This window comes from Cynocephalus volans, chromosome 4 (assembly GCF_027409185.1).
Source record: "Cynocephalus volans isolate mCynVol1 chromosome 4, mCynVol1.pri, whole genome shotgun sequence".
NCBI classification, from domain to species: Eukaryota; Metazoa; Chordata; class Mammalia; order Dermoptera; family Cynocephalidae; genus Cynocephalus; species Cynocephalus volans.
The window spans coordinates 133,958,096-134,102,274 of NC_084463.1; the positions used below are offsets into that span (position 1 = coordinate 133,958,096).

Genomic DNA, 144,179 nt, shown 5'->3' on the forward strand with positions numbered 1-144,179 from the left:
TATGTGCAAAATGTATTTTCTAAATGTAGATTGAGTACAATCGGTGACATTTTTACCTAAATACTGGAAATATGCACAATATCTATCTGATGTAGTAAATAACAGATTTGTAACTATTAAAAACAGGTAAGGAAAGGAAGGAAAGGCAATGGTCAATGACACTTTCGTTGTCTTGCTGTACCTTCTATTGCCCTACAATTGATAAGTTGATATTGCTCCATAATTAATTGTTGGGCTAAAAAAAAAAACCCACAATGATAATCCACGTCCTGGTCTCAGATTGCAGAGAAATTGCGAGAAAATAAGGGGAAATAACTGCAGAAACATAATCTACAAAACCTTGGATTATGTACAAAAGCGTTCTTTCATCTCTGAACATATCTTAATATTTACCAGTGGGACAGAGCAGAGAAATGTCAACATATGAGCACCTTTGGCTGAAGGTTGACAGAATGCCTGACTTTTTTAATCAATAGAACGATGCTGTGGATATTCCAGAAAGGAATTATACAGTTCATGGCTCACTTTTCCCAAGGTAAGGACTCCATGGGAAATAACACTGGTAGGAATATAAAAACAGCTGCTTTCGACACTGAAATATCAATAATAGCTGTACTCTGGTTCCCAACATATTTACCTATTGTTCCTTCTGGCTCTTTCATTAAACCCACCACTCTACATAGAAACTAGATTAATGTAACTTGAGCCGATTTCCCTCTCTAAGGCATAAATTTCAGATTACCCTCTTCCCACTGGACCAGGCATCCTTGGAGGGACCTGGGTGAAGAGAAGGGCTCCGTCACCTATCGTTGGTGGCTATGCAGGTCACAGCTAAAACTGAGGGAGGTAATGACTCCTAATTCTCCCCATCTTTCCCACCAGAATCCACTGTCCCTTCCATTTACTCCCTACCACACCCTCCTTTTAAGGTACAGTTTGCTTTATTTATTTATTTGCATTGACAAAAATTGCACATATGTTGCACAGCATGATTTAAGTATACATTGCAGAATAGCTAAATCAAGCTAATTCACATATCCATTACCTCACATAGTTATTTTTTGTGGCGAGAACACTTAAAATCTACTGTCTTAGCAATTTTCAAGTATACAATGCATTGTTATCCACTATAGTCACCATATCATACAACAGATCTCTTGTCTTATTCCTCCTGTCTAACTGAAATGATATATCCTTTGACCCACAAGTACAACATTTTATTATAAATGATAGCTTTGTGGAGGCCTGGAGATCCAAACTGAAAGCAACTGCACTCATTATTTTATTGTCTCTCAAGCATTTGATTTTGGAGTCTACGGTAGACGGTGTCGATGCCGCCCAGATCTCCAAGCCCCCACTTTCAGGACTGAATGATTCACTCACCCACCTGCTCAGAGTGTTGATAAGTCGTAACCCTTAACTACATCCTCCTCCAAAGCCTGGCCCTGCCCTGACCCAGGGCCATGCAGCCCACCCAGAACCATCCCATCCAATGGCTAGCTAATGCAGAGGTAGAAAGGCCGAACTTCTTTCCTCGATTCGGGAGCATTCTGGAGGGTCATCCCTGCAGCAGAGCTCCCTATGGGTGGGCTGGGGCCTTTGCTGTGATTGTTTCAGCCTTTCCCTCAGTCTACCATTGCTTCCTTCACTCCTTCACAGGGATTTATGCTGAGAGCTCCCCCCAATAAATGCCACGAACATAAATCTTCATCTGAGTCTGTTTCCCAGGACCAACCAGCAACTATGCCTCAAACTCCACGTATCAATGTCTGTGAAAAGGATCCAAATTTGAATGTTCTCAGACTAATAGATAAACTTCTACAAGTGATTAGTTCTTCATCTGAAATATTAGCAATTAATCACGATCTAAAAATCAATGATCCTTTCCATGGCACAATTCTATGATGATTTCACAGATGTCTGATTGATGACTGAATTCCAGAAAAACATGAGTGGAATAGATTCATTCTATAATTCCATTGGTTTCTAAGCCATCCTTAGAAATTAGTCCAATATTTATTCTTGACACTTTTCCTAGACCATATGTTGCCTAGAAATATAAAAAATAATAGCTGAAGCAATCCCCTGAGTACCACCAGCCCCTTTGCAGTGTCTGAGATGAGTGTTGTCAGTTGACACCCATCCGTTTCACCCCTACACGAATTTATCTAATTGTGCTTTTTGCATGTTGACTGCCATCGACTTTCCTAACAAAGCTGGCTATCAGATCCCTACTGTCCTTTTAAGTAAAGACTGAGCTACAAACAAGAAACAATTTGGTCTGCAGCAGCTGGCTTTCCCTGATTCCCAGTGGAGGAGAATGCTTTCCTTTTATTATCTGTTTGCTTTCATCTATCTCCCTTCATGCCCAGCTATTCCTTCTTCCCCTTGAAATTCTCTGGTTTGATGTCTACCAATCGGGGCCTGACAATCATTCCCAGTTACCTAAGCTCATTGCCACTTTTTTAAAATAGTGACATCTTCTTTTAAATGCTACAACTCCACTCAAAGATAAACTAACTTCTTTCTATAATCACTTCTGTCCTTCTAAAGCATTGCCTCTTACATTCTTTATAGTCTTTCTCTTCAGGGACGCTTGGCTATCTTTTTTCTTCAATCAAAATGACTGGAGACACCCACTTCAGCAAAAAAAACAAAGGGAGGGTTTGAGAAATATTAAGAAAATGTGGATTAGTTGCAAAATGGAGATAATATGAAACACGGTAAATTAGATGGCAAGAAAGAAAGGAACCTAGTCACAGTATAAAATCAAAACTTCTCTAAGTTTCAGTTGCATTCTCTGTAAAATGAGCATAATATTCCGTAGGAGTTTTCCAAGCATTTAATGAAGTCACATAAACTTGGAAAAAGTTCAGATTAATGGTCCTACTTATATTGGCTCATGGTGATATCTATGAACACTGGTGATATATGACAATTGTCTCACTATTACCAAATTACATATTTCACGGAGAAATTTTTTTTAATCAAAAGAGAATGGAACACTGTGGGAACTGGGATTCCCTAAGGACTAAAGCGCTTCCAAAGGGAGTCAGACCAACAGTCTGGACAAGGTGCTGACATTTACTGCCACCTGTTGGGTGATCAGCATATCGCACTATTCTTAGAAACATATATGACCTCAAAGATTTCTTCCTCAATTCAAAAGGCATCCCTAGGTCACCACTGTTTGCATCTGTTGCAAAATAAACATAAGCCCTAGAAAGACTGGGCCAGTAGCTGTTTTAGGAAAGTAGGTAAGTTAAGTCCCAACCCCAAGCAGCCACACTTGAACACTGCAAAAGAATAAGTTTCAGGGGCTGCTAAATGCTCAGCTACATTTGCCACCGAGAAGCACATACCCAAGGCTCAATATTCCAAAGGATGGGACCCATATGGTCATGCCCTGGGCTGTTTCAAAGTGCTGCCTGTAGATGAGATAATGCCATAGGCTTCCTGACAACCAATAATTACAAAAGAACTCTCCGTTAAGAACAACCCAGAGCAAAGTTAAAGGAAATAACAAGTAGATAAGGGATTAAAAAGAAAAAGTATCCTGAATTCCCTTTCATTACACAAAATGAGATTTTGAATAATTCTTCCAAATCAAAATAGGCAGTGGTGTACCCTAAGAGGATAGAACCAAGCTCTTGGTCTTTCAATAGCTGCCTGGAGAGATAAGCCGGCAAGCAGGTAACATGAGTGAAGTGGTCCCAGGAAACACTGTGCTCAACCTGAAAGGCATGTGCCTTGTCTTAGGGGACAGCCTTTCCTTAGACCCATCTAACACCTGCCCTGTGGAATTAAGAGATGTGGCCTAGTGGCTAGGGACATGTCCCAGAGCCAGGATGATTGGGTTTAAGGCCTGGCTTTGCCATTCACTACCTGCGAAATCTTGGGCAAGTTACTTTAATCTTTCTGTGCCTCAGTTTCTATACCTATAAAATGGAGATAGTAATAGCTCCTGCTGCATTGTATTGCTGTGGGAATGAAATAAGTTAATACGTGTAACATGCTTAAAAATAATGCTGGGCCGTAATTACTCAATAAATGGCACAAAGACAAAAGGGCAGGTTCCATGTCATCAGATCTCCCAATTTTTAAGAAAGGCCAGAATCAGGATTATTTTATAGGTGAAATATTTTTAAATGTAGGCAAATAATTCAAACATTTTCAAATCTTCTGTGAGCCAAAAAGAATATGTCCCCCATAGAGTCCACAGGTGACTGGTACCTCATGTCTAATGCCGTACAAAGAGCAAAGCTTGGGAGGCAGACAGGTCTCAGACCCACTTCCAACTCTGTCCCCAGCTCTGTGATCCTGAAAGCACAATGGCTGGGAGCCCGGGAGGGCAGGAGCACATGAAAGAAAGTTCTGTGCCAGATTTTGACCAGCAAGTGACAGATGGTCCTCCTGACCAAATGTAACAGAAGAAAGTACTCTCGGCAATTTAAATGAAGGGGAGTGTGAAGACAATTTCTCCCTCCTAGTCCCCAGGGACTTCATTCAAGGTCTTTAACATTTGCTGGCATCTATCCTAGAGGGGGCCGGGATCGACACAGATCAAGTCCAGCCACCACAATGGAGTTCATTCCCTCCATTCCATTTTTAAAGGACAGTCCTTGCTCAATGAGTCTATAATCCAAAGCAGCTGCCGAGATTGCCAAAAACACCAGACAGCAGTTCAGCAGACAGCGGTCCTATCTGCTTATCTAAGTAAGATATTAAATAAGTAAATGAGTGAAAACAGGTAACTATCAACACCGTTGAGAAACAACATTCTTTAAAAAACCAAAGCACTAAGAAAACGAGGTATTCTTTTTAAAAGCTTAAGGATCTACCTTCATTCACCTCTAATACTGCTAGCCCATTGTCTCTTCTGCCATCATTTAAAGCTAACCAGACAGATTTATTACGGGATGTTAGTCCTTTTCTATTCTACTGACAAATATGCAGCCCATCTGCCTCCAATCAATGATGGAGCAAGTGGAGATGGAGCAATGAGATATTTTTAAACACTCCTTTAATTAATTCATACCAAGGACTTGGCTCTTGGAGTGTTGTGGGGTGAGGGGTGGGCAGAGGGAGGAGAGAGCAAGCTCACAATCCTAGTAAATAAAGAGATTTGCCATAATCTGGATTCTAAAACCCTTTCTATAAAGCATCCTGCCTGTGCCCAACAAGCTGTTAAGGACAGAAAAGTGAGGACTACAAGCAAGGCAGTGTCTGGTATTTGCTAGATTTTTTCAGACTGCGAGGACATGGCCTTAAAATGCAAACAAAACTAAAATTTTATCTTAAGAATGATGCCTCTACCTAATATTGCTAGAAGATTTTCAATTATCAGTGTTTTATCAGATTAAAATTATTATAGCTGGTGATTGAAATGAAGACTAGATTCTGTTCATTCTGAGAGGCAAGCCAGTCCAATGGGAAAAAAAATTCAATACGGAAAACAGTTTAGTTTGCCTTTAAAAGGGGAGAAACCAGACATCCGTACACTGTGTGATACAGCCATAGAGGAGAGGCTGGGGAGGGGAGCTTTTCATTGAAATCAACCTGTCAAGCTTCGAACTGTGCAAAAGCTTTGCAATTCTGGAACTGTAGGATTTATGGCACACTGACCCAGAAATCTCACACTTAGCTGTTAAATATTGCTTGTTTTTCCAGCCGAAGCATCATCTCTTAAAGACTTTTCCTTGTCTCAAAACTGAAGCCAAGGGAGACAACACCTAATCGTGTTGCATAAAATGGGAAAAGAAGCGGCTATTAGTACCATTGAACAGACCTGTTTTTTTGGTTTTTAATAACCTGGCAGTTCCACTCACAAGTTCCATTTGGATTTGGAAATTATTTCTTGAGAATTAAGCTTTCAATTATTCACCAGAGAGTGTCTGAGTAAACATGAAATGGCTTTCTCATAGCTCTACTAATATCTGTTTTAACCACGGAGGCCAATTTATATATTCTTGAAAATGAAAAATGAGAAAATTCCAGCAAAGCCTGAGGCATGCAATATACAAACCCCGGTAGACCCCAAATCCCATGCCCTCCACTCATTTTCCAATAAGTCCACTCTATGGGCTTTTCCTCCAGCTGACCTCAATTTCATTCCCGAGGGGAGAAAGAAGGAGGCGATTACTATGTTTTGCTTTTGTTTGCTTGGAATAATAAATGTAGGGGGTCTCTCTTGCCAGGGCTTTTCTGCTGTCAGCAGTTTTCTGTTTCACTTGCTCTCTAAGTCAAACTGAAACCCGGGCCCTTGTGGTTAGCTTTCACCCTGACCCCTTGGCTCCTGGTTGCTGATCCGAAGACAGATCACCTAGGGTCTCTGACATTTGGGGCAACCTAGCTGCCCCCCCACCCCCAGAACATATTTCTGAAATGCCTGCCTCTTCAGTTTCTGGGCACTCCACTGTGACCCAGTCAATAAAGGACACTAGCCTTTCTGCCACCACCGACTTATAATCTCTTTCCAATTTGGGTCAGGGACCTAAAAGCCATCTCAGTAATTCTAGCCATGACAGGGGACTCAGGAAAAAAGAATGCTCAACTATCAAATTAGACCTTGACTTGCAGGAAAATACCTCTCAGGGCCTGGGAACTACCAAATAGTCCACTGTTGATTTTTATAGAAACCAGAGGCTAATAATCCCAATTCTGAATAATCAGAAAACTCAAATAACCAGACCGTGGTTGGGTATGCTCTGCAAAGACAAAGACCAAGTGCACAGGTTAGAAAAAGAATATTCCAAACAGCAATTTGCTGGGTATATATGCCAAAGGTTTGAGAAAAAGGCAGTAATCTTCTGTATCAGCCATGACTAGCACACTCTTCAACGACAACTGAAATTTCCAGATGATAACTCCAAAGCCCTGCCGAGTCTTGGAATCTTCCTGCAAAGATGACATTATATTCTATATAACTTTATTCCTAAAGGTTTTTTTGTTGGACTGCCTACTTCACAAAGTTATTAAAAGAATCATTATAAAATGACAATGTACATAAATGAGCTTTGAAAGGGGAATGCAAAAGACACATAAGATATCACTGTTGCTTCTAACATTTCTTTAAAAATTGGTAATCAGCATATGTTGTTGATGGTAACTACATCACCAAGTAAATGATAACCAGAATGGTCAGTTTACCGTATTATCCCATTCCCCAAGCATTTTGGATCAAACAGAGTTGAATTGAAAATACATAAATTGAAAGCATATAACTATATTGCTAATTTTTGCTTCCTTCTCAGCAATGTATGATTCAAGGAAACAATCTGAATATTGTTATAGAGCAAAGCTTAACAAAGGAGACCAGCCTGAAGAGCCTTACTGAATGCTCCTTGATAGGGCACATTAATCAAAGATATCAGAAGGGGCAATAGTATCTCGACAACCCACATGAACAATTGACTAGTAAATGTCTCTGACTGGAACTTTAGCCTTCTAAAAGCCAGCTTCTAGACTGTTTATGTTTCTGTATCCCCCCCGAGTGCCTGGCATTGACTTCTACCCAGAAAGTATTTAGTAAAGGCGCCTGGAAGAAGAGAAGAATAAAGGAAAGACCAGGGTGTCTGAGAATGTCACCTGCATATCAGTTATTGCTCTTAAATAATAATGGGTCACAGATCTTTCTATATTCCCAGCCTTTCAAATTTTTTCAATTCTTTCATTTCTTAAATACAAGTTCCTTTGGCCCATCTTTTCTTAACTATGCTCAGTGCACAAAGATAGCAGTAATTGAATAATGTGAGTCTTTTTTAAATACCAAAAATCACTTCTGCTCTATATTTAATGTTAGATCATTTGGCAGCTCTCATTTAGGACAAAGTTGAGATAAACACGCTTAGTTTGGGGATTTTGTTGTTGTCTTAACCTCTCCCTTACCTATCTGGCCATCAAAATAGGGAGTGAGTTGGATGCAGGATTTGAAAGACTACCATCATCCATCTTTTTCACAGATGTTTTCCAAACTAGCTTTTACATGCGGGGGTAAGTCTAGAAGGGCACTAAAGGCAGCCAGAACTGCCTTTATAACTTTTTTCTAATATGAAAGCCTTTTAAATTAAACACAGGAAGGCACTGATGTTGAGCCATGTGGGCTCTTAGTATTTAACTCTGGAGATCTGTTTTAGCACAAGGTACCACCCTCCTTGTACACCGGTGTCTTTCTGGAGCATCTTTTTGGAGAAATAATGATCAAAAAGGCCCACACTGCTTAACTATTAGGGTGAAAAGAAAGAGAAAAAAATCACGCTACAACAAGATGCCAAACCCCTTTGGAAAGACTCCAGGGGGACAGAAAAGGAATGGGTTCCTTCTCCTGGACACAGAGACAGTTTTAGAAATATTTCCCTTTGTTGGAGGATGGAGCCTAGAGATCTGGCTTTGGACACCAGTTCTTCACTCCTGCTTAGAGACTCATCCCCCCAAAACAAGTCTGTGCAGTTGGTAAAATGTATTAAGCAAAACTGTGGACAGTGCCAGCACCAAGAACTATCCACTTGAGCCCGGAGGAGCCCCTGATATTTGCTTTCCTCGCAACATGGATCCTGTGATCTCTTGCAAGTGGCTAGTGCAGTTTTGCGAGCTCCCCAACCAGTCTTTTTATTCCCACTCAGGCTCTACTAAGCAGGAAAAGTTTGCTGGGAGGCACTGGTCCAGGGACTGTTTGTGGACCTTTCCTTTGAGGTGTGAGTATTCCAGGGATCCTTTTGCTCCCTTGCAGCCCCCTTCCCATGTGCTAAAGACAGCTTTCATTTACCACGGGGATCTTTCTCCATGCCAACCGCAGTCTCAGGACGCAGGAGATGGCTCCAGTGCCGCGGGCCGAGTAGGAAAACCAACGCTACCCCTTCCAGAGTCCGGAGACTCCTGCCCCTGCCCAAACCTACATGTTTCCCCGCCTCCTCCCGGGAAGCACCCAAATTTCTTCCACCCTTCCTTAGAGTTGGCTAGGAAGATTCCGCCATCCAGGGTCAAGGAGCGATCCGAGAGGGCCCGGCATCTCCTTGGCGACTCCACGAGTCTGGCATTCACGGCGGCGCGCGCTGATCCTCGCCCCGCCCCGGCCCTGCCTGGTCCCGGTTCATTCATTCCGGGCTGGTCGCCACCTTCCCGCCCGCGTCGCGCTCGCCGCGCCTTGCTGGAGGCGCTGCTTCCCCGGACAGCGTCTGCTCCCACTGTGCCCAGTCCCTTATTGTTTTTCAATCTCAAAAGTAACCTCAAGAGGATTTCTTCTTCACACTCTATCCCACTCCCATCGCACCTTACCCCTTTAATTAAAACAACCCTAGCTCTCTCGCATCCTTAAAGGGTTAGACAGCAAGCCCCACGAAAGAAAACCAGTCCCCTCCCCACCATCCCACCGCAGACAAGCCATCGCGCGGCCACCAGCTCCGAGGCCCGGCGACGACGTCTCTCTGTCCCCATCCCGGAGAGTGGGGCCACCATCCCGTACGCGGTCCCCGCTTCCCCGCGGGTACAGAGTAAAGCCCCCTCACCCTTCGGTGGATGCCATGGTCTGGGGAACGCCCCCTCCTCTTCGGCACTATCCGGCAGCGGCGGGCGAAGGAGTGAGCCGGCACCGGGATGAGCGCGGGAGTGTGGCCGGGTGCGGTGTTGAAGAGGGAGCCTCTCCCCGCCCTTCCACCCCGCTCCCGGGTAAGCCCTTTAGCGCCTCAGCGGGCGCAGAAGGCTCCTGCGGGCGCTAATCCGCGTCCGGGCTCTGCACGGCGCGCGTCCCGCGCTCCCCTCGGCCGGCCGCGGTGACGCTTGGAGCCGGCTTCCCCGAGAGAGCGCCGCGCCCGGGGCTGCAGGGAGGCGCTCTCCGGCGATGCGCTCCCGCCGCCGCCGCCGCCGCCGCCGCCGACGCCACCTGTGCCTGGCTGCGGGGCTCGCCGGCGCGGCGAGTGGCGGGCGCCGAGAGCCACGGCAAGGCGAGGACGGTGAGTGTGTGTGTGTGTGTGTGCGCGGGGAGGGTGCGTGCGTGCGCGCGTGTGCGGTTGTGAGCGCGCCGGGGGAGGCGGTGGAGGCCGCTGCGCCCTGGCTCGGCGCCGGCCGGGGAGGGATTGCGAGGTTTAGCCCCGCTGGAGCTGGGGATTTGCAGGCGATCCCTCTCTATTTTCGTCGAGAGCTGACATCACCCGCGCCGCCGCCTCGGGCGACTCCTTTAACCGCCGCCCCCCGCCCCCCGTCTCGAGACGCGGTCCCTCCTCTGCCATCCCTCCCCCCAGCCTCTCGCCATAAATTATCCGAACGAGAAAAGGGCCCCCGCCGGTCGTCCGGGAAGGCCTGGCCAGCCGGTGGCAGGAGCCCAGGGTCTAAGGAGTCGTTATTGTTTCCCCTCAAGCCCGCGTGGCCCCGGGTCACCCCGCGCGGGGAGAAGCGCAGGCGACGACGCGAGGACCCGGGATGCCCCTGCGTCCCCGCCTCCCTGGAACGGCCTCGGGCGCTGCCCCTCACTCCCTGGCACACCCACTCCGGCTCACACTTACCCCCAGGCACACCCACCCCATCCTCCCACGTCTGGGCCCCGCGGACCCCGAGCTGAAACAAGGCAGCGGCGTGGCCGAGATGCGTGCGGCCCAGCTGCGCGCTCTCCCCTGCGGCGGCCCAAATAAATCTCCGGCTATCAATTATTCATTGAGATTAATATTAATGCAGATCCCTGGGGGCGGCGAGCGGGCCGTAGAAGAGGCGGTAGGGGGGGTTGTTTTTTTAAGCGGAGAGAGGTCGGCCTCGGGGGCGCGGGCTGGGAAGGCGCGGAGAGGTGGCCGAGACTAGCGGCGGGGGACGCGTCGCCCCCTCCTCGGCTCTGCGAGCCGCTGGCTTCTGGACTGCGGGGGCGCGCGCGGAGACAGATGGGCTCGTGCAAGGGAGGGTCGGAGCCTCCCGGCCGGCTTTGCATAATAACGACAAGACCCGTGTAGCTTTTATTATCTCTGGGACACAGCGGACACCTACAGCTCCACCACCTGCAGACCCCGCGGAGAAGGCAAAGCCTCATTTTCCTCGTCTGGATAGTGGTACCCAAAATAAACTCCTTTGCAGGGCCGCAGTGAGAATTAAGCAGATTCTAGTGAAAAAGAGATTTGCAAAGTGTAAATGCGCCTGGGAGATGTCAGCGGTTCGAGCCTGTGGCTTGGGACCTGCCGAGCTCCTCCCATGAAGGTCTTGGAACCCCACCGCTCCTAGTGTCCCTGGGCGCCCGCCCCTCCTGTCTTATTCCCCTGGGGAGGGGCTTTTCGGTCTCGCGCAGTGCTGTACTTTCAGGTGCAGTGAGGCCGGCCACCTGGAAACTCGCGGAACCGTCCCACGGACGGTCCCAAGGGAGCCGGAGTTCCCGCAGAACCGCCTGGTAGTTAAAGGCCAGGCGCTGATATCTCAAGTTTTAGTTCTTCAGCACCTTCTGGAAGAGTCATCTGTGGCAAATTCCTCAATCTCTCTTTATCCCGTCAACAAAATGAGAATATTTCCAACCTCGTAGTGCTAAGAGAACTAAGTGAAATGTAACACGTGTGCAAAGCTCTTAAGCTAGAGTCTGGACCCCAGGAAACCCTCAAAAAGTGCTTAGTTAATTCTAGGAGTCCTTGGAGGATAGTTTCTCAGGCAAAACATCCAAGGATGAGAGAAAAAACAAGAGAAAGAAAAAAAATGATAGAAGTTAGAAAATAAACCTCTGCTCACCTCCTGCCTTTGCTTCCCTTTCCAAAATCTGGGTCCAAACACCTTTCTCCATCTTTCCCCTTTCCTTTCCTCTCCTCTCTTTCCTGTCTGCCCTATTAGATTAACCAGATCAGTATTTTATTCATCCTAGGGCCTTCAGAACCCCTCTAGCTTTGCATTTTCTTTTTTAAGAAAAGGGAGGTGTGGGGGTTAGCCATCTCTTCATCTTTGAGCATTTGACTTTGGGTATTTTCTTCTTCCAAAAAATGTAGTTATAGTAAGTGTGTTTTTAAAAAATAATTTGTAGATGAAAAACTACCTTCTTACATCTTGGTTATTATGCCTTCTCTTAAGCCCTGTCAAGGGTAGATGTGTGACTTCATATCTGAACTTGTCACATATACAACCTTCACAGTATAATTTTCTAACTTCACAATTTAGGGGCTTTACTTCCCTTTCTGTTGAGGTGGCAGCTGGAGAACAAAGCCATGGGACGTTCTCCCCAGCCTAGATATTAATGATCCCAGCCACTCTACTCTGTCGTTAGCACCCCCTTTAAAATGAGCACGAATGAACTACTCCATCATAATCCGTCCTTATCTGCACACAGGCTTGAGGGCTGAGCTGCAGCATTCATTAGCATTCACTGCCAAGAGCAAGGCACCTGGTGGTACAGACACAGAGTGAGTAAAAAGAAAGAGAAAAGGAGATGGAATTGTTTTCACTTTTTAAAACATCCAATTAAAAAACACTCTTAATTATGTTATCAATGTTCAGGACCTGAGAGAATTTATGTGAATCGTCAAGCATGGCTGCATTAGACAGGAGTAGTCACTTTCTCTATAAAGCCTGACATCCCATCCTACACTTGAGAAGCATTTGCATTCAGCTGCCCCGGGAGGCCAGGTCTATTAAGTCATGTGGACTATGCCACAGATAATTCTGGCTAAAAATCATTAGCTGGAAGAAACTAGTTCTCTTTCTTCATGCCAGAGAGCCCCTGCCAACATTCACACCAGTTCTTACTTTTTTAAGCAAACTGGAGCAGTGATTTTTCAATGCTGGCTGCCCATTAAAATATTATGAAGAGTTTTTCAGAAAATAATGCTTAGGCCACCTTCCAGGGAGATTTTTGTTCCATCAGTCTGGGCGTCGCTGACTTGGGGTTTTAAAAAACTTCCCAGATGATTAATTCTACTGAGTAGCCAGAGTCGAGAGCCGCTGGACTGGAGGTGATTCAACAGGATGGAGAAGAGGGCCTGAGAAGTAGTTGGAGCAACCTGGTGTGTTAGCCTTTGGAAAGAGAAAGCTAAGGAAGATGTCATACAAGGCCTGATCCTCCTGTCTTCAAACAGGGAATTAAAATCTTTCCAGGCTAACACTGTGTGTTATTCTAGACAAGCAATGTGAGAAGCTATAAAAACATGGAACTTTCTTCTTCTGTTGTGCATACATACTGCCACCGTACTGAATAAGAACTCAGCTCTGGATCTGGCCGACCTGTGTCAAATACTACCCCAGCTGGGTATTAGACTCTATGTCACCTTAGTCTGGGCACTTTAGGTTCTTAGCCTCCTCATCTCAACACTGGAGAAGACAGTAATGGCCACCTCAGGGTTGTCGTGAAGATTAAATGGGATAATATGCGGAAAATGCTTAGCTTTGAGCCTGGCACATCATGAGTCTTCCATAAAGGTCCATCCTAGACACATGGAAGCAGCAATATGCACCAAATTTAACTTACCACTGAGCTCACTTGAGAACCTAGGCTCCCCACCCAAACGATAACCCTTTTTCTCCTTTTAATCCACACTGCAAACTACAAGTCTTTTAGCTAGTGTTAAGTTGATAGAGCTTTGATATGAGAACAAAACAAGGCCAACTATATAAGCTAGCAGGAACACTTTAGAATTTTCCAGCATCTCTTATTCTCCTCCGGGGATTCCATAGTTATGGCAAAAGCAGAAGAGATGGGAAGCTCTGACATTTGGATAGAGATGTACCTTTCTTAAGTCTAGATCATGGATTCTCAAACTTCAGTGTGAATAAGAGCTACTCTGCAGGACTGAATACAAAAAAAAATTAACTGTACTGTACTGTGATAGGTAACTTAAGGGATTTTAAAAATAAATTTTGACCATAAGGGATTTTTTTCCATTTTGTCTTATTGGTTGTTGACTTAAAACCTAACCGAGCCTACAAGAAGTGACTTATTAGATTTGAGTTAAGGCAGTATTTATGCTGGGACTTCATGGTAGTTGTAGTATTACCTTAAGATTTACTGAGTGTTAGGGCGGGCCATGGCTCACTTGGGAGAGTGTGGTGCTGACAACACCAAGGCCACAGGTTTGGATCCCTATATAGGGATGGCTGGTTCACTCACTTGGGAGAGTGTGGTGCTGACAACACCAAGGTCACAGGTTTGGATCCCTATATAGGGATGGCTGGTTCACTCACTTGGGAGAGCGTGGTGCTGACAACACCAAGTCGAGGGTTAAGATCCCCTTACTGGTCATCTTTAAAAAAAAAACAAAAAACCAAAATACAAAGATTTACTGAGTGTTTATTCTGTGTATAATGGACCTTACTTGTATATAACCTTGTTTGATTCTTAAGATGACCTACAGAAAACACTACTATTACTCCCATTTTATAGAGGAGAAAACTGAGACCAAGAGAGAATAAGGAGTTTGCTCAAGGTTATGTAGATAGTCAGTGGTTTTGTTAGCCAGGGTCTAGCTAGAAAAAGATGGCATACTCAAATTAAGTGAACTGTGGTAATAAAGGGACTATTTAGAAGGGTATGGGAAGGGTGCAGGGAAACTCTAAGGGATAGTGCAGATCCCAGGACACCATTACCCACCCTAAGGCTAAAGGGAAATTACCAGGACCTAGAGGGGAGTCCTGTCTGGAGAAGGCCAACCAGCAGGAGCTGAGACCTTTGCAGACAGAGCAATCTGCTGGTAGGGGACCTGGAAATAAATACCTCAACCCCCACTTCCCTCCAGTCCTTCTCTCCCCTCCAGCGCTCCTTATTGGGCAATGTCAGCTGGAATCTGGGGGGCAGGAGAGCTCACTGAAATGAGTCGTATGCAGTCCTGCAGTTCAACCTCTCTGGGGAACACAGCAGAATGGGGCAGGTGGGGCCTAGATGTTCGGGGCCAGCAGATGAAGCTGGGGTTTGACTGCCAGCAGTCTTCCTGCAGAACCTTGCTATTAACCTCTCTGCTATGCCATCTAGAGGAATAATAGTGTCATCATTCTTGGAACAGTTTGCTCCCATAACATGGGGGGACCTCTTCACCATGAGCTATTCCAGCAGAAACTTGGTCAGACCATTTGCTAGAGATCAGAAGGTATATTTATACCGTGGAAGAAGTCACTAGATGGCCTCAAAGTTTCCAGTCCTAAATTCTGTAATCCTCAATGTTCTTCTCCAACTATAGGAGCTTTGTTGGACCGAAGAAGCAACAAAGTCTCTCCCTTCTCATATCGTGCTCTTCTAAGGAATTCACTCTCTGTCTTGGTTCTCCTTCTGATTGCTCGAGATTGGTTATTACAGCCCCACACAATGGAGGGGGAGAGGGAAACTCCTAATATAGAAAAGGAAAAAAAAAGTCATACACTACTTTTCCATAAAAGGCTGCTGGATGAGAGCATACCCCCTCATAATGACAACAGAGGAGAAATGTTTAAATGTTCAAAGTTTATCAGAAGAAAATGACCTAGAGAGAGAAATAACAGCCAAGTGACCCAAGAGTTAGCCCCTGAAAAGAGACTGTCATTTAGTAATGTCTGAGAAATATGAATTCGACTTTTTCCCTCGAATGCAATTACTAGTTCATCTTCCTTGGTCTTTAAGATTATCGGTGCTCTCCAGAACTTTGTAATGAAAAGGTCACCCACCATCAGCTCATTAGGCGAGACATTCATATTTGTGGTTCTTTGCAAATTCACAGTCACCCAGGAAACAAATTCGTCCTTTCAGAGTTTCAGTGCAGCTGTTCTGATAAAGCAAGTCTGGGCTTTGGAGTCAGGCAGGCCTGTGTTCGAATCCTAGTTTCTCCACACATGGCATTGAGGGAGCCACCTAATCTTTTTGAGCTTAAACTTCCTCACCTGCAAAATAGAAACAGTTCTTGTAGCTTCAGAAATTATGCTTGTAAAGCAGACATCACAGGGCCTGGAATATAATGTGAACACACTAAATGTCTGTCCTCTGCCTTCCTAAGTAATCAAGGAATTAAAAGCTCTGTGGATCCATCTTTAAAACTTTGACCCAGTCACTGAGACTACAAGACTAGAAACCTCAAGCTTTTTAAAAAATAAATAAAGCAGAGGGGACATTACAGGCCCTTCTATAAGACAATTAATATGAGAATGCTAATTTTCAAAAATGTGAGCTATTTTTAGGGTGAATGAAAAACATGAATGAAAATTATTGTATAACATTCCTATTTTAGAGGAAAGATACTAAACTGTATTCAGACAGCATTGGCTCTGAAGCCAAAAGCAGGCAAGAGAAAAATTGGAGAAGCCTGAAACTAAATTGAACGTGTAAAGATTTCAGAAAGAAATGGGGGTTTAGAGCGATAACTAGCAGGAGGAGCATTTTCACAGCAACAGTACCAGATCATTATATTCAGAGTGCTAAGGTGGACACAGAAGTTATAACATGATCTTCAGAGTTAGACCAGCCAGGGAACCATCCATCTCAGCCATATTTAGAGCAGTGAGATTCACCTTCAGTACATCATTCCCTCTTTACATTTTGAATGACCTTGAATAAGTCACTTAACGCTCTGGGCATCAATGGATGTAGTAATGACCTCATCTAAATGAGGCCATATCACATAGGGCACTTAGCACAGTTCCTAGCACACTGTGGTAGTTGTTATCATTTTTATAATATCAGCTTCCTGATTGCCACCGCTCTCATCACTCAAGAGATGGTGATAATACTTTGGATCCAACAACACAGCTACAGATGAGCCACCCTATAGCCCTGTTTGTCTGATTGTGGTGTCTCAATAGAGAATCAAGAGTGCATCTCACGTGTGTTTGGAGCTGTAAGATACGAGTTCATTCACTCTTTTCTTAACACATTAGCAAAAACAGAAGTAAGGGAGTTCTATTTTTACCTCACTCTCTAAACTGATGAGAAAAGAGATGCTACTTCATAGAAATCTCAATTCAGTCTAAGAACTTGGTCTAAATATAATCTATTCTTCAGACAGAAACCATCTCATTAAGTAGAGAGCTCAGGAAGGCTGAAACACTCAGGAGCTTATTGCCTGATGAATTCTAAGGGAAAGAGTATAAATTCATTCCATTTACTTAGTAAAGATGGAGAGGAAAGGAGACAATGGAAAAAGATGAGTTGTGATTTCTCAGTATATCATTACCCACATCAGCATTTCTACTATAAGATGACTTGAGGCTAAATGTCAGGGTCAGTGCAAATTCTTTGTGCCCAGCATGAATACCATAATGTTTTGAGTTAGAGTGACTGTCTCTTTTTTAGTAGCTTGATCCTGTGTTAAGTGGAAATACTTTTTGAGAGTGATTGTTGGTATTTTAGTTTCTACCCCCAGTTTCTCCTAATCGTGGCTAAGATTGCCAGTTATGCATCCATCTTCCCCCACCCCACCCTACCCCTTTGTGCTGCTGGGACATTACAGTTTTCAGTAGTGACATCTTCACGATGAACAAAAGGAAGGAGAGAAATTTTTTTTTTTTTTTTTTTTTTTTTAATCTTCGGGGAAGTTTCTTTTGCTTGACGCTATCTCACTGTGGTTGAATGCTAAGTGATCTGGATAAAGGACTGAATCAAGGACCCAAGCCAGGCTCTGGGGACCTCAGAAAATCCAGTGATATGATCCTTGTTCTATCTTCTCTCCACTTCTTTAAGAAATTACTCGGTTGTACTGAGAGAGGCTATGTATCGATCCCCAAAGTATTTTTCCTATAAAGTTATTTTCCTTAATAAGAGACAGAGAGAGATAGCAACTGGGTAATTTAGTTCTAAATTGAAATTACAGTTTCAGAGATTTTTTTTTAAATCAAAGTCCAAAGAACTGAATTATGACTTTGTATAACTACAGCAAACTAGAAGGTATCCCAATTTACTTTAAAGTTCCATTTGTTAACACCTGGATACTGTTTTGTTTGTAACACCCTGTTACCCTTTCCACTGAAATTAAACAACTTTTCCTCAATTGGCATATTTGAGGATTAATAGTGTTCCTTCTGTCTCTTTTGTGCCAAATTTCCTTTTTCTAGAAACCATAAGGAACATAACAGTGTATTTTTTTTTCCTCCAAGAATTCGATCTTGAATTTTATTCTTCACCTGAGAAAGCTATTCCCTAATTGCACCTACTGACTTTTTTTTCTTTGTTGACAAAGCTCTACATCAAACGTAGTCCAGGCCTCTGGATAAACACTCAGCGATTGGAATACAAATGTGAAGTGAGCCCTAAAAACCTCTGCCACTGAGACAGTCTTCTTAACATGCTGGGCCTCAACCACTCATCCAGGCAGAGCCCAGCCAGGGAAAACAAGTCCTGCTGCCAAAGCAGGGAGAGACCAGAAATTGCTACCACGCCACTCCAAACTGTCCTCATCTTTCCAGCAGCCCTGAACAGAGAAACTTCCTCATGCCCTAGGGATCTAAAGTATTTCACTCAGAGTTTTCACAAGATACTAAAGAAGGAGAAGAAATAAGGCAGGAGTGAAGACATGTGTCTCATCTTGTGCTGGTGGCCAGCTCTCTTCTTGCAGCTCATCCCGTCTTCATTTAAGATAATTTCCTGTTAGAACAACATGCAGTTGTGTCAGTGCAGTGAGACTCAAGGTCTTCACTCATGTCTGGGTTAGGATAGCAGAAAAACTCAGAGGCAAAGCCAACAGCTACATTTGATGACTTGATGACCTCACTAATAATTCCTCGTGCACTTTCTAGGTATACATAGGATTCGATACATACAGTGTGGCCCTGGAAGTGCCCTCTCTCTTAGTTCTCCCAGACTTTGAAGTATCCCTGCACCATGTGACTCCACATCCAACCTCACGTCACACCACTGTCTTCTTCACACTTTCCCCCGCAGCCTTACTGGTTTTCTAGGAGCTCCTCAAATATGCCAGGATCCCTCCTTCTTAAGATCTTTGCACATGCTCTTCCTTCTATCTGGAATGCTCTTCCTCACTCTCCACCCTTGTTGTGGTAAGTGAAGTCATTCTAAACTCAGCCACCACCTCTTCAGGGAAACATGCCATTTATCCTGTCCTCTCCTGATTGAATCAGTTTCCTCTGTTATGCGTCCTTGCAGCATGCTGCATTTTCCTTCTTAGTACTTACTGTGGTTGCTAATTCTGCAGGTACTTCCAGGATTACATGACAGAGGGCAAGCACCAGCCTACATTGTTCACCCTCAGTGTTCCCAGCCCTTGGTGCATAGCAAGCACTCAATCAATTTTTGTTGATGATTGAATGACGGGGAAAATCAATGAAATCACAATTCTCGATTGAATTAAGAATGGAGGAGATTTTACTGATATTTGGATATAGGAGGAAAATGTGTAAGGCAAGTGATAAATTTAACAGCATGAAAATTCTAAAGTCTCAAAGAACTATGAAGATTCATATTCAAACCCATACCCATAACTCCAGAGGATAATGGGTGTTGTTCTGGAAAGAAGAGGATTGGATGGCAGCAAATTTTCTACTTGTCCAGCTGAGCCTGGTATCTTATGGAGAACACCCCCTTCTTACCCCCCACCCACATGCAGATAGGGAAATGTACTTTAAAAATCACTGGAGGCCCCAGCACTTGGTCTTAGAAACTTGTCCAGACAATTCCCACTTACACAATCCCACTGCTCCTTGCTGTCATCCTTCTCAGCTCTTCCAACCATTGCCCTCATTGATTTCTACCCATCCTTTCCTGTGCTCCACCCCACTCCAAACTTATTTCCACATGCTTGTACCTCAACAGTGTTCTAAAACTTCCTTTCCTCTTCCCACCTCTCATAACATTTCTCAGAAGTGGTTTCTCCACCTCCAGGCTCTTCCTTCTGAAGAACAGCAACAAAACAACCACCACCATACTAGCAGAGATTTATTTATACAGCGCAAGAGGCCAGACGCTGTTCACATGCTTAACTCTCAGGTGCATGATATTACTGAATCCTCAAATCTCTTCACTCCCATTTACAGATGAGGCAACTGCAGCGTAGAAATTGAGTGTCATGCTCAAGGTCACACTGTGTAAGTGGACACATCTGAGATTTGAACACAGGCTGGGTCTTCTAACCATGGCCCACTGTCTAGTATATCAGCCACCCTGGTGGGCATTTCTAGAACTCCGTGTCTATCCTTCTATCCTTTCACTCTCCTGGTGACATCATAATGAGCTTGAGGTTTACAAACAGGCAATAAGAAGCTGCATTATTAAGCCTAGCATTTGAGATCCATCACCAGTTGGCCTCACCTTGGCTGGCCAACTTAGCCAGTCACTGTAACAAAATAGTCACGGTGGGAAATAATGGGCCCTTCTCCAAGACAGCCCTCTCCATGCTTAATCTTATGTTTTTTTCCAGACTCTTTCCTTACATGTAATATCTTATTTCCTGTCTATCACTCCAAAGACTCAAATGAAATTCTAACTACTCTGTGAATGAAAATTTAACTGAAGACACTGTCCTACTCAGATAGCCCCTTCCTCTCAATTCCTGCTGGAGTTTATGTAAGAGTGTCAGTTACTTGCAAATTCCACTTAATGTATAAACCTGGCTACTCCCAAGGAAAGTAAGAGTCTTTCTTAAATCATAGATTTTACTTAAATTTTATGTATCATATGAATTTAATTGTATGGTACACGAAATTTAAGTAAAATCCATATGATTTAGCGAAGACACATATATGCATACAAGTGTACTTCAACAAGTTCATAGAAAAATGTAGTTGAAAGGTAATATGAATTTTTTGTATTGATTATACATATTTGTGGGGAATAGAACTGACCATCAGCACTTGTGCCCAAGATGTGGTGATCAGATCAATACTATCAGCATGCCCACCACCACAAATTGCAATTATTCCCCATGTCACCCACCCAACCTCTCCTCAACCCTTTCCCCCACTCCCCCTCCACCCCTAGTAATCCTATGTCTGTTCTCTCCCTTTGCAAGTCCAATGCACCACTGTGGTCTTTCTTTCCTTCCTTGAGAGGTAATATGAATCTCTCCATGAACTTTTTGAAGACCCCCTCATATGTATATGTGTGTATGTGTATATACACATTTACACACACACACACATGACCATATATGTATGTATGTGTACATTTAGTCAATGCCCTCTAGTCAAAGGCCACCAGAAACACACCTGTAGTTAAACAAGTTGGATTTATTGGTCCTTGCAATGAGAGAGAATATACATTACAGGAACTGGGGTGACTCATTAACAGTGTAGTAGAAAGAAGTTACAGGATTTAGGCTTCTGTTAAGTGATTTGGGGGATGTTTCAAGGCAGAGGACTGGATGCTGTCAGGAAGTCCATCTTAATAACTCTTATCTAGAAGGAAGGAAGCCTAGATCAAAGTTAACTCTGTAATTGGCAAAGAAGCAGCAGTCACTCCTATTAGCCAGGAGAGGGGGATGTTTGGCATTTTTGTGGTTTGCATAGAGACCTTGCTTTTGTCTGTTATTACATGATATGAAGTGGTCTTGTTCATACTTGGTCCATCACAGTCACAGAATGACACTGACTGACCCTGGCATGCTGTGCAACTGTTCATCTTCAGTAGGAGAACACGAAACCTAGCTGGGAGTGGTGGCAGGTCAACCCCAGCTCCAAAGCCTAGCTGATAAAACATCTGAGTCAGGGGCTACATGTGTTTATAGAAAACCAAAACCACCACTACAAAAGAAGTTAGAACCAAACTATTCTGGATGAAGCGGGAGCCTTCTCTCTCCCCAAAGGTGTCCTCAGTTGACAACCACTTTCCAGCATTAATATTCCACAACTTGAGATGGCTTTGTTCCATGTCAACTTAGGGAAACTATGTTGCAGAATTCCCTTCCCTGTGTGGCTCCAGATTAGAGTGGGCATGAAAGAAACATACATGAGATTTGGAAAGTAGAGTGAAGCAACAGCTATTTTCATGATCTGAGAGTGGCTGAGCATATCAGACATGTGGCACTAACTGCACAATGCCCCTGATCTGCCAGCCCTCCTTGCTGGGGTGGGACTGCACCTAGGCCCACAGCTCCTCCAGCACCTTCTGGAAATTCTCTTCTGCTTCTCTGAGTCCTGGATCGGGAGAGGGTGCAACTACATGCAAAGGGCACCAGCTTCTCCTGCAAGGTCGTTCATACCATTGAGGTTGGGGGTAGCAAGGGACAAACACAGGTTTCCTTGTGTCTTCATGGGTTCTGGTTGGTCCTTATTCTGCCAACATCATATCAAGCCTTCCTTCTCAACTGATGACCTGGTTGATTTCAGTTCAACATCAGGAGCGAAGGCAACAGTCTTCAACAGTCTTACACAGACTTTTCCACCAATGTCCACAAATAATGTGATCATTATGATCCTTTATTCCACATGACACTTAAAAGTTCTGATCCTCTGAAAAGCCCCTGACTGATACACACCAGATTTGCAGCTGAAGGAAACCTCTCATCCTTGGAATCCTATCCTAGGATGCAAGGGCCATGTTATAAAAAGAGATGGATAACATTCCAACAGCAGCCAGATATGGCCAAGGGACCGGCTTGTGTCTGATTCTCTTGTCCTGACTAGGAGTCTTAGGTTAGTAAGTCTGAGTACTTACAGCCCATGAGGGCAGTGCTGGGGTGCTGCCAAACAGCCATAGGGCTATGAACCAAGCAGCCTGGGTGGTGTTCCTAAGAACTGGGGCCAGATTCAGTTTCTGGGGGGTCAAAGTCAAAGCTGAGAAGGCATATACATGAACCAAATCTGAACGGTGAGACAAGAGTGAAAAATGACACTAAGTAGTAAAGAGGGTGTCAAGAAAGTGGGGAACATGTTGGTCCAGGTGGGAGGTGAGGACAGGGTCAGGGATGAAGAGTGTGAGCATGGGCACCACGTGGGAAGTGCCCACCCAGGCAGAGCTGGTGGCTTTGCGCAGCTGTGCCCAACTGGATAGCCCTGGCCCTGCCAGGTACTACAGGCACCAGACTATGCATCATGTACTATGTTCATTGCTGTACACACATCCCACTTCACTGTCACAGCAACCCCAATAAAGTCCCAAGACTTTATCGTGCCAATTTAGTAGAAATGAAGCTGGTGGAGAGGCTAAGCACTTTGCCCAAGATCACTTAGAAAAGAAGGTGAAAGGCAAGAATTTGAATTCAAAGCTCTTTGACCCAACTTCCATTATATCTTTCAAGATCCATGCTTTCTAAGCTTAAAAAACAAAAACAAACAAACCAACAAACCAAAAGCACCAAAAAAAAAAAAAAAAAAAAATCCACAAAACAAACTTTGAGTAACTTGATAAATGTCAGTCAAGCCTCAGTTGCCTGCAACCTCAGGTTAAGCCTCTCCCCAATACCCAATCCACTGAAACTGTGAGACAATAAACACATTGTTTTAAGCCACTAAGTGTTGGGTAATTTCTACTCAGCGATTGGTAACTAATCCATTACTCTGAGAGTAAGCCATAGGGATGGGGGATGGATTGGGTAAAAGGAGGGTATGACATATGGAAAGCCCCAGAAAAGCCTGACAAAAAGAGACATTAGAAGAAATTCTTTTCTGGGCTGAGCCCGTGGCGCACTTGGGAGAGTGCGGCGCTGGGAGCGCAGCAACGCTCCCGCCGTGGGTTTGGATCCTATATAGGAATGGCTGTTGCACTCACTGGCTGAGTGCTGGTCACGAAAAAAAGACAAAAAAAAAAGAAGAAATTCTTTTCTTGCTCAAGGGATCATGTAAAGACACAGAGGTGGGGAGGCAGGTTGAAAGACAAATATGTCCTCACCTCCTGTCTTGGGGCTAAAGTGCTTGAGGGGGAAGTTCTCTGACACAGGTTGAAGAAACAGGTAAGTTCCTGTCTGGGTCTATAGGCAGCTAATGTCTCCCAGGATGCCCTGTAACAGCCTGGGTTCTCCACTCTCACGTGGTCTGGAAAAGACGGAAGTTCCCACAATCCCCTGAGGGAGGAAAAAGAGGTCACTGAGAGTCTGGCTGAGTAATTGCCAGAGAAGATCAAAACTGGGGCCATGAGGCTGAGTGACCCAAACCAGAGTCAGATAGGAGTCACCAGATCTCAGGAGTACCAGTCCAGCAAGAACTGAGGAGGAGCCAAGACAGCAAGCAGGAAGGGACACTGGGCCCCATGGACGCAGAGAGAGAATATAGCACAAGTCACACTAGTTACAGACTCTAGCACCAAATGTCAGCAAAATGCCCAGGAATGGGAAAGACCCACCACACACAGCCAAGAACTAGCAGGAAGTCAGAAGTCCCCACTATGGTCCCAATGCTCAAAGGCACCACCTTGGACAAGAGAAAAATGGAGAGGAGAGAAAGGGAGAAGGGATAAAAGAGTAAGTCACCCAAAAAAGATAATTGTACTGAAAGATCACTGGAGGTATTTGACTGGACTGAGTTCCAGTGGGAGGTGGGGTGGGGTTTGAGAGGAAAATCACGTAAGTTACAGAAAAAAGTGAGGCTACGGTTTCCTGGCATATCTAGATCTGGTGTGAATAAATATATGACTCCAATTCAGATGCCATGAAAACATACTGTAAGGATTCACAGAGGTTCAAAGAAGGGTTTTGTGCTGGACCTAGAACAGGAGAACCAGAATGGACACTAGAAATCACCTAATCCTCAGTATTTTCCTCTGTTTGTGCCTTATCTGATGGCACCCAGGACCCTCCTGCCCCAGCCCATGACCCACCAAGCTTCAAGGGCTGGTATTGAAAAGATGGCATTGGCTTTGCCATACGCATTATTTAGGAGCTAAAACCCTTGGCTCTGTTTTAAAGGGCTAACACCAAGCCATTGGCCCCCATACATATAGCTCAGAGAAACAGCACACAGGAATAAGAGTGTAGCACATTTGTTTTGTAGGTCAGAAGCCAACCCTTGTTTTATTAAAATATGTACAGGAGACTGGGAAGGAACAGGACCAGTCTGTACTGTGGCAACATACACAAAAGCATGAGCCGCATCCAACTCTGCTGCCCTGGGCTGTCCCGCAGATGGCTCTCTAGAACTTGGTTTGGCTGGAGCCTCATGAAGCCCAGATCTCCCCGGGTCAACTGTCTCTCAACCAGATGTGACTATGGCATTTGCATCACCAAAAGGTGGGGAAGGCCACCGGGTCAGTTGAATAGGGCGGTTTTCTTTTCTATTCATATGGTTTCTTTTTTGAATAAACTCAGTTCCTGCAAGCGCTGGTGCTTCCAAATGGCTGTCTAAGCAGTTGGAAAGGCAGTGGCCTACAAGAAACCAAGCTCTACTCACCCTCCACTGAGTTTTGTCCCTGAAATCAGAAGCCCTGGCATAGCCAAGTTCATGGGCAAAGTCATACTTCAGGTCCTCATTGCCTCATGCAACACACATACAGAAAGAAATCCTGGTTTATTTCATGTTTCTCTCAATCCAGTCTTTAAAAGGCAGCACCTTGGTGAAGGCCGTGGAGAGGCTGTGGCTGCAGGTTTTGTCATAACTCCAGCTGACCAGACCCACCAGATGCCAGCGTGGCTCAGGGGATGCTTGGCCTGGGAAGAACACAGCTGCGATGCCCCCCGTCTCTGCAGTGCAGATGTCAGAAGGAGCGGTGGGGTCCCGGCTGGCACAGAACATGTTGTCGGTGACACTCACTGGGATGCCGTGGTCTTCATGCTGCTCCTCACACAGCAGAGAGTCCACCACCCTGACCACCCCTGAGCGCAGCGTGTCGTTCTTGAAGCCAGGGCTCCTCACATCTGCCAGGACGTTCCAGCCAGCCACAGTGATGTGGGTCTCCTGGAAGGAGGTGCTGAGGTCCCGAGTGGCTGCAAGGCAGATGGGCTGGATGCGGGTGCTGATGCGGGCCTTGTCCAGGAGCTTCAGGATGGCGATGTCGGTATCGAGCAGGATAGGGTCATAGTTGGGGTGCAGAATGACAGCAGAAACCTACAGATGTGAGGAATGGATTGTAATGGTGAGCAGCCAACTCCACAGTGAACAAGAAGAGGAAAGCAAAACTATTGGGAGAAAATTTTTAAGAGACAGCTACAATTACTTGGAGATACTTTGCTCTATTTCCAGGGTTGCAAACTGAAGTGCCTACGGGGGCCTGGTGGTGGTGTTGGATAAGTGGAGCGGACAGGTGAGGCTGCATAAAATGGGCACACTCCCTCCAAAGTGGGCTATGGCCACCTCACTCCAGCTGACCACCACCCCATGGGGAAAAGGAGCCCTCATTCTAACTTTGCCAGAGAATGGACTCCAGATCTTCATCTGAAATATCCTGATTTTTAAATGTTGGCAGATAAATGATTAAAGTAATATATGTTAGGACCTTCAAAGCACAAAGCTCTATAGGCTACCAGTTTGCAACCTCTGGTCCACTGTAAATATTTCATTTACCTTCAAGCCTGTATAAGACAGAGCTATACCCAGAACGTTCCACAAGACTTTTCCATGGAATCTTCCCTGGTTGTATCAATCTTTGCTGATCATTCTCTTTAAGGGGGGCCTCTAAGAGCTCACATTCTGTGATATCTTGTAATTTTTTAATGTATGTGTTCTATTACTTCAAAAGCCTGTGGGCACATTTCCTCAGAGCATCTCCTGTGTTACACTGATCATGATATATTCGTTTCTCTTTCCCACTAGACCGTGGACTTTTCAGAGAAAATATTTATTCTTTTCTGTATCTATTTGCAGTGAATAGCACATTGTAGGAGCTCAAAAATGGATGAATGGATGAGTGGATAAATAAATGGATATATGGAGACATGGATGGAAAAATGAACAGTTGGGTGGGTGGGTGGGTGGATGGATGGATGGATGGACAGATGAAGAGATGGGTGGATAGACAGACAGGTGGATGGTTGAATAGATGCATGGGTAGAACAGATGGATGGGTGGGTAAATGGAAGAGAGGGAGGGAGGCAGGGAAAGAGAAGTATTTTGTAAATTGGTTAAGAATATCTTGGATAAAACCTCTCTATGTCCACAAGGCCTACCTAGGACATTGCCCAAACATAATAGGTAATTACCTTTTTTTGTTATTGTTATTCATAAATATTTATTGATAATCTGCATTGAGCTAGGCACTGTGCTAGGCTGTGAGGGCACAGTGACAAGTCACAACATCCAAGTGGGACTTGTGGTGATTTCAGGCAGAGCCAGCCATTAAACAAATCCTATAACTAATTTTTAATTTGTTATTATTTATGATACATGCTACTAGGAGAAGCACATGTATATTTAACTCTTAGGTGATTGACTTTTGGTGACCACAATGATAGATGATATTTGTCTCTATCTTATTTTTTAAATAATTAAAGAGAAAAAAGACTCCATAGTCTTTCTAAATGCCCCTTTCTAGTATCTGTCAATATGAAATATTGAGCACCTGCTCCGTGCCAGGCTCCGGGCTGGCTGCTGACATGCTAAGGTGACAGGACTGTCATAGTCACTGCTCTTCTATCCTTGGAGTTTATTGAGCCAGAGCCCCAGTTTCCAGGTTGAACCCTCTCTCACCCTCAAGCTCTGAATAGTCTTCTCATCCCGGTCATCATCCCGGTAGAATTTCCCTAAGACAACTTTGAGATCTGCTGTCTTGATGATGGTGATCTTCCCCAGGTCGGTAACGCAGTGGGCAGCCACCACCACGGTGCGTTCGTTCACCAGGGCGCCACTGCAGACCAGGAACCATGCACCCTTGTGCAGGCTGCCATCATGCATCCCACTGGTCCTCCTGTAGATGGCCACCTGCCACGGCCAGCGCATCCCTTGAGTCTTTGGAGCAGTGACGTTCTCAATTTTCCCACAGACTGTAGAGAAAGCAGCAGCTCAGTAAGATAAACTCAGCCCTTTCTGCCCAAAGGGGAATGAGTCACTCGACCAGGAGAGCAGAAATCTAAAAAGGTGTGGGCCCATGGCTGTGATGATCACTAAGCAATCTAACTTGGTTTCTCCCATTAAACATTAATCAACAACCCTTGACATGGTTGGCTATAAAGTCTAGAGTTGAAATTGGAGGTTTTGTAATCAGATGAAACCTGAGTTCTGATTCCAGGCACTTACTCTCAGTAGGACTTTGGGAAAGTTGCCTAATCTTCTAGAGCCTCAGTTTTCTTCTGGTAAAATGGACAGAGTCATAGCAATTGTCTCATGATATTCTTGAGGAGACTGAATGAGACAATGTGTATAAACAGATTCAAAATATTGTCATCATAAACATGACCACAGTGAACTAAACCATACCATTCTCTTTTCACAAAGAAGAGGGGAAGGTAGTTTAGTATGTGCAAGCCCCTCTTCCAAACACTTTCACATATTATCTCATTAATCACCATCATAACCTTACGAGAGAATTAATACCTCGTTACTTAATAACAATTACCTAATTAACATCATTGGATGCTGAGTGTGAAACGAGACTTAGATAAAGTAGCCAAGATGACATAACTACAGGACCTCAGGCATCTTTAACCCCTTCCCACTTGTTTAATGACTACTCTCTCCCTTTCCTCCAAGCAAATATGATAAAATTTTCCACAAGAAGGTATGCCTTTAAGATTTAATCAGTCAATTTCTCCTAGCTAGTAAGTTTGAGCCAAAGGAAGGAAACTCTAACTGTGAAATTTCAGACATTGGAGGACAATTCCTTTAAACAAGGATCCTTTCTCCAAAAGTCTTCAACAGGGTTAATGGTTTTTCACTGGCAACCGTAGAAGATGGAAGATGCTCCAGCCCAAAGATAGAGCTTGACTCACTAGGGATGCAGGATGGGGCCCGCCCACTCCATTTCCCAGTCCTCAGACATGTCCTCCGGCTGCTGCCCAGGCGGCGGTAGAAGGGTGAGATGCACTCGTACTGGAGCTGTGTGTGCAGATGTTGGTACCCAGCAGGCAGGTCTCCAAAGGGAAGGGCTGGCTTCTTGGTAGGGGCACTCTGTAGTTTCTGCTTGCTGAAGGCTGCTGAGTATAGTTGGTGTAATGGTGTCTCCCTGGTCAAGGCACATGAGCCAAGAGAAAGAGTGGGGCAAGAAACAGTCACTGTAGTCCCTTTAGCATCCATGCTGATCCCCATGGAGATACTTGGTTACAGACAAAGAAAAAATGGCTGTCTTGTTCTGTGTCTCTGTCTCTGCTTCTATCTCTATTCTCTCTGTCTATCTGTCTCTTTCTCACACACACATACACACATACACACACACACACACACACACACACTTCACCTCTACCACTGAGCAAATGCTTGCACACTTCAATCTTCATTTTATTCCTCCATTTCTGGCATGCTTCCAATTGCCTAGGATTTTAACCAGAGAAAATAATATCTGCCATAATAGCTGCTATCCAAAGGTACATTATACATACACACACAAAAATTAATTGCAGAATTAAACAGAAAAGGGAGTTAATTTGAATGAGAGAAATCCAGGAGTATTTTCTTCTCTAAACATTATCATAATGGGGTAATATTAGAAATTGACTTGAACTAAACTGTGTTGATACAGTAGCTTGATTTAGCAATTAGCAGATGCAATTAGTACACCTCAGAGAATAGAACTTTCTCTCAGGGCACATTGACTGGGAGAAATATGAAGCGTTGTGTGTAAGTGTGAAAAGAGATATTAAATGAGCCCTAAAGTTGAAGCCCCAAGGACCACTTGCAGATTCCTAGGGGAAACGTACAGCGTGTATTCATTCTGTATTGGTGCATAATGACTATCAACAGAAAAGATAGAATTCCTTTAGAAACAGATGTGTCTATCCCATTTGATGAATGGAGAAAGGAAGCCCAGAGAGGTAAGTGGGAGAGCTCAGGGGTACTCAGTAAAGGAAGATGGTACCCAAGACAGTGCTCAGCAGTCACAATTTTGATCCTCATATCTCTACTCCATCGATTTGATAACATCATAAGAAATCTATTTCATGTGTCTGTACAGTGCTTGACTCAGAACAAACATTCCATATTGATAGTATTCAACAAATCTTTAACTCATGTTTACAATCAGGTCTGTAGCTCAGGGAGCTCCTGAAGTTGCAAATAAACTCATCTCTTGGCCATTGGAGGTCGACACTGTCCTTGGGGTGTAGCTGCTGGAAAGATAAGCATATTTACCACCTCATCAGCCTATCTTCCAGAAAGATACTTAAAACCAAGTTTTAGGCTTGCTTTCTCATTTACAAGAGACACCTGGTACCTCACCACCATTACAACTGCTTTAAAAATAGGAAACCCAGTAGTCTTTTTTAATATCTCAGGGCCTCCTCCACAAGATGTCTCCTTGGGAAGAATGGTTTGATCCCACTTAATGGGGAATCCAGCCCAGGTAAATCATAAAGATAAGAAAAGGGGCAGAATTTGGATCCCACTGCCATTGTACCCAAGGAAATGCCTTACTTGAAAAGAGAAAGACAAAAATGGAATAAGACAGCCCGAGGAGAGGAGGGAGATTGATGGATAGATACCCTGACTTGGGATTGGGGTCACTTGGTTGGGATCAATTCTAGTCACTGGGATTCAGTGTTACCATTTCTAATAATAGCTACCACTGAAAGGAGATTATATGTGCAAGGTGCTATGCTAAGGCCTTTACATGGGCTTAAAGTCTAGTGCATAGGTGAGCAGACCCTGAAGCCAGGTACTAGATCTACATCCTGGATTTGCCTCTTTTTCTAGCAATGTGATCTGGGGCAAATTACTTAACTTCTCTGAGGATTGTCATACCCATCTGTAGTCAAATGGTAATAAAATCTGTAATAAAATGGTAATAATAATAATAATACCTATTTCAGAGGTTATAGTGAGGATTAAACGAACATGTAAAGTACTCAGAAGAGCAACTGGCACATAGTAAACATGCAGTACATGTTAGCTATTAGTGTCACATTTAATCCTTACGATTCTCAGAGACAGGCTGTTATAATTATCCCTATTTTTGAAATGAGAAAACTGTCTCCCCAAATGTAGGAACTTGCTAAGAATACCCAGGGCTAAAGAGGGGCAGAACCAAGTCCTGAACCCTTATTTGTCAATCCAATTCATTCATTCATTCAATAAATATTTACTGAGTGCCTGCTATGTGGCAGTCACTGTTCTAAGTACTGGAACTTGAGCATGAACAAAACAGATAATGTTCCTGCACTTGTAATGTTCACAATTGAGGGAGAGACATTCTAAATTTAACAGATAAACAAACAAACAAAAATGTATGTAAGACAACAGGTGAAGAGAAACACTAAGATGAACAGAAACATGGTAATCCAGAGAACACTGTGTAAAGGAGTCAGCTCAAGGTCGGGGGGAGATGGGGTAGCTCTTGATAAAAGGGTGATCAGGAAGGTCACTCTGTCAGGTGGAAATTGAGCAGAGAACTGAAGGAAGTGAGGCATTAAGCTTTGCTGATATCCAGTGGAAGCAAGTTCCAGACAGAAGGAGCCACAAGTGGAGTTTCCAATCAATTGTGCTTGGAGTGACAGAGGAAAACCAAGATGGCCCGTGTAGATGGAGAGGAGAGCATGGAGGAGAATGAAGGAGATTCAATGAGTAGAAATGTGCCTATTCTCTCCCCACCAGGTGGTCCTCACCTCTGTCTTTCCAGGAGAAAGGTTGGGCATACCTGAGGGCTCTTATCCCTCATCACGGCTGGTCATTTATCTCTAGTTCCTGGGTAGTAACTTGGTTGGTTACTACCAAGAACGCCTTCCTAAACCATACCTGGCTGCATTTAGTAGAAATGTCATCTCTGTAGATGCTGCCATATTTCTGGAAGACTCAAGTATTAAAATCCAGTTCCTCAAAGATCATCTGAAAAATCTTACTGCCTACCAACTTCCCCACAACCCAGTGAAGTTTGTACATCTTCCGACAGCTGCTACCTCTTGGCTTGGATGAGCCTCCATCCAACAAGTCCCATTCTTTCATGACCAGTTTGCACTGAATGTCGCTAAGAAACCCCAGACTGTCTTTGGACAAGCACAAGTGGGAAAAGGAATGGGAAGGGGAATATTCACTGGCCTTTAATGCAGAGTGAAGGAGCTTTGACCTCACCTTGACTGGACCTGCATTGGAAGAACTCTCCGTCTCACCAGGTCTGAAATCTTTGGTTCTCGACATGCTAGGGAAAAAAAAAAAAAAGACAACAGAGCACAACCCTTTTTCATATCCACTAGTCACATCATTTGGTTCACATTCATACCTGTCCACCCTTTCTGGATGCCAGCCACACATTCCCAGGCTCTCAGAGGTGAAACATGTCGGCCAAGCTTGAACAGCTCGCTGAGAAAAAAAGCACGCTGCCTCTCCCCTAAGTTGACAGTCCCCTCTAAAGAGCCCAAGTAGAGTAAACCCCTCTGAAAAGCTGCCCCACCTAAGTGATTTGGGACAATGGTGGCTAACAGATTACAATTATCTGTTCATGTGAATAGTATTAGCAATCTTTATCAAAATGGAATAAAAGTCAAAGTGAAGGTTCTAAAGTATAGCCTACATAGGGAATTAGAAGGTTCACATTCGAAACCAGACAACAGTGTCAACCACAGATAAGCCTTGGGTAACTGAGTCATCTATGTCCTTTCTCTGCAATTAAGGCCCCTAACAATCACTGGAAGGAAGCTCAAAGCCTAGTTTAATTTTGTTGAAATCTCTCTTTCTTCACAAGTGAAAAGGAATCCTTCTCATCTCACTTTCCCAATCAAGCAGCCAACATTCATCTAATTAGTAACTTAGGAACTTTGGTTGTACTAATTTGTAAGAGAAGAGTTGACAAAAATCTCCAAGGACATATGTAACACCGTTCCCATACTTAATGAAATAAAAAATCAGAATCTGTGCTGGTGGGGATGAAGGTCGCTTCTGGCTAAAGTCTAAAGTGATTTATTCCTTTCACAAACCATTCTCTTTCATTCCTTTTCCCATGATTCAGGTTGTTGACAAACACCCAGAAGGGAAAGTGGAGGATTGAGGCAATTATCTGGATGGTCTAAAACAAGAACATGTTTTTCTCCCCGTAAACAGCCAGGTCATTGTGATCTGTCCCCCAAATAGAGGCGATGTTAACCTGAAGCAGCTAATGAGTCAATTCAATAGGAAACTGTGCTTCCCCACGGCCAATGGGCAAGGCTCAAACTTCTCTACACAACATTCTACTTTTCTAGTTCCAACCTACTTATTAAATCTACATCTCAGATTCCCAGATTGCCTCACTTCATTGAGTTTACCATGATTCTTTCACTTCTGTTTATACCTCTTTTCTTTTCCTCTGTCTTCCATCCTAACTCCTCTTCACATCTACAAATCTTTCCCAGCTTTCTAGGCTGGCTTCAATCCTACCTACTTCACGCAAGTATCCCTATTTCAGGAATGTTGATCTCTCCTTTTTCTGAACATACGCTATTCATCTATTCCAATAATTGTCACTGACTGTTCAAGGTTTTACTGTTTGTTTTCATACATCTTAACATTTCAATGCTCTCCCAACATAAGATGCCAGGGATGATATGTTTATTTGTTCTTTTATTTCTCACACTAACTTAATATCACATAGAGAGCAGATAAATGTAGCTATGTAAATGCTTATAAATTGCCTCAATTCTGTCCTAGGACTTGCATATAAAACTCAGTGCTGTCATCTTTGCTAAACTGCTCTGATAACTACATAACTCTTTTTGATCATGTCAAGATGTTGTGATTAAGGTAAACTGGTCCTCTTGAAGTCCAAAAACAGAACTGAATGTTTTTAGGAAAGGTTTTCAACCTAAGAGTTAAATATATTTCCAGGGAGAACTTAAGGGAGAAAGGCATTTTTCCAGGGGCTCAAAAACATGCATGGAAGCTACCAAAAAGTGCAGCAACTCCATCTATGTCTATAGACTTCAGAAACATTTGTAAGTTACCTTTTATGCAGATAGGCTGTTTCCCTGACCACTCTCCATTCTGCTGGCAAGTTCTCTTCTCATTCCCACTGAGAACATATGAGTTATTACAAAAGAAGGACACAACAGTGCCAATTTTTGCATAGCGCCCATTGATAATCTCAGGACCGCCAGTTATTTTCTTGTAGCCATTGACCGGGCCCCCAGGGTCTGAGCAATTTCTCTCTTCAAGGACTAAAAGTGAAAATAAAAGAAAAGGAGAGCTGTTATAAGTCTAAGTCATTCCATTTTTAAAAAAAAGAATCTTTTCAGGTTTCATTGAATTAAAAATGCAGTGATATAGAGCTTGCTAACAACAGTGGTACTCAAAGGAATTACCAAAAGAAATCTCATAATAGAAAATGGATATATTAGGCATGTCTTCTCTTTTTTTTAATAATTTGTTCTTAATTTGATAAATATTTCATTCTATATATAAATAAATTTGACACCAAATCTGGCACTTATAAGATCTTGTTTATTTCCTCCTCGAACTGTGGGAGCTGGGCAGGCCTGGACAAAATAAATATTTCATCTAGATTTTGCAATCAGTTTACAAGGGTTACTATTTTTCAGTGTGGTTGTATTATGTCCTTCATCCCCTAAAGGTTGGGCAACTATACTAAACTATTCCATTTCCTACTTGTGCTATACCCAGAAATTAGAACTGATTAGAGAGAGAAGTGCATAAACGAAGTGAATTTAGATTTGATATTTCATCTCCAGAAACATAAGTGTGTTGGAAGTTATAGTTAAAAAATACTCGAGGACAATATAATTGCAGAGATATAAGAAATTTCCTTTGATCTCCAAATATACTTTTTCATCTAAACACTTAATGTTCATTACAAAGGTATTTCTATTCTTTAACACTTGTCAGACAGCTATTTAAAGTAGAAATGGCATCACCAGCTATTCTGAGCACTGAACAGGATTTTAGTTCTATTCTGGAAATATTCTATCAGATAGGTAACATTTTTCTCAAACAGATTATGACACAGTACTGCACATGACTTGCCTAAGGAAACAAAACGAGTCTGCCAAAGAATTCAACCTTTAATTACTGAATTTGGGTACCAATCACTCTGTCAGCCTCTCTGGTTTCTTAACCATTTCTTCTTCTTTTTCTTTTTTTTTTCTTTTTTTGGTAGCTAGCCAGCACAAGGATCCAAACCCTTGATCTTGGTGTTATCAGCACTGCACTCTAACTGACTGAGCTAACCGGCCAGTCCTTTTAATCATTTCTTCTAAGACACGGATTTATCCCTAAAAAACAGTCACTGTGTAATGCAGTTATGCATTTGTCATGCTTTTCTTCTCATAACTGTTGCAATTACCTTCCAAGCAACTTACTTGCTTGCCTCCAAGCAAGAAAGGAATCGCCATTCAGATAACACCTCTAAAAGATTTGAAAATCAAAAATAAATTAATAACTTTCCTATGTAAAACTTGGCAAGATTATTACAATTAGCGAAATTACTAGTCTGTCTACTCTAAGACCATTCATAGACCATGTGGCACATAATTTCAATGATACTCTGTGTGCTTTGGGGCTATGTAATGTGAGCAATTTCTCTGGTAGACAAATACAAAACCCCACTTTTAAATGCAAAAAAAGGGACCTTACTGAGCGAGCTGTTTAAAAATACTGAGATGAAATAGGGAGGGCAATGCATTTTTTGAGATTTCAGTGGACTTAAAAAACCCTAGAGCTTATATTTTCAGGAATGCCTCTAGGATGTGGGTGGAGGAGGCAAAGAAAGTGGCACTTGCTGCTTCAGTGATGGGGCTACCATCTTGTAGTACAGACTCATTTGATTCTGAACATGTAGCCCCAAAGGCACCCATTGAGGCCCACAGAATGTAATCATCTCAAAAACGTGGTGTGTTATACCTGCAAGTTTAAAAAAAAAAAAAAGAAATTAATTGCCAACATAAAAACTGGGAGATTTTGGATAAAAATCTGTATTGTTGGCTTCTAATACAATTCAGATCTGGAACCGCAGAGCCTGTGTTTGCACATGGCACCAGTCAACTGGAGTGGAGAAGTGGCTCTCTGCTTAGAAGGGGGCTATGTTTTTTACCTGGCTACAGCCCCCATCAGGTGCATGGCTCTGGCAGGCATTTGACTCTGTGACCAATTAGACTATCAAAGGGTTTGTGTAACTGATTTGAGTAATTCAAGTGTTCAATCCATATCCATTTTGAGCTTTGCTAGAGCTCATGGCAAGGAAAGATTGGGTGATATTAAAGACCAGTCCTGGAGTACGGAGAAAAAATGAACTATATTCTAGTCACATTAGTCTTAACAGAAGATAAGAAATCCTTTCTACTGTTAACATTGATGGGTAAACCTGATAGATTTTTCTCCTTTGGGAGGAGATGTTTCCATGGTTCAATAGACTCCCACCCCATGGTCTGCCATGTGCAGGGTTCTCATGAATCACATTTCTACTATATTTAATGTGGGTGTAACAAGCAGGAACTTTGGAGAGTTCTTGAGCCCTTCGATGTGACAAAGATTTAAGACAATTCAGGTCCTTTGTTTCTCTCACTGAGGACGCTTGAAAAGCAGTCTTAGAGAGAAACTGACTCAGGATATACAAATACCTCTGCCCAAGGCTGAGGAATACTGCTATCCATAATTCTTAGAGGTGTATTCCTTTATAATCTGATGTTTCTGAATTTAGAAAACGTGTAGTTTTCATATAGTATTTTCCTAATCCTGACCCCAGAAAAGCTATAATTAAATGAGTGGTGGGGCCGAGCCCGTGGCACACTCGGGAGAGAGTGGAGCTGGGAGCGTGGTGGCGCTCCCGCTGTGGGTTCGGATCCTATATAGGAATGGCCGGTGCACTCACTGGCTGAGTGCCAGTCACAAAAAAGACAAAAAAAAAAAAATGAGTGGTGTAACTGAAACTTGATAAGATCTTAGAATGGAGAACTACGAGAATTATTATTTGGTTTTAAGATATTGTTTATGGAATGTTATCAGGATAGAGCGGAGTGATGCTTCTGAGTTAGGATCCAATGGAGGGTAAAATGGACTGAATATTTGTGCCCCCCCCAATTCATATGCTGAAATCCTCTAATCCACTGTAGTGGATTGCATTATGTCCCTCCCAAAACTCCCTGAAGCTTGAATTGTATCCCCCAAGTTCTATATATTAGAAACTTAGCCCCACTGTGACTGTTAAGAGGGTGGGAAATCCTGTTATGGTAACTGAAAGGTGGAGCCTTAAAGAGGTGATTAGATTGTAGGACCATGCAGTAGTGAATGGATTAAAAATGGTGGTCAGGGGCGTGGTTCTGAGGGCTTTAAAAGAAGAGGAGAGTCTCTCTTTCTCCCTCTGTCTGCTTCCACCATCTTGCAATGTGAGACCACTGGGTCACTGTCACCACCACCAAATTGACTTTGGACTTCCCAGCCTCAGAAACTGTAAGCAAATAAATTTTGTTTTTCTTTATAAATTACCTAGTTCCAAGAATTTTGTTATAAGCAACAAAAATGGACTAATACACCCCCAATATCATAGTATTAGGAAGTGTGGACTTTGGGAGGTGATTAGGTCATAAGGGTAGAGCCCTCATGAATGGGATTAGTGCCCTAGTAAAAGGGAATCCAGAAAGCTCTCTCACCCTCCTTTCACCATGTAAGGATATAGCAAGGAGACAGCAATTTATAAACCAAAAAGCAGGCCCTCACCAGACTACAAATCTTCTGGCACCTTGATCTTGGACATCCAATCCTCCAGAACTATGAGAAATAAATGTTTGTTGTTTAAGTCACAAGTCTATGGTGTTCTGTTGTAGTAGCCCCAACAGACTAAGGCAAGACTGTATGGTTGAAAATCAAGGGAAATACAGGCAAAGAGAAACGGATTTATAAAAGATCCAAAAAATGTAGTTATCTGACATTACTTAAAAATAATTGTGCTATACATGTTCAAGGAAATAAAAGACAAGATTGAGAACTTCAGCAGAAAACTGAAAACCTTGAAAAATAACCAAAGAAAAAAATGTAGAACTGAAAAGTACAGTGACAGAAATTTAAAACTCAGTGGATGGATTTAATAGCAAATCAGATAGAGCTGAAGAATATTAACAAATTGAAAGATAGCTTAAAAGAAAAAAATTTAGAATGAAGCAAAAAGAGAAAAAAGGTGGAAAATGTACAGGAAAATGTAAAAGACAAGGGGATACAATGAGAAGATTATTAAATACATAAATTGGCATTCTAGAAAGAGAGGAGAGAGAGGATGGAGCAGAAATAATACATAAAGATATAATACCTGAAATTTTCCTATACTGATGAAAGACATCAACCTACAAATTCACAAAGTCCCAAACAAGATAGATATGAAGAAAACCACACATTGACTTCTTTTAAAGCAGCCAAAGTAGTGGAGAGGGGGGTGACTAGAAGAACATACTTTAAAATAATTATACTTTTAAATAATTACAGTCATCATCTCTGGCTTGTAACATTGAGAATAATTTTTGCTTCTTTATAGTAGTTTTTCAAATTTTATAATTAGAAAATATAACCATAAAAGTTTGTTATTTATTATTTTTGTTGTTTCTGTTGTCATTATTTTTTGAGTATCAGGAAAAATGGCTTGGGTCCTTCCTGCTAAGCATCTAGATTTAGCATTCCGTCTTCCATGCCTTTTTGTGTGCATTCCCCCAGTCTCTTTAATATCATGCAAATCCCTTTAATATCTTGAATAATCAAGAAGTAATACAATTTTCCATGAAGTCATTTAAATAAGTCTAGTCACTAGACTCTGGTGGAAAAAGAATGCCCTCCAGGATCAGATACATACGGATATTACAAATAATTACTTGATTCCCCAGTGTCCAGGACAGGTACACAGGAGGTGTTCAATAAGTATTTGTTGGTGAGTGGAAGGAAAAAAGGGTAAAATTTATTCATTCTTCCATTTGATTAACTAAGGCCTGGGAAAATTATTTAATCTCTCCAAGACTGGCTTTTCTCATCTGTAGAACAGGATAACAGCACTTATATGGCTGGGCTGTTTTTGAGGAGTAATCAAAATAACACAAAGTTTCCTTTTCCCTATTTGCCCTTTTTTACAAAGCACCCAACTGCCTTTAAAAGTCAATTCCCGAAATGTAATATACCTTAAAGAAAACCCCACAGGTAACTCTAAATGCTTACTATTGAGAATAATGCAATATTCTACTCCATTTTCTGGGCTTCTAGTAATGCCTACCCATGATGGGCTTCCAAACATGGGTCCAGTGTGTTGATTCAGACTTCTGGGTACCAACCATGGTGTCTGTACATTTATCTCTTTTAATCCTGCACAATAAAGCCTTAAAATTTTATTCCTATATCAAACAGCCACTGGGCATTATTCTCTCTTCCCTCATTTATTTCTTGTACTTTCCAAAGCTTTGCACTCTCCTATGATGCTTTTGAAGCAATTCTAAGCCTTCCTCCATCTGTCCTTTTCTCTCCCAGTTTAGACATCTACCTGGTGGGGACACAGACCATCTGCATGTCATCAGAGCTCCTCCCCATGGTTAGATTTCAAAACAATCTTTTTCCCCCCAATGTGTTCTCCTTTTAGAAACCTTTATATCTCCCCATTGAACAGATTCACAGTTTTGTCCGTTCGATTTTTCAAGGGCTTTATGTTTCATTTCTCCTCAGTGGGATGGATGCTTTCCACGCAAAGCCAAATGAGAATTTAAAACATCTGCATCTCTGGCCTGAAGGAACATCAAACTCCTGCTTTGCTAAGTGAAATATTCCATGATTAATAATAAATAGCACATTTCCCTGTCACTTTTGCAACTCAGCCTGGGGACAAAGACACACTAAGTTTAGCATGCCCTTACTTGCTATTACATGAACAAAAATAGTAATTGGAAGTGCATTTATCTGGGATATTGTTTCAGATATTTAAAGAAAAGCCTTCACTATTCTTGTTTCCTTTTCTTCTCAGGGACCTGTATGAGGTGGTTCACTGTGATGCCACCTTACAGTCGCATATGTGATAGCTCTTGTAGCAAACACCCAGGTCCTCCCAGACCCTTTTACCAGCTCAGGGCACCTATACCTCAATGTCTACAGGTGGGCTTTGCTGCTGCAAGCTGGTACCTGCAACCTTCATTGGACCACTCCTGGGCATGGGTACCACCTTGCCCATATGGATAGCTGAAAAATGGCTAGGAGATTTTTGTCCCTCATGCCCACCCCAGGGTTGCCTGGAGCCAGTGACTGATGGGTGTGGAAGTATAAAAGCCCAACTCCTGTTCTCGAGGTGTAATGTACACTCCCCAGAACCCCCACGGGATCAGACTGAGTCTGGGAGTTTAGTTGAAAACACTCTTTTTTGATCTCTGCCCTTTTCTTGTCTTGCTTACCCAATTCCCTTACTAGTTGATCCTGGGAGTACTTCCTTTAATAAGTCACTTTCACTCAAATGCTTGACTCAGGGTCTGTTTGGGGAGAAACTAATCTAAGACAGCTCTGTAGTTTTCTTAGCCCTGGACATCAGGACCCCTCATGCCTTTCAGCATTCCTGGGCAGTGATGAGATCTTGGGGTGGCTGATTGTCAGGCAACTAGAGGCCAGATCCTCCTAAGAGGGCCTCCAGCCTCCACAGATCCTCCAGGCTCCAGGCCAACCCCACACCAGCTGGGCTGTCATGCCTGAAGGGATCTGGCAGTCTGAGACAAAGGGCTTTCTCAAGCCAAACAGAGTGGACCTAGAATCCACCATCAGAGGACCCTCCCTATGATTTGGTGCTGTCTGTGCAAAGCAAGTAACCTTTTTGCAACTCTGGGGCACAAAGGAGGCCCCAACAATGACTGTGATTCAATTTCTCATGAGCCTGAATTATGGATCTTAGAGTTGGATTTAAGTTGATTTAAAGCAAATAAAGTTACAACTTTGTATCTCCTATCTGATTGGTATATTAAGAGTCAAACTCAATATAAAGTGACTGATGTGACCAGGTCCAGAAAGTCTGTAAGAAATGGAAATGATGATGGAGACAACAGGGGGTATGTCAGGGCAATGTGGAGATATTTTCAGGAAAAGTGGTATTTCAGTGCGCCCTGATAATAGCACTTTTCTGTGCCTTCTGGTCAAAACAATATTATTGAATGTGACAAAAAGAAGTCCACGCTCTCTCTTCCTAACCTAGGGAGTGGACCCACCTCCCCATCCCCTTGATAATCAAAACACTCAGAGGCAGATCCCATCCACGGAGAGACAACAGACCTCTTCTTCCATTACATCACCGTCCACCAGCACATCCCTGGCCACAAAAGCAGTATCTTCTTCTGAATGAAGCTGCAAGTTAAAAATGATACACCAGCCTCCCATGAACATTTGTCTTTTCCTCTTGCTTAGGTCTCTAAGCTGTAAGTTCAAATTTGGAGACAAGATCCAAGTCACCCTGTAGAGAAGAGCTAATGAAGTCCTGTTGGATATAGCTTTGATTAATAGCCTCAAACCGTCACATTTTTAATGAGTGCCTCCTCTGTGCCCGGCAGAATCAGGCATTGACAGATGTTTTTCTCTATCTTTATCATGAACATTTTTCTTTTAAACCCAGAAATAGAATTGATGTCAGTTCAGGCTTCTTCTAATAATGTACTTTAGATATCTCAAGGCTCCCCAGCTTCACCTAAGCACTTACTTAAAAAAAATAAAATTAAAATGGTTTGGGGCCTTTCTTCCAATTACTTGTTCCCCAGGTCAGAATTTTACCAAACACAATCTTTCTCCGCCAAAAAAGAGAGTTAGGAATTTCACTAGTCATTTAACTAGTACTTTAAGCAATGTTACTCTAGGAAATTCAGGTTTACTTCTCTGGGCTGACTGGACTCACTCTGACACAGAAAAAAGAAAGAGAAAGAATAGAGCTGGGGAAATATCCATATGCATAATTATTTTTTCTTTTCATTAGCACTAATTCATCCTAAGTGACTAGTGCCTTTGTTAACTTTGCTTCTAAAATTATGTCAGAAGGTAGAACCCTAACAAAGGACTAAAGTAAAGGTAATTATGAGAGCCTTAAATAAATTTGAGCAGGATGTGGGATCTCAGCAAATACTAGCCAACTCCAGAGGTTGACTGTAGTCTGGGTTGCAACAAAGATTTCATCAGGTACAACTGATTGAACCTTAGGCTGCTGTGTTGTCTGAAAGAAAACCTCAAGCTACAGGCGGAAAGCTGGATGAAGTGGAACCAGATTCTCATGTAGATGCTTCTGCTGAGTATTTCCATTGGGATTTGTTGGAAATGGAGCTTCCAGTTTTATCACCTCTGTGTTCTCCCCATGGTACTAGACAGAGCTGTTGATGCAGAGATCATAACCAGAGCACATATTATATTAATGCAGTGTAGCCAGTGACCCAGAGGCACAATTACAAAAAATGAGACAATTAAAAAAGACCCAAAGATGCTTCTTGATGACGGGAGCAGCCATTTTCCAACCCCTGTCTGAAAAATTCTAAATGGCAGAGTTTTGAGCAAATCCTTCAGAAGATTCCAAGACCTTTGGGAGGTATTATTGGCTGTCTCCACAAATGCCACTGTAATCTCCACTCACTCCCATGATCTTATCCTATAGAGGACTGGGCTGGCTCCTACGCACAGAGAACAGCACAAGTGTGTGTGTGTGTGTGTGTGTACACAGAACAGCAATCATTGGGTCTAACATTAGATTTTTTTTTAATCAACAATATAGATGATTCGTATTTTGAGCATCCTTCAGATAATGCAACCCTACAATATATGTTATTCAGCATATATTGTTGATCAAAGGCTTATTTAATATTTTAGAGAAACAACCAAATGGTGATTCAGCTGGCTAGTTACTTTATGTATCAATTTGACTGGATCATGGGATGCCAGATATCTGGTTATGCATTATATCTGGGTGTGTCTATGAGGGTGTTTCCAAAAGACATTAGCATTTGAATTGAGAGAGTGAGGAAAGGGGATTGCCCGTCCCAGTGTGGGTGGGAAGCATCCAACCCATCGAGGACCTGAATAGAACAAAAAGGTGGAGGAAGGGAGAATTCGAGTTTCTCTCTCTGCCTGACTACTTGTGCTGGGACATCCATCTTCTGCCCTCAGCACTCTTGGTTCTCAGGCCGGCAGACCCTGACTGAAATCTACACCATTAACTCTCGGCCTTCAAACCAAACCACTGGCTTTCCTGGGTCTCCAGCTTGTCGATGACAGATCATGGGACTTCTCAGCCTCCATAGTTGTGTGAGCCAATGCTACATATAGATAGGTAGGTAGGTAGGGAGAGAGAGAGAGAGAGAGAGAGAAAGAGAGAGAGAGAGAGATGTATATATACTATTGGTCTGTTTCTCTGGAGAACCACGACCAATACAAAGTTCTATACCTCTATTAAGTTAGCTCCCTCAAATGAAATACTTTCATGAGGTGTCTTAGGCTGGGTTCTCCCAGCAGCAGCCTGTGAGACCAGACTTTGAGTGTAAGTAGTCTATTTAGGTGGCAGTCCTAGGAAGTCTATTTAGGTTGCCACTCCAACAGTGGAGTGGGGGAATAAGACAGGGAAGTTTCCATTATCAAGCAAGTTACCACTGGGAGCAACTTAGACTCAGTGCTGTTTAACAGCCCTGGAGCAAGGGATATGAGTTATTACCTACCATCTGCCATCAATCATTTGTTGAAGGATGACGGGATGAACACTAACTCCTTACACCTCCAGTCTGCCTACATGTATGAGGAAGCCCTAAGGCAGGGTTAAAGGAGCATGAGGCTGGTTGAAAGCCAGTTGGGGTAGCATGCACAGGAATGCATAATAAAGTCCAGTTTTTTGTTTTTATTTTCAGGTGAGGGGGAAGGGGTCAGTTTTTAGAAAGATCTGGTATTTTTAAAAACTAACATTTTAATAATTTACGAAACTAAAGTATATAACATTTCCCTAGCACTCATCCTTAGGAAAAGAGGAGTTAGAATAAAATCAACAATGTTTGCATCTCCAGATGAACTTGAATTCACTTTCTTTTAATCTTCTATCTCATCTAGTATTCCTCTCTTTTTGATTGCTCTTGTTCTTCTTCTAAATTATTTTAATTTAATTTAATCATTATTATTTAGACCCTGCCTGTTTTCAGAAATGGTTTGAGGTGATTTACAAAACTATCCATAAAAACCATACATTTCTTGCTGCAAATTTTATGTTAACCAAATATCTATGACAGCCAGATAACCACCTGAGCAAAAAACTAAGTCAGGATATTATTCCATCTCTTTAGTAAAAGCTGGGTTTCAGAGCTGAAAGATTATCTGAGTGTTTCAGTGAAAGAAACAGATCCAAAGTCAACAAAATTAATTATCCTACTATCTAGCTGGTGGTAGGGGCCTGGAATGGAAGGATGGAAGTCTCAGTTCTTAGCATGCTCTTGGTATCCATCCATTCTCATTACCAAAATCAAGGAAACAACTTGTGATAGAATATTGATTCTGTTTGAAAAGGCATTAACTTTCTTATCAGGGCTTTGTTCGATTTGGAAACCTGACTTAACAGGAGGCCAGTGCTCAGGCGACCATCAGATGACCTCTCGTGTCTGCCTCATCTTTTTCTGTTCAGCTTATATTTGAGTTGGGTGCCTCTGGACCAAACCAAATATTTTTTACTGGCATGAAGGTCTTCTTCACCAACCTTGTATAATGACACCAATTGGTGATGTAATCCCCACTAAAAACTCTTTTTATCCCTTTCCAGCCAATGGGATCCTGCCCCACCCCCCGATGTTTTCTAGCCCTCTGTGCGTGTGAATGAGACAGTACCCATGTGAAATTACGCTTGGATTGCACACACTGCTATTTATTCATCCAGCAGCAATTTGGAGGCTGAGGCTTACAATTAGCTATTTGATCTTAATCAGTATTGTTCTTGGCCCCTGGTACACTGTGTCTTTCGGATACCACTTTTCCGGTGTTTGGATGGCCTATTTAATTAGACAGCTGAAATTGCCTGTGCCTAAGAGACAGGTCAACTTTGAAGATTTTTCAGAAAGTCCTGGTCATTTTATTTCTTGTTCAAAATGAATCTAACACATCCCTATCTGATAGAGTAGATAGGTAATCTATGTAAATGTTAGAAACTTAGCTGTCCTCTACCTACTGGGTCTGCTTAGTAATAATAATCTTTCGGGGCTTCCCCAAATCTCAGAAGGTTTCTGAGTCAGCTCCTGGGGGTGGATAAAAACTCTAGACTACTGGGAGAAATGTCCTTCTGGGGTATTCATACTCAACTTTTCAAAATATAAGAAATGCTCACTATGAACATGGCTCATCCTGGTTTATTCTGTTCTGCTTAGCCCTGGGTATGAGGACAATGACCCTGCAGGAGAGTCCTAAGCTGCTGAACGCATTTGAGTCCTAGGAAATCCCGCCAAGGGCATGGCATACAGGAAGCACTTAGTAATTCCCATCACCACAATCACCATTACCAAAGGCCTTACTAGAGGAAGTTGTAGCCAGGAACTGCATGTGACATTCTCTGCACTAGAAAAGAGCTAAAATCGGGATTGTTTTATGGCTTTGCTAAAAAGGAGAAAAAAATATATACCATATTTTACCAAGGCAAAATAGCCTTGCCTTATTTCTTCAGTCCTGCTATCTCAAAATGTTTGGCTGGATGAATCTGTGAAGTGAGATGATCAAAGTACCTACCATGGGAGAAAGTTGGGGCAATTACACAGATAATGCCCCATAAAACACACAATCTGGCCTATATTAAAAACAGAGAGAAGAATAACTAGTGTTATTTTTAGTATGTGGATACCAACAAGAATGACTGTGTTTTGCAAAGAGGAAGCATTTACCTTCTGAAGCAGGGGGAGGGACAGGTAGCAAACGTCCCACAAGGCAATAGCCTTTAAGGAAAAGTGGGGGTCCTGTGGTCATTATCAGGGGCCCACGATGTCAAGGATGCTTGTTTCCATTAGTAGTTAATTCTAGTATGTTCTCACTGTTATTTTACTCTTTGTGCCCCCCTCCCTCTTCCCTCAGTGGGCAGACAGCCTATCCCAGCTCTAATGGATTACTTCTTAACCCAGAACCAAAATTAAATATGCCTCCTGCATTAAGTCCTGCCTCAGTGACCTCATCTGCCAAAGCAAAAGCCAAGAGGACCTTACACGGAACAGGCAAGTGGAAGCAAAGCCTTAGCAAAAATAATGGTGGGTCTGGCCCTTTCCACTCATGGGTGCTTTGTCCCAAGCTCTCAGAGGCAGTCAGGTTGGACAACCGTGTACATGGTCTCTCCGTCTTCTCATTATTTGGCTGTAATGCTGTCCATGCTAAAATAATTGCTGACTAGGAAAATGCACCCCTTGTATGAAAACCCCCAAGCATCTTGCCCTGCATGAGACATAGCAATGCTTTGGTTAAGAGGCCACAGAGCCCAGGGATCCCAGCAGAGTTAATGCTAAGATGTCATTAGGTCTATGTAGACTCAGGCTCACCCAGCAAGGATTGATCCAAATAAAAAGATTTATCCCCTGAATTTAAAAAACAAACATGCAAACCTTAATAACTATACACAGCTTCTACTGTGTCCAGAGTCAACTTTTGTTTTTTGGATCTAAGTCCAAATGGAATGGCACCCTCTGGATACACCAAGAAGAATGTCAGAGATTAACTTCCATGTAAGGGAGGATGAGCAGATGGGAGTCCCAGGTAATGTGTAAGAAGTTAGCAGTTTACTAGCTAATGGTCTTCCTGGGCTCCTCCAATCTCTGAAAACCCTGGGTGATCAAGTGCTTGTAGATAACAACTATGGATCCTTGAGGACTGTCCTCATTGGAATTATCCCTATACCCCTCATACCTTCTCAAGCCATGCGCATTCTTTTTTTTTCTCTCTGTCCCTCTAACAAAATACAAAAATGATGCTCTGAAGCCCCAGTCTGCAAAAGACCACCAGAGGACCAACATATAGCCCACCATATGTTAAATGAGTGCCTACGAACCCCCACAAGAAAAAGGGAGGCTGACCAGATAACATGGTGCTTTGGGCTACCTGCTCTGGAGTGTCAAAATCTAGTTCCTGACGGACATTATTCCACTTATTTCTAACAGCCCCTCCTCTGGGCCATCCTGGCTACAACAGGTCCCCATTCATTATGCTCATGTGGGTGTCTTTTCCTGGAATTCAGGATTTCTAAAGAAATTGTCAGAAATGACAATGACATTGGAAACATCTGCTTGTCATTTTAAAACCAGATCTTCCTTGCCTGCCTGGTGGTGCAGTGGTAGCAATACTTAGCATCCAGCAATGACTTGGGAAGGTCAGTTTGCAGAGGAAACAGAAAGTCTTGGAGGAGTTCTCTTAAACTGTGGAACCCTAAGAAAGATTTGTCATAACTGTCTAGTGTGTAGAAACGAATGTTGTTACCCTAACCCCTTATCCGAAGAATCTCCTACTTTCAGCCAAACTTTTAAATGTCCTTAATATGGGACCTAAGGCAGTAATAAGAATTAGAGCTCCTATTACTCAACTTAGTACCTTATGTGGAGCACCTTATTCCATCCCCACAAACAACCTGAGAGGTATTCGGTATTATTTTTGGAACTTTATAAATGGGGAAACTGAGGCTCATCGGAGTTAAATTACTTGCTTAAGGCCATCTGACTGGTAAACTGCAGACTCAGTGCCAAACCAACGTCTTTCTGGCCATAGATTCCAAGTCTTCACCCTGGGATGTATCATCTCTCTATGGTCAGAGATGCACCTGTCTTCTGTGCACTAAAGGTAAGAGAGATCTTTAGAATTGTGAAAAAGGCAGTAAGTAATCTCATTTTTTAAATGCCTCACCTGAGAGATCTCAGAACAATCTGCACTAATCTCACTGAGCCGGCAGGTTATTACTGATCTGTCCATGATGGGAGCGATGATTGCCACCCACTAGGGGTCTCAGCACATTCTCACTGCTTCAGCGTTAAGGTTTCCCTGAAAACCCCAAAGCTCCTAAGCGCTTATTCTGACAAGAAAGACAGGTCACCCCCTGGAAGCTAACGTAGAAAGTGTGTCTCTCATCCTGGGTTCCTTCCTTCCCAGGACTTGGGACAGGCCAGTGGGAAACCCTCGGAGACTCCAAAACTCAAATGAATCCAGATTCACCGTTTCTCTTTAATTGGTGGAGGCCGACTTGTTTTGTTCAAAGGCGCATCAGAGCCTGCAGGGTGAGCATTGTGTCCCAAGATTTAGCCTGTTTCATCGTCCTTCATTAGGATGCAGGGCAAACCCTGGCATCATCAACTGGGCCGGAGGAACAAAGACAACATGGAAATTGGGGCAGGGCAATGAATCCCTTGCTCTCCACTTTTTCAAAACAAGATTCTGACCATTTACTCAAGGACTCATTTTGTCATTGTGTTCCTTACAAAGAAACAGGAAACTTCAGAGGAAAGAAGGGGCCCCAGTTTCTTACATGGTGGCCCGGGGAGGCTGGAGGTCACAGAGGGTATTGGCAGGAGGCTAGCCTGGTCCCAAGACTAAGGAGGGGACCACTCCCCTTGTTAGGGTTTGGAGGAGATCCCTCAGGAGCAGGGAAAGTTTTTGCTTCTTGTGAAACCTTCTAGGGAAGGTGAGGCCTGCGGGAAGCAGCACTTGAGGACCGTCTCCTCGGGGACTCTCATAGCCTCTTGATCACTGGAACTAGGCCAAACCTCGCCAACTCTTTCTCATCCTTAATCTACCAGCCCATGAAGCCTGAACCAGAGGTCTCTCCTCAGACTGATGGGATTCCTTTGAAAATAAATCCATTTCCAGCCTGACAAGAACAGACCCTTGTTTCTGAAATGCAGGTCCCAATTCTCATTTTGAGAACTGGTCTTTATAATGAATGGCTTATCTTGTAAATTGGTAAAACCTTTTAGTGACCTTTTTGGCAATAGCTCTCAAAAGTTTAAATATGTGTTCCTTTTAAACTAACAGTTCAACATCTAGGAATTTATCTTACAATAATATCTCTATCTGTGAACAAAGAAATAAATGTAAGGATCTTCATTGCCGTTCTCTTTATAATAGCAAAATATTAAAAACAATATCAAGTCCATCCTAAGGAACTGGATAAATATGTGATTGTATATTCATGCATACAATGGAATACTCAGCAATCATTTTTTTCAAATGAGGTAGACAAACATGGACTGACCTGGAAAAAATATCCATGACTGGGAATAAGTTGAAAATTTGTATGTATATTTTAATCCACTTTTGTTTAAAATAGAGTTTCTCAACCTTGGTACTACTGACATTTTGGCCAAATAACTCCTTGTTGTGGGGACTGCCCTGTGTATTGCAGGATCTTTAGCAGCGTCCCTGGCTTCTACCCACAGATGCCAGCAGCACCCCCTTCTCCACCACAATTACAACAATCAACACTATTTCCAGACATTGATAAATGTTCCCTGGGGATGGGGAGAGAGGGCAAAATTACCCCCAGTTGAGAACCACTGATTTAAAATAATGACATATAGACAACTTAGGTTTGCAGACCATAGAAAAAAGTCTGGAAGGATGCACCAAGTTTCTAACAGTGGTTCCACTAGGAACCAGGATTGATCAGGGAAAACAATGCTCTCTTTTCATTTTATACACCTCCGTACTGTTTGAATTTTTTTGACATGTATTTTTTGATATGTATTTCTTCTGCAATTAAGTAAAAAAAAAAACTATTTCCACTCCACTTCCACTCACAGACATACACATACACAAAGAAAAGAATGAAAATAGCTCATATCAAGAGACAGTCAATCAGGACTCATAAGACAGGCAGACAAGCCTCACCTGGGGAGGGATGTCCTGGAAGAGGACTTACGAATGGGACACCATGGTAACCAGAGCTCATCGACCGATCATCTGGAGTCTCCCCAAGCCACATGGAGTCTGAGAGACTGTGAACTATGTGGGAAACGTGGAATCCTGACCGCTGGTTTTCAGTTTGATGGGAACCAGTGTCTTGTACCCTGTGCTTCAAACTTTTCCTCTGCTAAAAGGAGCATCGAGCTTTCCACAAAGACTTCAGGAGGACATATATTTAAAGCAGCATCTACGAAGTCATTTCCCCTCCACCAGATTTGCTACTACATAAATAAAAGACGGAATTCTCACTAATATTGGCTTTTGTGCTTTTAAAGCCTTTTTTAAAAAAAATAAATGCCTTGTCTAATTTAGACATTTCAGATTTAGGAGAATCTCAGAATGCTTTGGCTTCTTCTTAATATTGAAAGAATTCCCTCCAGAAAGATTTCTGCAGATCATTGGTATCTCGTGAGGAAAATAAAGTTAATCTTTTTCTCCTTCTTTTCACTTTTCTAGCTGACAGACTGCTCTGGAAAAATGGTTAAGATCTGTTGGGAAATTATAAGATAAACTAACTACCACAGCTAATGGTTGTGATGCTTTCCCCACTGAATTAGTTGGAACTCATGCCAAGTTTCCTAACAGAAAAAAAAAAAAAAAAAAAAAAACTTAGATCTTGTAGAAAATAAAAAACATTAGGTCCCTCTATATTGATGCTAGCAAATGACATATCAGGTATCTGCTCCAGTATCTCCTCCCAGGCACAACTACATGGTGCTGAGAAATTATGGGTTTTGAACAATATTTTGAAAACTGACAAGGGAAATCCCCTTGCCCATCTATGCTGGTGTTTTAAAGTAATTTAAGACAGTTTGTGAATCAAATTATGAATCAATTCATAATGATTTATTTTTTATATTCTTTTTATTATGTTTATTTTTTTCTTGGCAGAATAACAACACTGAGAGATCCATTTTTGACTCCCAAGCTACCCATGAACATTTTAGTCACAACTTTTGGACCAATTTATTTTTCTTCCCTGAATTCAGCCAGCTTCTTAAAGCCATTTAGACTGATTTGGTGATGTTTTACTTCTTTCCAATTTTACCTTTGTTTATCAAAGCCCTAAGATTGTGCAGTTAGTTCATCAGGAAATTAAGCCTTCCCTTTTTTCATTTCCTTCTCTGAATCTGAAGAGCAAAGCTCAGGATTTGCCATTGTCAAGACTCTAGAATCACCCTACATACAATTTTTTTTTTTTTTATAGCTGGCTGGTACAGGAGTTGAACCCTGGACCTTGGTGTTATCAGCACTGTGCTCTAACCAACTGAGCAAACCAGCCAGCCTATATACAAATTCTTGAAACAAAGACAAAGCAACGTCTTTCTGGTCTGCCCTGCACACAGCACAGCAGGCTCTGGTGGGGCAGGAACCACGAAGCAGAATGTCATTGTCTAACTACGCCTCTAGCATGGTTTCCCTGTAGTCTGTGCCAAGCCAGAGCAAGGAATGTTTTCAACAGAACTCTGTGGCACACTCAGGGACCTACCCACTCTGTGACCATGGCTTCCATCTGCATCATGTGCAAGGAAACATTCATGAAAATTAATTGGAAAAATGTATGAACTTTAGAGAATGATGGTAGACCAGGCCCTGACAGATGGCCACAGAGCACCTGTGCATGCTAGGTAGAAGTGATTGTAGCACCCAGCTGGTGCTCTGCCCTTGTGTCTCTTTTCACTGTTTCTGTGGCCCTTTAACCCCTTCCCCTGTTCTATGGTGTTTTGCTTCCAACGGCCTGCATCTGCTGCTCTCTTTCAGGGAACTGCTCAGGGACTACTGGAATCACTTTGCCCACATGCACAGAAAGCCAGGGGTGCCCAGGGTTTATGTCCTCCTCCTCCTCTCCCAGGGCAGCCCTTAGCCAAGGACAGATTGCCGTGGAGATATGAAAGCCCAGCTCCCTTGCCTCCAAGCCAGGACATACTCTGAGAAGTAGCTTACATTCCAGATCTCACTGCCAGTGAACACTAAGGCTGGGATTCTGCCTGAATCACACCCTTACTCAGCCTCCTCCTCCCCCCCAAGTCAGCTTCCCCACTCTTTTATGAGCTTTCTCTCGGGGGCTGTCCTCCACATGTCACTTGCACACTCATTCTCATCTCAGGACCCACTTTGGGGAACCCTGCCTCAGACATTATCTATCCTCCTTTGCTCTCCCCCAAATTTTGTTTCTTCCTGTTCTTCTCCACATCTCATTCCATGCTGGTAGGTAGTTGTAGTCTGTGACACCTGTTTTGGGTCTCAAACTTCTGTTAGGACACAGCCCGTAACAGGGTCTTGGTTGCCAGACACCATTGATAAATGATTTCTGGTCATAGTGTTTAAGTTCCTCTTCATAAATGGCATAATCCTGAGTGCTGCACAGCTGGGATGGACAGTCCTGGTGCTGCCAAATGTAGTGGTTGGCATAGCCTCTTCCCAAGGACAAAGGGTTTGCCCTGTGAGATATATGTTTAGATTTAGCAGGTTCTAGTTTCTCTTCTCTGGCAAGAGTTTGAAGCTAATATCAGAGGAGTCAAGACCTGCCTTTTCAAGAACATGAATTAGAAACTCCCGCCTGATGTGTATATACACAATAGAATACTACCCTGCCATGTAAAAGAATGAAATTCTGCCATTTGCAGCAACATGGATGAACTTAGAGAAAATTATGTTAAGTGAAATAAGCCAGGCACAGAAAGCGAGATACCACATGTCCTCGCTCATAAGTGGGAATTAAAAAATAAAAAAATAAATTTTTAAAAAGATACAATAATCACAATAATTCATTGAGCTTTCAGAAGGAGAAAACAGAATTGAGGCCACCAGAGGCAGGATGGGGGAGGAGGTTAGTGAGAAATTGGTAAAGGGCCACAAAAATTGATCACATTGCGTAACGTTGAGTATACTGATTGTACTGCTTTGAGCATCACATATTGCAGACAGGTATGGACATTCAACTCTGTACCTCACAGATATATACAATCAATCATGTTGCAATAAAAAAAATTTTTTCAATTAAAAATGTTTTAAAAGAAACTCCTGTCTGCTTTGAAGTGGGTCCTTTGTCTGAGCTGGTTTCTCCTTGTTTTTGCTGTTTGGTCGACCCCAGGATACTGAGGGCTATTATTGTTCTGCTTTTGACTACTGCCTGCAAGAACTGGAGAACTTGGGGAACTCAATGGGACAGCCAGGATCCGGCTCAGGCAGGAGGTGGGGGTGAGTGATTAGAGTGAATGGAGAGCTGTTCTAGAGACAGAACCTGTGGAAGTCCATGGTTGGAAGGATTTCTTTCTGCTGTGATTCCTCTGTTCTGTCCCACCACCGGCAACCCCATTTCCTTCCAGGCCTGCTCAAGAGCTACTGCAGAAGAAGCATGGACCTTGTCTCACCAGCTCAGGATAAGTTCCTTCAGAGACAGACAAGGTATCCTTTTTGTTCTGCACTTCCACAGAGCCCGATATATAGTAGATCCTCAATAAATGCTGGTTGGTTTGTCTGTGCCTCCCCTAACCTCGTCCCATATTTCCAGGATGATCAAGTAATTTGTCATCCAACTCGGGACACCTTGAACCTGAAAGAAGGTGCTATTAATAGTTATGCCCAGACAAAATGCATAAACTGAGACTGTCTCTGGGAAACTGGGGCTCATGATCACCCTACATATTTAGCACCCTCAGTGTAGGGCTGCCGACTATGCAATAACACATTCAAGTTCTGAATATTATTTGAGGTCACTGTATCTTTTTGAAAGGATTTTATAGCAGGTGAAGGTAGGGCATGTCAATGGGCAAACCTGAGTAACTCCAGACAACTTGACTCAGAAGCAGGCCCGTCCTTCTGAGAACCACTCAGTGGCAGTGTCCACACCATGCACCATCTTGGACAGGCCATCCTAGACACCATGAAACAACAGGCCGTGCAAGCTCCCAAAGCCCTCTCCAAGCCAGCCCACATGACACCCTCACTCCCACCTGGGAGACACACTCACGATTTTCACAGTGCTGCCCAGTATAGCCTGCCAGGCAGGCACACTTGTAAGATCCAGCTTTGTCAAGGAGGCACGTGCCATCATGGAAACACGGGGATGAGGAGCATGCTGTAAGAGAAAAGGCATCCATCAGCACCTCTGCATGGCCAGCCAGTTTCTTCAAGCCTGGCAACTTGACCAAAGTCTTTAACTTGTCCATTAAAGTCTTCTTGCAATTTTTTTATTCCTGTTACTAGATTCATGTTACCAATATTGGAGAATGCCTAAAACAGGTACTTGTTAAATGTCAAATGTTGCTGATATTATTTGATGTTTTTGAAGGCCCCAGAAGCACACTCGAGATTTCTATAGTCTGAGGAGCATAAAGCAAACACAAAAAGGAGCCTGCTACAGATGAAAGCAGATCATGCTTGTGTCTCTGTCACAGGGACTCCAGGGAAGGAGTAGGTAGGACCCTTCATCTTTGGGTAGGTTTAGATCATCTTTTTCAAAAAAGCTTAGCATCCTAGTACTGGGGGAAAGCCACTGGAAGATGATCTTTATGACACTGTTGAAAGTGTATTCAAGAATTTCCAAACATACATTCTGTAAACATTAGTTCCTTGAGATGTTGATATGTGTTCAACTAAATAAGGGTTCTGGGCTCAAATATGTTGGGGAATGCTACTGGCATTCAATGATAATTAACCAGATTTCTTTACTAAAGAACTTCTCAGTTCCATGCCCTAATATGCACTGCAAATTTCTAAGAATACACATAATATTCAGCCAAGCTTATTTGATACATTTTACAGAGCATCCTGGGGACTATTTTTCTACAGAAAACACTTTGGAAAACACTAGTCTGTATGTTATCTGTCAATCCTACATTCATTTACTCCAATATAAAAATATATCTCTTGGCTCAGTTCAACAAATCTGTATTGAGTGTTTGCTTTGTGGAAGGTGCTGGAGAGACACAAAAATGAACAAGACATCCTATCTACCAGATCAAAGCTATTTGAAGAAAAGTATGAAACGACCACAATCTGAAGCATAATACAGTAAGTGTATCATGAAGAAAAAAGAGAAAGTTCTACAAGACATTCAAAAAAGGGTGAAGTCATAGCTCATTGGAGCAAAAGAAAAGGTTTCGCAGAAGAGGTAGAATGTGATAGGGACACTGAAGGATGGGCTTTGTCGTGCAGGTTTGGGAGAGGTGACCTTAGCCAGAGGGAGCAACTTGAGTGTAAGCGGAGGAACAGGGTGCTTGAGGAAAGAGAAGTAGCACTGTCTATTTGGCATTGCAAGCCAGTGTTTCCCAAGGTTCTCCAGGGGAGGTTGGGCAGCCCATTTCAGAGGAGGAACTCTCCTGACCCTCCCACAGTCACAGGGTCACAAGCTGGAGAGCTGCTCTCACTCCCAGCTGGCGTCCCCAATAAGCAGCTCTCGCTAACTGGCCTAAGTACCCACAGGGCATCTCACATGGGACCCTGCTCATCCTGAGCCCACAGGGTGTCACCAAGGGACAAAGATAAAGCCACAGGCTAAGCACACAGCAGCAGAGCAGGTAGAACTCCCAGGCCCCTCCGAGGCCCTACACAGCTCCACCTGCACTGCATGGGAAGCAGGAGGCACTCAGATAGCAGGGCAACTGCTGGGAGCTCCTGTAGGCAACACTCTAAGGGAAAGGTGGGTTGTGGGGTGAGGTCTGCTGGTCTTGCTGAAAGGACGGGACTGAAGAAACACTGATTCTCTATGGCCACCCACCTCCTTTCCTAAGACATTCATAACATACTTTATGCCTAAGGAAGATTTAATGATCAGAATGCCATTACAAGTTTGGTGGCTTTTCTTTTTTCAATCCAGTAGCTAAAAAAAAAAAAAAATCAGACTTCAAGCCTGAGCTTATTTTGTAAAACCTGACTCAATCCAATCCCAGAAAAATGAGAGCTGGAGTGATTCCTGAAGTTTGAGCATTTTGTTAACTTTGGTCAAATCCTACTTTCTAATAGGACCAGAACAGGAGTTAAGTCTGGCTCAGAGTTACTCACAAGTAAATGGCATTTGCCATTGTAGACACTTAATACCTGTTTTACAGACAGCAAATGGAGGCTAAGGGAATGCCTGGGGGTGGGCAGCCATGAAGTGCTTGCTATGTACTAGACACCGTGCTAAGCTCTTCATTTATTCTGCCTCCCAGAGCCTACTTAATGGAGTAGACTATTGTTATTCCCCTACCACTGATTAGGAAACTGAGGCCCAGAGAGGTAGAAGAACTTACCCAAGGTCACACAGCATGATCTGCCAGGGATCCAAAGCTAATGCTCTTAATTAAGAGAGGTCCCCTTGTGTGAGCTCTAGAGCCAAACTGCATGAGGACAAATCCCTGGTTCTGCCCCTTAGAAGTGTGACCTTGAACAAATTATCCAGCCTCTCTGTGCTTCAGCCACCTCATCTGTATAAGGGAGATAATAATTCTGAATTCTGGTTCTGGGTGAGCTTTTCTGAAACATACCTTGCTGTTTCTCTCTTTTTTCTCAGCATAAGTTGCTTCTGAGAACCTGGCAAGGAGAAAGGGAGCAAGCCATAAACTGCTACATTTGCCTTCATGGCCTTTACCTGTGATCTCTTCAAAAATGGCGTGGAAGCCATCAAAATTCTTGGAGCCATCAGAATGGAAGAGCACATGGAGTGAGGAACCGGTGCTCCTGATAGGAGCTGGCCGCTCATTGCCACAGAAACGCTTGATAATCTGGCCGTCGCTGTTGTCTCCATCACGGACCTCCACATAGTCATATTGACACATGTAGTCAAACTCCAGGCTCAGCATGACAAACCTGCAGGTGGAGAGGGTGATTGAGGGAAACAGGTGGGCCCCTGCACAGTCCTGAGACCCCTGGGCATGAGGATGACCCCATGGCCAGATGATGAACAGACCTTGAGAACAGATGGTGCCACTGGTCTGATCTGACAGGAAAATGGTCCTGGAGGACTTAAGGTCAGATGACTTTCTTTTTTATTTTTCTTTTTTGCAGCTGGCCAGTACAGGGATCAGATAACTTTCTTTTAATGGAGGAGTATGTATACATATGTTGTTTGCATGTATGTGCACACGCTCATGCATGCCCAGGTGGAAGGGGTGCCATAATCCATGCAGAGAATATTTGCACGTGCTAGCCCTTTTCCTCCTAGTCTGCATGGCTGGTTCCCTCCTATCCTCAGGCCTCAGCGTGGTCAAGGTAGACTTCTCTGAGGACGTGCTATCTGGGCGGAGATTAAATGATGCCATGGAGCCGGCCATGTGATGGGCATGGGGCAGAGTGATCCAGGCAGGGAAGTCTGTATGTGCAAAGGCCCTGAGGCAATAATGAGCTTGGCATGTTTGAGGAACTGACAGAAAATCGGGGGTGCTGCAAGGTGGTCAGTGAAGGGGAGAGTGGTATGAACGGAGGTCAGTTAAGAGAGCTGGAGCCAGATCCTGCGGGGTGAGGAATTCAGATTTTAATGCAAGCCCAATAGGAAGCCACTGGGAGGTCTCAACAAGAGAATAGTGACTGGATTTAGGAATTTACAGGGTCACTCTAGCCACTCAGGGGAGAGGAGGCTGGAGAGCTGGTAGGAATAGAAGCAGAGAAGCCACTTAGGAAGCCACGACAATCCCAGTGAGAGATGGTCGTGGTTTGAAGTAGAATGGTGGCAGGGGGGACAGAGAGATGTGGATGGATTTGAGATCATTTTACCGGTTAAAAAAAAATAGATTTTGTGGTGGCCTGACTGTGAAAGGTGATGGAAACAGGGTACCAGGGACGACTGTTGAGCTTTGGGGCTGAACACTGTGCATACGCTTCTGATTGCTTCCATCATTATTATCATCCCTGGCCAGGGGGTCCGGTTTAACTAGATGGAAAGAAATCCACATATTTCCATGCCTACCTAAGGTGCTCTCAATCCTCCACCATTTTGTTTTTTTGGGATTTCCTTTTGCATCCTAGATCTTGGAAAAACTCTCAGAGGCCCTGAGAGGGCCACTTGGCTTGTTCCCTGAGCTGCTGAAATATGAACATGCAGAATTTAACACCTGCCTTTATCACCCCTGGCAGACCCAGCCTGAAGCCTAGTAAGCAGAACAGTGCAACCCTCACTTGCTCCTTGAGCCAGCCTTCCTCTGGGAAAGGCCAGCTAATGAGCCTCACTCCCGACCCCAGGTCCTCAGCTCCCAAGGGCCAGTTTGAAAGGAATTGAGAAGGGGACCTGTTTTGCTGGATCTTTCCAATGTGGGGTACTGTGACGTCCCTCCTGAAGGATAAAGGGTCATTCAAGAAGCTAACTGGCATGTAGCAATCTCTGGGTACATTGACCCACCCAGAAAAGACTTACTGAAAGCTGTGCCCTAGAGGATCAGGGTTTTCAATCACCTCTACCCTCACCACTAGTTAGAAAAGACAAGAACTAAGAGAAGAATGATCCTAGAAATCCTAGGGGTGAGTGGCCATTCTGCTTCCCTGGAAAGGAAAAGGAAGGTGTTTGCCAGAAAGGAGAAAATACACTGAGATTAGAAATAAGTGCTTTCAACATTTATTCATGAAGCAAGTATTTATCAAGCACCTATAGTGTACCATGAGCTGTTCCAGGTACCAGCGTGCAGTAATGAACAGTTCTCACAAAATAAGACTCTCTCATAGATTTTATCAATAGTGACAATAAAAAAGGGACTGTACTTTGGACATAAATTCAATATTTGTGAGGACCCCAAAGAGCCATATGAAAAAAATGGCTTGTCTTCCATCCAGGTTTATCTGTTGTGGGGTGTTTGCTGTTTCCTGAGAACAGCAATTAAAGGAGGTGTGATGAGCATAAACCCAACCCTGAGTATAAACTCCCTGAAGGCTAGGCCTGCGCCTTTTATTTCTTCACGTCCTTCCCATAGGACACAGCCCAGTCCTGGAGAGTGGGAAGCCTGGTTAAAGATTTGTGGATGTGGATGGGTAGATTACTCTCAATATTCTGCTCTGTCGGCATCATCCTTGGGTCAAAATCACCTGAGCTCCACAGTTTTAGGGCAGTGAATTTCATTGGCTGTAGTTTGGGCCAGGCCTTACCCCACAGAATCACAGAGAGGTAAAGAAAAAGGCTCCAAAATACATTTTCTGCTTTGGAGAATAAAGAGCAGATGGTTGGTCCTTGGTCACTAGGATCCAGGGCCCTGCATCCTGTTACTGTTTCTTTTTCACCCCAGATTCTTTCATTCTGGTCCCAGCCCCTTACCTGAGTTGGATGATAAGCCCAGGTTTGGCATGAACGGTCCATTCGCAGTGAGCATTTAGGGGGTAGCTCTCCAACAAAATCTGACCCTTGGGGGCTCGCAGGACCTGGCCACATCCTAAGAAGAGAAGACAAGATTGGGACACAGAGATCGGGATTGGCAGGAAAGAGATAGGAGAAGATCTCAAAGAGCTTTTGAGTTCACCTCACATCCCTGAGAACAAAATAAATAAGGAAAGGGAGAGGGAAATTAATATTTCTCAAGCACCTGGCAATGTGCTAGGAAATTTGCATAGATTAATTCATTTAATCTACCCAACAGTTTGGGAAGGGAAACAGTATCATCCCAGTTTTACAGCTACGGATAATCAGAGAGTTAAATAAATAACTTGTCTAACTACTAAGTGACCCAGCAGAGACTCTTTTCTAACTGTGTCCATATATAAAGTTCAGGCCACTCTATCATTCTGCCTCTCCAGGACTGCCACAAGCAAGCCCACGGCCTCTACCTTAAAAGGCTCAGAAAGTAGACTATCCCCACAGCTCTACATTCTGCCCCTCCCAATCCAATTAGTAAATGTATGCATTAATTTGTTCCATGATTTGTTAATCATGTAATAAATGCCTTTTTAATGCATGACACTGAAAGAGAGAGATGATCTCCAACCAGTTGGACTGAATTTATGGTTTTCAGGTTTTTCTTGCTCCCAACCCCTTTTGTTCAAACAAACTGTTATGAAGACCACCAATAAAAAACAAACATGGATCAAAGAGGGGCTCCTGGCTGAAGCAGAAGCAGGGGCCCAAATCCCTCCACCCTCACCTGGTCCCCTGAGTTACCTCCAAGGAATCCCTAAGATTTGAAAACCACTGAACTGAGTAGTCTTTATATCATGATATAAGCACAAGTATGGAAGATGCACTCTATTTTTACAAGAGTTTGGGGGGAATGTTTTGAAGTGGTTTTAAGGAAAAAATGATTGGGGTCATGTAAATAAGTATTCTCCAGTTGGGGTTGGCAAACCATGCTCCATGGGCCAAATCTGGCCCACTGACTCCTTCTGTAAATAAAGTTTTATTGGAACACAGCCACACCCATTCATTTATGTGTTGTCATATGCTTGCTTTTGTGATATAACAGCAGAGTTGAGCAGTTGTGATAAGAGAAAGCAGAGCCCACAAAAATGAAAATATTTACTCTCTGGCCATTTACAGAAAAAACTTATCTACTCCAGTTCTATACAGAAATTCAGATTGACATCATAAACTCTGGATATGCAGCTATACAGTATTTAATAGCCTCCCCCCAAAAAATACAAAAATCCCATAATTAATATTAGTAGATACTACTCCATGGCAAGATGACAGTAGTAATACTTCTACAGTGTTAGAAAAAGCACCCAAACTCCACTTTTGACAAGCCATGAGGTCTGAGGTTACTGTTGTGGAAACCACTGCTAGGTTGTACGATCTTCTCTTCCCTCAGCTTCTCATGGCCGCTGCCTGCTCCCAGTACAAAGCATCATCCACCTCTTCATTTGGGGCTCTTTTCTAGCCTCCACCTCCTTCATCTCTTTCTGTAATGCCAGCCTCCCCCGAGTCTCCTTGTACCCATCCTTGTCCCCAACATTCTATTCTCCAGGCAGCACCCAAAGCCACCTTTTAAATAAATGAATCAGATTACATTATTCTCTTGACTCCAGCCCTCCAAACACCTTCCTATGACATTCACAGCTTTGCCTCCTTACTGCCCAGACCTACCCCCCACCTGACCTCCCACACCACTGATCTGCTGCTCACGCAGCTCCAGCCACCCAGGCCTTCCTTCTGGTCCCGACTTCACGCCTGTATTTGCTGTTCCCTTACCCCAGAAGGCTCGTCTTTCCTTTAAGAGTTAAACTCAACTGCCACTTCTTCAAAGAGGTCTTCCTTGGCCATCCTGCTAAAACAGACCCACCCCTTTCTATGGTCACTGTTATTACTCTGCTTTCTTCATAACACGTACCACTATTCAAAAGTATCTATCTTGTTTGCTTGCTCCCTTTGGCAGAGAGCTGCGGCCTTTTCTAGCTTATACAGCTGGACTGGTATCTGGCATATAACCAGTGCTCAAGAAATGTTTGTTGGATGAATGAATAGTGATATTATTCTAGCCCAGGCACTGACTAAAAGCTTTACAAACATCATCTCATTTAATCCTCATAAGAAACCTAAGAGAACAACATTCATCTTCCCATTTTCCAGATGCAGAACACTAAGGACGGAGAAATTAAGTGACTTCCCCAAGCTCAGATGGCCAGGCAGTCAGAAGACTCTGTAAGTCACTGTCCTGATTGTAAAGCAGTGTTTAAGAATAGAGACTTTGGAGTCCAACTGCCCTTGGTCTGGAACTCAGCTTTATCTTCACTAGTCATGCAGCCTTGATTAAGTTACTTCATCTTTCAGAAGCTCGGTAAACCTGAGTTAAATGTGAATAAAAGTGGCACCTACTTCATATGGTTTTGTCAGGCTTAAATCAGATTACGCATGGAAAACCTTTCACAGAAAAATCAGTAAAGGTTAGCAGTTGCTGTTGGGTGGCAGAGCGGGGATTTGAACTTGGATCTGTCTAGTACTAATGCTAGGTCTTCATTGGTACACTAAACTATTTCAGGGGCTTCCTGATCCAGACCTCCCTCATTCCATATTGAAACAACAGGATTTTTCCACCCCCACCCCTTTTTTTGGGATGCACGTTCCTTCTGCCTGCACATCTCACACATCTCATCGTCCCCATCTGCTGCTGGGCTACGGAAGTGACACACTAGTACAAGAGACCAAAAAAGAAGGCTTCCTGCACAGCCTCCACCCTCAGTGACTGGCAGCTTCCCAGCCTGCGAGGTGTCAAATCCCAGCTCCCTCAGCAAACCTCCTGCTGGGGACCTCAAGTTAGAACCAGCAGCAAATGCTGCCAGCCTGCTTCCAGCTTCCTCCCTCCATATGGAAGCTGGAATCAGACAGCCATGCCCTGGGCCCTCCCCAAATCCAAGGGGAGGCGATGCCCATTCACATTCAGGTGTCCTTCACAAGGCTGTTCAGGCTTTGGCCAGTTCCAGGGTCTCATGCAGCCTCTGGAGGGCTCAGAACCCCCCTCCCTACCCAGCCACCTGTCCCTGACCATGTGAAATATTAGGTCACTTGGTCCTGCAGGACTGGGGGCTCTCCTTCAGAAGCAGCCAGGATTCCAAACATATGCAACGTCTTGGTTCTTCTTAATGGTGTTCCTTCTCACTCTGAAGGGGAGGACAGAGTTGGCCCTAAGATGGGAAACAACTTCCAACCAACCAGAAACAAAGAGGCCACTTCTTGGAAATGTGCTTAGAGGAAGGGGCATTAGGCAAAGAGCAAGAGGGAGAGGGTGCTCCACTCCCACCACACATCAAGGGACTCCTTCAATTCCCTTTCCACTCCTCCTCTACTCAGGGAGTTGGCAAGCCTGGGTGCAAGGGCAGACTGACTACACCTCTCTGTCTAGGGCAGAACAGTGAACACAGCTGAGTGTCCCTGCCAAGGAAGTACTGTGGGCCAACCAAGCAGGTGGTCCTGAGGCTGAAAAACCAGAGCAGGCAAAGAGCCTGGAAGATGTGCTCAGATTTCCTAACGCTGTCCTGCTGCAGGAGAAGAGGGGTGTGTGCATGTGTGTGCGTGCATGTAGGGGGACCTGCCAGTGAACCTGGACTGTGCCCTGGACTCATCTCCCATCCCTCCCCATTGCTACAGGCCAAAACAAGAGGGGTAGCTGGATTGACCCTGCTTCTACAGAGTTGTTAAGAAATCTTCATAATTTCTGAACTAGTAAGAGAGCTGCAAGGTTCCCAACAAAGATGCAAGCATTCAGACAAAAGTCTAGTTATCTCCAGCATCAGGGGTGAAGAGGTAGTTGCAGGAGACACACTTACTTCTGAGAAGTGGTTGGCTCTTGTTTTTTAATCTTTCCTCTTATAAAGAAAAAGAGGACTAAAAATACCCATTCAGACAGAGAGAGGCATTTACATTTTCTTTCCTCCTTCAAAGATGACTCAGGAGGTGGGTCTCAGTCTGCATAGTTAGAGTGGGTCCAAATCTCAGTTCAACCATTTACTAGCTGTGTGACCCTAGACAAGGTCACTGCATTTTTCTGATCCAAGGTTTTTCATTTGGAAATGAGAATAATAGTAGTACCTATCATCACGGGGTTTCCTTGTATGTTTTAAGGATTAAATGAGATATTGCATGTAATATCTTAGCACAGTGCTTGGTACATAAAAATTCTCAATAAACAGCAGCAAATATTGCTATTTTTCTTGAGTCCTGTCTGGATCTCAGTCATTGGCTACTTTGGCACAAGAATAACGAAGACAGCTCAGCTTCTGACCCGTGGCTCAAGGGCTCACAAGAGCCTCATTCAGCACTGGCTAGAACCCTAAACCCATGAGCCCCAGCAGCCTAGACAGGGATGGCAGAGCCAAGGCCTGGATGACGACCCGGGAATTGTTCCATGCAGTAGGTCAGGAGTCAGGAGGAAGCTTGCACATGGTTTGGTTCATCCTATCATGACCTGCCAGGCCCTCAGAGAGGTATTCAAAGTGAGGACCTCACGTGCCCTTCACATCAAGAGGGCATTAGTGCAGAGGACAAGAGATTGGGCTCCGAGGCCCAGCTTTTGAATTTGCATCTTGGCTCTGCCACTTACAAGCTGTATGACAGCAAAAGAGTTACTTAACCCTTCAGTGTCCTCACTTGTAAAATGGCTGTGATTGCAATGAGAACTAACTGAGTCAGTTTGTGAAGGTACTTGGAACAATGCCTGGTTCACAGTAAGTGCCAAGTGATGGCTTTTATCAGGGACTCGGGTCTTCATCAGGAACAATTAGAGGTCCAGGAGTGACTCCACGGCTCACCTTGTAATTTGGCCTAAAACCTCAATCAATTCGATACTTTATAATAATTGTTTATTTAATTGTTTGCCTTTCCCATGACATAGGTCTGGGAGAGCAGGGACACTCTCTGTCTTTTTTCACACCTTTATAAGCATCAAGTCAGTGCTCAATGGATTAACTAAATGAATAACTATATCAAATAAATAAACATCTCTCTGCCCAATCAAATTACTTTTAAAACCCTTCCCTCCCATACCAAATGGCCTGGCCATTTCATGGAAACGGTCATCCAGCAAGAGTAGGATCCACCACTTTGCTGCAGACAGTCTTTCCTACCCAAAGTTTCCAGGGTCATCCCAAAAAACACACATTGGGATAGCTCTGCTAATTCAGCTCAAAAGATAGGGTCTGGTTCAGGGTAGCAAGAGGAATTTAGATTGCTTACTGTGCTCAGTCTCCTCTCTGTGCTTCAGTTTGGCTGATTTCTATTAACCTGTCTTTTAGTTCCCTAAACCTTTCTTCTGTTTCTTCATTTGTTGCTTCCTAACACTTTCCAGATCTCTCCTGAGATTTCTCATCTCTTCATCCATTACATACATTTTTTCCTATAGATCTTTTAATATATTCATTTTAAAGTTATTCAAAACTCCTTGTTGGAAAATTCCAGTGTAGTTGGTCATCCATGGTCTATTTCTTTTGACTGATTGTTCTCTTGACTGTAGGTCATATTTTCTTGCTTTTCCACAGCAAGAAACATGCCATTTCCTTTGACTGGGGATGTCCTTTCCTCTACTAGGCAGGGAGCTTGATCCAATCAGGAGTTAAGCTGGTTTGAGGCAGGACTAAAGCTATAATGCCACTGGAAGGGCCTTGAAATTCAAGCACCAGAAACCTAAGAAAATCTCTCTGATTTTCAACTCCTCTTTTCCCCAACTTCCTACACATCCATGACTGTAAGACTGGGAAATTGTGAGCCTATGAGACTTCAAGACTTTGAGATCACAAGTTTTTGAAGCTGCAAGACTACAACTCCCAAGATCTTCTCCTTTCTCACCTTACTCCAGCCTCTGATTGCTCAGCTAAATCCCATTTAACAAAATACTTGGTGGAGATGATGGTCATTGCTTTGGGTTCTCCTCTAGATTCAGGTACAACAGGCCAGCCTTCAGGTTCAAAGTCTGGCAGGTTCCTCCTCCTCCACTGACAGGCCCCTTCTGTCACCTGCCCTGCCTCCACCCTCAGCAGCTGGCCCTTGGTATGAAGCATCCTGGATCTCTTGCTCACTTAAGAAGAACTCATCCCTATGAAATTTAAGTTCTTTTGGATTTCATCTTCACAGATATTTTAAGGTTTTAAAGAAAATTCTCACATTCTTTGTTTTATCTAGTGATTTTTTTACTGTTTGAGCAGAAGGAAAGATCTTTCATGCCCTTCATCAGCCTCACCAGAAGCTGAATTATGATTGATGAGTTCTTTGACAGCATATTTTCTGCAAAGGTTCAAATATTAAATCCCTGGAGCCAAAGAGCTTCAGCACATAAAATATTAAATACATACTATTTACCATGTAATACTTTTCCTGGGAAGATTAATTCCTTATGTCCATTGAGGAGAGTGTATAGTCTTTTGTCCCTCGGGGAACTCTTTTATTATCTTTTTCCTTCTCTGCCCCATATTGACTTCTTTCCCCATTCCCAAATCAACAACAATCAAACAAACAAAAAGAGCTCATTTCATAGCTATTGTTTAGTCATAAGAATAGCATTCACCATTTATTGAGCACTTACTATATACCAGACTCCTATTAAGGGATTTATGGACAGCCCTCTATGTTCATGGGTTCCACATCCATGGATTCAATCAACTGCAGATCAGAAATATTTGAGGGAAAAAAAAGGGTGGTTGAGTCTGTATTGAACCTCTACAGAGTTTTTCTTCTCATTATTACTCCCTAAACAATACAGTATAACAACTATTTACATAGCATTTATATCGTATTAGGTACTATAAGTAATCTAGAGATGATTTAAAGTGTATAGGAGCATGTACATAGGTTATATGCAAATACTACACTATTTTACAAAAGGGACTTGAGCATCCCTGGATTTTGGTATCTGTGGGGGGTCCTGAGTCCACTTCCCCACAGATACTGAGGGATGACTGTACTTCATTTAACCCTCATAAAAAAAACCCTGGCGGCCACTGTTGTTATCCCCACTTTATACAAGAAGAAACTTAGATTTACGAAGAATGAGTAACTTTGCCCAAAGTCACAGAAAGAGTAGAGACTCCAATCCGGGTCCTACTGGGTCCAAGCCCAGGCTGCTAACCACCACATAATACAGTCCCAATTTGGACCCAACTGGGAATTGTTCTTTTCCTGGAAGTGTCAAGATACAAAAGGCTAGAGGAAGATGAGCCAGTTTTCAGTGACTCCACCCCAGGTGATTCTCCAGTTCCCCAGGAGGATACTGCCATAAATCAATAACACACAGCTTTGTAAACCTTCTCTCTCTCCCTCTCTCTCTCTCGCTTGCTCTTAATCATTTCTGGTTATGGCTCAGGTATTGGCCTACACAAATCATCCTCCTCTCTGATTTTCTAGCCCTACACACATTTTGGGGCATGGCTTATGGCCAGTTCCTCTGCTCCTCTGCCTCTGTCCAAAATATGACTAAGAAGATAAATGTACTAAGGGCCTATAATCTCTCCCCATAAATCCTCTCTCATCTGGGTTGATTTCCTAACCTTCTTAGATCCCCCAAATCCTCCAGACACTGAAAGGTTAGAATCGCGGCCATAGCTAGGAGTGCAGCATCCTGGGTCGCTCCTGGGCCCTCTCACTGCTCATCTGTTTTGCTGGCTAAGGAACTCAGCCTGAGGGCCAAGTTAAATAACTGCTTTCCCGGAGGTCAACAGAGGAGGTCAGCAGCGTGGTTCCACTTAAGAACTCAACTTTTCAGTTTAAGAAACTCTGAAAAGTAGCCTCGGTTTTGACTTTGGATATCAGCATTTCTAATAGCAAGCACCCAATTCACAGTTCCTAAATACTGTTCCCCAGTAAAAGGAACCAGGATTCGTGGATAAATAGCTGGTTCCAGGACCCGGGCATAGAAAGCCAAGATGAACTTGAAACATGTCTGAGAGTGGGGGGAGAGAAAACGAGGAAATGCTCAAAGAATAATGTGGTGGAGCCGGCTTGAAGAGCCAAATCTGGGACAATTTGAGCATCAAAAAGAAAAATTATGATAACATGAAGAAATGTGAAAAAAAAATGAAAATTCATGGGTCCATAATACAAAAAAAGAGAGAGAAACCGTTGTTGGGAAATGATAATAATTGGTGAATCCAGGTAAAGAGTACACGGATGTAAACTATTCTTTCAACACGATATAGAATTGAAATTTTTCAAATTAAAAAGTTGGGGAAAGGAAGAGAGAACAGCTCCTTTCCTGTGCTAATAAAGTACCACTAGCTCCTATTCTGGGTCTTCTGAGATTTCTAAACCAATCCTTCCTGAGCAGTAAGAAGTTCTCTCCTGGGCTCAGTGGCCTCAGGCCCTTCGCCGATTCTCCTGGATCATATAACCTGCCAGTGGTTATAAATGAATCAATCACAAAATGAATTTTAAGACTATTATGAGTTAGGTCAACACTAATTACCACAAACTCTGTCAAGAGCAGCGAGCAAATAAAGGTGCTTCTGCACCTGTTCAGTGCCGTATGACGTGAATATCAAACAGTTATGATCCTTTCTGCCATGTGTCTGTCACTCCTCTTTCCTTCTAAGGTTCTATATGGTCCTCAGGAAAAAATGTCAGGGATCTACAGATACTCAGCGGGAAGCCCTTCTTCACAATAAAACGGTCTGAAAGGCTCGCTTGGGCGCCATCTACTGGGCGAATGCTGGCACGGCCATGAGGCTCCAGCAGGGTTTCCCAGGCATGAACAGGCCACCCACGTGTTCAGCTCTCCCTTAACACAGGCAGGCAGCATGGTGGCAGGTACCAGGCAGGCATTCAAGAAACAGTGAGATGAATTACTTCTTCCTGTGAATTTCCTTTACATTTATTTAGTGCCAATGTGAGGTGTGGGTATTAAGAACCTAGTAACATCATATTGATGTCTCCTTTTTGTCAAGCCCTGTTTCCGTAGATGGATTGCAAACTCATTGAGGGCTCCTTATGTTCCCTGGTGACCAGCCCAGTGGTCCATAAAAAATGTTCCATAAATGCTTATGGCTGTGATAACATACACTATGTGGAATGAGGCTTTCAGAACAAGCATAACAGAATTAAACAAGCACAACTGAGCCAACACAGAATCAGGAAGAAATCTGACCATTAGTCTGTTCATGTCATAGCATCAACCACATTCTAAAATTTTTTTACTCTTTTTTTCTTTTTTTCTTGGAGCTTGCCTCTCTCTAAATGGCAAGCTCCAAGATGGCAAGAACCTCATCTGTCTTGCTTATAACCACATGTTCAAGAAATATTCAATAAATATTTTTTGAATGGATGGATAGATTAATGAACAAAGGTGTGAGCTCTTTGCCCTGCTTGCCTAGTGGCAATGACTGATTGCCCTGAACCTTAAGAAAGCCTTGATCCTACACATGGACACTATCACTAACTAGTCCAACCAATCAGACTCCATATTCAGCCAATTGTTATACTGAGGGTATAACTCAACCAATAGGTGCTATTACATACAGGATTTCTTTGGGCAACTGCTATCCTTCAACTGTTACCAATTGCTTTGTTGACCTCTTGTCTGCAAATATACTTCTCCTACTCTCTCCTGACCCCTGAACAAGCACACTTGGAGTGATTAAAGTACTGTTTACAAAATACTTGTACTCCCCACCCCCACTTCTGGATGGAGTATTCTTCCCTACTTTACTCCCTTTCTCTGCTTTATTAAACTTATTTAAAAGTTGTCTCAAGAGTGGGGAGGAGGAAGATGGCAGACTAGAGGTGCCCAAGGCACATTCCTCCCACAGAAAAGTACCAGAACAACTAACAATACTGACAGGAGCACTGGTGGCAGAGTGTGGGAAACTGGTGAGATCACCATGGAGAACAAAAACCCAGGAGAGTAACACAGAGAAGAGAGAGGCACACAGCCTCAGCCTCCACATCTCTGACACCAGGATTGATGCAGGAAGAATTTCCCTGGAAGCAAAAAGTTAGGCAGATGACCCTTACCGACCTCCATTCTCGCCTCATAGGCCCACAGATCCTTTGGCAGGACAAGTCCAGAGCCAAAAGTGGACAGTGCCCTACAAAACTAGCACCCTAGAACATCAGCACAAACAGTGTACTCTACACCTCCTACTGTCATGTCCCAAGCCCGTACAGATTGGTGCCACCTTGAAACCAGAGCTGTTACGGGAGCACACCCTGCCCTGAGGCCAGTAGCATGGTGCTTCTCCAGCCTTAAGGCTCTGCCCTCCACCCAGTGCACTCACAGGAGAGACTGCAACACCCTGATCCCAGCAGCTGGAAGCTGGGGTTCACAGTGGCTATGACTGTCCTGCAGCTTGGGTAGCCAACCCTAGTCCTGCTGAACTGACACAACCCTACATCCCCAGCCAGAGATCTGACAGGCAGACCCTCCTCAGGTGGACCACATCCCCTTCTCCCCATTACCTCCAGCCCCACCAGCTGACTGAATTGTGTGTGCCTGAGCCCCCAGGTAGGAAAAACAGCCTACAGGTCTCTACCATAATGAATATACCCTCAGGCTGGTGGAAAGAAAGTGCATCCATCCCTTTGAGATAGGCAGCCTGACAACTCAAACCTGAATGGCCCTGCCTAGCAACTTTGCCAACAGACCCAGACATGAATGTACTTGCCCCTTCACTACAGGATTGCCTAGTGGCCCTCCACACCACCCACAGGCAGTGCAACTGGGTGCCCTGACGTGTGCTGGCCTAGTAGCCCCACCAAGCACCTACAAGTGGCCGGACCAGGAGCCCTGCCTTGGAACAGTCCAGTGGTCCTGCCAAATGGCCACAAGCAGAGGAAAAGGGTGCTCTACTGAGGGCTCATCCAGCGGCCTTGTTCACCTCCTGAGCATCCCACCCTTGGCAGTTCAGCACCCAAACCACAAAGGACAACACAATTTCATGGCCACTGCCATCACCACTCCTCCAGCCCAGAGCATTACTGCCGTAGCTGCCCTTCTCCCTGCACAGTAGTCAGTTCCACTCCCTGCCAACACCGATCCTGGGCACCATCAGTTTCTCCTCACCCAGATCCAGGTGTTCCCACATTTTACCAGGCAGTAGGAAAGAGAGAAGAGAGAGAAACAAGGACCCAGGAGGAGCTTCTGCCCACAGGAAAAAGGAAAGAGAAACCTCACCCAATGCCATCCATTCAAGCTGAGTACCTTCAGCACATCCAGTGTACCTATCAGGGGCACAGGACACTAGCCAGGTGCCAGCAAATCTGCCCATGGCCAACAGTCAATATAAAACATATCCACAGGAGGGAGTCTCTCTCCTCAAAATCCACTCAGAAGTAATAGAAGAAGCAACTACTCCACCAGATGACCAGACATCAACATTGGTATACTAGAAACACAGAAAGAAAAAAAAGGCAAGAAAATATGACAACATCAAAGAAATACAATAATTCTCAAGTACCATAACCCAAACAGCATGAAACTTTAGAAATGACTGAAAAGGGATTCCAAACAGCAACCTAAGGAAACTCAGTGAGACAGAAGAAGACTCAGATACATGGCACAACAAAATGAGAAAAACAACTCCAGATATGAGCGAGGACCTTTATAAAGAGATGAATAGCTTCAGAAAAGAAGATGGAACTCCTGGAACTAAAGGACTCATTCAATGAAATTAAAAAAAAAAAAAAACAACCAAGCGCTTAAGCAGTAGAACAGAACAAGCAGAAGAAAGAATTTCTGATCTTGAAGACAGTCTTTCTGAAATAACACAGGCAGACAAAAAAAGAAAAAAAGAATTTTTAAAAATGAAGAATATCAACAAGAGCTATCAGACAACCTTAAGCACACAAACACCCAAATCATGGGTGTTCTGGAAGGGGAAGAAAAAGGAAACCACGTTGAAAACCTATTCAACAAAATAGTGGAAAACTTCCGAAGTACTGGGAGAGATATGGATTTCCTGATCCAAGAGGCTCAAAGATCCCCAAACCAATTCAATCCAAAAATGCCCTCTCTGAGGCACATTACAGTCGAACGGTCAAAAGTCAAAGACAAAGAGAGAATCCTAAAAGCTGCAAAAGAAGAGTATCAAGTCACCTGTCAAGAAACCCCCATCAGTCTAATAGCAGACTTCTCAACATAAACCTTACACACCAGAAGAGAACGGTATGATGTATTCAAAGTACCAAAAGAAAAAAAAATGCCAGCTGAGAATACTATACCAAGCAAGGCTATCTTTAGAAACGAAAGAGAAATAGCATATTTCCCAGATAAACAAAAACTGCAGGAGTTCATTACCACATGACCAGCCCTACAAGAAATCCTCAAAGAAGTCCTGCATCTGAAATAAAAAACATGATAATCACCACCATGAATCCACTACTAGAACAAAATCCACTGGTAGAACAGATATGCAATCAATAAAGAGAAAGAAACTATATCTTACAAATTCAAAAAACCAACAAACACTGAAGATAATAAAAGAAAAAGGACTGAAAGACATATAAAATAACCATACAAAAATCAGTAAAATGATAGGAGTAAGACAATACTTCTCAATAAAAACCTTAAATGTAAATGGATTGAATTCCCCGCTCAAAAGACATAGACTGGCTGAATGGATTTAAAAACAAAACCCAACTATAAGCTGTGTACTAGAAACTCACCTCACCTATAAAGATGCACAAAGACTAATAGTGAAGGCATGGAAAAAGATATACTATACAAATGGAAACCAAAAATGAGCAGGAGTAGCTGTTCTTATATCAGATAAAATAGACATTAAACCAGAAACTTTAAAAAGAGACAAAGAAGGTAATTATATAATGACAAAGGGATGTTTCCAGCAAGAGGATATAACAATCATAAATATATATGCACCCAACATTGGAGCACACAGATATATAAAGCAAACACTATTTGACCAAAACAAAGAGATAGACCCCAATACAACAATAGTTGGGGTTCTCAGCACCCCTCTTTCAATACTGGTCAGATCATCCGGGCAACAAATTAACAAAGTAACACAGGATTTAAACTATATGTTAGACTAATTGGACTTGGCAGAAATCTACAGAACATTTCATGTAACAACCACAGAATATGCCTTCTTCTCATCAGGACATGGAACATTCTGCAGGATAGACTACATGTTAGGCCACAAATCAAGTCTCAACAAGTTTTTAAAAATGGAATCATTTCAAGTTTTTTTTCACATCACAAGGGATTAAAACTAGAAATCTATAACAAGCAAAACTTTGGAAATTATACAAATACATGAAAATTAAGCAACATACTCCTGAATGACCTATGGGTCAAAGAAAAAATTAAACAGGAAATACAGGGTCTCCTATAGATGCTCAAATTCCAACATATCTCAAGTGGAACTCACATTCTTTCCCACCAAACCTGTTCACTTTTATTATTCACTTAACAGCATCAACTTCTACAGTCACTCAAACTAGGAAAACTTGAAAGGTAAACTCTCGAGGTTCCTCACCCTGCCCTCAGCATGTCACTGAGTCCTGCCACTTCTTCCTTTGAGCTTCTCTCACACCTTGCCCCTCTTTCCCATTCCCTGAACCACTGAAATAGCACTCCCAACTGAACCTTTGGATATGGTCTTGACTCCACTCCAAGGTACCCTCTATACATCGCTAGAATTATCTGTCCAATGTCACTGCCCATGAACACTATACAGTGCACACCACCTATCGCCCCCAGAATGAAGTCCAAGGTCTGAGACCTGGCACCCTATTCCCTTCACAGTCTGATCTTACCTACCTTTCTGGTCTCACCTCTTACCACTCCCAATCCCATCACCTTGCTCTAGCCCCACCTGACATCACATACTTCCTGAACACACCTTACATTTTCACATCCTGACCATTCTGTTCCCAGAGTATCTTCCTGTTTTGCTCACATCTGAGCAAAAGCTCAACCATCATCTCCTGTCTGAAACTTTCCCTACCCCTGACTCCCTGTGATTAATTGTTCTCTTATCTATGTTCTCAGAGCACTTGATCTATACCCCAGTTCACAACTCTTCCTTGGCATCCCACTGCACATAGAATAACATCTAAATTCTTTATCTAACTTACCTACCTACATGGGACCCTTGCCTACCTGTCCAACCCCATCACATTCCCCTTCCCCTTTCATGCACACAGAGAAAAAGCAACCTTCCATATGATCCAAAGCAGAGGAAAAACCCAGAATTACATTATATATTCCAAAGGTCAATGTGTAATCTAAAGCCATGCCTTATAATTCTATGTCTTTCTTAAACTATAATTGAAAGTAGTATTATTTCTGGACTGTCTACCAACTCAGCAATTAGGAGCATATAGAATAGTAATGATATACTTGTTGCCTTAATTAAGCTTTTACTGTTACCAGGCAGAGCACTAAATGCTTCACATGCATTATTTCATTTAACCCTCAAATCAGCCCTCTGAGGTAGGTAGCATTATTCTCCATTTTTAAAAGAGGACACTGAAATTAGCAAGGTTAAAAGACTTGTCTAAGGCCACACTGTAGTAACAGGCAAAGTCATTTGTCTGTGTCTTTGTCATTCCAGAGCTTGTGTTCTGATCATTATGCTACAGTCTTCATAGAACAGCTGCTAAGGAATACCAGGGTTAAGTCCGCAGCTAACCTACCAGGAAGATAATCTATGAAGCACTAAATTAAATTTCTTAGAAATTACCTGAATTGGCATGAAAGTTTTAAATCTGCAACCAAGACCAGTACTTTAAAATTTTTTAGACTACAGGAAAGGTTAGACTTCCACTCCATTTTCAAAGAATTATTGAAACTCAGAGGGGAAACTCTAATAAAGATGAAATAATTCTTTAAGATCAAATAGTTTCCAGAAAGAACCGCTTTTCTAGGACAAATGGCATGTTGGCATTTGCTGTGGGTTCTAGCAATTTAACTCAGGATTCGAGAAATTTACCAACAGAAATTCATATGTAAAATGCACTACAGGCAACATTTTTGAAGGCTTATTCACTGTTTGCTGACCAATGCTACCAGACAACTGCTTCTGGAGTGGACACAAGGCATGCTGCTTGCAGAATGTCTTGGCTTCATTTAGGAGAAAGGGGAGATTGAAGAGCATATATAAACCTCCTGTGGCCAACAATTCCAAACAGATGTCCACCATCCACACCTAGCAGATGGAAATACATCTTTGTTTTTATAGTCTTACCTAGAAAGCCCTTGGCCGCAAACTTTCCAGAACTCAGATTCCAAGATAGATCTTAGTCCGTTGTAAGCTGAGACTTTAAAACAGTGTGCACTGGAGATGGAGCTAGTTCAAGGTCTACTTACGCATGCAGTCTCCTCCATACCAGCCTGCTCGGCATTCTGCACAGTAAAACCCCTTCACATAGAAGTCGTCCAGAGTACCCCCCCATGAGCCGTTTCGGCAACTCTTGCAGTTTTCAAAGATGGTACAACCTGAAATATTTCCAAGAAGAGAGGTGTTAGGCTAAGTGCTTGCAAGTTCTGATCGGCTGCTTGAGAGAGAAACTGTACCTTCTCTGGGCCCTGTCTCATCTAAGGACATCTGTACCTAGGAAGGTGCCAAAGCCCTTAGGAAAAACTGCTCATCCCAAGGAAAATACTACAGTCACCAGAATTCAGACTGGGAGTTTAGGAGCATGGACTGAACCATCTTCCCAGTTAGTGGCTGATGTTTTAAAGTAACATGAAATAGTCTGTAGTAAAAGGCAGTGTCTGTCAATATAGTATACTTTTTCTTCTTTTTATAAATGTATTACACGTTTATTGCGGAATATTTAGAAAATTCAGACCAGCAAAAAGAATTAAATAAAAAACTCCTAAAATCCCATCTTCCAAAGAAAACTATTACTAAAGCTCTTTCTCTGCATACACATGCATTTTTTAAATGAGGCTTATACTACATACTGTACGTTCTGCTTTTGTAACTCACTCTTTAATTTAATAATAGATGGTGAATATCTTCCTGTGCCATTAAATACTCTACTATGTCATATACTTCTATAACCAAAGTATATCACTGGAAACAACTCTAATGCCTAACAATAGGTGTACTCTGTAAGGTGTAAGCCTCTGGTGGGCTCTGACCAGCTGGAGACCCACGCCAACAGGCCACAACAGAGAGGGCTGAGTGATTATCAGGCAAGGACCATTTTATAAATGTGGTCTCTTGAGGGCTTGGGGGATAACTATTATTAAACTATTATTGAGAGAAGGTAGCAATAATTCATTTCCACTTAAAACAGAGAACTAAGTTCTGGCTGTGCCATTCAGCAAACTGCTTAAGCGCTCTGTGCCTCAGTTTCCTCACTTGTCAAACTGGGATTAAAAATTGCACCTACCTCTTAGAATTGTTTAAAAAAATCAATGAACACATGCAAAGTGACTGACACATAGTTAGTTCTCCCAAAATATGAACGATTATTTTTCTGCTTTCCCATACCTTCACTTGGCTTATCCCTACCATTGCATATATGATGCCCTATTTTAACTCCCTATTATCTGTTTTCCTATAATAGCCTCAAGTCAGGGACTGTATCTTGTTCAACTTTGTATCCTCAGCACCTAACACGGTAGCTGGTAAGTGATAAGTGTTCAGTAAATATTATCTGAGTGAATGAATGGATGCGTGAATAAATGAATGTCTAATACAGACTCTTCTATGTCATATGCTTCTATAAACAAAACTGATTGAGATAACCAGTGTTTCCTTGAGTTGATAGCATGCCCTTTTCTATTGCTTTTGGCTGAAATTAGGTTTCCATGGGCTTGTGTGGTTTCTGTAGACGAGAGACTTGTAGCCCTCTCTTTCCACACCATCCTGATTTTGCTTTCCTCTCCTGGTATCCCCTACTACCAGAGAGAATGAGTCACTAATATGATTTGTCAAATTTCTGGAAGTCATGTGGCCCATAACTGGGTCCCAGTGGGGTCACTGTGCCTTCCTAGGGCTATCTTCACTCACGTTCCAATTTCCCCTCTTAATTACCTATGCAGTTATCACTGAGGAGGCAAATGGACTCAGAATCTGCCCTCAACGACCCTGCCAAATCTTTCTTGGCACAATCACACCAGGGTCCTTAGATGCAAGCCACAAAAACCAGCCTGGTGATTAAGATGAACAAGACTATATTAAAAAGACACTAGGTAGCGCACAAAATTGCCAGAAGGGCCACAGCACCAATTGCGGAGCTATACAGCCTAGAACCCCAGGAAACCACATTGCTCCACTAAGGGCCCTTGTCTGCCAGATGCTCCTGGACATCGCCATTGACATCCCTACAGTTGGTGCCCCCAGACCTTGATCCTCCTGTACCACTGCCACCAGCAAAGAGAAGATTGTTGTCTATCATAATGATGGAAAAGAAAACTAAAATGATACTGAGATCCCGTTTCCCACCTATGAGATTGGCAGAAATCCAAAATGACACATCCTGTTGAAAGGCTTTGGGAAAACAGTACCTAATACACTGCTGGAGTGAATGCCAAATGTATGGAGAAGAATTTGGCAGAGGCTGAAAAATGACATATGTACCTTCCTTTGACCCAGCAATCCCTCTCCTAAGAATCTACTTCAAAGAGATACACTGCAAAAATACTAAACGATACATGCCTAGGGGTATTCACTGTAGTACTGTTTATAATAGCGAAAGGCTGGAAATAATCCAAATGTTCATAAATCATAGTAATTCACATGATGCAGTTATATGCAACTATAAAAAGAAATGAAGAAGATGGCTTTATATTGACATGGGGTGATCTCCAGCATATACTGTTAAGAGAAAAAAGCAAGATAGTTAGCAATGTTTATGGTGTGCTATCTTTGATATAAAAAGGGGAAAGATGAATAAATGTATATTCATATTTGCTTGATTTTCAAATATAGAAAACACATAAAAACAACAACAAACCTATTTGCATATCAAATAGGTGGCTTAACACCATAGAAAAAGGAACTATGTCAATTCATTTTAAAAGGTAATATTTGGGCTGTACATACCTAGTGGGGTATATTCTAAAGTAATAATAACCATAAAGAAATTATAACTTCGTTCCGTAGTCTTATTGTAAGTACTAATAGTGTTATTGTTATTTTGTACGATTATGTCATAAGATAAAGCAAATAAGTGATTAGGTTAATATCAAATAGAAAACAAGATTTTCACTATAAGTAAAGAGGTACAAATATAAAATCAAAGAAGTTAAGTAAATAACCTTGTAATATTACATTTGAACTTGAATATCAGCATAAACTAATTTTTTTCTTTTTAAAAAAATACATATTTCTTAGTTCTATCTACTAAAAAACACCCAGTAACAATGACATTCCTATAGCCCGGATCACCTCATGTATTGTGGTCGCAGGATCAGAGTTTCCTTGGAGAAATGGCTGAGTCCAGATCTGGGGTAGAAAACGTCCAAGAAGAGTCTGAAACATCTTGTCATGGGAGAAATTAAGGAAGCCCTCAAAAACTGGTGTGGTCATGTCAGAAGGACACAGAGGGACATGAGGGGCCCCCAGTGTCCTAAGATGGGACAACACATGTGTTAAAATGAATAATGACTGAAATGGTGTAAAACACATATACGAATAAAATGCAGTTCATAATGACCCACGTACAGAGAGACCTCTGTGATCACCAATGGTCTGAATGTTAGTTTAAAAAAAAGGACTATCCTGTCTTTCCTTTGAAGGTCGATGTGGGACAAATGGTTGATGTGGGACAGCTCATCACTACTTAGATCCAACCAAATGGTTGATGTGGGACAGTTCATCACTGCTTAGATCCAATGATCATTTCTGGTGTCTCTCAAGGTGGGTCTGCAGATATTGGGTGCCTCCTGTATGATGCACTAGGCAGCACACGGCACCACCTATGAAGTTCCCTTGCCTATCAGATGATCCATGCCTTCTCATAAAACAAGAGCCCCACCCTAGTGGTTACCCAATAGTAACCAGTAGACTTGTGAAAATATTGAAAATCCTTCAAAGACTTCCATACCACTGCCAAGGACCCCTAGTAGAGAGACCCTGGCTTTACTTTCAAAATTTCATGAGAAAATTGAGAGGCACTACTCAACCATTTCCCTACAAACCACATGCGCCCATCAGTAAATTGGGGTAGTAGGTTTCTTTCCTGGAATCAAATGTGCAAAGGTCATACTAAGGTCACTCCTATTTCCTCTTTCATAGCTTCCATGAAAGGAAGAAAAGTTCCTGGTAGTGTGCATCATTCCCTCTGTTTTTAAAAGAAGGGGAAAGCCAGAGATGAGGGAAATTCCTAAAGCACACTTTTGATACCCTTTCATTCCTCAGCCTAGCGCAAGCATATTTGAAAATCTCTAAATCCCCCTTAACCTGGCCTAGAAGGGAAGAGGTAAGATTCTCCTGGGAAAAATCAGAAGTACAAGGCAGCAAATTTGAAAGAATCGAGAAAACGTTCAAGGAGTTGCTAATGAAATTGGAAACATCTTCTTCGGTATGAAGCTGAGCACCGACAGGAACTTCAGTGCAGTTATCAAATCTGCAGCCATTAAAAAGGACATCACTGTCGCCCTGTGGTGGGGGTAGGAGGGAACGGTGTTGTGGAGGAAGGCAGGTTCAGCCTCATGTAAAGGTAGAGGGATGAGCACGGTGACCTGGAAAGGTCCCTCTCACCCAAAGGCACTCTCAAAATACTCCCAAACACCCAGCTGAGAAACCACAGCATCATCTTCCCTCTCCTTCCCCATCCAAGCAATCCCAAAGTACGGTCAATTCCACTCTCTAATACCTCTCAAATCCCTCCACCTCTCTCCACCCACAGGGCGTCTACCATTGTTAAGGTCCCCAACATTTCTCTCCTGCCTCCAATCACGTCCAACCTTTCCACATACTACAGCTAAAGAGGAGATCTGATTTCACCTCTTTACTAAAAGATCTCCAATGTTACCAACATATCTTTGGGACATAGCCTAAATTTCATAGCACAGCTTACAAAGCCCTTCAGGATCCGGCCCCTGTTTCCTCCTTCACGTTGTTCTGTCTTAATCTTTTCTCATTGTCTGTCTGTCTGTCTGTCTCCATATCTCTCAACACATACACACTTCTGTGAGACTGAGCTACTAGCAATTCCCAAAACCCATGCTTTCCATGCTTTCTCTTGCCTTGGCGCATGCTATCCCCTACCTGACTGATCTCCTTCACTCTCTTCAGTTTGCTCTTCCACCTTCAGTGCGCACATCACTTCCTCTAATAAGTGTTCACTGGCCTTCCTCCTACCTGCCCCCATCCCCACCCACACTACCATTCATGGATGTGCTTCTCTATCATTGCACTGACTACACTGTATAGTAGCTGCCTGCTCTCCCTCTCCCCCACCAGGCTATAAGCACTGGAAATGCTGGGAACATGTCTTTTTTTTTTAATCATCGTATTCCCGGCCATCGTATACAGGAGCTTCTCAGTCTGTTGTTAGAGTAATGAGCATGGATGAACTCACAACTTTACAAGTTTGACACTGAAGATAGTACTAAGTCCTCTAATTCCTTTGCCTGTAGTTAGAATGGGCTGAACGGTGTCACTTTCAGTAACCATGGCACTACACCTCCTGATGGCTTCCTACTAAAATCCAGGTGGTCAGCCTGTTCCCGTTCATTACCCCAGACACCATGAGGGCAACCTGAGGTCTTCCATGCCACACTCACCTGGGTGAATCAGGCAGGAGTCACACTCATTCTCCTCGTTCCTGCAGCAAGGGATGGTATAACCCACGACTTCCTTCTTTCCAGGGCAGACGCATTCGATCTGATCATACTCACAACACTCCCGGCACATGATATTCCACTCGGCTCCAGGGCAGGCTTCATTAATGACCGTGTACTCTGAAATGGAACACCAGCAGGTGAGATTCGGTCCTGCCAAGAAGTGGTAAGACCTGTAAGTAGCCTTCTGTGAAGAAGCAACCTTGCCCTACCAATATGCTGCTCTACCTGAATAAGAGAGAAGACCTGTACGAATTCTTCCTAGGCCAATGTCCCCAAAGTGGAGTGGCCTACCCAAAGGGGCACTCTAAAACATTCATTGGAGCACAGATGAAACTTGTTATAACGACTATTCATTTTTATTTTTATCTTTTTTAAAAAAGAAATCATGTTCATTAGATACATAATCTAAATGGACTGACAGTAGAACATGGATATAATTTATAAACAAGTATGCATCTCTTGGGCATCTATGCTCTTTTCTATTTTGTTGGGATATATCAGGCCACTGCTTACAGCTGCATAGGTTGTGTACTACACAACTCCAGGGGGAACCATTCAACTGCACAACTATACAGCACAACCTAAGCATGTGGGCCATCAAAAAAAAAAAAAATTGTAGACCACTCTCTAGACTAGGCCATTCAAGTTCAGGGCTGATTGCCAAGTACACACTACGCCATCTCTCCCAAACTTGGCTCCTCAATTTCACAGCATGCCATTTTCATAGTATCTTCAAAGTAAAACCAACAGAAAAGACAAAAAGTACCTTAATTAGTATGTTTGTGAGAATTTCAACGTTTTAAAAGGGTGAACTCATTAGCCCAACTTCATTCAGTCCCCAAGTATAACTGAGTGTTCTTTCCCATGAGAAAAAAGTATCCCTTGCTGGATAGGATATTTTTTCTTTCTTTTCTTCTTTTTAAAATATATATACCTTAAGTAAAAAGGAAAACCATCTGGCAAAATCTATAAGAGGAATCAGTCACAGGTTGTCAGAGAAACTCAGGCTAAGAAACAGACTAGTTTTGATTTCCTCTTCTTTTTGCCCGTTTTCCATTTCTAAAAATTTGGCACAAAGTTAACGATGAAAGCAGAAACAGGTGAGATATTGGAGGAAGAGAGTGAATCTGGACAAGGTCCTCACAAAGCCTTCCCTAGAAACTCTTGGCAGGGATCCCCAACATGCTCTGCAGTCCCACATAAACCAAACTTAGCATCTGTAATGCCTTCTAAACTTTTGAATTTCATAGTTTACTTTTACATTTTCCTCTTCCAAATTTGGAAGTCTGACGCAAGGTTGATCACTCTTAATTTGCCAAGTAGAGCCATTTAAAGAAACTATCGCCATCTACTCTTAGCCTCAGGCCATAAGAACATTCCTTCATAGAAAGTAACCACTTGCGTAATAAAAGACAGTTCTTTAAATTGAATAAATTTAGTTTTATGAAAAATTTACTTTTTTTCATTATTTTTCCACAAACATAGCTGGATCAGAAAAGATCCTCACATTGGCATTTGGGAACAATTGGTATAGATCATCATAGCGCTGTCACTACTAAGGTTTTGAGAGCCCCTTCAGGGTGACCACCACAACTTTCGTTGCTGAGTTTCCCATGTTTCTCATGTTAGTTGATGAAATGAATGACTTCTTAAATCTACATGAGAACTTAATGGTTAAAAGTGAGGGAAAGCAGAAGAAAACATAGAGGTACATAAATCTCCAGGATCTGGGATTTGGCAATGGATTCTTAGATATGACACCAAAATCATGAGCAACAGAAGAAAAATAGATAAGTTGGACTTCATCAAAATTTAAAACTTTTGTGCATCAAAGGACATTATTAAGAAAATGGGGAAAAAAACACAAAATGGGAGAAAATATTTGCAAGTCATATATCTGATAAGGGTTTAATATTCAGAACATGTAAAACATTTCTACAACTCAACCATAAAAAGACAAAAAAAAAATTAATGGGCAAATGACTCGAATAGGCATTTCTCCAAAGAAGGTATATCAGTGGCTAAAAAGCACATGAAACATGCTCAATGTCACAAGTCATTTGAGAAATGCAAATCAAAACCACAATGAGATACCACTTACTAGGATGGCTATAATCCAAACAAAAAAAGAAAAAGAAAAACAAGTGTTGGCAAAGATGTAGAGAAACTGGAACCTTCATGCATTGCTGACAGAATGTAAAATGGTGCAGCCACTATGGAAAACAGTTTGGCACTTCCTCTAAAAGTTAAACACAGAATTACCATATGACCCAGACCTTCCCACTAGGTATATATCTAAAAAATTGAAAACAGGAACTCAATGATACTTATATGCTAATGTTCATTCACAATAGCCAAAAAACAACCCAAGTGTCCATCAAGGGATGAATGGATAAGCAAAATGAGGTGTATGTGTACTATGGAATAGTATTCAGCTATGAAAAGGAATGAAGTGCTGATACACACTACAACATGGATGAACCTTGCAAACATCATGCCTAGTGAAAGAAGCCAGACACAAAAATACAACTATTATCTGATTCTACTCATATGAAACATCTATAACAGGAAAATTCATAGAGACAGAAAGTAGGTTAGAGGTTACCAGGGGCTGGGGGAAAGGGTGAAGGGGAGTTATTGTTTAATGGTTACAGAGTTTCTGTTGGAGGTGATAAAAAATGTTTTGGAAATAGATGAGATGGCTGCACAACAATGTGAATTAATTACATTTGTAATTAATACCACTGAATTGTATACTTACAATGGTTAAAATGGCAAATTTTACGTGATATATAATTATTTATACACCCACAATTTTTTAAATATTAAAAAGTAGGGTGGGGGAATGAGAGAAAGCAAAATGGTGAAAGGCTCAAGGACTGGAGTCGGACATACCTGGGTTTGGAATTGAACCCTTTCTACTTAATAGCTAAGTTACTTTACTCTCTCAGTTTACTATCCAGTAAAATGAGTACATTTTATCCATCTCAGGCCTGTCAAAAGAACTAGACAACCTAATACATATAAAGAACTTAATGTGGTGCCCAGTATGTAATAAGCATTCAGTAACTAATAGCTGAAAAAGAAAAACTGTACAGAAAGTCCACAATTCTCAAGGACCTTATTTTTAAAATGTGCACCATATTGATTTCTTGCTTAAAATGTTCTACTTGCTTGCCACCACACTTACGGTAAACTTCAAACACTCTGCCATGGGCCACGAGGCCTATGAGAACCTGCTCTCTCCCTACCCCTCCAGTCTTTTCTGGCCCACCATTTCCCACCTTCTATGTTTCACAAAACCACCCAACTCTTGCCAACCTCAGGGCCTTCACAATTGCTTTGACCATGTCCTCCATCTCAGCCATTAGGCTTTCGTGTAAATGACACCTGTTCAGAGAGGTCCTCCCAGGCCTTCTCATGTGAAATGCACACCCCACCCAACCCATAGCACCCATGGTACTCTCTATCACAGTATCTTCTTTGCTTTCTTTCATAGCCCTTACCACGATTTATAATCATTTTGTTTTCATTTACTTGCTTATTGGCTGTCTCCCCTCCATGGCCATAAGCTGGTAGGAACCACAACTAACTTGTTCACAGCTGCTAGGGAAGGGTCTGGCTCACAAGAGGTGCTGAATAAACACTTGTTGAATGAATCCAGGCTTCACTCTACAGCTACCCTCCCCTCAGTAGTCAAATATTTCCATTCAGCAGGTCTAATCTAGCTTGGAGCTATGAGCTAGCTTTGCCCCTAACTTGCTGGTAGCAGAGCTGAGGCACTTTCCCTCCATGGTGAAGTGCCTGGAACTGTTGGTGCAGGTTACCTGCCTTGGGCCCATATTCTTCGACTCCAGCACTTGTTTTCTCTACTCTCTGAACAGCAAATATGCCTGTGGGGTGTGGCATGTGTCTTACCCCCTCCCTTTTCTCTCTTTCCAGGGAAAGCACTCCAACCTTCTAGGTTTCCTAAGAAGTTATAAATACGAATAACTTCTGGGTGGGGGGAGGGGCACTGATAGGATAAAACTCATTTGCAACTTTTGTAGGACTTTGTGCTTCAACATGGAAGGCCAAGTAAGGTTTGCTCTATGCCAGTAGCCGGCCAAAGCCTGTTTCCCCCTAAGCAGCAGGTTTGTTCACCTTTGGCTCATCTGTCGGATCCTGGGGGCCTCCCTTTTACCCAGCTATTAATTCCCTAAAATACCTTCATTAGCATTTCTCTTTACTTCAGTGAGAAGCCGATTTCTTCCCTCCTTAGCCCACTGTATTAACCTTATAGGTAAGATTCATCTCAGTCTAAGGGAGGCCTGGCAGAAGGGATTTTGCAGATGTGACTGATTTAAGAATCTTGAGATGGAAGGAGTATGCTGGATTGTCCCTCTGGGACCAGTGTAATCACAAGGGCCTTTGCGAGAGGGAGGTAGGAGGGTCAGAATCAGAAAAGGAGATGTGCAGAGAAGCAGAGATTGGAGTGATGTGCTTTGAAGATGGAGGAAGGGAACATGACCCGAGGAATGCAGGCAGCCTCTAGAAGCTGGAAAAGGCAAAAAGATGGATACTACCCTGGAGCATCCGGAAGGAATACGGCCCTGCCAATGTCTTGGTTTTAGTCTCATAAGACTCATTTCAGACTTCTGGCCTCTGGAACTACAAGGTTGTAAATGGGTGCTGGTTTAATCCACTACATTTGTGGCAATTTGTTACCTGACACACTGTGTCTTCTCAAAAGAAAGGTTAACCATAGCAAGCCATTTAACCACTCTGTTCCTCAGTTTCCCCACTGAGAACACTGCCAACAGTGTGGGTGAATTGATGAATTCATACTTCATTCCACGAGTATTTCCTGGGTGTTGACTATGCCGACTAGGTGGGTGCTGAAATACAATGTAGAGAAAAACAGACACCATCCCTGGCTTCATGGTGCTCAGAGTCTAGAAGAGGAGCAGATATTGGCCAAATGACTGCACAAATACATACTTATAAGCTGTGATAAGGAAAATTTAGGATGCTAAGAAAGAATAAATAGTCATGAAGAAGCATTAGCACCAAATCTAAGGACCTCACAGGGTTAAGGAGGTTTAAATAAAATCACAGAAAGAAATTTATCTATTTGCAAAAATAAGACCCCTTCCCAGTAATGTGGACGTTTCAATGGTTTTGTGACTTGGCCCCTTCTCCTCTGGTCTGACAAGTCTACCACCCCTCTTTCTCCCCCAGCCTGAACAGACAGAAAGTGCCCCCAAGAAGGGATGTGTAAGAAATAGATATATACGTGAAATACCCTATCAGAAATATTTCAAGTAGCCAGCTGAAGATGTTCTTAAAAGCAATTAGCAGACAAGAGCAACATCCTGGGTTCCCCCCCCCCCCTCTATTTATTAGAATTACATTTGTGGAAAGTGCACATTGGCCACTTGGCTTCAGCTGTACAAATTTCAGGGAATTTCAATATGGTGCTAAGGGTGAGTTCCAGAAACTAGGATTTAGAGAAACACCAATAGCAGTAGAAGTTATTGAATGTTTTCTTATATGTATGCTAAAGCTCTTTGGCATTTCTTTAGCTAAAGTGCTTTTAAATTCTTCATGCAATTTCATCTTCAAAATGATTCAGTGAGGTTGGTAATACATTTTCTATTAAGTTAAAATCATTTAGCCCTACCCCTGCACTTTACCACTGAGGAAAAGGACAAGTAAGGAAGAGTTGGTCTTATTTATTAAAGCACAGGGAAATGCCAATCTCAATTAATTCTGAAAGAAAAGAGGTCCACAGAATTCTAGGGCTAAGAGGGAGGTGGGCAAGCCTACTACTTAGGGGGAAACAGACTGGGGCAACCTACAGTTTTGCCAGGTACTAAAGTTGAGCAAACTTTACTTTGCTTTTTCACATTTAAAAACAAAGCCTTGGGTGCAGTAGTTAGCTCAGCTGGTTAGAGCAGGGCACTGATAACACTGTGATTTTATTTAAACCTTTTTTAACGCTGTGAGGTCCAGGGTTTGATCTCTGTACTGACCAGCCACCAAAAATAAATAAATAAAAATAAAGCCTGTAAAAACTGCAAATACATTCTGTCACAAACATATGGGCACAGCAGGACCACCACCCCGGCTGCCTAGAGCCTAGGTCAGATGGAAAGACTAAGACCCCAGAGTCTTAACCCATGCAGCCTCCCCTGCCCCCATAGGTAAGCAGGCAGACCTGCTGAGTAGGGCATCAATAGGGGGCAGTGCCCCACATTCATGTGCACCATCCCCCCACACTACCTGTGGGCATGATGAGTTCACAGGTACTCACGCTGGAGGTCAGCCAGCCCAGCAGTAGCTTCTCCCCACTCCACAGCCTTCCACAGAGCTGTCAGGACCAGCTGTGTCCACACAGCTTGGCTACAGCCCCAACAGCAGAACCAGCCACCCTCTACAGAGCTGCCAGGACCTGCACACCAGTGTACACCTGCTCCCTGACTGACTGCAGATAGGGCAGAGGCTGTGACCCCATGTCAGACTTCTATAGAGTGACTGGGCCTGGCTGCACTTTGCAAGTGTGCTATATGTGCAGCAGCTGAAGCAGAAGCCCTCTGCAGAACTGCCAGGACCTGTGGCACCAGAATATAACTACTCTCTGACCAATCATGGATTGGGCAGGAGTTTTGACCCTCCAAGACAGGCCCCTACAGAGCTGATGGGCCTGGTTGCACTCTTGCAGGCTTGTTTCAGGCTCAACAACTGATGCAATGGCCCTCCACAGATCTGCCAGGACCTGCTACATCAGTTTACACCTCCTGCTGGACCAACATGTCATTGGGTAGCAGATTTCCCTCCTCGTGACAGGTCTCTACAGAGATGCTGGGTCCTGTGGCATCCTTGCAGCCCTGCTCTAGGCTCAACAGCCAACCTGGTGGCCTTCTACAGAGTTTCCAGGATCTGCTACACCAGTGTTCACCTGCTCCCTGAGCTGCCAGGCCCACAGCCACAACAACCCTGCCCAGTGTCACCCACCCCAACAAAAACTACCAAAGACCCCACCACATAGACCACAAAAGTACCCACAGACAACTCCGAGATTGAATACAGTCAAAGAAATTACACAAAGACTGCACTACTGTGCTCTCCCAGAAGCAAACCTAAAACACTCAACCTGTCAATTTAGAACACTTCTACTCCAAAAATTAGAAGAAGCAATTGCCCCACCAGATGCCCAGACATCAATGCAGAGATACAAGAAGCTTGAAAAAACAGGGAAACATGACACCCACAAAGGAAGACAATAACTCTGCAGCACCAGACCCCAAACAAGAGGAAATCGAGGAAATGCCTGAAAAGGAGTTCTGAACAATAATCTTAAGGAAACTCAACATGATTCAAAAAATATAGATAGAAATCACAATGAAGTAAAATAAACCAGGAAATGAAGGGGCAATTCAAAAAAGAGATAGATATCATAAAAAAAGAACCAAGCAGAAATTCTGGAACTGAAGAATTTGTTCAATGAAATGAAAAATGCAACCAAAAGCTTAAGCAGCAGGTTAGAACAAGTGGAAGAAAGAATTTATGAACTTGAAGACAGGATTTTTGAGTTAAATCAGTTGAACCAAAAGAAAGAAAAAGGCATTTTAAAAAATGAAGAAAGCCATTAGATATATTAGACAATCTTAAGCTTACAAACATCCATATTGTGGTTGTTCTGGAAGGGGAAGAGAAAAGAAAAGGCATCAAAAACTTATTAAACACAATAATAACTGAAAACTTCCCACATACTGGGAAAGATATGATCTTCCATATCCAGGAGGCTCAATGATCCCCAAATTGATTCAATCCAAAAACGTCCTCCCAAAGATACATTATTGTTAAATTGTGAAAAGTTGAAGACAGAGAATTCTAAAAACTTGAAGAGAAAATTGTCAGGTCACATATAAGGGAATCCCCATGAGACTAACAGCAGACTTCTCAACAGAAACCATACAGGCCAGGAGGGAGGGAGATGATATATTCAAAGTGCTAAAATAAAAAAACTGCCAACCAAGAATACTATACCCAGCAAAACTATCCTTCAGAAATGAAAGTGAAATAGTGTCTTTCCCAGACAAACAAAAACTACAGAAATTCACCATCATAAAATGAGCCCTACATAAATCCTCAAAGGGGTCCTATATCTGGAATCAAAAGAGTGATAACTACGCTCATGAATACGCAAGAAAAAATAAAGCCATTAACAGAGCAGATATATGAATATGACAAAGAAAGAAATTGTATCTTATCACCACAAAAAAAACCACCAAAGAGCAAATACAAACAATAAAAGGGAAACAAAGAACAGAAGAAACATAAAACAACCATAAAAATTTAAAGAAAATGGCAATTTTCTTTCATTTACATTAATTAACATGGCAGTTCTTTCACAGCAGTTCTTTCATGGCAAAACTTTTCATTAACAACCCTGAATATAAATTGATTAAATTCTCCACTTAAAAGATATAGATTGGCTGGATAGATTAAAAAACTAGATCCAACTTTATGCTGCCTGTAAGAAACTTCAGCAGTAAAGATACACATAGATTAAGAGTGAAAGAATGGAAAAATAAATAAATAAATACACAAATAAACTGGGGTGGGGGAGGGAAGAAGACACAACAATTACAATTCCTCGAAGTTGATATGACAAGCGAACAGACATGACGTTGTTGGGAGGGAGGGGGGAGAGGAAGGAGGGAAGAAGGTTTCGGTAATGGGCCACAATAATCAACCACATTGTATATTGACAAAATAAAATAAAAATAAAAAAATGAACAACCAGCTCTCACATGGAAAAAAAAAAAGATATTCCATGCAAATGGAAACCAAAAATGAGCAGGAGTAGTTATACTTACGTTGGATAAAATAGACTAAATAAAAAACTATAAAAAGAGACAAAGAAGGACACTATATAATGACAAAACTATCAATTCAGCAAGAGGATATACTAATCATAAATATATATGCACCCAACATTGGAGCATCTATATATATAAAGCAATTAGTACTAAATCTAAAGGGAGCAATAGACCCCAAAACAGTAATAGTTGGAAACTTCAACTCCCCTCTCTCAGCATTGAACAGATCATCTTGACAAATAAGTAGCAGAGAAACATTGGACTTAAACTGTCCTCTAGACCAAATGGACTTGACAGACATTTACAGAACATTTCATCTGACAGCTACAGAATATACCTTCTTCTCATCAGCACATGGATCATTCTCCAGGATAGACCACATGTTAGACCATAAATCAAGTCTCAACAAATTTTAAAAAACTGAAATCATATCAAGTTTTCTTCCAACCACAATGAAATAAAACTAGAAATCAACAACAAGTGAAATTCTGGAAACTGTTCAGATACACAAAAATTAAACAGCATGTTCCTAAATGACCAATGGGTGAAAGGCAAAATGAAGCAGGAAATCAAAAAACTTCTTGAAACATATGAAAATGGAAGCACATCATAATCAAAGCCTATGAGATACCACAAAAGCTGTACTAAGAATGAAGTTTATTATAATTAAGTGCTTACATCAAATAAGTTGAAAGATCTCAAATAAACAACCTAACATTACACCTTAAGGAACTACAAGAGCAAGAACAATCCATCCTCAAAATTGGGAGATGGGAAGAAATAATAAAGATTACAGCAAAACTAAATGAAATAGAGACCAAAAAATTATACAAAAGATTAATGAGACAAAAAGTTGGTTTTCTGAGAAGATAAACAAAATTGACAGACCATTAGCTAGACTAACCAAGAAAAGAAAAGAGAAGACCCAAATAACAAAAATCGTAAATGAAAAAGGAGACATTACAACTGATTCCAAAAAAATACGAAGAATCATTAAAGACTGTTATGAACAACTATGTGCCAACAAATCTTAAAACACAGAGGAAATGGATAAGTCTCTGGACACATATGCCCAACCAAGACTGAAACAAGAAGAAACAGAAAGTCTGAACAGACCAATAATGAACAATGTGATTGAATCAATAATAAAAAGTCTCCCAACAAAGAAAAGTCCAGGAATCAATTTAACCAAGGAGGTGAAAGATCTCTACAATGAGACCTACAAGTCACTGCTGAAAGAAATTAAAGAGGACACAAAAAGATGGAAAGACATTCCATGCTCTTGTATTAGAAGAATTAACATTGTGAAAATGTCCACACTGCCCAAAGCTATCTATAGATTCAATGCAATACCCATGAAAATACCAGTGACATTCTTAACAGAAATAGAAAAAAAATCCTAACATTCAGATGGAACAATAAAAGACCCTGAATAGCCAAAGCAACCCTGAGCAAAAAAATAAAGCCAGAGGCATAACACTACCTGATTTCAAATTATACTACAAAGATACAGTAACCAAAACAGCATAGTACTAGCATAAAAACAGACACTCAGACCAATGGAACAAAATAGAGAACCCAGAAATCAGCCCACATACTTACAGCCAACTGATCTTTGACAAGGGCAACAGGAAGATTCACTGGGGAAAGGACTGCCTCTTCAACAAGTGGAGCTGGGAAAACTGGACATCCATATGTACAAGAATGAAACTAGACCTATACCTCTTACCATATACCAAAATCAACTCAAAATGGATTGAAGACTTAAATATAAGACCTGAAACTATAAAACCATTAAAAGAAAACATAGGGGAAACACTTCAGGAAGTAGGACTGGGCAAAGACTATGAATAAGACCCCAAAAGCATAGTCAACAAAAGAAAAAATAAACAAATGGGATTATATCAAATTAAAAAGCTTCTGCAAAGCAAAAGAAACAGTTAACAGAGCAAAAGGCAACCTACAGAATGGGAGAAAACATTCGCAAAAAAATGCATCCAACAAGGGATTATTATCCAGAATACACAAGGAACTCAAACAGCTTAATAGTAAAAAAAACAAGTAACCCAATTACAAAATGGGCAAAGGAGCTGAACTGTCATTTCTCAAAGGAAAATGTACATATGACCAACAGACACATGAAAAGATGCTCAACATTGCTAAGCATCAGGGAAATGCAAATCAAAACCACATTGAGATATCATCTCATACCAGTTAGACAGGCTATTATCAGAAAAACAGAGAATAACATATGCTGTCATGGATGTCGAGAAAGGGGAATCCTCCTACATTGTTGCTAGGACTATAAATTAGCACAGCCATTATGGAAAACAGTATGGAGGTTCCTCAAACAACTAAAGATAGAACTGCCTTATGATCCAGCAATCCCACTGTTGGGTGTATACCCAAAAGAATGGAAATCATCATGTTGAAGGGATGCCTGCACTCCCATGTCTATCACAGTTCTATTTATGATAGCTAAGAGCTGGAACCAACCTAAATGTCCATCAACAGATGACTGGATAAGGAAAATGTGGTATATATACACAATGGAATACTACCCTGTCATAAAAAGGAATGCAATTCTGCCATTCACAGCAATGATGGATGAACTTAGATAAAATTATGTTAAGTGAAATAAGCCAGGCACAGAAGCACCACAATGCCCTTTCATAAGTAGAGCTAAAAAATAAACAAATAAACAAGAAAAAGAAAGAAAGATACAACAATCGCAATAATTCACTGAACTTTCAAAAGGAGAAAATAGAATTGAGGCCACCAGAGGAGGGAACGGGGGAGGGGAGAAGGGGTTAGCAAGATATTGGTAAAGGGCCACAAAAAACGATTATATTGTGTAATGACACATATAGTAATTATCCTGATTTGAGGATCATGTCTTACACACAGGTATTGCTATTCAAAGCTGTACCCCACAGATACGTGCAATCAATTATGTTTTAATTAAAAATAAATTATTTAAAAATAAATAAATAAAGTAGTAGGGGAAAAAGAGTACTGATCACCAATTTCAGTAAAGTTGCAGGATGCAAAATCAATATATAAAAAACAGTAGTGTTTCTATATGTCAACAATAAACTTGCAGAAAAAGAAATCAAGAAACACGTACAATAGCTACCAAAAAAATTAAATACCTAGGAACGAACTTAACTAAGGAGGTGGAAGATCTCTACAACAAAAACTATAAAACACTGACAAAAGAAATTAAAGAGGACACAAAAAAATGGAAAGACATTCCATGCTCATGGACTGGTAGAATTAATGTTGTGAAAATGACCATGCCACCCAAAGCAATCTACAGAAAATACCAACGACATTCTTCACAGAAATAGAAAAAATAATCCTAACATTCATATGGAACAACAAAAGACCTCAACTAGCCACAGCAATCCCACACAGAAGAATAAAGCAGGAAGCTTTATACTACCTGACTTCAAAATATACTACAAAGCAATAGTAACCAAAATAGCCTGTTACTGGCATAAACACAGACACATCGACCAATGAAACAGAATAGAGAACTCAGAAATCAACTCACATACTTACAGCCAACTTATCCTTGACACAGGTGCCAAAAACATACATTGGGGAAAGGACAGCCACTTCAATAATAAATGGTGCTGGGACTACTGGATATCCATGTGTAGTAGAATAAAACTAGACCCTTATCTCTCACCATATACAAAAACAACTCAAAATGGATTAAGGACATAAACATAAGACCTGAAAATTAAATGTAAGACCTGAAACTGTAAAATTGCTAGAAGAAAATACAGGGAATCACTCCAAGATGTAGGACTGGGTAAAGACTTTATAAATAATACCCCAAAGATACAAGCAACAAAAACAAAAATAAACAAATGGGATTGTATCAAACTTATAAGGTTCTGCACAGCAAAGGAAAAATAAATAAATAAACAGCAAAGAGGCAAACTACAAAATGGGAGAAAATATTTGCAAAGTCTGCATCTGACAAGGAGCTAATATTCAGAATATACAAGGAACTGAAACAACTTGATAATAAAAAACAAATAACCCAATTAAAAGATGGGCAAGGGAGCTGAATAGACATTTCTCAAAAGAAGACATACAAATGGCCAATAGGTACATGAAAAAATGCTCAACATCACTAATTACCGGGAAAGTGCAAGACAAAACCACATTGAGACATCATTTCACTCCAGTTAGATGGGCTATTATCAAAAAAAACAGAAAATAACAAATTCTGGCAAGGTTGCGGAGAAAGGGGAATCCTTATACATTGTTGGGACTGTAAATTAGTAACAGCCATTATGGAAAATAGTATGGATTTGCTCAAACTACAGATAGAACTACCATATGACCCAGCAATCCCACTTCTAAGTATATACCTGGAGGAATGGAAATCATCATGTTGAAGGGATACCTGCACTTCCATGTTTACCGCAGCTCTATTCATAATAGCCAGGATATGGACCCATCCTAAATGCCCATCAACAGATGACTGGATATAGAAAATGTGGTACATATACACAATGGAATACTACTCAGCCATAAAAAAGAACAAAATTCTGCCATTTGCAGCAGCATGGATGTACTTGGAGAAAATTATGTTCTGTGAAATAAGCCAAGCACAGAAAGAGAAATACCACATGTTCTCACTCATACATGGGAGCTAAAACAAACAAATTAGTAATAATAAGTTGAACTATTAAAAGGAGAGAGAATAACTGTGGTTTCTAGAGGCAGGAAAGAGGAGCGGGGAGGGGGGATAGTAAAAGGCTGTTCAATAGACACAACATTACAGGTGGATAGAAAAAAATAAGTTCTATTGGTGTACAGTCAACCCAGGAATCTATAGTTAACAATGATTTACTGTATTCTATCGAATGACTAGAAAAGAGGAGATCAAATGTGCACTTCACAAAGTAATGACTAAGTTATGCAAATTATGAATATGCTAATTCCCTAGTTAGATCATCACACATGAATTGAAATATAACTCTGTACCCCATAAATATGTACAATCAATAAGTTTCAATAAAAAATTAAAATGCTGCAAGTGAGTTTTATACTATCAGTTCTTCCTAGTAAATAAGTACAAAGAAAGCACAAAGAACCCATAAAGCAATCCCTTGGGATAAACTGAGGCACTGGGATATCAAACACATGCCCACAATCACACAGCAAAAATCAAGGTTATGGAATTCTGGGTGCCACGCACATTCATTCATCACTAACTCTTCCACTGGAAAAAATATTTTTCTCCATAAATCACTTTATTTAAGACTTCATTTTTTAGAACATTTTCAGTTTCACAACAAAACTAAGTGGGAGTTCCCATATAGCCCCCCGTCCCCACGTATGCACAGCTTCCCCCACTATCAACATCCCCCACCAGCGTAGTTGATGAACCTACACGTACTCATCATTACCACCCAAAGGGCATCGTTTACGTTAGCATTCACTCTTGGAGCTGTATATTCTATGAATGTGGATAAATGTATAATGACAGGTATCCACTATGACAATATCATACTGCATAGCTTCACTACCCTAAAATTCCTCTGTGCTCTGCCTTTTCATCCCTTCCCACTCCCTGAAACAGTACACTTTTTAATACAAAAAATATATAGTTCTTTGTGAAAGCTTTGGAAAATGAAGAGAATTATAAATAAGGGAATAAAAAGTATTCCAAAATAATCTCAACATTCTGGTATCTATTCTTCAAGTCATCTGTTTTCAATGGACATTTACATCCACAGGCAGATATTAACAGATGTGTGAACATAGAGTCTTCTCACTTCTGAAAATTGATGACGTTTTGTTTTAGAAACTGCTTTTTTTCTTTACTTATATCATGAATATTTCCTCTTAACGTTGCCTAGTCTTCAAATGTAATTTTAAATTGCTGCTTTATTATCCTATATGTTCAAGTGGTCCCCCACCCGTTCAAGAGAGCTGCAAAATACTCTGGCATCATAAGCTTTGTCCAAGCCCTTCTCTCAACTTCCATGCTTAGGGGCAGCCATCCTGGTATCTCCTATCCAGACTGGGGAGTCCGGTTACATTAGCCCAGCCCCTGGTTATTCCAAAATTCATTTTGGAAAACGTGAAGACATTTAACCTCTTAGTTCTGTTCTATCAGTGATAATACCAAGGCAATGAAAACAGTGCTGACCAGTTGGCATAGGTTCAGCTTTCATAGATTTGGTGAATAAATGAGTGAATGAATGAGTGAGTGAAAGAAAACTGGCTTTCATCATCATTGTCATCACCATTTTGCACAGCCTTCACTGGCCTGACAGTTCACTTTAAGGCTATCCAGTACTGATCCATTTCTTCTGCTGACAAGATGGGGCAACAATCCCTCAAGCAGCAGGGACTTACCTATGCTGAAGTACGGAGGAGAAATCATGTCCCCTTTGCACAGTCTCCAAGTGCAACATTTTCAACATTATGTTTTAAGGAAATATGCTGACATGATGTCTGTTAACATTCATCTGAAAAGACTCTGAGGATTCTGCATGAAAACAAGGGTCTGTCTGTTCCATGCCTGATTGAAACATCAGTTGTCAGACTAAAGGCCCAGGCCAAGACCACCCCAGAAGGTGGCAGAAAAAGGCACTTTCATCATGTGCCTGCTCCTCCTCCTTGATGTCAGAACCCGCTTTTGAGTCCATCAAAAACCCCACAACCCACCCATTTAACCACGTGAATTAAAATTTCACTGAAGTTTCTTTTTCTTACAATCTTGCATTTTTATAAACTTTCTGCGACCAGAAAGAGAAAAAAAATAATAAGACGTAGGAATCAGAGAGATACAATTAGACAGTTTGGGCTCCCGGCTCATCCCCATTCACTTCCCACCCCCTGTGCAGTCTGAACTCCCCATATTGATGTCTAAGCAGCATGCAACATTCCTGACAACTGGGAGGATCTGACCACCAGCTCTGCAGGGCTGATGACACAGGCAAGGCCAGGAGGGAATGACGAGGCTGTGAGTCAGGGGTGATAGAATGCTCACTGGGGCCCTTGTGACTCTGTCTCTCCTCCTGAGCCTTTAAGAGTCATCGTGCCACCAAGTGACCCTCAGCCCAGCCTGGCTGAATCTCAACCTCAGTGAACTCAGTCTTCCTTCTCACAGTTCCTCTTGTTAACAGGATAAGGGCATCTAAAGAGCCAAGGCCTTTGTCACCCCACTTTGGGTGCCAGGAGTGATAAAACTTTCAAAGGATTCCCTAGAAATCTGGCTTTTAGGATCCTGTACACTGGGGAGCAGTAGGGACAAAAATTCACGTGTCGCTTCCTTTCCCTCCTCCTCCTCGATTGAGCACGCTGCCCCGCACTGCGTCTCTTCACCCTCCTCCTCCACACCCTGCTCCCAGCATCCATCAAGGATGTATCTGCGCCCTTAACACACACTCACACACTGGATCCTTATAACCACCCTTCCAAGGGGGTGATATTTTCCTCATTTAACAAATAAGTAACAGAGAAGGTAAATAAATTGCCCCAAGTCACAGTTTTCAGGTGAAAAAAGAAAGATCAGAACCCAGCTCTTTCTGAGGCCAAAGCCTGGTTCCTTCCAACACAATACATTGATTCTCGAAAGTTCACACCTCTGACTTTACAGTTTAAGAACCATACAGCATAGGTGAGGTAGAAACAGTTGGGAATCAGGCTGCTCAGATTTCAGTCCTGGTTCTAGCAGCTACTATGGGGCCTTGGGTAAGTCACTGAACTTCTTCGTGCCTCAGTTTCCTCATTTGTGAAATGTGGATAATGACAGTACTTCTTCATGACTGGGAGGAAGAATACAAGAGCTAATAAAAGGAAAGCAGCTAGCAGAGGGCTCAGTCAATGTTCAGTGTTATCACTATTTTTACGATTAAGATTAACAGTCATGCTCTGGGCCCTATCAGGAGTCCATCCACAACAGGGTTCTGTTTGTAATGGTGACACCAAAGGAAAGTTTAAGGAAGATATTACTATACTCCGAAATCACTGCAAATGGTAGCTAAATACCCTGTTTGGGATAATAATAACAAACACCTTTGGAGCACTTTTTTTTTATTTGAAACATAATTGATTATACCCGTCTGTGATGGACAGCACTCAATATCAATACCTGTGTGCAATATGTGATGCTCAAATCAGAATAATGAGTATATTCAACATTACACAATGTAATAATTTTTGTGGCCATTTACCACTTTCTATATGCCATACATAGTTCTAGGTTGTTTACCTTATTAACTCATTTAATCCTTACAACAATCCTATAATATAGGGGCAATTAACACCCTCATTTTATAGATGAGGAAACTGAAGTACAGAGAGGTTAAATAATATTCCCAATATTACATAAGTACTAAGTAGAAGAGGCAGGATTCTGTTTCCAGAGTCGGAGCACTTAATCATCATGCTGGTCTGGTTCTCCAACAGATCATTCATAATCCTGGACAGCAACAATAACAAACCTGTACTGAGAGATTGCTCTGAGCCAAGCACGGTGCTGAGTGCTTTCCATGTGCTATTTCATTTAGTCTTCACTATGGCATTATGATCTTGCATTTTACACATGAAGAAACCGAGACATAGAAAGGTTAAGTGCCTTGATCAAGGTGACACTGTCAGTGGCAGAGCTGGGACTCAGTCTGTGTGCATTAGAAGCCCCTATTCTCATCCCCAACACACTCCCCACACCACCTGCACTGAAACTACCTGGGTTGCTTGTTAAGAAGTCTTATTCCTGGACCCCGATCCAGGCCTATTCCCTCAGAGTCTCTGGTGGTGGGGTTTGTCTATGTCTTTCAACAGAGGTTTTTTGTTGGTTTTTTTTCCAGCTGGCCCGTACTGGGATCTGAACCCTTGACCTCAGTGTTACAAAGCTGCACTCTAACCAAATGAGCTAACCAGCCAGCTGTCTCTGCCTTTCAAACAAATACACTCCTTTGAGAATCATACCCCTGTTATGCTCCTTTCACTATTTCTAGGGGAATGTGTTATCAAAACTTCACCCTCCCTCCAGTCTATACACAGTTGTACTTTCTATTGATTCTCCCATCCCACTTGTCTAAAGGTCAAGGATAAGAACCTTGACTTCTCAGTGGCCTTGAAAGGGACTCCGACCTTCTGAGCTATACTCTGGACCTGCATCCATGGAATCTAACCCTCTTTTATGCTGCTAGCCAACCACAGACAAGACGCCTTGCCACCACATTTCCCAGAGCCTCAAGAGCATGGGGTAGAGTGATGGCATTGCTGATGTCACTGCAGTTGAAACACAATGAGCATAAAAGGCTTTGGGGGGAAATTGCATATTTTTCAGACATTACCATTATTCTCTGCAGAGTTTTAAAAAATCACATCTTTGGCTAAGACACAGATGGCTGAAGGAGTGAAGGGGGTGAGCAATACTGTTTCCTCCAGAGACCCACCCATATGTGGCATTTTCAAGCAGTCTGTTCACGTTTATATTACGGTATTCTGGGTTCCTCCCACTTGCTGTTTGACTTCCTACTCTCTTTTCTCTCATATCTCCTCTTCTAACACCATTTAATAGAACATACCTCGTCCCCTTTCTGTAGAAACAGAAATTCTACATTCATAGCCAAAGCAAACAAAACCCAGACTCTAGCATCTTGGAGGAGCCCCTAGTTGCCATTATTTTCAGCAACTGTGGTGCTTCTGTGTTATTTCAAACATTGGAATAGAAGCTGAATAGATCTTATTTTCGTTAGCATTGGTTACTGAAAAAACAATTGAATAATGCATCTTAAAGCACATGGCAATAGAACTCAGCAAATATTATATCAACCAAAGTATTATAACGGCTACGTTAAAAACAATAAAACTTAAGCTATTCTCCAAATACCTGATCTGGAGTTCCCAAAATCCAAAATTCTACAAACTATCCCACCTGCTCCCAATCTTCCGCACTTCAAAATCTGCTTTCTGAGTCAGAATGAATTAGGGCTGCACTGGGAATCTTGGTCTACCACAGTCTACCTCTTGGCAAGAGCTTCCAGAGTTAGTTTTATTGTCTTCACATTCAGGTTCACTGATACCAGGCAGAAGCCAGATTTTCTTTCCTTCTACTGAAGGCAACTGGCCAACAACAGATGTCAAGTGTGGAGGGACATTGAAGGAGGTGATGCATTTGTAATGGTATGTCCGATGGGCCCCTAAGCCCCGAGCTGGCAGCAGCTTCAGGCAGGCTGGTCTTTATTATAGTAACCTCCCCCGCTCTGCAAGCCAGAATAAGATGAAGGGGAACTTCTTTTCTTCTGAGGATTCCTGGCTGGCTCCACCCTTGAATCACAACAGGTGGACGGTCATGAGCAATGTCTCATATTCAGACTTTTAAGGGTGCCTCAGTGTTTGGGATGCAACATCACTGGCCCAGAATCACCTACTCAGCAAGACGCTGTCCTCTAAGTCCCTGCAAGAACCTGCCACTGGGCCTATTTCAAACACAGAGACACTAAAGCACAGCATGCGGAAGGCATTTCCCTTAAGGCTGAAGGTGGATGCACGATAAAACCAAGGGGAGAGAGCAAGTGTCAAGAGATAAATGTACATGAATCTTTAGGGATTTTTTTTTTTCTGACCGAGTCACAGACGAATAGAAAGGAACTATGGACCGAGGAGGCGAGCCCCAGGAGGACCACATAAGTTCCATCCCACTATAGATGAAAACTCCCAGTATTGTTCCTTCCCAATTCCTTGTGAAACTGGTGCTAGTGGGGAAAGCAGGAGAAGGAAGGAGAGGAGTAGAAGATGACTTTAACTTCCTGACTACTCTCTTTTTGCCAGGCACTATGCTAAGTATTTTAAATGAATTATCTCATTTAACATCTGCAATAAACTATGATGTAGACACAATTATACAGATTATACAGATTATACAGATCAGAAGGTGACAAACCACATTAGAGAGATGAGGTCACTTGCCCAAGAAAACTAGCCATAAATGACTAGTCAGGATTCAAACCCTGGCCTGTTTTTAAATTATAATAGTCTATACCCCATGCATATACATATTCATACATATACACACAAACATATACACACCCACATCTGCAGTTTTATTTTTCTGTGTGCGTGCACACGCAAAATTGAATGCATTCAAGCCAAGACATCTACATCAAGACGAATTCCATACATATGGCAAGTGGGAGATGAATCATTGCTGAGAAGATCATGGGTTTCCAAAGCCAGCTTAGGCAGGATGCTCTTTAAAGGAACAGCTGGTTTTATTCCTCACCCATTGCCACTGTAGTCATCCCATCTGAAAAAAGTTGGGGCAGAGAGAGAAGGCACGCAATTCTGGGGCCAAGGGAGAGACCATGTTGCATGACAACAAGAACATTTAGCAAAGCTAGGAATAAAATAGATTCCAGAAATAGCAAACAAGGGGTCAATAAACAGCTCAAACTCATGTGCTATGTCTATGGGATATAGCCCCAGTGTAAACAGCCATACCACTTCCAGGTTGTGCAAATCAGGGTCACGGTGACTGGGCTACACCAGAAGTGGCAAACACAAAAGTAAATAACAAGAGACTGGAAACAAGCCGGGGCAGGGGGGGAAGGAAAGGTAAAGGGGAAGGAGGGGGGTAACTGGTAATGAATGGACCTTAGATTCAATGACCCCAGGGATTAGAAGGATGCTGAAATATTCTACTTATTTTTGAAGGGGAGACAACATGGCTGACACATTGAGTTGAGAAGTCAAGTCACAGCCTTACTACTCTCCAGAACCGCCACACCACCATGAGTGATCATTAACCAGATTCACACTTGTCTGCCCCACAATTTCAGACCAACCATATTACCTGAAGCAACTTGAATACAGGAAACAAGTTTTCTCGATGGCCTGTGCAGGACAGTGCTGGCGAGGACCATGCTCACAGCAACATGGATGTGCCATCACCTCATGGTCTCTTCAAAGTCTCGGCAAGTGTTAAGTGACAAGGACATCAGACTTCCTGCCCATATCCCAGCAAAATCTGTTTTCAGACACTTAAATTTCCTTCTTACCCTTTCCTCTGTAATGGTGAGATATTCTCCAGTGTTTTATTCATTATGGGCAAGAGACCAAAGTTTTCCAAACTGTATTCCACAGAGCACTAAATCCATTGGATGGTAAAAGATAGTATGCAAAAAAAAAAAAAAAAAAAAGTCTGTGTGGTCAAACAACTTTGTAAAATACTAATTGCACCTTTTACAGCTTTCTTTATTGCAGGAATTTGCAGAGTTTATAACCTGCTTTGTGCATAGTTCATCCCCGCATCCCCCAGACTTATTTCATCATAACATCCTAGATTCTGTTTCATTTTGTTGAATATCTCCCGAAATTAGCATTCCATAAAACCTACTTTGTGAAATACCAGGTTGGACCATAAACTCGCTCAATAGATTACAAGTACCTTAAGGAAATGAACTTTGTCTTATTCATCATGATACCCCTAGCAATTAGAAAAACGCTTGGTTTCTGACAGCTACTTGATAAAGATTGCTAAATAAATACACAAATATGGACATATGAGGCATGTGTGATTCCCAAGGTAAAGGCTTTTTGTGGCAAAGACTGATGTTAGAGTCCTCCCTTGCTGTGACTTTTCAGAGTCTCTATTGTGCAGTATAGAGAATCCGTTAGGTCCATTATTGTTGAATATTTTTATTTACTGCAGGTTTTATCTCATTTCCATAAGGGCTTGGGACATTTACCCATTCTTTTCTACCAGTGGGTTGGCAGGGGAGCAGTGTTGCCCAGAAGGGAGGCTGAACACCATTTGGAAGCAGGCAGTCAACCTCTTGGAGGCCAAAAGCCAGACCAAGAAGTCCTGCAACAAAGAATCTTTACTCCCAGCCAAGTCTTCCCTTCTGCTTGCATCCAGGTGAGCCAAGGATATGCTGAAAAATACAGGAGAAGATGTTACCAGCTAGAAGCTAAGCTCAGGCAACTCATCCTAAGACATCTCAGGTGTTCTCCACCACCGCTGTTAACTCCTGAGGCGGGATTCCATGATGCAGGGGTTAATTAATCACCATCAAAGGAATCCTACAAAGTAAATGGAGGTGTAACTGGGTTTGAAAAACACTGACACTTTAGTTTCTTGGAGCCTCCAAAACATTCATTTGATTTGAAGTAAACTAGGTCAATATGAACCCTCCATCCCGTGGTTTTCCATTGAACTGGCTGGAATTTTGGTTTTTAACCCACCGTAAATTCAGCTTATGAGGACAATTGCTGCATCCCTCACGAGCTGAGGTTGGCTGAATGAGTTCCTCGCTCCATTCTGGCAGCAGCAGCCCTGCTTTTCCAAACACCAAACCCACCGACCAGACTTTTACTTACACAGATACTTGCTGCCAAACCACTAACTCAACCCTCCAAGACAGCCAGAACCTCTGAGAAGGCAGTGATAAAGATGCCCAGACTGCAGGAATAAAGGCATTTATACAATTCCAGAGGCAGAAAGGTGACAGAAATAGGTATCTTCATTAGAAGCTCAGCCAAGGGGAGCACTTCTGTTAACTACCTGATGTAAGACCCAAGACATTCAAGGTTGAGATGAATTGGTTAAAACCCATCCTAGCTCTAAAGGAAGGGGATCGAGTCTCCATCCCCTGTAGTATCCATTAACTATGTTATGCCAAAAACAGAAGGAAAAAAATGCTTTCCCTTATTCATTCCAGGCCTGCTCCTCGCATCCTATGGCTTAAGAGTCTACCCATTGATGATCTTGACAGACTAGATCCATAAAGAATCAGGGATACACAGTGACAGGGCCAGACTTGAAATATGTCTTACCCTCAATTTCTGTTCCTCTGTGGGTACATGATCTTGATTATAAAAGTTGACCAAGGGACAAAGAAATTCTCCCTTCTTATATCTAATCAGAATGAGGTGCATGGCCCTGTAGACAGCTTTCCCAGAAACTGTTGGATTTTTGGTTTTCTTAGCACCCCTGTTTCCTCCAGGGAATGGCCCCTCTTGGGCTCTGTGTGGTCCCACTGGATCTGTTGATGTCTCTGTCCTTTTTTTCTGCATCCACTCCACCTCCACAGAGGCGAGCACATGACCTTCCTTAGGCCAGCCTGAGCACTTGGAATATTCAAGTGTTGGTAAAGACTTCTTTACAAACACTGTGATCTTTAATCATTCAACCAAAATACAGCCAGCAGATCTGCCATAGTGGGACCTGCTGTTTACTGTGGCAGTGCTGTAGAGTGTTTCAGAGCATGCCTGCTGGAGTCAGACTATCTGGGTTCAAAACCCAGACATCCAGCTACATGACCTGAGCAAGTATGGAAACTCTGCCTAAGTTCCTTCATGTGTGAACTGGGGAAAATAATAATAGTACTCACTACCTAGGTTTGTTGTGAGGATTAATATACGTAAAGCATATAGGTGTGCCTCATCTTTTCCACAAAGTCAATAAATTATTTGGGTGGCCAAATTTGGGATTAGGTACCTTGGGTATGATAGGATGGAAGCCCCTTCAAAGGTGTTTCTGCCACTGGTGTTTCTACCATCAAGGGTGAAGAATGTGATGCCTAATCTCTATCTACTCCACTCTCCACCCACGTGAGCTCTGAGTCTGTCTCACAGATAACTGCAACCTAGAAAAATAAAAGGAGTAGAGGTGAGGGTGGGGGGAAGCAGAAAGTCACATTGATTCAGAGAGTGGGATATCTCCAGCCAACTCTAATTCTCTGCTTTCCTTGAGCAGTTTAGTTTACAGGTATGAGATCTGGTTTGTACTACATTTTTTACTTCTCTCCATTATTAACCTGATCCTTTGGCCCAGATCTTGTGATGACTGACAAACAGAATTCTCTAAACATAGTCAAGACTTGGAATCTGATAGACTTTCTGCCACTGATCTGGTAGTTTTCAATGCTCCAACTGGCCTCTGGGTTCTCTGCCCTGGAATTCAGGAAGTAGAAAATGTAAACACTGCATTCCCCTCCTCTTTAAAATATAGTAAGAGGGGAGGGAGGCTGGGCTCTTGAGACTTGCGAATATCCACAAGTAAGGTTTCAGATCCTTCCCCACGCGGGGGAGTGGGGCACCGCCTTCCCTTGTTTAACATCGAAATGGCACCTGTTCCAATTTGTACACACCCCAAATCACTGCAGCTCCTAGATCTGGTCTCAGGGGAGGCAGGTAGAAATATATTCTATTGCATGGGGATTGGCCACCTCCAGTGGGACAGGTGAAAATAATTTTCAGACTTTAGGCCAGTCATTAGGTCCCCCAGACACCATTATTCTACCCATTTCCATATAGCCAGTGTAACCCAGATGTAGATGAAATAATGTCCAACCGACAGTCCATGCCAGTGGCATTCCACAGCCCCTCCCCAAGACTTCTGGATATTCCCCAGGGACTCACGCACTCTAGGTCACCTCTGCTTCTGGGATCCCATGTCCAAAGGTGCTCTATCCACAGCTTATTGACCCAGACATAACCCAGCTTCATCCTCAGTTTCCACCAAAAGCTCACACTCAAAGGCATTCAGGAGAGGAAGATATTTTATCAAAGAGTTGGAGGTCAAAGAGAGAGGTGAGGTTATGTTCCACAAAACATGCAAGTTGAAATATACTAGATGCCTGTTAAAGTCTAACACATTAGATGCTTCCTAATGTCCTGTTATCCAGTCAACCTTTAGTTTCACTCGGTTGTATTCCCCCCATTCAGCATCCAGGCTTCTTCCACCTTCCTTCTCTCTCACATTCCTTTCCTGCCAAGTCCCTCTGGAGGATGGAGGTCACAAACTCAAATGCCAGTAGGCAATAGCAGGTATCAAATGTGTGGTTGAGAAGGGAGGTGTCAGACTGCAGAGAGACCCAGCATCCCTTGAGGCATTCAGGCTCCAAACATTTTTAAGCACCGTGTCCTACCAAATACTTCTGCAGGCCTTTGGCCCGGAGTCTGCCAGTCTGCAGTCCTTCAGTTCTACAGTCTCGCTCTTCACCACAGCCAGCCAAGACACAGCACCAGTGCCACCCAAACAGGAGCTAGCAAGGACTCTCTCCCCCTGCTTCCTGTGTGTCCTGAAACCTTGCCAAGGTTAGATGTGCAGTAGCATGACCAATGCATATGCTGGACGTGTGAGTGTAGGGCAGCCAGCTAACGGGTGAACTTGGGCTCAGAAAATTAGACAGCCTGGGCTCACCCTAGTCTCCACTAATCCACCTGAGCAGTTTTTTTATTTTTTATTGTGACAAAATACATATAATATAAAATTACCTTTCTAACCATTTTTAAGTGCAGTTCAGTTACATTAAGCACATTCACCCTGCTGTGAAACCATCATCACCACCCATCGCCAGGCCTTTTTCATCATCTCAAACTGAAACTTTACCCATTTAGCAATAGTTCCCCATTCCCTCCTCCTCCTGCTCCTCGCAACCATCATCCTACTTTCTGTCTATATGAATCTGACTATTCTAGGTACCTCATATACTTGGAATCACACAATATTTATCTTTTTGTGTCTGGCTTCCTTTACTTAACATTATGTCTTCAAGGTTCATTCATGTTGTAGCATGTATCAGAGTTTCCTTCATTTCTAAGTCTGAATAATATTCCACTATATGTATATGTCACGTTTTGGATTGTTTCCACCTTTTGGCTATCGGGAATAATGCTGGTTTGAAAGCAGGTGCACAAATACTTGGGTGTATACTTTTGTGCATATACGCAGAAGTGGGATTGCTAGATCAAATAGAAATAGTAATTCTACCTTTAATTTTTTGAGGAACCGTGCCTGCGTATCCTTGAACCAGTCGCAGAACCTCTATGAAACTCATCTGTAGAACAGGGATAATAATAGCACTGACCTTATTAGGGAAGTCTGAGAATTAACGCACATAAAGCATTTGGCTCAAAGGCTGTGCACATCATGAATGTTCACTAAATGTTAGCTAGATGTTTAATCTCGTTGTCCTCTGAAATTGAGGGACTCAAACTAAAATAATCTCTAAAGTCACTCTCAGCTCCAAAAATCCATGAGCCCACCATTAAATTCTTTTCCTGTTGGGGAAGCCAGGAACTCTCAGAGAATATATTAAGGGAACACCCTCTTCATGATCCCCACAAAAATCCACCCCTGCCGAGAGAGCCCAGTTTTCACGTCTGTCTCCTTGGAATTTGCTAACACATCCCATCACAAACATCTAATTTTCTTGCCACTCGTCTCTCCCTCGCTTTTTTTTTTTCCCACATTCCCTTTCTCAGCTGGCTGCTCTTGCCCACTGAATATCTGTGCTTCAAATTATCTTCCCCAGTTGCATTCAAGTTCATTCCCCATAAGCTAATGTCTGTTGGAAACAGCACTTGTGAAGTTCTCCATATTAAGGTTTCCTTCCCAAGAGGCCCATATTTTAAATGAGGTTTTCCTCTTGGGCAGAATCATGCTGGCAGAGCTACTGCTATTCAGTGAAGTCAGTGGAGTTGAGTTTCTCCCCTCACATGCTGTTTATGTTAGGTTATCACTTGGCCTAATGTTTGGATTCTTGTCCCCCGACATGTGTCACAACATGCCAATGAGAAACAGCAATATCCCATAGTATCCCAGTGGATGTTGACATCGCATCAAATGCTCTGTTTAGAAAAGTAATTAGAGGAAATATGTTTCCAAGCTTTGCTTGATAGTGCCAGATCCAGAATTCCAGCAGGGAGTGGACTCATTCACTACATGAAGAAATATTTTCCTTCTCCACTCTATCCCTCTGTCTTCCCTCTAAATGTGAACGTTCAAAAACTGAAATACCTTTGCTAAACACGTGAAGCTACTCTCTGGTTTAGCCAGCAGCTTGGCTGCCAACAAATCATGCACCTTCCCTGAAGCTTTTCCAAAGAAAAAGGTAAAAGAGATTCTCAGGTCAGGAATAAACAGGTTTTTCAGATCCTGGGCTAGAAAAAAGTGTCAGCTAAGCTTTATTTTTTAACTTATATGGGTTTGAGCCATCTCACCTGCCATGTTATAAAAGGGAAGCAGAGGTGTGTTGCTGCAACTCATTCACTGAGCCCTGGTGCTCGGAGAAGAACCAAGATCCTCTGGAGTTGGTCTAAGGCCACCAAACCACATCCCAAAAGACAGAGACGGAGTAGGGAGGAGTCTTAATGTAAAGTCGTCAACCTACCCCTGGATAAGTGTTTAGGTTTACAGGTCATCAGCCCCTATGAAGGGCTTCTTCTTCCTTCGTTATTGTCTTTGGGCTGCTCCAGATGCCATTGAGGCAAACACTCTCACCATCTTGATAGTAAATCACTAAGGAAGATTTTACCTGGGCAGGAGGGCTCTAGGTAGATGGAAAATATTGACTAAAATGGGGCCGGGGGTCATTTTTATCCTGTAGGGATGTGCCTCATGGCTGTGTCCCCCTTCTATGCAGTGGGCTGTTGCATTCAGCATCCTCACTGCCCCTTTTATCCTGTTTCATTCTCAGGCACTTATCCGCTACTTGCAGCAGCAGAGCACCCACCTGTCAAGGAGAGCACAGGTGACAGGTAACCCCCACGGAAGGGAGGAAGCAAAGGCTCACGTGTCCCCTGTTCCTATGCAAAGCTGCCCTGTTTTGTCAATCTGTACTTCTCAGCCTGCCCTAGCCACATGAGGTCACACCTTACCCCCTGACACCTCACCCCTCCAGCCTTATAAAGACAGATGCTCCCCAGAAGTCCCCACTGTTCTGCCTGCCAGCAGGCGATTACAGGACAAGCCTGCCATTCTCTTGCTTCTGCCCTTAGCTGGGTCAAGGGATCCCAGGAGCTGTGGGTCATGGTCCAACCTCATGTGCCCCTGGGAGCCCATTTGACCTGGGTCTGTGGTTCAGAAAATGACATGTGAAAAACAAAGAAGCCAGAGATCTTTCAAAACAAACACTGTGTATCACCCAAACAATGTGCACTTTTAACCTCAGCTTTTTCTTCTTTCTCATTTCTTTTGGGAAGGAAGTGTATACATACTGAGTGAGTAAATCTCCTATGCTGGGGATCTGTCCGAAGGGTCATGAGTGTAAGATTTCAACAAGCAAGAATCACCAGGAAAAACACCCAAGCAAGCCTTGCTGGTCATTCGTTTCTTTCCTTCCCTCTCTTCTTTCTCCCCTGCCCACCTCTGAGGGAGCTCTTTCCAGGGGAAACTGCTTTGGCAGGTAAGAGTGGGCAACCTATACTGAACGGATCTCCCAAGGTGAGAAGTCACTGGGTGCTTTTAAAAAGATAAAATTAAAAAAGCAAATCAAACGAGCTGGTCCCCCTTCCTGAGACAGTTCAGTCCCACAATTTGGGATAACAAAACCATGTCACATTCCGAGAGAATGTGACAGCCACTCTAGCTCCACCAGCCAAGCCCCCAATATTACCACTAGAAAAATTACCTTCTCCCCTCCTCTTGAGACTCCTCAGTCCTGCTCCCTATCAGACCCCAGGAGGGAAATGTCCCCTCCCGGGGTGTCCTGAGTGCTACTCACAGTACCTCTTGGCAAGGACGAGATGAGCAGGAGCTGCAGGAAAGTGAGCCCCAGCTGCGTCCACCAGCCCAGCTCCATCCTTCCCGCGGCTGCTGCCGGAGCGACTGCTGGGGACGGAGAGGAGGGACCGAGGGAGGCCGCGGGCAGGCGGCTCTTACAGGGACCTCCCCAAACCCCAGCTGAGCGGGAGCTCGGGTTTCAGCTCGCCAGTCTCTCCCATCCTCAACGGAGGGGAACCACCTTCAGCCAGAGCGACGTCAGCCCAAACCTCTTCTCTCTGCCGCCTTAACCCTTGCGAGCGCGGGAGGCGTGGCCCTGCGGGGAGGCGCGGCCCTGCGGGGAGGCGCGGTCCGGGGCTGGAAGGGAAGTTGCGGGGCGCGGAGGCCAGCCCAGGTCGGGCGGGCTCCCTCCGTCGGGGGCGGGGGGGGGGCGGCCAGCGGCCCCCCGGGTGGGAGCAGAGGTAAGGGGGTTGTGGGGCAGCTCAGGTGAGGCCAGCGGTCCCCCCGGGGGACTGGGATGGAAGCTGGTTGTGCCTGCCAAGACTGCACAAGCAGAACTTGATTACAAGTGTGGCCGGGAGCGGGGGCAGGGCTGGAGGTGAGCAGAACGGGAGATGCAAGGAGAAAGGGAGCCCACTTCTCCTCCCCACCCAACACTTCTCAACTACCCCCAAGCTTTCCTTTTCCCTCTGTTTGCTCTAAGTGATCACAGTTTAGAAACTGCATCCTTTGCAACTGTAGGATTCTGGAAAAGTCCCGTAATGGTGATCTCAGCAGCATAAATAGCTCCTGAGCACAAGCCAGGCAGGGCACTAGGCTCAGGGATAGAAGAACACACAGGACTCGGCTTCCACTGTTAGGGGGTTCAGTTTAGGTACAAGACAGCAAATAACAGCTTGCAGTGAGCAAGAAGGATGCTTTACTAGTTATGAGGTGACATTTTGTAATTTACTACTCTGTGCCAGGTGTCCAGGTACCTTAAACGCATTAACTCACTGATTCCTCACTATAAAACTATCCTCTGCATTTTACAGATGGGGAAATTGAGCCTTTGAGAGTTTAATAACTCACTAAGGTCCACAGTCAATAAAAGGGCAGAGCCAGGATTTGGAACCCAGGTGGCTTGGGTCCAGAGGCTTTAGTCCTAGCCACTAGGCTATTCAGCTTCTTAGGATGCTGTGTGTGCAGAACTGTTTTTAACCAGTATAGTCACAATGCACAATAGGTGGTATCATCTGTATACTAGGGATGCAGACATGAAGACTCGGAGATTACGTGACTTGCTCAAGATCACTCTGCTGGAAGTGGCAGAGCCAGGCTCACACCCAAGTCTAGTGGAGAGCTGGGGCTTAGGACCATGCTTGGTCTCAGTAATACAGTCAGATTAAGAACCAAAATTGGAAGAAGGAAGTGATCACTCAGGGCCAGGGCTAGTGCGGAGGCTTCCCAGAGCTGGGAGGTTTGACCTGCAGTCTGAGAGAGAGTCTCCATCTCAATACATGGAGGAGACCTATAGGGAGCATTTCCAGGAGGAAGAACTGAATTTGGCTAGTGCCACTGGGAAATAATGAGTTCTTATATGTTTATACCATAATGTGTATTTATACTTTTCCCCAAAGGATCCATGGCAATGTATACCATTAAAATGCATTTCAAATAGTTTTGATACGGATAGAATAGAAAGATAGGTAGGTAGATATAGATATATAGAACGAAACCAACAGAAGAGGATAGACAATATGTGTATATAGTTTGAATGTGGCAGGAAAAGAGGAAGAGTGTGTCCAGTTGTTTGAATTTTATTCTATAGTTGTTGGGGAACCCCTGTAGAATTTTATTCTGCAATTATTATAGGAGTAGAGGGTGCTGGGACTGAAGCCAAGTCCCAGGAATGTAAGTCATCCCAGGCTATTGGTGAAGCCTGAAGTAAGGAGTAAGAAATGGAAAGGGAAGTGCATGGGAAAAGATGATGGCAGAGACTTGAGAAAGGTAGAATTCCCCAGGGCTCAGGACAGACAATCCTCAGGGCTCCTGTCCATAGTGCCTGGATGTCCATCCTGCACACAGGTGCTCCACTGGGAGGAATTTCCTAAATCCCAGCTCTGCTTCTGGGGACCCTTGCAGTGAAATGACTGCAAGCAAGAACTCGGCACTGAGAAACCTGTGTTTGAATCCTTGATTCATATATGGCTGTATGACTGTAAGCAAGTTAACTAACTCTGAATAGCAATCTTCTCATCTGTAAAATGGAAATAATAATCAAACCTATTTAGGAGACTGTTGGAAGCATGTAATGAGATTATGCATGTAAGGCCCATAGCACAGTTCCAAGCACATGCTAAATGCACAATAGATATTAATCATTACCTGTATTATCTGTCCTGAGACTGACCCCAAGGAAATCACATAGTATTGGTCTTCCTCCTCACCCTCAACTTCCCTATCCAGGTGAAATTTGTTTAAAACTAGCACCAAGAGTAGCTTTAAAGAGAGGAAAATACCAAAGGGCAGCATAACCGAGGGGTGGAGGGCAGAGGCAAGAAGAGGGAGTTTTACTTTGTGCTGGCCAACTGGTTCTAGTCCTTTGGTAATGGTAATGGGGAGGAGGTGACTTAGTTTCCAAGTAACTGTAGGTATCAGAGCCTGTCAAGAGTCTGTTTCTACCACAAGCCGACAATACCACTTCCTTCTTCCCTCTCCCGCTCTCCCCTTATACACAACCGCCCTGCATGAACACCAAGCACCCTCATTTCTACAGCAATTGTACCCCCCACAGGGTGGGGCTCTAGGTGATAACTCTGAAGAGTAGCAGAATATGCCACCCTAAAATATGCCACTTTGGCAGAAGGATTATTTTGAGCTGAATGCAATTGAGAAGAAGCTAAATCAGGAAGAGCTCTTTGCCCTCCCCCATTTGCCTAAAAGCAGGACATAAATTTGTAAAAGTGTCCCCCTCCTTCCTCTACCAGGAAGGACAGAAGTTAATCACTGGAGATGGATCTAGACCCTTATCGGCCCAAAAGAATCTACATAGCAAACCTTACAAACTAGCCCTTATCTTCCATTAGTTCCCGCATAGGTTTGCCTACCCACAATTTGCTGCTCCCTAGAAGCTCAAAGTCCTTTTCCTTTGTCTTGCCACTTCTCATAAATTTATTGTTCTTTTGCTAAGGTGCTATATATGCCCAAGTTCTAACCACCCGTTTAGCTTACTTATCACTAGATGCTCCTATGTGTACGTACCATGTTCATGTTAGTAAGCTTTTGTTTTTTCTTATTAATCTGTCTGTTGTTATTCTAATTTACAGGGCTCCAGACAATGAACCTAAGATGGATAGAGAAAAACATTTTTCCTCCCCTACAAATCTGTTTGGCTGCTTCCTAAGGAAATTCTTGGTCCCAGGTCTTTTCTTCTCCAGGCTTAGAGGCCTGGAAATAGAGGCCCATCCTTCTGTTCCTGAGATCCCCCATAGCTGTTTGCTGCTTGCTAGGTTTGTTGTCACTAATTTGGGTTTGCAAGTTTCCTAGGGCTAGGGAACCTGGGAAGGAACCCTCAAAAAGATGTTCTGAAAAGGAGTGGGACACGTTTCTCTGGAGAACTCCAAGCAATGGACAGATATTACCTTGTTGAATTTCACAATAAGCCTGGGCCAGAAGAGGAAAAAGGAAACTGTGACTATGATACAGACAAAGTCAGTGTACAAATGTCAGTTTCCCTACAGAGGTTCAGGTTCCTCTGTTCCCATTATGGTCAACTAATTTTTTTAATTTATAGAGTTTACTATTGTTTTTAATTAGGGCTTCTTAACCTAGAAGTTCCATAGAGTCTATTGGAAAAGGAGTTTTAGAGGACCTTAGCACCTTTGAAAATTATATGCAAAATGTTGTATGCAGTTTTGGGAGTAAGAGAGAGCCATAGCCTTTTTTGAAGTCTTTTTTGAAAACTCCCAACTTTTTTAGAATCACTCATCTTCATAAATTGAAATTGAAAAATTGACCAAATATTTCTTGGATTTGGGGAAAGTGATTTTGTACATGCATATAATTATTGAGTTTAGATTATAAACTACACAGTGGATACTTGGAGGACTCTCTCCCTCCCCCTACCACTTTTTAATATTCCTGACTTAGAGCATTTGCACTGGATCATACTGCATAGTATTGAGTCCAGATGGACTACTTACTACCTGTGTACACTGAGTATGTTATTTCACCTATGATGGCCTTAATTTCCTCACCTGTTGTGGGAAGAATAATGGTACTTGCCCCCACCCCATAGAGTTGGAGTAATGAGCTCAGAATAGTACCTGAAAAACATTAATTACTCAGTAAATGCTAGCTATTTCTATTATGCTTATCTCCCCCTCCTACCTTTACCTCCTACAACTGCTTTGGGGAGGAATAAATCACAAGAAAGGCTGTGAGTAAAAAGGCAAAGTGGCATGCTGAGAAGTAGGGAATGATACCTGGAATTAAGAATTATCTACTTATCATCAGCACTCAGAAATCAACAATTGGCTGTAGTAGATGAAGTCAGGCCACCCATTTAATTACAAGTCATAATATCCACTAATTTTCACATAAAGGGCTGAGGCACTCTAACAGAACCTGTACCTTTTTAAGTGCCGCCAGGGAGGATGGTTGCATTCACACAGGGAGAAGCAGCAGGAGAGAAGGCTGTCTTTGTGAATGCCACCCATTCTCCGATCTCTAAGCTATAACTTCTGCAGATCAGCAGCTGAGTAGCAATCACAGACTAGGATAGCCAGAGGAAAGAGGGCTGGAGTGGAATTGGTCTGCAAACCTGAGAGAGGCATCCCAGACTTCTGGTCATTAAGTGTGGTTTTCATCAACCGTACAAAACAGAAAGTTCAAGTCAACTAAGGCCAGAGATGGAGAAACATAGGATTGGAAAAGACAAAGGGCCCTTCCATGGGAGCCTGCTGTAACTGGCCCCACCGTGGAAGTCTCCAGCCCTAATGAATCCCAGCTGTTCACCTACACGATGAGCAATCATGTTCTGCCTTCAGGTCTGGCTCAGCTCCACTCCCTTCCACTGGGGGCCAGGCAAGGGGGTAGGCACATTTGTGGTTCTTTCTCTGGCCACATTCTTCTGGCTCTATGTCATTCTTCATGTAAATTGCTGAAAGCCGGCAAGCTTCTCTCCTTCATAGTCAATGCGCTCCTGAAGCACTTGGGAAAACCTATTCTTGACTTCCATATGTATATTTATAAACTTCAATTTTTTAAAAAAGTTGTCTGCTATGCAACTGAACTGCAAAGCTTTATAAAGAACACTTGCAAAAAATTTGACCACTATCCAAGTGGCTAGCTTAAGTGTTAAAAGCAGTCGAGCCATTTTGGGTGAAAGAAACAGGAACTACAATAATCTCAAGAGAAGTCAACAGGGTGCAGTGGCACAAAAAAGGCATGGTGGTCAACAGACCCCGGTATGGATCAAGGCTCTACTACCTACTGGAACCATGAACTTGAGCAAGTTCATTGGCGCTTCTTGGCCTCAGTTTCCTCATCCGTAAAAAGAAGATAATAGCTACTTTATAATTCTGGTGAGAAGATTAAAAATGAGGCTGGTATACATAACGGAAGCTCAATCATTGTTGATTATTATAACTCTCTATGAACATCTCATCTTGGTGTTTTCAAAAAAATCTTCTTTTCAGAGGAGGATGAAATTAAACTAAAGTAGGAACCATTTTCTTCAGGTCTGGTGATTGTTAGTTACATTATGTTCCTTTATTGATTTTGAGGCAAATGCACATCTGAAAAATATTGCCTGGTACATTTATGCTTCCAGTTGGAGGTCTAGAGGCAGACTATACATTTGCTTGAAGAAAAAACTGGGAGGCCTGTCCTGATTGGACCCTGTCCAGGACCCAGAAAACCCCCTGGAGGGTCCTTGCATTGAATGTCTGGTTCAATCTTGCCACATCGTTCACTGGGGTAAGAAGCGTTTGTATATAAGCAACTTTTCTTCTTCCATGGAAGGAAGTAAAGGACAAAGCAGAAATATTCTGTAGGTAAACATCATCCATCCACTTAACACAATTTATTGCATGTCTGCTGTGTGCATCATTTCAGGTTCTGGGAGTATGGCTATCAGCAAACCTGTATAGTCCCTCACATTGTGGATTTACAGACCAGAGAGCAGTGAGACATTGAGCAAATGTGATGAGCAACACAATGGGTGAGGACAGAATGTTCCAGAAGCTTGTAACAGGAGAGCCAATCTTGTCTGAGAGTCACAAAAACTTCCCTAAGGAAGTGGCATTGAACTGCAGACCTAAAGAAAAACAGAGGGGAAGGAAAGTAGAGGACACTTATTACATGCATGGGCCATGAAACGAAGCTAGAGATGTAGGCAGACCTTGAACTTTATCCTAAGGGCAATGGGAAACAACTTGAGGGCCAGACAGTGACTGGATCAGATCTGTACCTCAGACGTGGCTCCCTCTGCATCCTGAATTCAACAGGATGGAGAGAAGTGACTTGATCTGAGAGGCACTGAGGAGGTAAAAGGGATGGGATCTGTTATTGATTATATGCAGAGGATAACAGCCAGAGAGCAAAGATGACTCCCAGTTTCATGTCCATGTGGATGCTGGCTGGTGCATGGTGGTGTGTTGGACAGGCCCCTTGTTTTCTCTCTCTCAGATCACTCGCTCCAAGAGAAGCCAGCTGCTATGTTATATGAACGGCCCTGTGGAAAGAAACTGAAGCCTTCTGACAATAATCACGTGAATGAGCTTGGGAGCAGATTCTCAACCCCTTCAGGTGACTGCAGCCCCAGCCAGCAACTTGACTGCAACCTCATGAGAGACCACATACCAGAAGCACCCAGCTAAGCTGTTCCCAGATTCCTGACCCTCAGAAACTGAGTGAGATAATAAATTTTGTTGTGATAAGCTGCTAAATCTGTTACTCAGTGCCTTAGACCATTTGGGCTGCTATAACAAAATGCCATAAACTGGATGGCTTATAAACAACAGAAATGTATTTCTTACAGTTCTGGAAGCTGTGAAGTCCAAGATCAAGGTACCAGCAGATTGGGTGTCTAGTAAGGACCTACCTCCTGGTTCATAGATTGTGCCTTCTGGCTGTGTCCTCACACGGTGGAAGGGAAGAACTCTCTCTGGACTCTTCAGCAGCTGCTATAGTCTGAATGTTTGTGTCCCCCCAAAATTCATACTGAAACCTGACCCCCAATGTGGTGGTATTAAAATGTGGGGCCTTTAGGTGGTAATTAGGTCATGAGTGCTCTATCCTCATGAACGTAATTAGTGCCCTTATAAAAGAGGACTAAGGAGCTTATTCGTCCCTTCCACCATGTGAGGACACAGCAAGAAGGCACCATATATGAAGCAGAGAGAGAGCCCTCGCCAGACACTGGATCTACTAGCACCTTGACCTTGGACTTCCCAGCCCCCAAAACTGCGAGAAATATATTTCTATAGTTTATATTACCAGTTTATGGTATTTTTGTTATAACAGCTCAAACAAACTAAGACAACTCCTTATAAGGGCACTAATCCCATTTATGAGGGCTCCACCCTCATGACCTTAACACCTCCCAAGGGCCCACCTCCTCACACCATCACATTGGGGATTAGGGTTCAACATGTGAATTTTAGGGAGACCCAAACATTCAGACCATGCACATAGCAATATATCACAAATATGAAAGGTTTCTGAGCTGGGCAATATGGGTTGGAGGAGAAACTAAAGCTGTCTATACCCCATGAACCTGCAGCCAGATGAGAACTGCTAGTCCAGCCACAGCTTAAGGACTCGACAATGAGAAATGCTAGTAGAATGAGACTTTCACAGTTAGGAGGCTTCCAGCTGTACATCACAACAAACCCAATTCATGTGGCTTAAATAATAAGGAATTTTATTATCTCATGTAACAATAAGGCCACAGGTAGATGGCTCCAGAGTTGTTTAATTCTGCGGCTCAACAACAATGTTAAATACCCAGGACAAAATTATCAGTGTGTGTGTATATATATATATATATATATACACACAGCACGTAAGCATTTATAGAAAATCTCAGAACATCTAAAAATAGCATATATTGTTTATGAATACAAACACATATTATTAAACTGTTAAAACATATAAGGAAATGACATTCCCTATCTTCAAGATAGCAGTTACCACTGAAAAGGAAAGGTAGAGCAAAATGTAGGGTATGAAATTTTAGCTACAATATAAAGGAAGCAAAGGAGACATCTGAAGTAATTGAAGCAAAATGTTAAGATCAATTTCATCTTCGAGGTGAGTACCTAGATATCTGTTATTATCTGAACTCTTTGCATGTTTGGATCGTTTGTAATTCTAACTGTATTTTATAGTGTCATAAGAAGATGTAAAAGAGGGACACATCAGAAAATATTCCTGATGGATGAGAAGACAAGCATCAATTCATTTATTTAAGAAAACATTTGGAGTGTCTGCTCTATGTCAGGCTCTATTTCAGGCGGGAGGGATAGCAGGGTGAATGAGACAGAATGGTTCCTGTTTTCATGGAGCTTACCCATGCTGGACAAAAATATGTCACAGATGAAGAAGACCAGATGGTCCTGTGTTATGATAGGAATGGAACAGGGAATATACTAGGAAGTGACCGACTAGTCTACCTTGTGCAATCAGGGTAGGCCTCTCTGAGAAGGTGATATTTAAACTGAAACCTCGGGGTTTTCTTAAAAAATAAAAAAGCCAGCCCTGGGACCCTCCAAGGAAAGGGTATTCCAGGTAGAGGGGGCAGCTGATGCAAAGGCCTGAGTGGGGAACAAGCCCTAGCTTGTGTGCCTGAGGAGCATGAAGGCCAGAAGAGCTGGCACACAAGTGCATGAACAACTCTTCAAAGAAGAGCGACTACAAAAGGGGCCGGGAGAAATGTTGGAAAGACCAAGTCAAGCTTCATATCAGTGTACCATTCCCTTTCAGATAGCAGGTAATCCTTTGAGAGTTCAATGAAAAGCTATGGATTTTAGAAAAATACACACATATCCTTATTGTTGCTTACAATTTCAGGATATGTGTGGACCCTCTGAAGCCTATCCAAAGACTACCTAACTAACTCCCACACTTGAGCTGAGGGCATATTCTTCCCAGGCAGCCCCCAGTCAGTGTGGGTACAGAGCAAAAGCCCCTGAAACTGCTGTTCCCCTCCCCAAGATAGTGAATCAAAAACTGTATCACATTCTAGGGAGATGTTGGCGATTAGTGCCACCTCCAAGGACCATATCAATGCAGTGGTGATCATCTTTTTCATACATCCCTGTCTCAATTTAATTCACCAGTCTGTCCCTGCGAAACGTAGAATGACTGTAGACTAATACATACTCAAGTAGTCATTCCAATTGTGGCTGCCTTACCTGGTATCTTTGTCAGAGAAAATCAGTATCAAGTCAGGTACATGGTATGTAGCCACTGAGTCCTTTTCTATCCCAATCAGTGAAGAAAATCAGAAACAATTTACAGTCATGTGCAGTGGACTTAAATAATGTCCTAGATCTATTTTAACTCCCCTATGGTTTGTCACAATATAGTCAGAAAAAATCTGGACCATCTGGATGTACTGCAGAATACCATATTGATCGATTACATCAATGACAGAGCAGGGAGAGTAACAGGTGGCTAGCACACTGGAGGCCCTGATAAAGCAACTCACTTTGGATGGCAGGAGATAAACCCTATGAAGATGCAGGAATGTGGCACATTGGGAAAATATTTAGGGATCCAGTGATTAGGGGCATGCTGAGAGATCCTGTTAAAATAAAAGATAAATTGCTGCATCTTACATCCCCTACCACAAAGAGTGGAGTACAGTGTCTGTCAGACCTCTTTGGGTTGGGTTCTGGAGGCAACACATTCCATCCCTAGCAATGCTACTCCAAACCCTGTGCCAGAACACCTGAAAAGTAGCCAGCTTTGCATGGGGCCTGCAGCAAGAAAGGGATATGTAGGCAGTCAGGTAGTGGTGCAAGTAGCTCTGCCAGTGGGAGCTTATGTTGCAGCAGAACGTTAGGTGTTGGCGGTGACAGTGGCAGGGAAAGATGCAGTAGGCGTCTTATAGCAAGCCCCAGTGAGAGAATCAACATAGGCCCCTAAGGTTCTAGACCAAGGTCATGTCATCTGCACCAGAATATTACATGCTTTTGAGGAACAAATCCTGGAATGTTACTGGACCCCAGTGAACATAGAACACTTGACTCTGGGATATCAAGTGACCATGAGTGTGGAACTGCCCATCGTGAGCTAAGTTCTAGCAGACACTCCAAGTCATAAAGTTACACAGGCCCATAGCAATCCATCCTGAGATGAAGATGGTCCATCCGGAATCGAGCCCAGGCAGGACCAAAGAGTACAATCAATCGTCACAAGTAGAAATCCCATCCATCTTCCATGGTTTTGCAGTGCCCCTCTCTTAGCTTGAACCTATGGCCATATGTTTAGGAAGATCCCCAATACAACTAGCGGAAGGAAGAAAGCCCCAAGCCTGGTTTAGAGGTGGAACGCCTTGATAGGCAAGCTCAAGCTGGAGATGGATGGTGGGTGCTTTCCAGCCACATTCTGGAGTGTTCTTGAAAGACACAGCTGAGGGAAAATCTTTCCAACAGATGGAGCTTTGAGTAGTACACCTAGTCATCTGCTTTGTGTGGAAGGAGAAGTGGCCTGAGGTGAGAATAGAGAGAGAGAGACATGGGCCTTTGTGGTGAAGGATTTTGCTGGCTGATCAGGAGCCTGAAATGAATGGACTGAGCAGTTGGAAGTGAGGAGGTCTGGAGTAGAGGCATGTGGATGGGCACTAAGCGTGACCAGAAAGTGTGACAGTGGTGGACAAGAAGGCATCACCATGGAAGAGGCATTGAACAACCAAGGAGACAAAAAAGACTCAGCCAGTTGACATTAGCCAGTGTTTGTCATCAGCCACCCAGACCTGGCATGATGGGCCCATGAACAGGATGGCCATGGCAGCAGAGATGAAGATTACACATGGCACAACAGCCTGGACTGCAACTCACCAAGGCCCCAACTACTGCAACCTCTGAATATCCAACCCACCAGCAATAGAGGCCAGTGCTGAGCCCCTGATAAGGCATATTCTGATCCAGTAGGACTGGGACAGGGACCAGAGATTTTGCATTTCTAGCAAGGTCCCAAACAATGCCAGCAATGCTGGTTCAGGGATTATAGTTTGAGGAGAAGGACTTAAAGGAGCAGAAGTTATCTCCTCTAAGGTCGTAGGCTGGAATATTGATAGAGAGGAAAGCTCATTCAGTAGGCTCAAAGGAGAGTTATGAAGATTTTGAACAGAAAACACCTTTTCCTCTAAGCAGCAGCAGAAACAGGGGACTGCTGGCCTTTGGGAGCTGGTTTCCACCGACTTAACGAGGGTTTTCAAGACATGCTCTCTGAGAATGAAGCAGTTATTCTTTGCCAAGCAGCTTAGAGGTGAGCAGCCTGATTGTATTGCATCTTGAGGGGTTCAGGATTTGTAACAAAGTCTTCTCCTTTCCCTCTGCACTGCTGGCTTGACCATGGGCCTTAATCTTTCAATCTTTTTTTTTCTGTGAGCTGCAACAGAATTGTTACAAGAGTAAGTATGCTGCTCTCCAAAGGAGTTAGAGGTCAGGAGGGATCTGGCAAAGGCCCCCCATAAATCCAAGCCCATGCATGCCTCCCTTGGGCTCTGCAAACCTGCTTTACCCCTTCTCATTCACAGTTGGCCTCCCAGAGCCTCAGGACAACCATAAGTCAGCCTGGACCAGAGCTGTGTTGACACCGGGCTCCTCATGAATGTCCCTTTCGTGGACTGGGCTCATTTACCTGTGATGTGGCTCTGGACTCTTTTTTTCTTATATTTCATTGGGAAATCTGATCTCATTTAAAGTTTGTGTTTCTAATTCTGTTTCTGGGCAGGTGACCAGTGGAATGCAGCCAGGGAAATGTAAACAGTTAATGAAATATAACAGGGTCCATACTTGTAGTGATATTTCATGCCTCCAACAAGTCTGTCTCTCATATTTCCTCCTCTGGGCTCTTCCTCCTGGGTATTGCCTGGGTCTGTTCTCCATCACCTTGGCAAGTGCTTCAGGGAAACACAGGTGTCTGCAGTCATTAGAAATTCAAATCCACCTGCTGGACCATGTGCACAAGGGAGGGCAACTCAGGGTCAACCTGTATGTGGTGGGTGGAGGGGTGGCTGTCTGGCCATGAGCCCAGAGGCACCCATAAATCATGCTGGTTTCCAGAGGCAAGGAGTTCTAATGCGAGTCAGGTGAGAGGCCCACCTGCAGCCAGCATGCTGGATGTTATTAAACAGTGGCCCAGAAGGTCCTGGAAGTGGGCGTATTTGATTCCTTACACCCTGGAAACAATTTACTGCCTGTGTCTGCTCTTTCTCTTGGTGTGTCCGTCTCTCCGTATGTCTCTCTCTTTCTGTGCATGTTGTTTCTCATTTTCTTTCACACATTTGTCTCTCTCCTCCTGCTCTCCTCTCCTCCCTTGCCTCAGTCTCTCTTCCCCCTTTCTTTTCCTTTGTTCCCCTCTCCTCTTCCCCACTCCTTACCTGCAAGGGAGCAAAACACAAGGACCTAAATGCGAGGTCAGATGGGAACATCACTTAAATGGGAAGGGGATTTTTTGAGCACATGGCTGAGGTGCATCAGACCATTTGAAACCAGGGAATCCCGCCTTAAGGAAGCTTGGGAAATGGGCTAGGGACCTCCAGGTAAGACTGGGAAGTGGCCTATTTTGTCATTATCCTCCACATCTGCTACTTTCCCATTTTAGCAACTGCTCACCTTTCTTGGCATCCCCAGGGCCTCCGCTCCAGGCCTCCCCAGGCCTGCCATTGTAGCTCTAGGTACAATGCAGCACTGTGTTTTTCTCTTCTCCGGCCCCATTCACCTGTGTTGCCTGCGTCTAAAGCCCCTGAGAGCTCACATTGTGTGCCTCCCAGGTGCTGCTGATGCCAGTCCATCAGGAGAATAACACTGTCCACAGCAACGGTGCCACCTACCACTTCTCTCACAGCTGCCGAGCTTCCAAGTGCCAACAGGCTGCCCTGGTCCATTCAGCAGTGAGGATACAGTCCCTCTTCCCCAGTCAGCATCACACGGGGTCACTCAGGCCTTCAAAAGACCCTGCTTGTGCCTTCAAGTGTCACAGAGTCTGTTGTACAGATAGTTTCTCCTTCTTTCCTGTGGAGCCTCCTTCTTCATGGGTTGACTTCATGGGCTCCTCCCTAGACCCTCATTCCTCCCAGATAGGGGTGGGAGAGCCTTCCTGTAAATCACTTCCTGATGGTCCTCCACCCCTTCCACAGATATGAGTTCCATTTTAGGCTCAAGTTGAAACATCCCCACTACCCCCCAACATATATACATGCATATATATATATATATATATATATATATATATATATATGTAGGGAAAGTGAAGGAAAATGGTCAGAGCCCCTCAGATGTTCAGAATCTTGGGAGCATTTGATGTGAATATGCACACGTGCCCAGGTGTTCCTTGGTTGTCTAATATAATTGCATATGTCCACACAGGTGTCCCCCCGCTGCCCCCAGGATGCCCTCAGGGGGGCTACAGGGAGGCCCACTACTACTGCTGGAGGCTATTACTGCCAGGACCCCTGGGACCCTCGAGAGGCCACTGCTGCTGCTGGATCTGTAAGCTGCTGTTGCTGCTGAGGACTGAGCTCGTGTCATCTTCCAATGGCTCCCGGGATCTTTCCCAATTACCTAGCGTGGACCTGCATGTGAGGGGTCTGGTGACCCAGTCTGTACAATGGGTTTGAAGGGTCTGTGGGCCCTAACCCCTAGCTCTGACAATACAAATGGAAAACTTAGTGTAACTAAAATAATGAAACATTTTGGCTTTAGTTATGAAGTCACACAGCAATACATACACACACCCACACACACACACACACACACACACACACACACACACATACCTGATTCTGTAATTTACATCATTACAGTAAATACAGTTGTGTATATGTGTGTTAAGTGACAAAGAAGAGGACTGGATTAACCACGCAGCTCATTCTGTATGCCAAACCACAATACCAGGTAAAAATAAAGAATCTCTTCTCCAATTCTTCCCACCAATGTATTCTAAAAGGAGTATTTGATCTCCAAAGAAAACCTGTGACAAGTAGTGTTACTGGTAACTTAAAACTCTATACTTGCTGACAAAGAAGAATCAAGTGGTTGAAGAGATAAAATAATATACCATAAAGAAAGTTCTTCCTGGTGGCCAACGTAGGGGACCTGGAAGCAAAAATATAGGCTAGATGTTCAGTCTGAAAAATCCACAGGATTCCAATTTTAGAACTGTGGAGAAGAACCTTGTATAAGGACAAGGCACAATAACAGCTATTTTTCTCCCTCTAGGAATAAGAACTAAAAAGCAGTTATTAAGAGTCTGGACCTAGGACTCTGAGTGAAGAAGCCTGGAATCCGAGCTTGACTTTATGATCTGCAATTTCTGCTGGTGACCCAGAGAGAGCAAATCAGACCATATGCTCCTGTAAGGGAGACATCTACTCGATAATTGGTGATTCGATTATTACCAACTGGGTGCATGTGAGCAGAAGACCAGACCTAGTCTTGGGGATCAGGGAAGGCTTTCTGGGTGAAGTGTTGGCAGAGCTGAATTTTAAAGGATGAAGAGGAATTGATGAGACAAATGGAGTGATATAATAGTGTTCTAGATGGAGGGAGCAACACTTCCAAAGGCGGTCTGGGAAGGAACGTGGTATGCGTGAGGAACTGAAAAGACCAGTGTAAACTAAAGCCCAGAGATCAAAAAGGAGTACAGTAGTCCCCCTTTGCCCACAGTTTCATTTTCCACAGTTTCAGTTACCCATGCCAATTGCAGTCCAAAAATGTCAAATGGAAAATTCTGGAAATAAACAATTCACAGGTTTTACATTGTATACTCCATTCTGAGTAGCAAGATGGAATCTCATGCTGTACTGCTTTAACCAGCCAGGGATGTGAATCATCCCTTCGCCCATTGGATCCATGCTGTAGATGCTACCTGCCCACTAGTCACTTAGTAGCAGGATCGGTTATCAGATGGACTGTCGCAGTATCACAGTGCTTATGTTCAAGTAATCCTTGCTGTACTTAACAATGGCCCCAAAGTGCAAGAGAAGTCATGCAGGCATAATGTTACAATTGTTTTATTTTATTATTAGCTATGTTGTTAATCTCTTACTGTGCCTAATTTATAAATTAAGCTTTATCATAGGGTATGTACATATAGGGAAAGAGTATACAGGAGGGTACTTCAAAAAGTTCATGGAAAGATTTGTATTACTTTTTACTTTTATTTTTCCATGAATTTTTTGAAGTACTCTCATAAAGGGTTCGATACTATCTGCAGTTTCAGGCATTACTGAGGGCCTTGGAACATACCCCCTGAGACAGGGGGAGATTACTCTATTTTATGAGTGGAGGCTGACTAGGAAAGCAGGTGTCCATAGGCACATTAAGGACTTTGCCTTTCACTTAAGAAGCCTCCAAGATGCCATCCAATGATCTCTGCCTCCTGTCAGTCATGCACCTTTCCTAGTCCCCTCCCACAGTGTACCGGAGTTGGTCTGTGTGACCAACAACAGATGGGAGAAGTGAGCCTATAAAATCAGTTATGAGATTGCTTCTGAGATTAGGCTATGAAAGATGCTGCTGTCTCCCTCTGCACTCTCTGGGATCACACACTCTGGTGGAGTCAAGTCCCAGCAGCCCTGTGGAGAGGCTCATGTGGCGAGGAACCGAAGCCTCCAGACAACAATCATGTGAATAAACCGCGGGGGAGAAGAAAACTGTTTTCCCTCTTCTGTCTTAGGTTCAGGGGCTGGGGCCCTGCAAATTACACTGATAAAAGTCACATTAACAAGAAAAGAACGAACAAATGTATTGACATGAGCATGGTGCACACACATGGGAGCACCACGAATAACCCAAAGGGGTGCTTAGGATTTGGACTTATACAGCATCTTAGCAAAAGAACAATAAATTTATGAGAAGTAGCAAGACAAAGGAAAAGGACATTGAGCTTCAAGGGGCAGCAAATTGTGGGAAGGCAAACCTGTGGAGGATCTAATGGAAGACAAAGGCTAGTTTGTAAGGTTTGCCATGTAGATTCTTCTGGGCTGATAAGGGTCTAGGGTTGTCTCCAGTGATTAACTTCTGTCTTTCCTGGTATAGAGGAAAGAGAGGACTTTACAGATTCAGGTCCTGCTTTTAGGCAAATAGGAAGAGGGCAGAGAACCCCTCTTGTATCCGCTTCTTTTCATTTGCCTTCAGTTCAAAATAATCCTTCTGCGACACAACAATTACAATTCCTTGAAGTTGATACGACAAGCGAACAGATATGAGGTTGTTGGGAGGCAGGGGGGAGAGGGAGGCGGGAGGGAGGTTTTGGTAATGGGCCACAATAATCAACCACATGGTATATTGACAAAATAAAATAAAATTAAAAAAATAAAAATAGAAAAAATAACAATCCTTCTGTGAAAGTGGCATGTTTTGGGGTAGCATCTTCTGCTACCCTTCGGAGTCATCTTGGAAATAGATCCTCTAGCCCCAGTCAAGTCTTCAGAAACCACAGCCCCAGCTGCCACCTTGACTGCAACCTAATGAGAGACTCTGAATCAGAACCATACATCTAAGCCACTCCCAGATCCCTGACCCTCAGAAACCAAGTAAGATAATATATGTTTGTTGTTTTAAGATGCTATATTTCAGGGTAATTTGTTATGCAGCAATATATAACTAAAACATAAGAGTAGTAACAGAATTAAATTTGCTAACTGTGTGACTTTGAACAAGTCCCTTAATCTTTCTGGGCAAACATTTCTTTCTTCATCTATAAAATGAGGGGGATGGACGTAGGTAATAGACTGTTAGCCCAGGAAGGGATTTAAAGATAATCTAAGTAGGCCATAAGCCCCTGAAGGTAGACCAGTGGACATAGATGGGGACCCAAGATGATTCAGCTTGGGAGCAGCTGGGAGTGGGGTAAAGATGACAAGAGCAGACCACTTATTGGCCACTTAGCCTATGCCAGGCACAGTGTATGCATTATCTCGTGTAATTCTCCCATCTAGCCTGAGCGAGGCATTAGACTGTCCCCGTTTTACAGAAGAGAATATGAGTCACTCAGACATTGTCAATGACAAATCCATCCCTCCATGTTTCTGAAAGTTGTGAAAGTTGTTTTGGTCTAGAAGTAACTGCTACTAAAACAGGGCAGAAATCCCTTGCTTTTCTGCCATCTCCTTGATTACTCCTCACACCACCCCCATCAGCATCCTCTAGAAAAATCATGCCAGCTAAATAATTCTCTCAGAATGGCCCTATCTACCTCCTGGGCACAAATTCCAAATTCTGAACCCCATTTGACCTAGGAGTTTAGAGGTAGGGTCATAAATGCCAGTGTGATTTAATGTTGGTGAAGAAGAGCAAACAGCAGCCATACACGTGCCTTCTGTTCATTCATTTCCCAGAACAGCCCTGAAAATATGGCCACTGAAAGTTTCCCCAGACTCAGTGGAATTTGGATGCTTTGTTCCCATGTCTGGAAACACATAACCTGCCGATTCTGGTAACGGCATCTATGACGACGCTCTTGGCTTTCATCATTGTTTTTGACACAAACACAACTAAGTTCTGCTTTATTTTTTAGTTTTTAAGCCACACTTTTCAGAGAAGATAAATCAATGTAAAAGTATGTTATGAAAACCAACTTGGCAAGCAAGGTTTCCCAGAGAGGAGCAAGGGTAGCTTTTTTTTTCCCCATTATCTCAGTATAAAACAAATACGTTTATCCTTTTAAGATGTTCTTGTAAGGACTTCAGGAGCACGTGATTTAACCATGGCCCTTGGCCGACTGGAGTCCAGAGCATGATCTAATCAGGCCTGGAATTTTCAAAGAAGAAAGGAAGGGGGAAAAAACTGGCCTATATATGAGAGTTTCAAAGTTATCTCAGTACAAGGAAGTTTTCCCTTTTTGCTGAAGCCTCCTGGGAATCCTCTAAAAGAGGTTTAATTCTCAGCATCTTTTAAAGGTTCTTTTGTTCTGTTAACAGTGAGTGAGGTTAAGTCTGGCCGGACCAGGCCCTTTTCTTCATCCCTTTCCAGACAGGCTCACACCTTGCTCAGCTTCATGGCTTCGCTCAGAACATCAGCACTGAGCAAGCTTCCCCAAAGTACATAATCCACCTGAGAGCCCTTGTTTTCTCATCTATACAGCTGCAGTCAGAACCCATACCAAAACTTGATTGTTTTTGTAAAAATGAAACGAGGAAATTGACCTAAAGTGACTAGCACATTGCCAGGCACATCCCACTGAGTCATTTCAAAGAAAAACAGTTGAAGGATCAAATATGTAAGTACTATGGCCAGAGATTCTGCATCTGAATCTTGGCTCCATCACTTACCAGATATGAGCAAGTTACTTGGTCTCTCTAAGCCACAGCTTTCTCATCTGCAAAGTGGGGTGATAATGGTATGTGTCTGCCATAGGGTTGTTAAAAGTATTCCATGACATAATGCTTAGAATTTTCCCAGAACATAATAAGTAATGATTATATGGTAGTTATTACTATTGTGTCTTCAAAAATGATGATGATGACACTCACAGCTACTATTACTAATGTCATCTCTCAAGTGTTATGTTGGGTTCTTTGATTACTAAGCAAAGCAAATTATCTCTGGTTAACTTATGAAAAAAGAAAAAAATATATGGGATGACTCAGAGATAGCTGACAGAATCAAAGGAATAAATTGGATGGCCAAGCTTTGGAAAGAACCAGGAGGCAGGAGAGCCCCAGCTGTGTAAAACACAGGTACTAATGACGGTATCTTCAAGAAGTCATGGTCAGGATAAATCAGCTGCAAGAGGGTACCATCTTCGAGTCACTCTCCAGAGGAAAGTATACACTTTGACATCCTAGCCAAAACTAGATCCAATGGGGAGGGGTCATTATCCAAAGAAAAACCTAACTTACCAACAGCAGGGAGCTGAGACACTGGGCAAGCAGAAACAATTGATGGCAACTGTAATTATGACCATCCCTACCACTGTTACTATTAATATTGACATTTATAATAACAGTTGCAGTAGTTGCTTCTAATGTTATTATTCATTCAAAAAAAGGCAAAACCAATCAAAAACAACAGTGTCAATGAATATCTAAACCTGAACCTCATGGATACTGTGATTTCTAGATCATCAGAGCAGCCATTAGGCTAGCACCATTTTTATTCTTCTTTTGGAAAAGTTAAGTTTTTCCAAAATGCTTTTGAGAACATTATAATTTTCCTATGATTAAATGAAGATCATTGTTTCTGGTCTGCTTACTAAATGTCTGACACTGTGTGAAGCACTTGACATATTTTATCTCACTCACTGCATTGCCAGGTTGGCTCAGGAGAAATGATTAAACATTGTTAAATAAAGTTTAATGGGAACAATAAAAATTAATGTTCAAGTCATAATAATTTTTATAATTGTTAATAATTAATCCCAGGCTATGATAGTTTTTAATTTTGCAATAAAGCTTCTTTATATAGTGAATTGGTCATTCAATTCACCAAAACACACAATTAAATCCATGCAGTTACTTGCCCTGGATCATGTTACATAGTGTTGTGGGAAGCAGCTCAGTCACTAGTCAATGCCTGCAGTTTGGAAGGTCTGCCCTTGTGATGTATTAGTGATAAAACAGGAGAAACAGATGCTCATTAGGATGACTAGTGTTTGTTGAATTATTAAGTGATATGCTTAGAAATTTCAGGTGTTGTCATATCATTTACAAATTCTTTGGGATCATTGTACTACTTCTTAAAATAGCGTTAACTTTCAGAAATTGAATTGCTATTAGGTTCTTTAGCTGAATCCATTTAGGGCTCATATTTGAAACCATTGTTTTCTGTCTTAATGCAGAGCCAGTCTCTACGGAAAGGCTATGCATTATTCTCTGGGTTAGAACCCATCACAACTGCTGTGAAGGCTTGGGCCTCTCCCGTCAGCTGTCACTTGGCCCTCTGAGCCTCTCTCTGGAACTCAGCTGTCCCAGAGCACTGCAGCCTGTCTCTTTGAGTCACAAATCTTTTGAGGGAGACACATTATTCTTTTCCTGATGAAGTGTGTTGTGAGCTATTTTTTTCCGAAATGGTGATGAGTTTGCACTGACCTTTCTATATCCTCCATTGACATTTCTGCCATGCCCAGCAAAACATATTTGTGATATCATGAGTGAGAGAACAGGGTTCTCTGCAGAGCTAACTGTGAACAGGATGACTTATTCATCCCCTTGCCATGCTAGATATCATTAACCCCCTTAGTCACACCCAAAGGAAGCTAGAAGAAAGGCAGAGGTGACTCTGAGTCTACTCACAGGAAAAGAGCACACAGGCCACCAGGAGGGAATGTAGCCACCTAGGGACAGAGGGAGCCTACTTCAGTGGGAAAGGTATGGAAAGTCTTATTTCATAATGGCATTGAAACCACTTACTAAAGGGAAAATTTCCAGAATTCTCTGTCCGTCCTCCCTAGGGCTGCATGCTTGGTACTGAGGTATGTTGGCCTCAAATCCTGTCTCTAAGCTTTGGGGCAGAGGGAGAGGAAGAGGGGGTGGGTCCCCTGGAGACAAGCTTATTCTATTTAATCATCTTGCAAGAGTTTTAATGCTGTGCCTTCTCCCTTTATCTATTACATCTTCTCTCACAGACGAGTGTTAGAAGTCTGATCATCTAAATCACACTAAAATAGCTGGCCACGAAAAAAGAGCTGGAGGAATAGGGCGATGCCTAACTCACAGGCTTAATTATAAGAAAAGTAACCAGTTAGTCCTCATAGTCAGGCACTATGTACCAAGCAATGTGAATGCGTGACTTGAATGGCCTGTTAACCATCTTAAGAGGTATTAACCTCCATATGTTACAGAAGAGGAAATAGATGAGGCTCAAAGAAGCTATGATTTGTCCAAGGTAAACCCAGCAAAAAAGTTGCTAGAGCTGAGACTCCTGCTTGGACGCTACCATCTAGTGTCAGCATACCTCTGAATCATGTTAATAGAGCTGTGGTTCTACTAACATGTGGCTATGTAGTAGAACTACATTTTAAAACTATAGACCTTTTAAAACTACAGAGGTCTGGCTTCTTCCCAATTAAATCAGAATTTCTGGGGCTGAGAAGAGGCATTTAAAAAAATAAAGAGCCCTAAAGGTGATTCTATTGTGCAGCCAGGATTGAGAACCACTGAGACAGGGTTCACTACTAATGGAGGTCAGAATGAGTCCTCTTTCCTTCCTCGTGTCTACAACAAGACCTTCCAACAACCAGAGCTCTTTTACTGCTCCTCTGCCCTGTCCCAGACGAGCATGAAGCCACTACCCCTGCCCTGCTGAGCTAAGGGAAAGTGTCAGATCAGAGCTAGAAATAAGACTCAGCTCCCCAGACAAACAGACTACAGATTTATCTCTGCAACTGCCATGGGGCGGTCAAGAGAAGATCAGAGGGGAGTCAGAAGGGAAACGAAAGGGCACAGGATGAAATATGCAGTGATCGGTCTGGAGACCACTGGGATGTTGGAAGTGAAGATTAACAGGAGAGGGAAAGGACTGATGCTTGGAAGGGAAAGGGAGGGGGAAGCTCTGGAGCAGAGCAATGGTCTGGGAGCCAGGAGAACTGGGTTCTCGCCTACCGCAGGGGCCTGAGAGATCTCAGAGGGAGACAAGGTCAGTCCTCCTGCTCTAGGGAGAAGAGAGAGGCTACTGTCATAACAGGCACAGCTACACTTGGTTTTTAGGTTTCCTTAAATACCCCATAATACCTGGACCTTACGATAACCTTCTAACCGGTCTCCCTGCCTGCCATCTCCACCCCCACCCCCATTCCCTTCTCCATAGCGCCAGAGTGATTTTCTTTCTCAACTGCAGAGCAGCTTAATCCTCTCTTCAAAATCCTTCTAGGCCTCCTATTGTCCCCAGAATAAAATCCAAATGCATTAATGTGGCTGAAAAAAACCCTGCAGGGTCTTTCATCTTCCAGCCTTTCTGTTTCTCAAACAAGCTGGCTTTGGCTTGCTCTGGGCCTCTGCAGAGACCGCTCCTTCCTCCTGAAACTCTCTTCCCACTCCACTTTTTACTCATCCTTCAGGCTCAAGTTAGACCTCACTTTCTTCAGGAAGTCTTCTCTGATTCCCCCAGAGTATATGAGTGCCTATTTTACCTCTTATAAATGCATTATAAATGCTTGTTTCTTAGTCCACTTCCCTGTAGACATAAATTGTCTCAAGTAGGAAGTATTACCATGATATTTCCAGCACCTAGCACAGTTTTTGGAAGGGAAAATTGTCCCCAGCCTTGGAGGAAAGAAATACCTCCAGAGAATACATTGCGAATAGTCCATCTGTATTGGTCTGTTTCTGTTGCCTTTAACAGGATACCTGAAAGTGAGTAATTTATCAGAAAACAAAATTTATTTCTTATTGGAGGCCGGGAAGTCCAAAGTCCAGGGAACACATCTGGTGAGGGCCTTCATCTTGGCGGGAACTCTCTACAAGGTCCTGGGTGACCACGGTATAACATGGCAAATGGGCTGAGCAAGAGAGACATAACCTGTTTACTCACTCTCCTTATAAATCCATCAGAACCAGGCCCATGACCACCCATTAAGCCATCAGCCCATTACTCCATGAATGGATCGATCCATTCACTAGGGCATGGTTCTCACAATCTAATCATCTCCTAAAGGCCCTATCTTTCAATTACCATAATAGGATTTCCCACCCTCTTAACACTTACAATGGAGACCAAGTCTCCAACACATGAACCTTTGGGGGACACATTCAATGCATAGTACCATCCAAATATACATCTACTTAACTGGCAGAGAAAATCTCCAGTGTTTAGAGCAACATTCTAAAATCAGAGGTCCTGACATCTCCTTTTCAGGGAGATCATAAACTCAGTCTCCAAGGGCTATAAAAGTCATAAAAGTGTGAGGGAGAAGATGAGGAAACCAAGACTCTAAGAGGTTTGGTAGTAAGTGCCAAGCCAGATGGTAACCCCCGTCTGGCTTTCCCCAGAGCCCAGCATCTTAATCACAGCACCCAACTCTCTGTCCCACTCCACTCAACCACTGCAGGATCTCCTGACTCTCGGTCGAGCATGTGCCACCCTGTAAGTGCAAGTATATTTACTAGTACCTTGAGCAAAAGCAGCACAGTATATGCCCTGAATCCTAAAGCCCTGCCTATTCCAGAAGCCTATAACATCCTTCAAGCACCCACATTCCACAGCCCCAAGCCCATCAGTGCTTTCTTACCAGAGGGCTTCAACCTGCCTAGAACTTTGCCTCCTCTGGACTGCTGATGAGGGACCATGTCTATCACTCACCAGAGAAGTAGCTAGCTACATTAAAGAAAGAGGGTCCCAAGAGCAGTATTTGTCAAATTTGGCAGGTTCTACCTAATGACTCCTGAATTCCAGGTCAATCTTTCCTCCAGTATGATTCCACAAACTCACTCTGCTTCATATTTAATCAGTCTCTGGATCTGAAGTCAAAGGACTGCAATTTGAACATCAGATCTTCACCTTGAGACCTGTGTAGCTTTGGAAATGTGACAACTCCAACCCTTGGTCTCTTCATCAGTGGAGTGGAATTGTGCTTCCCATAGGACCGTTGCTGAGAAATAGATTTGACGACATGGCACTTGGGAAGCACGCAGTAAGTTTCCAGGGCACCAAATACACCTGGGCATTTTGTGTACCACCCACAGGTGCTCAGGCTATAGACAAGTGGAGGCTGGAATCCAGTCTGGCTTCCACTGATCAAATCATGTGTCCATAGCTGCATCTACCCAAAGAGAGCATCTTTCAGTAGTTTGCACAAATGTACCCTAAAAATGGTCCTGGCAGGGCCTGGTACATGTTAGGTCTCAATAAATGTTAATTGAATCCTTATTATCCACACAGAGAGAAAATAAAAACTATCATTGCTGAAATAGTAATAATCTAAGCATACCTCCCCGTGTTAGCAATACAGCAGAGTGGTGAAAAACAAAAGCTTGGAGTTGGCCTTGAGTTTGAGCCCCAATTCTGCCACAGTTGTGCTGAATGATCATAAGAAAGATGAATAACCTCTCTGCATCTGTTTCATCATCTGTAAAAGGGGAATAATTTGGGAGGATTAATAGTGACTATTGTAATTACTGTCTCCTAAATACCTCATGTTTCAAGTGTTCCCGGACATAGCTTTATGGGGAAATAGACCACAGATCACCACAGGTAATCAAACATTCATTACCATAATCAGTATTTATTAAAGGCCTAATGTGTTGTAGACTCTGGAGAGGTTATATCATCTTTTGAGAATTTTCTGTTTGCCAGATAATGTGCTAAGCACTTCACACACATGATCTCATTTATACCCACAAGCACCCTCTGAAGCAGGTACTATTATTATCTGCTTGTGGGGAACCTACAAGCTACTAAAGAAAGCAATGAATTAATACTTGAAACCATTTGAGTAAACACTAAACAAGTAAAGACAGAGTGCATTTCTGAAGAAGGACGTCCTTTGAGCAAGGTGGTAGCTAGTAATTGGAGTTAATTGTTGGAAGTAACCTAAATATCCATCTCTAGAGAGTTTGGTATAAATATATAATGAAATGTTATACAGCAATCAGAAATAATAATTTACATCTAGGAATACAGATAGATCTCAAAAACCATGTTAAATAAAAAAAGGAAGAAACGGGGTGAGATTTAGAGCACAATGAAATAGGATAATATGTGCCAAATTGTGGGGCAATCCCATGGAGTTTCACTCACCCAGGAGAGTTCCTCAGCCCTGAACACATCCATCATGGATACTGGAGCATCCCCACATCCACCCATTCATTCCAGATGCTGATGCCCAACCCACACCAAAAACAATGGTGAGTAAAACATGGACTATATGTTACTAGGGTGGGTTCAATGAATGGAAAAGTTCTGTTAGAAAATTATGTTTGTCACAGGTAAGCTTATCTTCCACTGTTGTCCGTCTGGGTTGGTAGATTCATTTTTCTCTCCCAGATGTGCCCTTATGAACTGGAAGAAACTGAGGCCCAGCCAAAGTGGGGAATGATATCAGGTGAGAACTGTGCTAGCCATTCCAAAGAAGTTAATTAACCAACAGAACACTTCCCTCAATAACTAGCATCCTGTCTTGCTTGTTGAATTAAAAGGGGCTATGTGGGGTAAGAAAATATTGGCTAAGCATTCTGGTCAAGCATCTTGACCACCCCCAGACCTATATAAGACCCCAAACACTGCAGCTCAATTTTTTGGTAATGACAGGCATATCTTGAACCTGCAAATATGAGTATGGGGAAACCAGGACCTCCTCCAACCACTGTCCAGCTCCAAGACCCTGTTGGCTGCTACCAATGTATATTCAATTGCCAAACTCCTCACATCCTAGCAATACTTGTGGCAAATGTGTTCTACAAGATAGTCCCAGGGCCCATCATGTACATGTTCTACCTCTACCAAATCCCCAGCCAGTGGGAAGGCCACTATTTCCATCATCTTTTTGCAGAACTGATTTTGGCCCGCCAGAGCTAGAGGTCACTTGACTATCATCCTCCACATTCCAAAGTTTGGTCACATGGAAAAAACAGAAAAGAGCTTTGGTGCACAATAACTCCAGTATCTCTCTCCATGGGGACACCTGGCAACTCCGAGCAGGACTGGTTAGGACTTAAGCATGAGATTTGGTTTATGCATGATTTAAGAAAGAATGGGTGACTGAATGACATGGAGATGAATCAAAACTCAAAGCCAGCAGACCATCCACACAGATCTGTTTGAAAGGTGGAAGTGAACAGGGGGTGGCAACAAGAGAAGACTCAGAGATGAGGCTGGGATTGGGGTGCTAGGCAGTAAAGCCACCAGTTCAAAGAAGGAGGCACTCTCCTAGGACATCCTTGGCTTCCAGTATAAGTGATGAAGAAGACATCAAGGTCTTTGAGCAGTCTTGGGCAGCATAAAGACCTTTGGGTTACACACAAACTCAATAATGGGAGAGCCACGCTGATTGCATCATGGAAGAACCCACTTTTTCTTGCAAATTCAGTTTTCACACATTTTATTTAGATTGCTAGAAAGTCAGAGATAGAAGAGCAAATCACCCCCCTCTACCCCATTTTTCAGATGAGAAAATTGTTCTAGGGAGAGAAAGTGACTTGCCCGAGGTCAGGGACATCACTAAAACCTGAGGAGCTTGTCTTCTCTTGCTTGCTCCTGGGACTAATTACACCTAATAAAAGAAGAGGTCAAGACTCTTGCCAGCCTCAACATCCCATCCAATGGTATGTAAATATTGGTCAAGACTGCCAAGGTCATTCGGATCAGTCCTTCGATTTCACAAACCAGGAAACAGACTGCACTCCTCACCATCATTGTAGTTATGAATGCCTATGGATTGCTCCTCCAACTAGCTTAATACTTTCAGGGCCCCAATACCTAACAGTAAGCCCCAAAAAATCCCCTACAAGTAGTTGACCCCCCAGATAGTGATGCACTGCTTCCCGATAACATTGAGGCTTAGGTTGAGAGACAGTCTTGATGGCCAAGGCATGGAAGGGCTATCCTAGGGTCAGAGCTGCTGAAGATAATCAGATAAAATGTTTTATTTGTCTGCAAGCCCACATGCCACTTTTGGGAAGCAATTCTGGCTGCTGTTTCTATCACCAACCTGGGCTTTGCCTCCCTCTCGCTCCCATTTTGGGCATGTGTTGGAAATTCAAGCTGCAGTCTGTTCTTGTCTTTCTCCTCTCTCTAACCTAATCTATCTGTGATTAAGGTCATTCCATACAGGAGTTAGACTCCCAAGACCAACCCTCAACCCCAGCCCAGACACCTATTGAGTTCAACTCCATCCCACTTCTAGCTTGGCTTGTAGGCTATCGGCCAAGCAACTCCCCATCTCCATTACTCTAAGCCACAAACCTCACAGGGATTGCCTGATGATAAGCCCTCTACCCGTCATCCTATTCTCAAGATCTTGAGCCTGAGAAGGGCAGAAAACCTCCAGAATTTTTTTAGAATTGAGAGATTATCTTTTACTTCTGTGAGAGAGTTCGGAAGAAGCCCTTGTCTCTTTGAAGAAGACTTTGAATCTTATTACACAAGGAATAGAACAAATGTAGTCAGGACTTCAAGTGGAATCACAACTCCTGGTTTTCAAATAGGCTTCTGTATTTTGAAAATTCTTCAGCAGGGATCATCCTATGCAGTCTTCCCAAGAGCCACTAGGCTTCTTTCAATAACACAATGAGACTCAGAGCAGTGAAGTATATTTGCTCAGATGTGTCTGTTCCACTTATGGTAGCAGGGACTTCTGTGTGTTCACCTTCTCCTGTAGGCTCATAGGTAGATCTCTCCCTTAGTCTCCCTTGCCATGTGATTGTGCTCTAGCTAAAGGAATATGGGGGGAAGTAATGTATACCACTTCCAAGCCTGGCCCATAAAACAGCAAAGAGACTCTGGAGTCTCTCTCTTTCCTCATCTGCCAGCTGAATGAAGAAGATTTCAAGAATCTAAAGGAGCGCAGAGCCACAAGATGGAAGAATACTGGGTCCATGAGTCATCACTTAGAAAAGAGCTGACCACAAACACCCATGTCAGACTGTTGCAAAAGTGAAAAAAAAAAAAAAAAACTTTTACTGAGTTAAGCTACAGAAATGTAGAGATAATTTGTTAATATCAGCTAGCCTACCTTAACTAATGTAATTTATGACTCTGTTTTCCAGAGATAATAACTTGAAGTCAATTACCTAAAGTCAGTTCAAGACAGAATAATCTTTTGGCTTCAAGAATCTGTGTATTTTTAATGAAAGCATCTTGAGAATAAAAGATGGTGAAAAAATATTTGCAACATATTTTATGGTCAAGTACTTGTTATGACTAAAGAACAAAGAGTTCTGAACATATATCAGAGGGTATAAACATAATTCACAGAATTACGAATGACTAGTAAATGCATGAAAAGATGTTCAACTTCATTAGTGATCTGGAAAATGCAAATTAAAATAGCAATGTGATATAATTTTTCACCAATTAGATTAGAATAAGTTAGATTATCTGGACAATATTCAGTGTAGGCAAGAGTTTGGGGGAAAGAGCACTCACAGATACTTTTAATAAGATTGTAAATTGCTACAACAGTAGCAATTTTTTTAATGGTGATTTGACTTCACCTATCAAAACACAAAATGTGCTTCTTATCGAAATGTGAAATGCATGTACCCTTTGCCTCAGCAATCATACTTCTAGGAACATTTACATAAGGGCACAAGGATATATGTTTAGGGATTATTCATCGCAGCATTACTTGTAGCATCAAAAACCCACCTAAGTAATTATCAATATGATATTTTAATTATCAATATGAATAGTTAAATCTACTTGTACCATATGAAACACTATGCAGCTGTTGAAGAACTGTAGAAACTGTCATGCAAATAAAAAAGGCAAGTTTAGGACTATAAGTGAGTGTACATGCGCATGTAACAGAGTACTAGATGGGATTTTACTATTGCTTTTGAATTCTCTAATGCCCAAAGATGAAAACAGTATGACAAGTACCTACTCATTCTAAAAACAAGTCCTAGACTCATTCACGCACAGAAGTCCTTCACTATCAAGCCCCCTCACCCACCTCCACATCATAGAAGAAAATGTTGAGATCCATAGAGAAGATTTTTGAAGGAAATGTATAGGAGTAGAGAGTACAATCATGCTTCTCCCCCCTTCCCCTTCAAACTGAGGGAGATGCTCCCCGACAGAACCACTCATGGAGTCTGATTTTGCCAGAAGAGGCAGTTACATCTCACCCTTCTGCTTAATGTCTCCTGGGAACAGCTCACGAACCCACCACAGGGTACTGCTACCTGAGCAGAGCACAGATGAGATCTGGGAGAATATGAACTGTAGCCCCAATAGTTGGAGAGGTATGGCAGGCATACAGAAATGCCTACTTCTAGCCTAGAGAAGTATATATGTGGGAGGCTGGCTGGAGCTAACTATGGGAGAGGAGAGAGGGCAGCAGCTGGACTGGCAAGTTTGGGTGTGTCAAGAAGACGAGTTTTCCTGTGGGCTGAGTCATGGCCACCTGTGATACTCCCAAGGCCCACATATCCAATGCCTAAATAGTTTTAAAGTATAAATTGAGCTAACTAAAACATGTTCTACCATCCTGCCTTGACAAATACATCTTCATAATGACCTGGAAAGCTGGATTCAAATTGAGGATGCTCATAATCCTTGGGGTTCACTCCTGAATGCAGAGGCATGATGAGAGCTGACCCTGCCAAGCTTCCCTTCTTGTCCCACCCCGGGGTTTTTGCTCCAGCAGACACATATGAGTTCTGCCCACATCCAAAGAAAGGAGCACCCCTTGGCCACCCCTTGGGCCTAACAGTGTACACAGCTGCAATAAGCCCAGATCACCTTGAGAAAGAAACTCTCAAAGGAGTTGTGGAAGTGGGTTGAGGCCGTTCAGACAGAGAATTCTAGAGTCCTATTACCCAAAATGAGATCTAGAAGAGCTGTTTGGGCTCCAGGTGGGAACATCTTTTGAATTGCTGAACTCTCACCCAGTTGGAAAGCCTCAGATAAGCGGGCAAGAGCAGGGTCCTCTAAAGGGTGGGGTGCCAGGCTGGCTCCCTTCTTGCCTGAATCTGATGGAGCACTGGGCCAAATGAACTGTGGAAGGTGAATGGGGCTAAGAGGCAAGTAGACCCCAGGGTGTACCCTCAGGGATAGGGCCCAGGCTTGGGGAGCAACCAATCTATCAAATGGTATAGAGGAGACATTCCTGAAGAGCCAGCATGTGGGCAGCTGCCACACAGATTACAACAGGACAAGTCCAGCAAGACATTGCTCTTTTTTTCCAATTCCCTCTTCCCCACCCTGAAGCAACCAAAAGCCACAAACAACATCAGGGTGCAAGAAGTTTGAAAGAACAGATCATATCACTACCACATCCCTTCCCCAACAGGTCAGGACTGAGCTGGGGTCAGAGGTGTTGGGAGGTGTGGTAGGGAAAGAAACTTTGAATTAGATGAGAAAATTGAAGATTTAATTTATACTAGACTGGACTTTATAATACCTGACAGTGATCGGAAAGATATGAGATCATCCAAGATGCCTTCAAGAGATTGAAAAGGGAAATCATTAGAGCAAATTTAAAGTAAGCATTGGGGGAAACAATTGTACTAATTACTGACTGCACCTTACCAAGTCCCACGCACTCAATAATAAACAAACAAAAATACCCAAACTAGTTAGTAATATATTTGTATGATTATTCTTTTTTTTCTATTAAAATAGATTTATTTCCCCCATACATATATATATATTACATTTGATATAACTTAAGCAACTTTTAATGTTTAAATATGTATTTTATATCAAGTGACTCCACAGTAATAAGACTTATTTTTTTTTTTTTTGTATTTTGTGTTTTTGAGGACAATGGATGGATGACTGGATAAAGAAAATGTGGTATATATACACAATGGAATACTACTCAGCCATAAAAAAGAACAAAACTCTGCCACTCCCAGAAACTTGGGGGAAATTATGTTAACTGAAATAAGCCAGGCACAGAAATACAAATACATCTTCACTCATATGTGAGAAGAAAGAAAGAAAGAAAGAAAGAAAGAAAGAGAGAGAGAGAGAGAGAGAGAGAGAGAGAGAGAGAGAAAGAAAGAAAGAAAGAAAGAAAGAAAGAAAGAAAGAAAGAAAGAAAGAAAGAAAGAGAGAGAGAGAGAGAGAAAGAGAGAGAGAAGGAAGAAAGAAAAGAAACAAAGAAACAACAATCACAATAATATGTTGAGCTTTCAGAGCTTTCAGCAGGAGAGAACAGAACTATGGTTACTAGAAGGAAGAAAGGGGGAGGGGAGAGTGGTTAGGGAGAAATTGGTTAATGGACACAATGAATATGTTTATAATGACAAATATACCAACTATCCTGATTTGATCATCACATATTGTACACGAATATGGATAGTCAACTCTGTACTTCACAAATATGTACAATCGATTATGTTTCAATTTAAAAAATTAAAAATTTTAAAAAATAAAATAAAATAGAGAAGAAAAGACCATCGTAATTATCAATCATCATAAAAATTAATCTTACAAGAAATTAAAGTTTAATCAAAGGATTTCTTTGTTAATTTTCTTTTTTATTTGACATGTAATAACTGTACGTATTTATGAAGTACAGAGTAGTATTTCGATACACACACACTGTGTGGTGATCAAATCAGGACAATTAGCATGTCCATCGCTGCAAACATATAGTAGTAGTTACCCTGGAAGAGTAAATATGAGAAGGGAGAGAGGTGATATTGACTTCAATTCACACGTTCTGAATTAGTTTTGTTTGAAAAAATGTCTAGAAAGGTGTACGAGGTTTTGAATGATGTTTACTTGCCTCCATTTGCCCAATGAGGCATTTAACAAATCTCTTTAACCCAGGAGAAAAAAAAAAAAAAAAAAGCCAAATACGAGATCTAACTTGTATATTACATATTTCCCTTCCTAGTGTTGCCACAAAGCCAAACTCTATGATTTTCCTAGGGAAAAAAGAAGTTGTTTATTATTCCAACTGTTGCCATAGCAGTCAGTGTTTCCATGTTATTGTCCTTTTCTCCCCAGACATTATTCCACTAATACATGTTCCAGACCTGCAATCTCAGGCATTTCAACCAGATGGAAATGTCCTTGTGCTGCTGCAAAATTAACTGAGCAAACCTTCTCTGCAGTTGGAGTCTGAGTCCCAGCATTTTCAATCGCTGCATCAGGAAGTGGAGCCTGTCTCTGGACCTGGCAGGCAAGGATCCTGAAGACTTTTATCCAGTCCCAGAATCTCCCATCCCAGCCATCATAACTGAGATTGTCTCCATAAGAACAGTAAAAAAGAAGAGGAAAATAGAAATCTAGAGATCAGTCATTTGAAAGGTTGACTCTGGTTATATTTACATCAGCATAATGAAATGAAGAATCAGGGCAATTCTCCAATTCTCATCAAAATATCTGTTGTCTAGATATCACCAAGTCTCCCAGCCTCAGTGGGATGATGGCCCTTTCATTTATCATTCAAGTGGAATAGTAAGTGAATAGGCAACCAGAATCAATACCATCACCCAAATAACTCTGAGGGTTCTTTGGAGTCTTCTATCTCTTCTGTTTACCTCTTATCCTGATTCTGTGTTTCTGTTGAATTATTTCTCGCCATTCCATGACTCACTTCCTTTGATTCCTGTCTTCACTCTCCCACATGTCACACATGTGCACCACCTCATTCCTTCAGCCCCTCTAAGTGCCCTAAAGTTGTGCACAGCAGACTTTGACTGAAGGTTTTAAGCAACCAAATTACAGCATAGCAAAATATAAGAATTGGCATAAATTTTAAATGTATATGCTCATACAAACATAGAACTCCCTAGAAGCATATGCTGCACAGATGAATATGGAGGTAGGGGTGGTAGGAAACTCTCATTCATCCAGCAAGTATTGATTGAGTGCCTGATGTGTGCCAAGCTTTGTTCTAGGTACTTGGGATACATCAGTGAACAAACACTGTCCTCGTGGATTTTATTTCATCGAGGGGAGACCAAATAAACAGCAAATAAATAAGTAAACTATATGGCATACTAAAAGATAATTGTTATGAAAAAATAGAACCAGTAAGGGAGCTCAGGTGTGTGGGGGGTAGGAGAGTTACAGTTCTAAATAGGTGGGCAAGGTCTCATAGAGAAGGTAGCATTCAAACAAAGGCTTGAAGGAGGGGAGAGAAGGAGCCATGAGAATACATGGAGGAAGAGCATTCCAGGGACAGGGAACAGCCAGTGCAAAGGCCACGAGGCAGGAGTATGCCTGGTGTGTTAGAGGAACAGCAGGGAGGCCAGTGTGGCTGAAGCAAAGTGAATAAGAGGGACAGGAGGAGGGGTCAGAAAGATCATGGAAAGCCATGATCAGGACTTTGGGGTTTTCTCCAAGTAGGGTGGGCTTTAAGAGGCATCAGAGGGCATCAGAGGGCTTTAAGCAGAGGAGTTATGGGATCTGCCTTGTGTTTTAGCAGGAACACTGAGACTGCTGGGTTGTGAATAGTCTATAGTGAGGCAAGACCACAGCAGGCAATTGTGGTAATTCAGGGGATGGTGGCTTCCACCAAGCTTCTGGATCTTGAAGCAGATTCTGGATTTACTTTGGTATCACAATTTCCTAGTGGATTGGTGGGATGTGAGAAAAGTAGAAAAGCGGAAGACTGTGGATGAAGTAGGTTTGGGGAAGAATTTCAAGAGTTCAAACTTGGAAATGTTAATGTGGAGAGGTCTATTAGACACCCAAGTGGAAATATCAAGTAAGTAGTTAATATATGAATCTGGAGTCTAAGAGAGGCATTGGATGGAAGCTTAAAGTCAGGATCCATTGGTATATAAATGTAAATGAACTTAAAGCCATGGTATCAGATGAGATCACCAACGTAGTACGGATAGTATATAAATGGATACACAGTATACCTGCAGTATTAAAATTTCACATATGGGAAGAAGTGGTTAAAAAATATCTTAAAAAGAGTCCTTAGGGGACAACGATGAAAAAAGAAAGCTTAGAAACACTAGTTAAAGAGAGAATGTGAGGAAGAGAATTGGAGACAGGGAAGATAAGCAATGCTCTAAACGACCTTTGCTGCAAAAGGGATCAAAGAAATAGAGCAGTAGCCAGGAGATAAAGTGGGGTTAAGAGAAGCTCCTCTAAAATATTAAACAATAACAATATTAATGTAATGCTTATAAAGTGCTTACTATAGTCCAAATACCACTCTTAACCCTTTACAGATGTTAACTTAGTTATTCCCCTCAACAGCTCTATAAGGTAGGCACCATTGTTGTCCTGATTTTGTTTTGTTTGTTGGCAGCTGGCTGTATGGGGATCCAGAGATCCAAACCCTTGACCTTGGTATTACCAACACCACACTCTAACCAAGTGAGGTAACTGGCCAGCCCAATTGTCCTGATTTTGCAGTCAGGGAAATTGAAGCACAGAGAGATTAAAAACTCTTTCACCCAAGATCATTCAGCCAGGAAGTGCAGGACCTAGGATTTAAATCAAGGAAGTCCGGCTCCTGAATCAACACTTTAGATTTACTCCAGATTCTGTTATTTTGTTGATTGTTTATAATGTTTATATTCTCCCCATTTTCTTTACAAAATCGGAAGAAACAAGTATACATACAATCATACATGTTCAAAAGTCAATATTTGGCATTTCTTCCCCCAAATCTGTCAGCCATTCTCTGCTGTGGGGAATTCCTCAAAGGTATATATCTATTTTCTTCATCTTTTTGCCCTTCTTTTCTCTGGAGATCTTCTCCACTCTGCTCCAACTATCAGCTCCCTAAACCACAATTATTAAAACTTTGTATCCAGAGCAATTTATACTTCCCAACCAGGTTTAGCCAAGAGGGTCTTACTTTTCTCAATCCAGAAAGTCAATCAAGGCTAATCAAGATGATTTCCTTCAAGAAGAGTCATCTACTTCTAAAACTAAAGTAAATATAAATATAGTCAAATTAAAAATATTGAATTAGCCCTTCCCCTGGAATGTAGAAGTACAGAAGCCATTTTATTTATTAAGTTACAGTTTTTCCCACTACACAAAAATTCCAATACCTCCCCCTCCCAGTACCATTTCCTCCTGCAGGCAATGGCTTAATTAACATAACCCAAAAGCAATTTGGAGAAAATTCAAGTAAAAAATGTTTTGCCGTAATTAGATGATTTTTTCAAGGAACGCTATACTTGAAGGCTAAATTATTGGCATAATTGTCTTAATTCTGGGCCGACCCCGTGGCGCACTCGGGAGAGTGCGGTGCTGGGAGCGCAGCGACGCTCCCACTGCAGGTTCGGATCCTATATAGGAATGGCCGGTGCGCTCACTGGCTGAGTACCTGTCATGAAAAAGACAAAAAAAAAAAAAATTGTCTTAATTCTTCACTTAGTTTAACAGGTTTATGCCAAGTCAGAGACAAAATGGTTTAATTCTGGTAGATGAACCCTAACCAGCAGTTAGGACATACCTGTCCATGACAAATTATTTTAATTAAGGTCCAATTTGGGAGTAGGGACATTTGTTCCTGATCTACAAGGAGCAAATGTGATGGATTCATGAGAAATCAAATGATTTTCTGAAGTGTCCTGTGTATATGGCTTTCCAGGGAGTTCCTTGTAAGCACATCGCAGTTCCCAGTCTTGCTTTCTGGTCTTTGAGCCAGTGATTCTCCCGTTAATCTCTTCTGGAAAGTTCTCCACCCACCTTTGGAGCAACCCTACCCTGGTCCAAAGAAATTGGTCTTGCTCCAGGATTCATCGTCCCTCCCCCAGCAGTCAATATCCCCAAATTAAATTCTTTTACACTGAGTGGGGGCTGGGGAGGGCTCCAGCAAGATTCCCCTGCCCTCTGACACCCCAAAGTCCATGAAATATTCCAGAATATTTTTACTAGGCTTTTGAAATTGGTCTATGAATGGAAGTTAGAGACCAACTTCATAATTCCCCCTATCGTGCAGTGCCTAACTGTTGAAATAAAACACATCCATTCACATTTCCAAAGACAAACATCAATTTCAAAGTCAGTACAGTCACTCATAAGGAGAAATATTTTCTTCAATTTGTGGGGCTATCACTTACATAAAGACGTTGGTCCTTCCTGTTACTATGTAGAAGGGTTGTTTCCCTTCCCCCTACTCCTAACCCTCACTCTATCAAATTATATCCCTCAGGTAGCTGGCACTGATGAGCATTATAACTCTAAATTATTTCCCCCTTAGCTCCGGCCTAAGCTTAGAGTAAGCTCATGTAAGCAGAACATTCAATTCTCGGTCCAGGGCCATCCTCGTCCTTTCATCTGGATTATGTAATTTCTT

The 144,179-nt window shown here is 42.7% G+C and overlaps 1 protein-coding gene across 2 annotated transcripts; it reads right to left on the reverse strand.

Moving 5' to 3' along the window:
• Positions 1 to 25,284: 25,284 nt before the first annotated feature.
• Positions 25,285 to 108,200, reverse strand: PAMR1 (peptidase domain containing associated with muscle regeneration 1). Of its 2 annotated transcripts, XM_063095477.1 has the most exons (11): positions 108,132 to 108,200; positions 79,704 to 79,880; positions 74,325 to 74,453; positions 58,907 to 59,021; positions 56,261 to 56,478; positions 53,660 to 53,767; positions 33,768 to 33,980; positions 31,924 to 31,990; positions 28,638 to 28,870; positions 27,400 to 27,692; positions 25,285 to 25,821 (listed from the first exon to the last, which is right to left on the reverse strand). In XM_063095477.1, exons 2-11 carry the CDS (start codon positions 79,831 to 79,833, stop codon positions 25,285 to 25,287), a joined length of 2,043 nt encoding a protein of 680 aa, XP_062951547.1. In that variant the 5' UTR covers positions 79,834 to 79,880; positions 108,132 to 108,200. The 2 variants fall into 2 exon arrangements, with proteins under 2 accessions (XP_062951547.1, XP_062951548.1); XM_063095478.1 differs by lacking the exons at positions 56,261 to 56,478; positions 58,907 to 59,021.
• Positions 108,201 to 144,179: the final 35,979 nt, after the last annotated feature.

What these genes read in the sequence shown, in the direction of transcription:
- PAMR1 (XM_063095477.1), bottom strand. Translation starts at nt 79,833, where the DNA reads ATGTGCCGGGAGTGTTGTGAGTATGATCAGATCGAATGCGTCTGCCCT. An exon ending in CCAATGCAGGTCCAGTCAAG is followed by an intron (nt 28,871 to 31,923) that starts GTGAGGTCAAAG and finishes TGCCTTGACCAG; the next exon opens with GGAGACACCATTACACCAAC. An exon ending in GGCCCCATCCTGCATCCCTA is followed by an intron (nt 27,693 to 28,637) that starts GTGAGTCAAGCT and finishes CTTTCTCTACAG; the next exon opens with TCTGTGGGAAAATTGAGAAC.